The sequence below is a fragment of the Poromitra crassiceps genome (assembly GCF_964638095.1).
Source record: "Poromitra crassiceps genome assembly, chromosome: 1".
Taxonomy (NCBI): domain Eukaryota; kingdom Metazoa; phylum Chordata; class Actinopteri; order Beryciformes; family Melamphaidae; genus Poromitra; species Poromitra crassiceps.
This window is the reverse complement of record NC_139623.1, coordinates 82,065,293-82,196,954: the sequence shown is the minus strand read 5'-3', so window position 1 is coordinate 82,196,954 and position 131,662 is coordinate 82,065,293. Positions and strand designations below refer to the sequence as shown.

The following is a 131,662-nucleotide window of genomic DNA, read 5'->3' as shown; positions in this document are numbered from 1 at the left end:
TTAATTATTTTCTCGACAAAACCATTATTATTTCGTCTATAAAATGTCACAAAATGGTGAAAAATGTCACTTTCCCCCCAAAACCCAAGATGACATCTTGAAATGTCTTCTTTAAAATTGTCTGCCGATTGACTAATCTGCAGCTCTACTGGCAATATGTCATTTATCCTGATTTGAAATGACAGAGTGAGTGAAGAAGACCATCCTTTCAGACAGACGTATAGGGGAAAAGAAAATGTACAGACAACACAGATGACAAGACAAATTAAACGGTGGCACATTCAAAACGACTATCAAATCAAATTTATTTATCTTGAAGGGGTGCTCTGAATTCACAAGTTGCAACTACAGTACATAATTCTTCTTAAATTAATGCGTATAGGTTATTTCATAAAACAGCCCAGTCTCTTTCAGATAGGAAATTTCCTCGAAAAGAAAAGAAAAAAACAATAACAAAACACACTCACGCTACCAAAAAAAAGGAGAAATGTATATATGTATATATCAAATCCGATATATAAATATATATGTATGAAAAATTAGAACGCTATCAAAAATAATGGGGGGCAGGGAGTGTTAAAGGTTGTGAAGATGCTGCATTTAAGTTAATTACACACCCAAGAGGGAACAGTAATATGGGTGAAGATTAAAATGCAAATGAGCACAGAAAACTTTAACATTCACCAAACCGCCAGAGACGACTTATCCAAAACAACAGAAGCACAGCAAAGAAATTCAGGACTACAGCATATCTATACATTGAGGAGTCAATCCCCCCGCCCCACACACACACAAAAAAGAATCTGCATTTAGAAAGTAAAAATTACATAAATCACTCAGTATTTTGAAAATATAGATGATATACAATATATAAAATATTAATTCTTGCTAAGCAAGGCCTTAATATTGCTAAAAATGTCAACAATATCACATGACGAGTTTCATTTTCGTGCTAGCGGTCAATTTATAGGAATTTTTCAAATAGTCTATCTCATTTTGAATCACAACTAGTTAAAAATAATAATAATAACATTAAAGTATGAACCTTTTTTTTTTACAAAGAACGGTGAGGGGCTTTTGAACAATAGAGCTGTATACTACTGCTGACAAAACATAAATGGCTAAAAACCGATGCCTCCTTGAGGATATGATGATGTTCTAGAATTTGGGGAAAGAATAAGAAAAGAAAAGAAAGTGAAATTTCACCAAACATAAATACAGCCACAACTTGTAAACACTGCCTGCCAACTCTGTTTTTTTCTCTATGAGTTTTGTGGATATCACAAATAGATTTTTCACAAGGCACTGGAGACCAAATTGGGTTCACTGTCCAGCGTTCAAAATCAATCTGGGCAACACCATTTTTGAGTTTCAAATTTATGATAACCCAAAATGTGGACAACAAAGTGTTTCCATGACAGATATTTTGTTGGGTTTCACCAGCCTGTGCTGCTGTGGTCAAGTCATATTGGAAGAAATTAAAGAGTGGGATGTTTAACTTTATGGAAAGGCTCAAAAATTATCTTTTTTTAAATCAACCATAAACAACCTGCAGCAGACATTGCTTACTTCTTGTAAGTAGAGTTGACTGCATTGGTGTGATTAGGGACTGATAATATAGATGATTACACATTTGACAATTTGTGACACCAGATGAGTTAAATCAGACAAGACTTGAACACAGCATTCACACAGAATTTTAAACCCTCTTCTGGCTCAAAAATCTAGATTCAGCCTTGACCAAAATCCACTTTGCAGCAAGTCCCCACCTCACCCCACCCTCCCGAACTCAAACCCTACAGTCCCCAGACAGGAGGGACCAGCCCTGAATGGATATGTGAGAAAGCAAAGCAGCAAAAATACTGAAAAAGGTGATAAAGGGGGGGAAGTGACCCCAAACCCCCATTATCATCCCCCTTCACATCTCAACAATCCTGAGCACAGTGACTCCAAACATGCCTATTGACTCCGTTTGACATTTTGGTTTGTCACTCTTTATCACTTTGGATGTCAAATGAAACAGGCTAAAGTTGAGTTGCAGTCCTCTAGAAGTCATTGAGAAAAGGAATACACCGTTTTGGGAAATAACATTGCAGCCTTCCATCGCTCAACATATTGTATGCTCAAGTGTTAGCATGGAGCTTACCATCAGTCAACATAGCATGCTAATGTGTTAGCATGGAGACTACTATCACTCAAGATATCATGCTAATTTGTTAGCATTGGGGCCTACCATCACTGAACATAGTGCATGCTAAAGTGTTAGCATGGAGACTATCACACAACATAGTGTATGCTCAGTGGCATGCCGTCCATTAGGCGAACTAGGCAAATGCTAGGGGCGCTTGAGCCGTTAGGGGCGCCAGAGAGGGTTAAAAAAAAAAAAATTTTTTTTTTTTTTTTTTACAAATACTTTTTCATGATAATAGGCCTACTATTATTTTGCAATAGTAGACAAAAAATAAGCACAACAACGTCTTAAGTCTTTAAATAATAGTGAAATCATTTTTCTAATTCTGGCTTTCTGGCTGCCTGGGCTGCAGCACTTTCACCATGGTCCCTAATCCATACCACCCCACCCCCTGCGCGGCCGTGCCCCCTTCTACCTGCTCGGAGCTTTTTCCCAGAGTGGGGGAAGGGCGATTCTGAGCCTGCACTGCAGGCAGCAGTTTTAGCGGTGACATCAGAAGCGTCATGCCCATTGTAACTTGACGTTTATTTATGTTTGTAGTTAAAACAAAAACATAATTACTGTATAGGCTACATACAGTACAACACAAAAGGCTGTTATTAAACAGCCTTTTGTGGGGGGGGGCACCAGCAAAAATCTTGCATAGGGCACCAACTTGGTCAGGCACGCCACTGTGTATGCTTAAGTGTTAGCATGGAGACTGTCACTCAGCATAGCATATGCTAATGTGTTAGCATGGAGACTACTATCACTGAACATATTATGCTAATGTGTTAGCATTGGGGCCTCCTACATTGAACATAGAGCATGCTAAAGTGTTAGCATAGAGTACCAGAGCTACCAAGACAACAGTGATGTGATGTTCTCATCGCGTAACAAGTTTAAGTTGACCAATGGGACAATCCTCCAAAACCTGGTGTATTTCTTTAACTACTATTGTGTTTCAATACACACTATATTTTGTAACTGTTCATACATCTCAAAATACTATTAGTTTACCAGTCTTTAACTTCATAGTCATTATGTCATTTCATAACCCAAGCGGAGTCAGAACATGAACTAAAGGGTCACTGCCTTCACACATACAGTAGACTGAAATGTATGGAGAAAGCGTGCGTGTTGGTGGGGATTCAACTGACAACACCATGCAGGCTGGTTGGTGAGGCATGCATTATGTCGTCCATCACCTCGAAAGAAACGTCCATCAAAAACCCAACAAGTTGATCGCTCCCTGGGGTCCAAGGGAAGAGGATATGTTTTGAGATGAAAACTGGGTCACTTCGCTACAAACACCAATGATCTACAGCAGTGGCTCTCAATATGGGGTCCGGGGACCACCAGTGGTCCTTGAGGGCATTCCAGGGGGTCCCCAGCAAATTGATGAATCGTTAAACTAAATTATTTTATTTACAAGAACAATTAAAGAATATAGGAGACTGACTATTTTGATCATAGTTATCTCTCTCCCTACAATACAGATAGCCATGGATTTCTGGACAAAATCATATTTCATTATAATTAGTCTGAGGGACAAAAATGCATCAAATTGAGGTCTGTGGTCCTAATGTGGACTAAATTAGGGATACATTATTGATATGAAAATGGTTGAGAACCACTGATTTACAGCATGCTATGTGTGAGTCTAAGATACAGAAAATCACTTGGATTTATTTTCATGTTATACAGTTACCACGCTTACCTAAAGTACCTGACAATCTTTGGTCTACCAACCCCTTACAAGTTGCAATATCACAAGCCATGTCAGAAAGCAGAGCGGAAGGAAAAAACAAAGAGGAAAACAAACCAAAAAAGCTTTTCAAAACACCATATGCAGGCGGAGAAAACGCCATCATTCCAGGTGTCATCATGTTTTTTCATTATATCTCAGTTTCATTATCTTAGAATAAACCTCTAAATTATACAGACATATGTGAACATCTTCACCAAACCCTGAGCGAAGAGAGGATGCCTCCTGCGAGGCTGAACTTAAGACTTTCTCGATGAATGATTCCTTCAATAATATCTCTTCAGTGAGAACGAATAATTGTTCGGATATGTGTACTCTGCATGATGTTTCATAACACTTACTGTGGGATTCTAAGCCTCAGGATTGGATGTTGATCCAGACGACTAGCAATGGAGGTAGAAGAGCTCCTACTTCCTTAGCCCAACCTCACAAGCGTGTCTGGAAATCAGTACAAATAATGGAAAATGCTATTGCCAGTGTCACCACCAAAATATTTATTAATACCACCCAGGTCAGTGCAGCAAACTCTAGGCTAACTTAGGGTCAGACCGATACATCAGTTTGCCGATATTAAAGCCAGTCAACATCGTCCACCACCAATATGAAAGAGCTTCATCCTGCTTTGCCACAAGCGATTGGATGGCTGGGGGAGGGAATGTTTTGGAGTACAGAAATGATAACAAAGCTTTTCTTACAGTGTCACCACTTGGCTCAAAAATCAACATCATTGCGGGCCGTAAGCCTGACGTTCATTGTGGGCAAAACAAGATGCACGGACTAGAACACATGAATAGAAATAGACAAATAGGTTTCAATAAATAAAACACACCCTTACAAATGTATACTTTTTGTTTTCATAATTACCAGGAGGATAAAATCAAATGCATTTATAAGGATGAACTGCTTAACGTAAGCTGTTGCAATTGAAATAACATAATTGAGCAGAAGCATTTGATAACTAAATCTAGGGAAACAAAGGTGTAGAAATTAAAGTGCGAAATAGTTCTTTAGCATTTTTATAACACCACTGTCAGAATTTCAATGTCATAATCCAGAAGCTATGAAAATCACGAGAATTAGTCTGGAGCGTCTCCATGGTAACTGTCTGTCAAAACGGCCCGTCAAATAGAGGAGGCTCGGCTAAAGGGGGATACATTGATCATACACTACTTTTTTGTATGAGTTCAAAAATCCCAAAAAACTAGTATCTAAAGACAGTGATTCTAGGGAAATGAAGGGACATTTCTGCTCATAAAGATATTTTGATTCAACAATTCAAAACACACATCAGTTGCCGCGGGGGCCTTCCTATTGCCATAAAGCTGCTAACCCACCTCAACAAAATTTACTATTACGGGTTTCATTGGAGTTTAATTATTAACCCATTAAATACCTTTTGCCATGGAAAATGGTAAGATTGAAAGATATTGAATCTCAGCACTAAATACTGGCTATTAATCAGCACCCATCTATCTGTATCAGCCTTCAACAACCCATATCGGTCTAACCCTAACCCTAAGCATGAAAACAAACCCATATGTCTATTCTTGCATTACAATGCTGACAGAGGCATTGTGTTTTAGCGGGCAGGGGGAAGTGAGGTCATGGCTGAGGACTTAAGAGGCCATTTACACCTGGCATTAACATGTGTTTTCTGCCATCAGATCAGATTGCAATCTGATGGCAGAAATGGGCATCCTCTCAACCCGCATGAAGTTGCTGTATCCAGATTGAGGACACATTGCATTTACACTTGTGTTCAATGTGTACACAATGCATCCCTGACCACCTCCGGAGGTGGTTTGGCCAATCAGATTGCAATCCTTCTTCAATGCGTTTTGGGGGTGTTTACACCTGTACTTTCAAGGGATAAAGCACAATCTGATTGCAATCTGATGACAGAAAACACATGTTAATGCCAGGTGTAAATGGCCTCTTAGATACTATGTGGAGCCTCAAGGCAGCAGACTCCTAAGCAACATGCACAACGTCATTAGGAAAAGGCCCTGCTAATCCCAGCCTTTTAATTGCTGAGTGGACGAGCAGATTATGGCAACGACAGATGGCAGCAGAGAGGGAGGGAGGGAGGGATGGCTCTGCCCAGCAAACTGCCTATGCAACCTCCTATCACTGCAGTCCACATCAGCCAAGCGGCACAATTGGCAAGGAGAGCTTTTCCGCTAAGAGACAGAGGAGGGGGCAGAGGTGATAGGCGGATGGAGAGGGAGAGAGAGAGGGATGGGAGGAAAGAGGAGAGGAAGCTGGAGGGGACCAAACATTTGAGATGAGAAATGGGTCACTTAGAAATGAGAGGTGTGAGCTGCAGCAGTGCTGTGAAGGTGCAAGTCTGACAAACCAAAAATGTCAGACTAAAGTGCCTGACAAGCTATGGGCTAGGGTCAATTAAAAATCCATACATTTATGACAGAAGGGAGACGGATGAATGGAGATTCATTCAAAGCAGCAGGAAAGACAGGCTGGCATGTAGTGGATGGTCAAACTCACCTAAATTCACCCTTTTTTCTAATTTGTCACTAAAAGTTTGAGTTTATCACCTTTTTAGGCTGAAGTAAATCTTGGGGTATTAGGTCTCTTTTAAGCGATAAAAGATCAAATCAAACCCAAAGCAAAAGAGGCAATAATCACCATGACTATTAAACATAACCAGATATGTTAATGATCTAATGAATGCATTAATTAGAAATATTTCTATGTCAAGATACTTGTCTTTACACAACACATAGGCCGTATTAATATGAACTCTATCTATTGTAGTTTCAAGAAAATCAGTTTCCTCAATATGCAAATTTATGCAGCAAGGTGCTCTAAAATGAATCTACAGAGGTCATCGACTCTGTAGGGCGAACCTGTAGTCTAAGTATGAATCGCTAACACTTTAGATTAGGGAACACAGATTCACCATTAACTAGTTCCTTATTAGCATGCATATTAGCTGTTTTATTAGCATGTATTAATGCCTTATTCTGCATGACCATATTCTACAACTTCTACGACATTAACTAAGCGTTTCCCCTCAATAACCTCCTAATTACTGCTTTTTAAGCAAGGAAGTTGTACATTAATTAAGATCTTAATAATAATAATAATAATAATAATAATAATAATAATGCTTTAATTTAATTGTACCTTATAGAGCTAGCTAAGTTGACGCCATGTTTGTTGAATATCTATGCTGAGAACAGTGGGAGGAGCGCCATGCAGAATAAGGCATTAATAAGTGCTTTATAATGACTAATAGAATAGAATAGAATAGAACTTTAATAACACTTAATAAAACAACTGATGACTAATATGCATGCTAATAAGCAACTAGTTAATGGTGAATATGTGTGTCTTAATATAAAGTGTTACCAAAGTTTCCGTCATGACTTCGGGACATATCAATTGATTTGTGTTTCTCATGCTAGCTGTTTTGCCTTGTGATGACTGCAGGTCACCCGAGTGTTTTATTTACCACTACACCCCCTGGAGACGAGCGAGCGGAAGAGCACGGGGTTGTGAGAAAGACAGTGGAAAAGAGTGCGATCGCTCGGGCTGAAAGAGAAAGCAACAACAAAGAGCCTGGGATGTTTCCAGTAACAGTGGCGTGGTTTCACCAGGGACAAAAGAGGCTGAAACTGTTTCCACAAAGCCGAGCTTGCTACGCTGCACGGCCTGCCCCGTCCTACGCTGCATGGCCTGCCACCGTCCTATGCTGCATGGCCTGCCACCGTCCTACGCTGCATGGCCTGCCCCGTCCGGCTAGCCAGCTCTGTTCTGTTCTGTTCTGTTCTGGGCCCCAGGCCAAACCAGACAAACAAGCCCTGTCATTCAGCTGGGCTTGGCTCTCCTTACGCTTGCTCCCTCGTCCTCACTCTGTCGCGTCGCAAAAAAAAAAGGCCATCTGTCACTGTCGACCAACGAAACACTCATCTCTCTCTCTTCAGACCACGACCACAGAAGGCCGTTGTTCCCACCGAGTGGCAGATACCAATGGAGAAAAATTAAACAGCGAGGTGGCCACTCTGGCCCACAGTCACACTGCAGAAGCCATTGTACAACATCAGCACACTCGCCTTGAAACAAGTCCTGATGCTGCATTCCAGAGATCTGGGAAATTCTGACATTCTGACGTCCTTTCAGGTCAAAATTCGAAATTCTGACATTCTGACGTCCTTTCAGGTCAAAATTCCAAGTCGAAGAACTGGGGCAACATTTTTCAAACAAGATGAAGATATCTGACACTGTAAATGCTACAGAGAACAAGAGAGTAGTAAACATGTTGTTCCTCACCAGTGATGTAATGCACTCTTGTGTCAGTCCCATTCATTGTCAATTTTGCCCCCTATGCAGCACAAAGCCAACATTACAGTGTGACTAACGAACAAACCGATGGACAGAGACCGATCCATAGTACGTCTTTGGTGGGGGACAATTACTTTTAAAATGTTGATAACCCTCAAAATACACTTATCGTTTAATTGCTGGGATCGCATGACCTTAAATCAGTCAAACCGCCTGTGTGGTGAATGGTTAAACAGAGAAATTTGAAATGACAACTTACACTTACAGTTGATAATGCTAACTAGCTAGCTAACACTACCAAATAGCATTGCCATAACATTAGCTGTTGCATGGGGGACAGGATTTTACATTGGACAAAGGAAATCTCACGAATTTCCATTTTTATCTAGTGGGTTTTCCGAGTGGGACCACCAGAACGTCAATGACCAGAACACACCGAGGCTGTAATTCCGATCCTACCAGCCGGGTATTTCCAACTTTCTACATTGACTGGAATGCAACATTCATCCTTGAAATGCAGTTCCCATGAATATTATCCTCTGCAAACAAAGTATAGAAAATGAACGAAGGGGTCCCCATGTAATTGAAAGGGTTACTACAAAGCCGCTCTACATGCAACATAAAACACCAAGGCGTGGACCAATTTGACATCGTTTGACATCAGTGCGGTAAAGGTACAACAGGACCTCTTTGCATAGTTCACATTTGCAGGGCATAGAGTACAGCCCAGTAACGCATACTGATCCGTTTACTATAAAGCTTGTATTACCAAAAACATCGTAAGCCCATTCTCCGTGTAGTTAAATAGATGAACTCTCGTATACCATTCTACCACTAAACCTGTGTTCTTATTCTTTTTAAATAAAATCTAAGATCGATCCTTTGATTTCAAGATTGAATATACTTAAGATCAAATGTTTAGCATAATGTGTGACATACATATTCTCACAAATGTGCCTCTAAAGTCCAAAACACACTGGCGGCACAGCACCACATCTGACACTCCTAGCATGCATAGGAAGCGTTGCACTGCAGCGCCTGTTGCATGAAGTGTTACGGGGGGGCGGGGGCGCGAGCCTTCTGTTGCCGGTGTGGGGCTTGTACATAGAAAATAATGGGGTCGGCTGTTTTTACGTGCGCTGTATGGCGCCAGTGTGCTTTGGACTTAAGATATTGTTTTTTAATCCAATTGTGAATCCGAACTAAATTTGCTTTACATGAAAGAAAATAAGAAAAAAAAAGATAATAATAATAATCAAGTCTATTTTACATGGCTTGGGCAGAGTTTTGAGTGCTAATAGTATCTACTTTTTTTTGTCATAAAACTATAATTTATTATTATTTATTCTCTAAAAATGATTATGTACAGCCGAGTGTGTAGTGTTCCATGCTAGTGCACTAACACCAGATACGCCAGTCCTTTTGGCCATAAAAGCAAACACTATGGGGCCTCAGGGAAAAACCAAACAACTGGATTAGCATTACTTCTCTTATGCATTATATAGGTCATTTTATTAGGAATAATACTGTACCTCCGTCTACATCCTACTTTTGTATTTATTTAAATCCTCTGTATGTTTGCATAAGATTGCACTGCTCACCTTATTGCTCTGACCGTTGCCCTGAGATGTACCAGGCACCATGTGACCTTAAAGGGAGACCCCCCACCAGCCCTCTCTGGTTTGATGGGCAGATTTGACCTATTACAGTAGAACACAATACCCCCCCCCCCAATACATCAATTAATACCCCCCCCCCCCCCATACATCAATTAAATCTGACCACAAATTACCCTAAAAGACTTTGTGTTGCTCCCTGCTGCCCTCCAACAGCTGTCTGTCACCATGGCAACATCTTCATGGGTGTTGCAGTGCTAGAGTTTAGTTCAAACAAAGATTGAGTATTTACAAGGTGATTCATTCATTCATTCAAAATAAAAAAATAAATAAAATAAAAATGTATACCTTCTGAGCTGTAAAAGTGGGTATGAACCCTCACACACTTGTATTGTATGGACTATAGAGTTGTTTCTCAAAAAGTGATCATAATGAAAAGTATATTGAAGTATATTCAAATAAACTTTTGTTGTTTTTTACGTAAGATATCTTGCAACAGGGGGGCAATATCTTGTCAACGTTTCCATTAACATCCACACATAAAGAGCAGATTCGGGTCTGTAGTGTGTAATGTCCCCCCCCCCCACTGTGGATTGCAATTTACCCGGAAATTGAGGCAGAGTGAGAGCTCTCCATTTTATCCTTCTCTCTGGTCTGAATGAGCTTGTCACAGCCTTAGGCTGCTTTCATGTCCTATGGGAATAACTGTAGGATCAACTTGATACTTAAAAGCAATGGCTTGAAAGTGTTCATGTGTTCAAATTAATTTGCATGCCATGATTTAGGTTTTGGGTAGACTTTGGTTTACGCCTGCTCAGCTTTCTCTCACTTAATACACATGCACTCGCTCAATGGGTGATACATTAAAATTCATGTTTTACAACAAACCAAAGTCATATCAACCACAAACCAAATGTATGTGATGAAAATAAAAGTCCTATCTACCATCTTTCCCATGGGACATGAATGCTAGCCTGGTAAACCAGCCGGTCACGTGAACTCGCATTTCATTTCGTTCTTCGTTACCGTCTGGCCTGAAGCTTTCACGCAGTGTATCGCAGTGGGCGGAAGTTGGGCAGGTGTACTTGCCTTGACAGACAACTCCTTCAGCCAATCAGCGTTGGATCCGTTGCATACTTCTGTACTTGTTTAATTGTTGTTATTGAGTCTATTTCTGCAATAACTGCACTTTATGGCTGTTTAAACTCGACAAACGTTGACATTACTTCTCAAGGCGGACAGGCAAGGAGGCAGCATTATTGTTTTGCTAGTGGGGTTCCTGATTGGCCGGTTACGATGTCAACTACGAGGCGGGTCACTGATTGGCTGGTACGCTTTGCAGTTTCTGCAAAAGCCCTCCCAGGGCTTGAGGCCAGATGGAAACGAAGAAGGAAATGAAATGTGAGTTCACGTGACTGGCTGGTTTACCAGGCTACATGAATGCAGCATTAGGCCAAGAATGTATACTACTACACATGCAACACTACGCCCCCCCTCCCCTTTGTGGGGGGAAGCTGATCTCTCTTCAATAGAGATGCACGATGATATCGGCACGTCATCGGTATCGGCCGATAAATGCTTTAAAATGAAATATCGGCATGATCGGACCGAAACAAACATTTCTGCCGATATGACAGGCCGATAAAATGATGCTTTAATTATGCCCAAAAATGGCATGTTTTACATAACCTAAGTTGAAGAAGTTTTCTTATTTTGCCCGGTGAATGTGTAGTTTCCCGCCGGGCAACAGGGTGGTACAACGAGGAGCCCGGGATTGCTATGCACATTTGCAAACTGATGCCATGCCCGATCTCCCAAAAATTGTAAAATAGCAAAGTTTTTGGACCAACGTTGCGATGTTACAATTTCGGCTCCGAAATTATAAAATGGTAACGTACGTTTATACAGGGGTGGGCATGGTTTCCGGAGATTTTCGGTTTTCTAACCTCTCCCAGACCCTAACTCTAAACCTAAACCTCTCCCCAGACTCTAAACCTAACCTCTCCCCAGACCTTAACCCTACACCTAAAATCTCCGGAAACCACGTTGTAAAATGGTAACATACGTTCATACAGGGGTGGGCCCTGTATGAACGTATGTTACCATTTCACAATTTTGGAGCCGAAATTGTAACATAGCAACGTTGGTACAAAACGTTGCTATTTTACAATTGTCTGTGAGACTGTGTTGGATATGCCATATACAGTAGGAAACCACAAATAAAGTGAACAAGGGCGGAGAGTCACAATCTATCACATTAATTGGATTTTATGCATCTAGCCTGGAGCAAAAATATGTTTTTAGCTCTCAAATGTGGATGAGGTGACTCCTAATAGTTGTAAACACCCCTCTCAATGCTAATACTGCCAGATCTAGCCATTCTGGATTTTCACATCGCACCCACCACTGACTTTTCTACCCCCTTTTTTCTCCAAGATAAGTGAATGGATAGGATGGGTGCATCACTTCAAAACATAATTATTCCAGGCTTGTAAAACTAAACCACAAAAAGGAAAATAATAAAAAGAAAGAAATAAAACCTGTAAAAACAGCCACTCATGCACATTGTAACAGAGCTTCCAACTCAGCAGAGGCTGTAAACAGAGGGTAGGTGGAAGAGAGAAGAAAACGTCCCGCAGTTTGAGCTTTTACTCCACATTTCATATTCTCAGCGGAGTGAAGGTGACCCCTGTTCAGAACGGCGGGCAGACAGATAAAGTGAAGCACTCCAACAAGATCCAGTCCAGATCCACTAAATCCAAAGAAAACACCCAAATCATCAAGCCTCATCGCTAGCATTGGATTGTATAAGAGGGTCCACTCGGGGCAGCAGATTTGCAGCAAAAAAAAAGGATAATGTGCTGAAAATGCTGGGGAGTGGTGGAACAGGAGCAGGCAGTCCTGGTTGTACTACAGTAGTAACAATAGTAACAGTAGCAATACGGGGTCAGAAACGTGGTAAGTAAAAGTAGTGCCTTTGCAGAAGTAGTAGCATTAGTAGTCGAGTGTGTTGACTCGAGCCAGCAATTGTAATCCACTGACTGGAAATCACTCGCCCTTGGCATTGTCCATGACAGTAGGAGATGCAGGAGACGTTGTTGTGTCCTCCCTACATCGGCTGCGTTGGTATAGGCGGAAGCCCTTGCGGCAGAGCAGGACGAACCAGTAGACCTGTGGAGCGAGGATGCACATGCTGCCCAGGTTGGTGGACAGCGGCAGGTGGAAGGGCACGCTGTACAGCGGGACGCCGTAGTGGCGGCCGTACACCCAGTACATGTAGGGGAAGAGGGCGATGCGGCACATGAAAAAGGTCAGCAGCACCATGCCGCCGTTGGCCTTGTGCAGCCACGAGTCCTGGAGGCTGAGCTGGTAGAGGAGACAAGACAAGACAGAGAGGGAGGGATGGAGGGAGGATGTGTGGATGGAAGACGGTAACAAATTAGGGCATTTTATAAATGGGTGCTTTATAAGTTCTAAGAATTGGTTTATTGACCGTCACAATAGTAGGTGTTTTTGGACCGGAGGGACTTTTTCATAGTGTCTAACAGTTGGAAGAACTCCCCCCCTTTTTATTGTGTCTGCACTGCAGGAACTGGGAATGATCGTAGTTCTTAGAACGCCATTTTGAGGGACTTTTTAGCCCCTACTTCAGGGTAGGTAGTCTCCAGCCATAAGTATCATCGCTAACGTTAACTTGCTTTTTTTTTTGCAAGCTAATATTAGCTAGCTAGTGAACTCTCACTTGCTTTGCTGTGAAGCTATGCTAACCGCTGGCTGGCTTACTCAGTTCAGCATTCCTGTTGACGGTTTGAATGCAGACAGAAAGAAAGCTCTTGAAAGTATGTAGTTCTCAGGGAAGCGCCCCAGTGGGCAGTTCTCTCAGGTCCCCAGAACTGTTTGGTCCAAAAGCACCTATTGTCTACCCCGGTGGTTTCCAAGGAGAGATCTGAAGACCCGCAGAGGTCCTTGAATGGCATTCTGAAGCTCCCCAGCTATAAATATAAACATAACATACATATAGATTTCTGCCAATATTCATTTAATATTGTTCTCAATTATAATGCTAAGAACTGTAAATCATATTGTTGGTAAAACTGCATCACATTGCTTATTATTGCAATGGTTCGCCATCTGAAGTCCAGGGACCACCAGGTCTCCTTGAGGGGATTCCAGTTTACTATTATTATTCACTATTATTTCGCTCACTAGAGAATGTCTGTAGGTGATGGCTTTGAAAGTAGGTTTTACTCTCTCGGTTGTCGTTAACCTCTCCACCCAGAGTAAAGATAGTTGCATATTGTAATTCTGAGTCTGCACCAAGTGATATCTAGCAACACAACTCTTGTGGAATAGGTGCCTGTGGTTTAATACATATCTTTTTGCAGGTCCTTGATGTGAGAAGGTGTTTGAGCCCTCGGTCTAAATAACGAGCAATGTTTCCAAATCAACAGCGGTGTTAAGAGCAGTAACACATTTCTCAGCTCCACCACTCTAGTGAACTGTGTTAGTGCTGACCTAGTCCAAAGGAGGGCAGTGTGATTGAAGACAGGGAAGAGCACTGGAGCTTTGGTTTGCTCTTTTTCCCTTGCCGAAGCCAGATGTCAGCAAAGAGCTTGAAGCCCACAGGCAGTCCACTGCTTTTACTGGTCTACATACACTGTTTCTTCTCAAAGTGTACAGTAGGTCGGGACGCTTATGGGTGGGGGCTGTGAAGGGATTAACTGCAGGGGGGTGGTTGAGGAATAGGGAGAGGGAATATGGCCATAGCTTTTCAGCCAGTTGATGTATTTTTGAGTCTCGCAACTTAATTATTAATGCTGCTACAGTGACAAGCTGCATCCCAAATGCAAAGGGAGATACAAAGGTTTCTGAGGATGAAAGGCATGGCATACTACCTGAGCAGGAAATTAATGTGTATATTCAAAATACACTTGACAAACATCAAAAAGTTGTTTTTAACCAGGAAAAACTATTATTTCAAGCCCTAACTCACCTTCTCATACTATTTAGAGGGAAAGGGCACTAACGATCACACATGATTAGGCATAATAATAATAATTCATTCATAATAATCAGAATTTTGTTTTATTTTTTGTATTCTTCCTTTATTTAACCAGGGTAATCATGAGATGTAGGCATGCCTCATTGCAGTGTGGATGAAGACATTTTTAACACAGTCACTCGTCATGATAGCAATTTTATACATCCTCAAAAGCTATTATCAGGCTTTGAGGGAAACCAACCCTGTAAAACAAGAATCCTGAACCATGAAATATATATATTTTTTAAATTTAACATCAGTAGGTAAGATTTCAGGGTAACACATTTCTTGTTGTCACTAACATGAGTTATTTTTTTAATGCCTTTTTGTCTATGTGCATGCATGTGTCCATGTGCTCTCTCACCTGAATAAGTATCTTCCCTAGGGAGACGAAGGGTGTGCTGAGCTCTGTTAGAAACAAGCAGCCGATGAAGAAGTCCCCCTGCTCCTTTCTGTGGAACTGAGACACAGACAGCGAGAAAACACACATGAGCTCTGTTAGAAACAAGCAGCCAATGAAGAAGTCCCCCTGTGAGAACACACATGGAATGAGCAAATAAACAAAAAGCATGGGAAAAAATACAGCTGACATTCAAGGGCAAACCCCAGTAGTTCCAGGTAAATGTGCAAAGACCTGGGACTAGATTCGAATTTGACAGTTGTTTGTTTTTGACAACCCAATCTCCAAAAAAAATTTTAAATAGCAAAGTTTTTGGACCAACTATGTAACTATGTTACAATTTCTGCTCCGAAATTGTAAAATGGTAACATATGTTTATACAGGGGTGGGCGTATTTTCCGGAGATTTTCCATTTTCGAACCCCTCCCATACCCTAACTCTAAACCTAAAATCTCAGAACGTTACCATTTTACAATTTTGGAGCCGAAATTGTAACATAACAACGTTTGTCCAAAACGTTGCTATTTTACAATTGTCTGTGAGACTGTGTTGGTTTTTGAAGGCCAATACTGATACTGATATTTCGGCATTGAAGCTGATGAATAGCCAATATTTTGTGCAGATAGTAAGTTATTATCTTGAAATTTGACCATGCAAAAAAACATATTCCTTATTTCCGTCAGGGTGGGAAAGGCACCCGAATTTAGATCATCATCATGGGACGTTGAAACCATGGGCGTCACATCTACAGTATTACTGTGTACTTTTTAAAATGATTAGTTTAGACCTCCCTACTTTTACCAAAACTGCATTTCCCCAGTGGCCTCAGTGCAGGCATCACCAGCAGATGTTGAGAGACAAAATGTCACAGCAGCACTCAATGCTGCCAGCTCAGAGAGTTGAACCTAGGGGTGCACCGATCGATCTGCACGCAATCTGTATCGGCCGATTTGGACCTCAAATATGTGATCTGCTGTTTCCGATATTCCTTTAATGTTGCCGATCGCATAGCCGATCATGCTGCACGTGAGAAACATGAGGCAGCCCATTTTCATGTCTTCAATGTCTATCGTTTAACTTTCATATTGTGCTCTAACGTTTATATCATTGTGTTGCAAAGCACACGCTTTGCTTTCATCAGTGTACTCACCTCCATGCACACACCGCACCAGACTGTCAACACACCTCTTGCCTCTTTGAATCACACAAATCAGCTGGTGATTAGAGCAGACTCCGCAGAGAGAAGTTACCTCCAGCCCTCCCGCCTACCGAGGCATTTGCATGCTGTTAAATCCGTGTGTATTAAAGTCCCAGATTAACGTGGTAGTCGGGGTAGTGCACGCGCACACACAGACAATTTCCACGCAAGCATTGATGTTCCCGCGGGCACTTTGAAGGAAGCGAAAGTGTGCTGCTATGTGGATGTGCGCTCCATTCAGACGGATGCGCTAATTAATGCCACTACTCAGATGGAGTTTAGCTCGTGTGTAGCTTGTGATTCTGTTGTTTCTCCCGTCATGTAACCCTGTCACCATTATGTAGATCGCACTCATAGTGCTGCTAATTATAACACTGTAACTCGGCCTCGATGGGCGGGTCGTTTTGATGTTCGTTCGATGCGGATCCCAATGTATGACGGTTATTGTGCATAACCCCGGTTCTATGAGTGGGAGCTCTTTGGCTTTAGTCATGGTTCAAGACTGGTGTTTAAGAGTAACTGACTTACAGTTTACCTAATTATCATTTATATATTATTAGTTGTTAATTATCACTATAATTGGCCTATATAACAGCAAGCTTGGTTACTGACCTGTTTGTATATTTTATTGCCTCCTTTTTCCAGACCACACACAATCCTACTATTCCTGTCATAATGCTGTAAAAAGCCTATACTGCTGTACTGTACTGAAGAGAACTGACAACTAAACGGTTGAACTCCCATCTGTCTCATGTTGGCAGTTTCCTTTAGCCTACAAAATATAAAATAAATATATATATATATATATCGGTGATCGGTAATCGGTAATCGGTGATCGGTCGATGATCGGTTGGGCAGATATTTCTCATAGGTGATCGGCAATCGGTGATCGGTGGCAAAAAACGTGATCGGTGCACCCCTAGTTGAACCCTTTATTAAACAAAATAAATAAATGGTCCAATATAACGGTTGGCGCCAAGGAGCTGAACGTTACACCTCGACAACGAGAGAACCCCTATTTAGTGGCACTGTGTCAGAAAAAACAGCGTGACACTGACTTAACGTGAGAGAGGAAGATGAGATGCTGCGACTGACCCAGCTATCATAAATGTGCCTTTTGTTTTTGGAAAGCGTGAACGTAACCACGCACTCAACATTTCACATTCATTTGATTTGAATAAAAAAATGCATAGACAAGTTATATTCTTGTTTTCTGACTGGAGGATCAGACCGTGTGCGAGCGCAGTGACCAGCTGGCTGTAGAGGACACTGCTCCTGGCACCGGCGTGTATGTGTGATTTGCCTGCTAAAAGACTGTCATGTATGTACTTGTACTTGAGAGACTCATTCACACCATGTCAGCCTACTTGTACTGTAGATGCTTTTTGGACAAAACAATCGCTACAGCAACAAGATGCTATTTAGTTGGGGCCTATTCATAGTATTCCCTCCGTCGCTGGAAGCTTGATGACGTCGACGGTGGGTCTGACTACGTGAGACTAAGGCCTACCCAACAAGTTGATCAACCAACTAAACTTCCTGCATTAGCTGTCATTGTGCTTGTGGACGTGAGATATTTCAACATTGTATTACAATGTTTACAATGATTACCGTAAATTCCGGACTATAAGCCGCGGCTTTTTCCCCGTTTTTTGGCCCTGCGGCTTATATAACGGTGCGGCTTATCTATGGATTTTTTCAGAAAAAAAAAAAAAATACAAATAAAATCTCTCTTTTTTAGCACTCTTTCTAACTATAAATCCACTTCTGTTTTAATTTCCTCTCTTGCCCTCTTTTCACCACACCGCGGACACTGTGTGCACTGTAAAAATAAACAAAGGTGGTGTTGTGTTATGTTGTTTTGTTGAAATGTTACGGTAAAACGGTAAATGGGAGCTTCCTCAAACAGCCATCTCTTTCCCGACAATCCCCTCTGTGCGTGAACCCTTACATATGGTAATTACGGTAAGCAAACGGCCACTCGGTGACCTCCAAAATCGATGGATTTTACAGGTTACACAGCTTCATCAGCACATTTTATGTGCATTGCTTTGCTGCTTGTTTTTTTCGATTATTTTTTTGTAAAGCACCTTGAATTGCCTTTGTGTATGAAAGGTGCTATATAAATAAAATTTGACTTGACTTGACATCATTGGCGGAAATCAACCGGTTACTCCTACCGGTTCAAAGTTCATCAGCAGCCCGGAATCACAACAAGACGAGCAGTAGAAGCAACTCTCTCTCACTTACCATGGGGAAGGTACGCAGAAATTCACACGACGCAGCTTTCAAGTTGAAAGCAGTCAATCTTGCATTAAAAGAGGGAAATAGAGCAGCAGCGCGTAACCTGGGCATCAACGAGTCAATGGTGAGGCGTTGGAAGGTGCAGCAGGAGGAACTGTCTCAGTGCAAGAAGACCAAAAAGTCCTTCAGAGGTCATAAAAGCAGATGGCCCGAACTTGAAGATTCCCTTGAAGATTGGGTGTTGACCCAGAGAGCAGACGGCCGAGGCGTTTCCACGGTGCAGATCCGACTGAAGGCCAAAACAGTCGCCACCGAAATGAAAATTGAACATTTCATAGGTGGCCCATCTTGGTGCTTCCGATTCATGAGACGAAAGGGACTGTCCGTCCGGACGAGAACTACTGTGTGCCAACAACTCCCTCCCGACTACCAGGAGAAAATCACAAACTTCGGCGAATTCACACAAAGGAAGATCAAGGAATATTCCATCGAACCGGAGCAGATCATAAATATGGATGAAGTGCCTTTGACGTTCGACCTGCCACTCACTCGGACTGTTAACAAGAAAGGTGAATCGTCGATCACATTGAGAACCACTGGGCACGAGAGAACGAATTTCACTTGTGTTCTGGCCTGCTCTGCATCTGGAGTAAAGCTGCCGCCAATGGTGATTTTTAAGCGGATCACGATGCCGAAAGAGAAAATTCCCAGTGGGATATGCCTCAGAGTCAACAAGAAAGGGTGGATGATGGAAAGTGTCATGAAGGAGTGGCTGGCTGAGTGCTACGTCAAGCGCCCTGGAGGATTCTTTCACCAAAAAAAAGCTTTGCTCGTTCTCGACAGCATGAGGGCTCATATAACAGATTCCGTGAAAGCAGCCATCAAGACCACAAACTCCATTCCAGCTGTGATTCCTGGGGGCACAACGAAGCATCTGCAGCCACTTGACATCAGTGTCAATCGTGCGTTCAAAGTGGCACTACGCGTTCAGTGGGAGGCGTGGATGACGAGCGGCGATAAATCATTCACCAAAACTGGTCGCATGCGAAAAGCAACTTTCGCTCAAGATTGCCAGTGGATCCTGACAGCGTGGAGGAGTGTGAAAACATCCACGATCACCAACGGGTTCCGAAAGGCTGGACTGCTGCGTGATGATGACGCCGGCACAGCTGGGCGCCTTCAGAGGCTGTTCGATTCCGACACCGACAGTGACGAAGAGGAGTTCCTTGGTTTTGAGAGTGACAACGAAGGAGAGAGGAGAGTGGTTGACGAAGCCACCCTGAACCTGTTCGTTTCCGACACTGAAGTTGAGGACTTTGCTGGTTTCAGTACGGAGGAAGAAGAGGAAGACGAGGATTAGTGACTTGACTTTGACTCTGTTTACAGCCGTTTGCTGCACCTTCACCTAAAAGATGAAGACAAGGATTACGGTACCTGGTTTGATTGTTGACAGCACCTTATCCTTTTGAGGATTGTTATATTATTGTTTTCCAGTTACCGTAATTTGTTTACTGCACCTTACCTTAACCTTTTGAGGATTGTTATATTATTGTTTTCCAGTTAATTTGTTTACTGCACCTTACCTTAACCTTTTGAGGATTGTTTTATTATTGTTTTACAGTTATTTTGTTTACAGCACATTATCCTTTTGAGGATTGTTTTATTATTATTATTATTGTTTTATTTTTTATATTTATTTTGTTGAAATGTTAATAAATGGGAGCTTCTTATAGTACCGTAATGCTGATTTTGTTGAAATGTTAATAAATGGGAGCTTCCCCAAACAGCCATCTCTTTCCCGACAATCCCCTCTGTGCACGAACCCTTACATATGGTAATTAAACATCAAAACACCCGCGGCTTATAGTCCGGTGCGGCTTATATATGTAAAAAACAGTCAATTTTGCTGCTGCGGCTTATATACCGGTGCGCCTTATAGTCCGGAATTTACGGTAGTTGTCTTTTTGGGTGTAATTCTCCCACCCTGGACTCTCTGTCTGCTAGCTTGGCTTTCCTCTTCCTCTGTATAAGCAGTGAAAGTTACATTTTGCCCTTGTGGTGTTAAATCATTTCAGAAAAGAAAAGAAGAAACCGTAGATTTCCTCCAAGCAGAGGTGACCCTGGCTTTAGATCTTGGGCAGAGAGAGGGGTCAGTAAAGTTATGGATATTTATAATAAAGACACCGGCTTTTACAGTTTTGAAGATCTACAAAGAAAACATGGTATTCCTACAAAACACTTCTTCAAGTACCTACAAATTAGAAATTACATTTTAACAGCACTACATCAGTCCACTAGTAAGCCTCCTCTCTCTTGTCTTGAAAATTCCATAATGGAGCATCTCCAAGGTCATGGCCAGGTTTCATGTTTGTATAAACTAATGGTAGATAATTCCAGAGAATCCTCAGATGACAAAAGATTGGCTTGGTCCAATGACATCGGGGTAGAGATTTCTGAGGATGACTGGGAGACAGTTTGCCATGATGCACAAACCCAGACTATCAATACCAGATTCAAGCTGCTACAATATAAATGGATTATGCGTACATGCATTACTCCATACCTGTTACATCATTTTGACAACAATAATCCTGATTTATGTAGTAAATGTAGTCTAGAAGTCGGCACTCTATTTCATTGCCTCTGGAGCTGTCCGAAAATTAAGCAATTTTGGGAGAAAGTCATACAAACTATATCTGACATTACTGTTGTTGCATTGCCGATCTGCCCACAGTTATTCATTCTGGGGTTACCCCCTCCTGGGTTAGGACTGACAGGGGCAAATAAAAAGTTACTAAACCTTTGTTCACTTCAGGCTAAACACTGTATTGCAACGTCTTGGAAGAGCACGGAGGCACCGACAGTTCAACAGTGGTTTAATAGTCTTTCCAATGTGCTTGCCATGGAAAAATGTACTTATGCCGTCAAAGGGAAAATGCAAAACTTCCATAAAGTATGGGGACGATTTATAGAATACCTAGAAAGTCGCACACCAGGAATGTAAATGCCTTGTAAGAACTGCTTGAATCATTTAATTTAATTGATTTTTGGTTTATAGTTGTTGGTTTGTTTGTTTTTTTGTTTTGTTTTTTGTGTGTGTGTTTTGTTTTTGTTTCGTTTCTGTATTCGTGTGTATGTACATGTACATGTTGTATTTGTGTCAATACATGTTGACATGGATTAAGCAGCAAAATGGACAGTTTGTGATGTACTTTGAAAGTTTTTTTTATTTTTATCAAATTGTACATTATCAGCTTGATTTTAGCATTAAAAAGTAGCGCAAGCCTCTTCCTGTCTGTTCATTGGCTAATGAGTCACGCATTTTGGAACTCCGCTGACGCCACTCTCTTACTCTTGAGCCCTGACCTCAAAAATCCAAGATGGCTGGTCCACGCAACAACAGTTGTTATAATCGTAGTAAATGCTATTTAGCACTTCTGTCTTGTTTGTGTCTCATTAATTCAGCTGTACACACAGCACTGCCTAAATTATATCTGTGTGGACATGCTTTAGTCTCTCTCTCCCTCTCCATGTCAGCACCATGCTTTAGTCTCTCTCTCCCTCTCCATGCCAGCACCATACTTTAGTCTCTCTCTCCCTCTCTCCATGCCAGCACCATGCTTTAGTCTCTCTCTCCCTCTCCATGCCAGCACCATGCTTTAGTCTCTCTCTCTCTCCATGCCAGCACCATGCTTTAGTCTCTCTCTCTCTCCATGCCAGCACCATGCTTTAGTCTCTCTCTCTCTCCATGCCAGCACCATGCTTTAGTCTCTCTCTCCCTCTCCATGCCAGCACCATACTTTAGTCTCTCTCTCCCTCTCTCCATGCCAGCACCATACTTTAGTCTCTCTCTCCCTCTCCATGTCAGCACCATACTTTAGTCTCTCTCTCTCTCTCCATGCCAGCACCATGCTTTAGTCTCTCTCTCCCTCTCCATGCCAGCACCATGCTTTAGTCTCTCTCTCTCTCTCTCCATGCCAGCACCATACTTTAGTCTCTCTCTCCCTCTCTCCATGCCAGCACCATACTTTAGTCTCTCTCTCCCTCTCCATGTCAGCACCATGCTTTAGTCTCTCTCTCCCTCTCCATGCCAGCACCATACTTTAGTGTCTCTCTCCCTCTCTCCATGCCAGCACCATACTTTAGTCTCTCTCTCCCTCTCCATGTCAGCACCATACTTTAGTCTCTCTCTCCCTCTCTCCATGCCAGCACCATGCTTTAGTCTCTCTCTCTCTCTCTCCATGGCAGCACCATGCTTTAGTCTCTCTCTCCCTGTCCATGCCAGCACCATGCTTTAGTCTCTCTCTCTCTCTCTCCATGGCAGCACCATGCTTTAGTCTCTCTCTCCCTCTCCATGTCAGCACCATACTTTAGTCTCTCTCTCCCTCTCCATGCCAGCACCATACTTTAGTCTCTCTCTCCCTCTCCATGCCAGCACCATACTTTAGTCTCTCTCTCTCTCTCTCCATGGCAGCACCATGCTTTAGTCTCTCTCTCCCTCTCCATGCCAGCACCATGCTTTAGTCTCTCTCTCTCTCCATGCCAGCACCATGCTTTAGTCTCTCTCTCTCTCCATGCCAGCACCATGCTTTAGTCTCTCTCTCCTCTCCATGGCAGCACCATGCTTTAGTCTCTCTCTCCCTCTCCATGCCAGCACCATGCTTTAGTCTCTCTCTCTCTCTCTCCATGCCAGCACCATGCTTTAGTCTCTCTCTCCCTCTCTCCATGCCAGCACCATGCTTTAGTCTCTCTCTACCTCTCCATGCCAGCACCATGCTTTAGTCTCTCTCTACCTCTCCATGTCAGCACCATGCTTTAGTCTCTCTCTACCTCTCCATGCCAGCACCATGCTTTAGTCTCTCTCTCCCTCTCCATGCCAGCACCATGCTTTAGTCTCTCTCTCCCTCTCCAATGTGAGGCAGGTTTCATTGCAGGTGATCCAGATTCCAGACCGGCGTGAAGCTCACACTACACTGCATCATATTGGAAGTGGACGACACTGATTTGTCAATATAAAGGCCAATATCGAATATGAATATCAAATAAGCAAACATTCCTCCATGCAAAATCCTCCCCCAGATCCCCCCCTTCTCCCCAATTGTACTTATTCCGACTGCTGTGCGGGTCGTTGCTCCCCCCCCCCCCCCCACACACATACCCCTAATCCAGCATCCCACTCACAGACAGGGCCAATTGTGCCTGTATGGATGCCCGACCAAGCCCGGCGAGGTAACACATGGGCTTGAACCTGCGACCCCTTGTGTTGGTACTAGGCAGGGACTCTACCATCTATGCACCATTTCTAAACAATGATACAACAATGGAGGCAAGGGCCTGACACCAACACATAGGGCTGTTCGATTTTGCCTAAAAATTAAATTGACGATTTTTTCTCTCAAAACTCGATTTTCGATTTCGATTTTTTTTAATACTATTGTACTTCTCTAAACATTTGTTGCCTTGCAGAGCTCTTTTTTTCATAAGTGACAAATTACGCTTTTACTCTGAAGGCAGAACAACCCAACTTCCTGTTTTAGCCTAACTTGCTATGCATAACTTCCTGGCTGTTGCTTGCTACAGTAACCTGCAGTCACTTGACACTGGTGGATTTGCGCTTTTGGAGGTGAGTCCTAACTTACTCGGTGGCCTCACGTGTTGTTATGTGAACTAAAGGCAACATTTCAGCGTCCAGTGATAACGTCTTTGTTCGTGCGCGCGCGCGCGTGTGTTGTGGTAATCGTTATCTTGCACAGCCCGCCCCGCAGTGGAACACGCTGTTCAGTGCTCACACACTGCTTTTTGGAGGGGTTGAAATAAGTTCATTCCTGCCGGCTTTAGTAGCCAGCAGTAGTCACAGCCTCCCAGAGAGACTTTACAGCGGGGACAAAAGACGAGTAGTGTCATGTATGCTGCTACCCCACGCATACATGACAGAGAGCCGCCCCACCAGCCGTCACATAATTAGCCTACCCTAGTTAAAAAAAAACGATTTTAGGATTTTCATTTTTTTAACATCGTCCTAACTAATTAATTCGATTACGATTCAAAATCGATTTATCGAGCAGCCCCACCAACTCAACTGTAAGATGGTACAAAGGGAGGGAGGGGACAGCAGAGAGAAGTGATGCCCTGTACCTAAGTAATGAACAAACCCTTCAAATATTGAGCACACAGCACAATACTGTGTGGTGAAAGAGGCCATCCTAGATGAGGTGAGTCAGTCTAGATGGACAAAGCGTACTCCAGACAAAAGACAGGCACTGTCTGGCAGGCAGGCTGCTTTGCTGTGTGCTGATGGTGAATAAACCATGAGCGGCTCCAGACATGGCCTTGCCATCTGCCCATGGAAGAATGGATGAGACCACAGAGGGGAACTTTACACCACGCAGGCCTAAACTAACTACCTGGCTACCTCATCCCACCCCCTAACTGCCGTGTGTGTGTCTGTTACCTTCATACTATGTCTATGCCTAGGTTCCCCATGTCTAATAAAGTGCCGTATGGAACGCAATTCAAATGTTACCTTGCACATGCACAGATTTGACCTAGCTCTTAAAATACATGTAATACTTCAATTCAAATGTAATGAAATACTCTCACAAACACTCCTGAAACACTCATACACTATAGATGCTGCTAAATGACATAAAGTAAAGTATAGACCAGGGGTAGCCAACACGGTGCCTGCGAGCACCTGGTCGCCCACAGGGAGCCAATGAGTTGCCCACAGGGCACGTTCTAAAAATAGCACGAGTCACCGGTAGAGCATGGTCTAAAAATAGACTAAGGGGGCGATCACATACAGAAAAGTCACTAGAAACGCATCACCACCAAAACATTGTTTTCCCTATGGTGCCATACCATTCACATGCTATATCTTTTGCGCACTTGAATCCATTAATTTAAATGGAGGCACGAGGCAGATGCACGCAAACGATCGCGACACACACACACACATTTCGATACACCTTTTCTTCTGACCACAACCATGGCACACTGAGATTAAAACATCTCAACTTTTTGGAGTGCCACAAGTCATGTACGCATGTCACGTACAGCCTGCTCCACATGTAGATCAAGAAGTAAAGCTACTACGATAGTTTTACTGCAATGGTAATCCATTATGTCAGATAATGACAAATGTGTGAAGTTATTTATTGTCTTTGGTTGCTTGGCAACATAAAGGTGTCTGTACAACAGCTATGAAGTTTCCTGTCTTTTTGGTTCAACCTATCTGCGTGAATCACCCTTTTCTGATATGAATTTGATATGAATTTCATTCAAAACAAACACAGTGGAAAATCTAGAAGACTCAATCAGAGTTGCAGTGTCAAGTTATACCCTGATTAAAGTGCAGTGTGAATAGTAATGCCAAGCTTCCCATTGTCTGCCATTTTGTGGGTTTATCAGAGCGTATTCACTGAAATTCAGGGTTGATGAGAGCAGGGCCAGTGAGAGTGAAGTGTTTGTTGGGGGGGGGGGGGGGGGGGCTATGCCATGTCCAAATTATTTCAATCTAAAACAGATGCACTGTTGAGATGAACAGAAATAATTAAAATTGCATGTTTAAATATATAGGCTATATCTGTTTTCCTATGATCACTTGGTTAAACATTAATAATGATTGTAAGGAATCATTAACAGTAATTATAAACAATAATTATCAAATAAGTAACCCTCCATATTACTAACTACTCTTCAGCTCTCAGTCTCAAAAAGGTTGGAGACCCCTGCTATAGAGGCTTTGCAGTTGTGTCACCAATGTTCTACCAACCATGTCTGCTGCCAGCGTGGAGGTCCAATGGAGAATAATGAATATAACAAACAGGGCTAGGGAAAGAGATACCCGAGAAAAATTGTTGTGATGTGGGTGTAGATGCATTCAGTACTAATATAAGTATTGTTCTATTAGTGTTAGCCAGTCTACTAATCAGATGTGTTCACAAGATGGTTAACTGACCAGATACTATGGATAGCTAGCCAACAACTGACACAAAATCAATCGCGTCAGTGATACAATTATCAGTCCACAGTTAAAGTTCGGGTATGAAACTTTTGTAGTGCAGAACCTTTGTCTCCCCCTTCTGGCGCTTCTGGCAATGACAGTATGTGCGCAACATTTGTGTGGTGTCTGGAAATGAATACCCAACCATTTCTTTTGCTCTTCGTTGTCACGCAAAAACTGGAAACGGGTATAAACGTGTTGTGTAAACATTCCGAGTCCGACTAACTCATCAGCTCTACAACTGCAGCAGTCAGACACGCCTTTTCACCTTTCTCAATCAGGGTTGAAATATCCTGCAGTAAACATCACTCGGTCATTTTCTGCGCTGCTATCTGCTCATTTCACCACCCTAATGTCTCAAACCAAATCTGACTTTCAGAGATGGAACAGTTTGCCTCTGACCTTAACCGGCAGAAGAAACACTATCAAAATGACCATTTTACCAAAGCTTTTGTACCTATTCCAATCAATCCCATTGTTTCTACCAAAGTCATTTTTTCAGTCTTTAAATAAGTTGATTTCTACTTTTATCTGGTCTGGTAAACATCTGAGAATGAGTAGTTCTTCTGCTCTACAGGAGTGTAAATTGGCTGATGGCCTTGCGCTTCCAAACCTTTTATATTACTATTGGGCAGCTAATTCTCATAAGTTATTATTTTGGTTGCATTCAGCTAACATGCCCTGGTGCTCAATTGAGGCCAAATCATGCGCTTCATCTACATCTCTTTCTGCCCTTTTATGTTCCTCCTATCCAATTTCTCTCTCTCATTATACAAAAAACCCAGTTGTCCTGTCCTCTCTTAAAATTTGGTATCAATTCCGACGTCATTTCAATTTCTCTTCTGCTTCAACTTTAGGTCCTATAACCTCTAACCATCTATTTCCCGCTTCTTAAGACTCTCCCTTTTCTTTATGGAAATCCAAAGGAATCATCTCCTTTTGTGATTTATATCAGGATAACATATTTCCTACTTTTCTCTCCCTTTCAAGTAGGGGTGTCACGATACACTCCGTTCACGATACGATACGTATCACGATACTGGGTTCACGATAACGATACGATACGATACGATTTTAACAATATTTTTTAAACTTGAATAATGACAATATATGACTGGAAAAGTAGTATTTTATTTGAAATGCACAAATACAAAACATGCTGTTGTGGGAAATTGTTATTACAATAACAACTAGAAAAAACATGAGATTGGAGATAAGGCTTATCTTGAAATAGAATTAGTTACACCGTCACTTAGATTTACTTTGAACTAAAAGGTTTCTCAGCAGTATAAATTCTCATTATGCATCTTCAGTTTTTCTTCAAACTCAAACAACAAGACTTTTCTTAATCTATTTTTTATGCATCTTCAGTTTTTCCTGTCAAGTAAACAGTTTTGCCAGAAACTCAATTGAATGGTTTCTCTCCTGTATAACTTCTCATGTGTCTCTTCAGAGACTTGTTCAACTGAACTACTTTCCACACATTGAACTTCAACAAACAAAGACGTTTCTTAGTCTATTTTTTGAAGAAAAAAAAAAGATTTTTTTTTTTTTTTGCGATATGAGATTTCATCTCAACGATACATATCGTGACGTTTTACTATCGCGAAATTGCGTGGGACGATATATTGTGGCACCCCTACTTTCAAGTAAATGTGACTTGCCACGTTCACATCTCTTCAGAAACTTTCAGATCAACCCGATCTCCAAAAAAATTGTAAAATAGCAACGTTTGTGGACAAACGTTGCTATTTTACAATTTCGGCTAAGAAATTGTAAAATGGTAACGTATGTGTCTACAGCGGTGGGCGTGGTTTGGGCGTGTTTTACGGAGATTTTCTGTTTCTAACCCCTCCCCCTACTCTAATCCTAACCCTAAAATCTCAGAACGTTACTATTTTACAATTTTCTAGCCAAAATTGTAAAATAGCAACGTTGGTCCAAAACGTTTGTATTATACAATTTTCTGTGAGACTGTGTTGTTCAGATACGTCACTGTGTAACCTCTCAGTTCCGCTCTTTCCCTTCTTTACCAACTCTGCTTCCTTGGGAGGAATTACTTAATCTTTCACTCGATCAGAGATCATGCTGTATATCTCAGATTTACTCCTCCATTATGTCTTTTATGTTGTGAAAGCTAAATCAGCCTGGGAGGAGGAAATGGGTATTGAGCTCTCTGATGATTGGTGGGCTGGAGCAGTTGATAGGGTTAGTTCTACAACATCATGTGCTCGGCTGGGTCTCATACAATTCAAGGTGCTGCACAGGCTCCATTATTCTAAAGGCAGACTGTCAGAAATCTATCCCAATGTAGATAACAGATGTGACCGATGTAGCCACGCCCCTGCCAACCTTAGTCATATGTTCTATTTCTGTCCCAATTTATGTTCATTTTGGGACATATTCTTTAAAACCCTATCTGACATCTTAGGAATCGAGCTGCAGCCGTGTCCCCTGATTGCTATTTTTGGCGTTCCTGGTATTACTTTAAATTTGCACACCAAACACCTAGACATAATTGCCTTTTCCTCCCTCCTCGCACGAAGGAGAATCTTACTAGCTTGGAAATCACCCGGTCCCCCATCAGCAGCTTCATGGTTAGAGGACATGATGAGTTTCCTTAAACTAGAAAAAATTGAGTTCTCACTAAAAGGTGCTGTTGGAAAATGTACTGATAGATGGGAACCCTTTCTTTCATATGTAAATAGCCTTCAGAGGCTTCCAGCCGAGCAGCAGGTGTAACTCACCTTCCTTTTTTGGTTAGTTTTTTGGTATTCCCATTTAATTCCTGTATGTATGTGGGTATGTGTGCGTGTGTGTGCATGCGTGGGAGGGGTGGGGGGTTACATGTTAGTCTGTGTGTGGGGGATTATAAAGTGCTCCATTAAATGTTAAATGGCTGTTAGATGCCATACAACATGTTTTCAACCTGCTCACAGTGTAGCCCTTTCTCTTAAGTGTTGTAAGTGTATATGCGTGTGTATGTATAAAAAATAATGTTTACCTAAATTACGTTTACCTAACATTCTGAGTCTGACTAATACAATACAACACACCTTCTTTGTAGCGTCCATGTCCATGGACAATCTGAGCAGACGCATGAATGCACCATTTGTCATAGGCTAGCCGTAACCTATTCCGTCAGGGCTGGAAAACAGTGGAGAAATTGTTTTGAGCGTCACACAATCTCCGCATAATGACTCATTTCACATCAGAATTTGATCCATTCAGGAAGTGCCCGCACAACTGAATTATTTATCCTAGGGATGCACCGATCACATTTTTTTGATACAGATCGCCAATCGTCTATGAGAAATATCTGCCCGATACCGATCGTCATGCCCTTTTTTTATTTTTTTTTTTATAGCGGCTGGTATAGCAGTATTAAGTCTAACAGTTTCCATTTTACATGCATTTCAACCATCAAAGTCCTGGTTAAAAAGTATCAACGTTTTATTTTTTCTACCTCTATTTACGTGATCATATGTAAACAAAAACCCATGTGCGTGCAACATGATTTAGTCAGATGACAGGAGCACACTTCTCTATCTGTTGCCAGTGTTGTTAAATAGAGACACCCTCTGAAGATGTAACTTGTATCCTTTTCAGTCTTGTATCCTTTTCAGTCTTGCTAGTTAAAGGTTCAATCAATGAAACTAGCGAACGTTTTACTTCCAGAACTGTTGTTTACATTGTTTGGTGTGTCGCACTCTGTTATAACCATGATAAGACAGACTAGCAAAACAAACACGGCTGTCTAGCTAGCGGGCTGAGCGAGCTCACCACATGACCCTTGTCCTGAAACACAACAGACACAGTAGATATCTCATGTTGATGTGAAGCTAGCCGTGTTTTAATGCTAACGTTAGCTCATCGCCTTAAAAAGTTACGGACAGCACAGTGTTATCATGAGTTCACTCTTGCCAGTAGCCGCTGCCTCGAGGCAGCTGTTTCGTGGCTAATGCTAGCAAGCTAACTGCATTAAGAGCTAACATCAGCTAGCTTCAATGAACAGGGTCTGACACTCGCCACCACACTCAGCGTGGAACTCAAGTAAACAATGTGAAGCTATGACAAGCTGCGGTCCTCTCGTGCACAGCTGTCTCCTGACAAAGAGCTGCAAGGATGGCTAGTTCTCCCACATATTTATTAGGGGTGGGGGAAAAAATCGATTCACCTAAGTATCGCGATTTTTAATGTTTTTTTGGGTGCTTGCAGTCAGGCCACTCACTGAACAGCAGGCCAGGTGCCGCCTACTGGTTTACTAGTGGTTTTATTACTTTATTAGTTAGTCTAGTAATAATTACACTTCAGGGTTAAAGTGGGTGCATCTCATTGTAAAATTGGACTTCAAACGGCCCAAATCTGGCTTCAAACGGCCCAAATTGCGCTTCAAACGGCCCAAATTTCACGCGCGTCAGCCCATATCAGCCTAGCCTGCTTGGTATCTAATGCCCGGCCTGAATTATGATCCCAGTCCGCCCCTGTTTTTAACTATATCGCCCAGCCCTACTCATGATATATAATACGGTATACAGTCTCTAGTGTATGATTCAACTTTTCCCATGTTCTAATCTAGTGTAAAAAAGCAAACAAACTGAAAAAAGAAAAGAAAAAAATAAACAAAAATCGCAATAAATCGTAATATCGAATCGCAATAATCGTAGAATCGCAATACTTAAGAATCGCAATATAAATTGAATCGGCACCCAAGAATCGTGATAGTATCGAATCGGGAGATAAGTGAATCGCCACAGCCCTAATATTTATCCTGCCATACATTACAGATCACATGTATTGTCTGTCTCACACATTTTGTAATGACATCGCCGATATGTTTCAGCTGTTTATGCAACCAACTCTGCTGAAAAGGGCATACGGTTTTACATAAAAAGCATAAATTGGAATTCTCCAATCTCATATTTAGGCTGAAAATTGGCCGGTTTCCGATCACTGGCCGATCGATCAGAGCATCCCTAATTTTTCCCTATTGAACTTAGCAGAAGGCTAACTAATATTAGCCGGCTAGGCAGGCGGAAGTCTCTGGTGCGCACGCTCCAGGTCAACGTGGGAACGTCGCCTGATGACACCGGATGAAAACTCCGGTCCTACTGTTGTGGGCATTGTGGGAACTCATTTGGCAATGGCTTGAATGTGACAGACGTTCATTTAAAAGTTATGCAATACAACTTTAACATCAGCACAGAAATCAACCATGTCCAATGCATTCTGGTGGTGATACAGCCAAGTTGTACATTTTGAGATGCAATCAGCTACTTTTACCCTGCCATAAAGTCATACTATAGCCTAGTGAAAAATGTACTGTACTTGCACACACTTCACTGGCAGCACGTCATGTAAACCTAAGGGTTGGAGGAGCCACCCACTGCATACTGCTGTCCATCAAACACTTGCTGGGTGACTATACCAGATCATGTGTTCCCTATGCAAGGAAGAGTGACACCAAGCTGACGAGCGAGGGAACGAGAAGTGAGAGAGAGAGAGAGAGGGCTGGGGACAAGTTTAGGGAAGGAGAGCAAGACAACTGCAGCTGGAGCTGAATAATGTAGGGTAAGGTGATCTCATATTGCCATTGACTGCCAGGCCAAACAAAGGGCCAGGTTTCCATTGCACCTGGCCTGCTATAACCCGGTGATGCTATATGAAAAGCATGGTATGGTACATGTAGGGGTCCCCACCTTCTCACAAACATCCCGCAAATTGAAAGTGAGACTTAATGAACACAGAAGCAACATTGTACGGGTTGATATAAACTCTCCCGTGGCACAACATTTCGCTGAAATGGATCATAAAAATAGTGATCTCAAATGCATTGGCTTAGAAAGGGTATGGCTCAACAGAAGAGGTGGCAACCACGAGCAATTATTACTGCAGCGGGAGATGCTTATGGATTCACAGGCTTGATTCCATGTTCCCCACAGGAATGAATGAAGAACTTAACATGACTCCTTTCCTGTAGGGGGCATATGTACTCACCCTCTTGTCTTGTCTATTGTTTGTAAACAATTTATTTTGTCAATGATTAGCCTACACTGATTTATGAACGGTCTAAACAACCTGATGCCCTCAGTGGGTTATAATTGATTTGCATAAGCAGGTTATTGTTTTAATGTGAATTGTGAACATAATGATAATGTTTTCTGTGACATAGACATGTGTATATGCTGAACAAGCTGGAGCTTGACTCCCAATCACCTAATTAGGTGCTGATGACTGATGATTGTCACCTGTCAAGGTTTACCACCTGATCATTCATGTTGCCTCACTGCCTATTCAAGGCCTGTTTGTACACCATTTCAGCAAGCACACTGATGATGGCCGGACGGCCGAAAACTGTGCCAAAGAACATTAAAGCTATTTGTTGCATTCGAGTGCGGTCCCCACTTCTCCTTTCGTCCCCACCTTCTTAAACATCAAAATCAAGGGCTTTTCAATTACTTTTTCTTTAGGCCCAATTCATTCAGATTCAAGGACTCAACACGGCATAGTTTGAGACATGGATCAAGGCTAATTACCGGTTTTGGTGTCAGTCCCTCACAATCAAAGAGCAGAATCATTTGTTGCGCTCTTCCCCATTCGCCCTCGCTTCCCAAATTGAATTCCATAGAGCTGTATTCAAATCTTTTCTGAGATTTGATGCTCTCCAGTGGATTCAGATCTGTCCCTACTAGCTTGCAGTTTAACTCTTGACCTTCCACTTCCAATGGTATCTCACCACCATGCAACCTGCACCTTCCAGTCTTCCTTCCTATCCATTCTTATTGGATCTGCCCCTGCACAGACGCGTACAATTCATGGACGTACAGGTAAACAATGCGGGGTCATTTGCTGCTAATTTCTCAAAGAAATGAATCAGCAGAAAGTCATTTTCATAACAAACACGGCTGGGTGATAGATTGCTTACTAGCTTACTGAGCTTTTGATGCCATTTCACTCCCTTGATGCTTGTACACTTGTTATTCCTTTGAAGTGATTGGACCATTTCCTCGCAGGAATCACTTAGTCACTCAGTAAATGAGTAAAGTGCTTCACTGTGGGATTTGATCAAACAGCATTCTGGCTAGTCAGTGTGGTCCACCTCTGATATGATGGAGGTTCCTCTCTGACCACAGCTAATCAATATGTTTTTAAGCGGTGTAGCTGCTTCTATATGTAGCATGGGTGTCCGTTTGTATGACGGGGTGTCCGTTTGTAGCATGAGAGGATAGACCAATCAGGAGTAGCCTATGCATATGGAGGGAGAGAAGGGGCTGACCTGCGCAACATAGGGGCTCTAGGCCTATGTTATTACCAAAGTGAGGGCACTAAAGATTTATTTTTTATTTTTTGCTGAGGAAGACTGGTTTCCAGGCTGCAAAAACACATCCAATCTGTGATGTTTAAGATCAGAGGTGAGTTCACACACACATTATGAATGTTGTTGATAATGTTAGTTTTTAGTTACCTGTACATCTGCTATTGTAATGACTTGGCATGATTTGTGTGTGGTTAAATTAAGCAATGCTTCATTGTGTGTTTTTGTAATAGAGTAGCTATGCATTGTATTAATTTACAAAGAATAGACAGTAAAAAACGTTAGGGTTGTGCTACAACCCAGGTTTTACGAGTGAGAACGAGAGCGCTCACTATTGCCATATCGCTGCCACAGCAGCGCCACTGGATGAACTCATTTTTACTCCAAAAATGACCTTTTTTATAAAACCAACCATCCACCAGTAGGTGGCATGGTATGCATGAGAATGGTGCGGCACCCACTAGCAATCGCTGTGATTGCGTCACGTCCGCCCAGCTCTCATGCTCCTCACTCCAACTCATCCAGCCGACTGTGCAATCGACGCAGCAAGGCTGGGTAGTGAGAGCTCTCATTCTCACTCGTAAAACCTGGGTTGTAGCACAACCCTAACGTTTTACTTCGTTTCGAACTCAAGCTCTCACTATTGCCAACTTCAACCGCCCTTGCTGCAGGGAGCACTCCTCAGAGCGACCCTGAGAGGTGTAGGTTAACAACGGACGCATGGCAACTGCCCATGCCCCATCATGTGGCATCGGAGTGACAACGGCACAGTGCGCAATTACTTTGCGCTAAGAGCTTTGAAAAGGACCTCTTACGCGCAAATACCTCCCTGCGCTGGGAGCGCACCCGTAATCTCCGTGCAGCGCAGCGCAGTCCAGACCTAATGTAGGTGGGACCTGGATGTATGTTAAAAAGCAGAGTATTCAAATGGCTCTCAATGGCTGTTTAACAAATGAGCCGCTAAACCTCAGCAACTTGTCTGAGCCAGACAGAGATAGCGACTGTTTGACTGCAGTAACAACATAAATTATGTTTATTTAATATGGCATAATGTATAAAATGAAACACAACAGACACAATAGATAGTAGAAACCCCTAGGCCATAGTACGTTTAATTAAAGGTGCGGGATTAATACCATGAAATACCATATACCATGATACTTGTATATTTCTTTAATTGTTTGCATGAAAAGGGTCAAATTTAATAGTGGCCCAAAATATCAGCTATCAGCAGCTTCAATCCGAACATATTGCTATATTGTTATTGGAAACTCATGCCAGTCTAACCCTAATCATAATGGTTCCTTTCATGCAGTTTTGATCTTTATAATTGGTTTAACTTTAAATAGGGGTGATTTGTTTTGAAGATTTGGTCCAGTGTTCAATATGATTTACCTCTTGCCCCTGCTAACTAGGTCATATCACTGTATAGTCGAGGCAAGCCCGAGGGTACCCGAACAGGCCCCTCGGGCCTGGCTAATTCAGGACGGGTTCGGGCTTTTAATTTTTAATTTTTAATCCATAGATGGGGCTCGGGCTCAGGCTGGGGCTTGTTTCAAAAGTAAAATAAATAAAGTTGTATTTCCCGCTTAATTCTACACAGCAGACAGCACATCACAACAGCATGCTTTTATTTAAAAAAAAAATATTTCAGGAAGTCCTCCAGCTGCCGGTAAAAAATAAACAAGCTAAGCGCTACGGCAAAAGTTGAGATGGACATGCTAACTAGCAGACAAGCTAAAAGCTAGCAGAGGGAGTTTTTGAAAGTTCCCAATGCGGCAGGGAAAGCTGCAAAAGATACAATTGTTTTCCTGCAGTGTCTGCAAATGGAAAGTTAAAGTTTTGCCTGATTGTGGATTTAGCCGGTTGGTGAAGATTTGTGACATGTGAGGACACTAACATTCAATCTAAACGGTGAGTCTGCTGTTTTAATTTCGATATGCTTGAGTGACATAATGTTTCAGTTTGTGAGCGTTGTTGCTGTTGGCAATTAAACAATCGTTTACTGATGATTCTCTCTCTCTCTCTTCTCTACGGCCCTATCTTCCCAAAAGCGCTAATTTAGCGTTTGCGCTCGTTTAACACCGTGCGCAATGCAAATTGGGGGCGGACACAAGCGCATGCCTGTGATAATTGTACTGGGCATTGGCTGCCACATGCCAAAACATGGGAAAATGTGGGATAGATGGCATTACCCTATCGTCAGCAGGGCGCAATTACTTTGCGCTAAGAGCTTTGAAAAGGACCTCTTACGCGCAAATACCTCCCTGCGCTGGGAGCGCACCCGTAATCTCTGTGCAGCACAGCGCAGTGCAAAATAGAATTCCTTTTGGAGATGTCATTACGCACAGCCTAGACATCAAATTATGCTGCTAAAATTGGGTATTAGCAGATAATTCAGTGAGGCAATCAACTATAACTCACGGAGAAACTTTTATCACATCGCAAAGAGGGAAATTAATTGAGAAAACGTGTTGGACAATGGACATAGGCTATTTACCTTCATAGCTCAGAGGGTCGTTGGCTCCACAGACGATCTGTCAATAAGCTCTCTCTGTCCTGGCACGAGTGAGTACACTCTTTTACGCTGGAGGAAATTACAGCATATTGCATATTTAGGCTCTAAACTGGACAGCCACCGCAGCATGCACAGCACAGAGAGAGAGGGAGAGAGAGAGATGCGTCGTCATATCATGATATTTGACTTCGGGCCTCTCGGCGGGCTGGGGCTGATTCATTTCATAACTCCTCGGGGCCGGGCCGGGATTGGGCCTGAATGTCACGGGCCGGGGCGGGCTGAGGCCGAAATGTCAGGCCCTCGCAGCTCTCTACTGTATAGATGAAAAGTTTTCTTCACAGTGACAAATATCAGAATATGTGAAATGATTGGCAGGGTTCCTCCTTCAGTTTCAATTTTTTAATTCCTTCGTTTTTCAGGCAGACCCTACGTTCTTGACTGGATTTGATTTTGTACTTGGTACTTGAGATAAAGGAGAAAATGGAAAAATGTAGGAATAAATCATGAAAATTAATAAAACGTTAAAATAAATCTCAGGAGGCACTAATTGCAACTCTTTCACTCCATTTCCAATTTACGTTATATTCTTCAAAAGGTGGGTTATCATTCATTCATTGCATCACATGCTATAGTTTTCTGTTGCAGTTTTCTAAGCAACACGTTGTAGTTGGGTAAAGGCTAGGGGTGCACCGATCACGTTTTTTGCCACCGATCACCGATTGCCGATCGCCTATGGGAAATATCTGCCCAACCGATCATCGACCGATCACCGATTACCGATCACCGATCACGTATATAAACTCCTCAAAAAAAGTTTGGAAACGTTATTTCGGTCGATTATTTCTCCCCTTTCTCCCCCTAATAATACCAATTGGCATTGTATTTTATATCGTTGGAAAGCCTGATTAGTGATAGGGCTTTTTTTTATAAATTTTTTTTTTTTTTTATATATATAAAAATATCGGCAATCAGCCGAAATATCGGCAATCAGCCGATCGCATATTTGAGGTCAAAATCAGCCGATACAAATTGCTTGCCGATCGATCGGTGCACCCCTAGTAAGGGGGTACTTGGATTCAGAAAGAACCACTGCTAAGGCATGCGGCTAGGTAATAAGAGCATCCCTCTATCTGATTATTCTTCACATCAACAAAGACTGTGGACTCAAATTGGGTCTATAATAACACAAAGGCTAGAATTATGTGTGGATCGGACCTGAACCAAAACATTTTCCATACATTTCCAGAAATGTTTTCCCTTCAAATTCCCAAACTACTACTAAACTTTTCCAGTATTTCCAGACCTGCGCAGGAACCCTGTTTAAAGTAGAGAAACATGACATCAAATTCTTCTGCCTCAATCTCTACCTCACTGTAGTCAACACCCAGCCCTCCCTCTCTCTCTCCGCTACTCAACCATTCACCCCCCCGCCCCCTCACCAGTGTGACGGGCAGCAGGATGGTGAGCAGGGCGATGTGATGCAGCACTAGCAGGAACTCTCTGCGGACGAACGAGCTCACAGTCCTCAGCGAATGCCGCTTGTACTCCTCGTGCCCTTTGACCTGGAAGCGGTAGTAGTGGCTGAGGTACATGGCGTAAATGTCATATGTCATATAGGGTACGCCAAACCCGAGGACAAAGTAGGTGGCCAGCCAGTGCCTGAGGAAGAGAAGAAGAGAAGGTATAAAACCCAATGACTTAATACAGTGGGAATCAAAATAGAACCTATTTTCAAATGTGATGGAATCCCAAAAATGAACAGTCCCGCAGTGCCGATTGACAGATTATTTCGTTATTCATCATCAATGTGCATGGAATGGTCAAACATCTTGTTTACCAAAATCACTATGACAACAAGACGCAAGTTTGCTGTTCCACCCAACAATGCTGGTTTAGCTTCTTTTATGGCATACACACACACACACACGCACACACGCACACACGCACACACACACGCGCGCACACACACACACACACACACACACACACACACACACACACACACACACACACACACACACACACACACGTAGATGGTCTGTCTTGCCTCTCCTTCATATAAACAAGCAAAGGTTGGCTTATGTAAGTATAATAAAGAGCTTGGGCGGCTGCGGTACTGTAATGAGCGCTGATTACGCCGATGGTTAATTATGTGTGGAGTAAAGCTGCAGGGCAGAGCTGAGCTCCTGGCCTCTCACCTCTCACTGGGTTCTTTAGCTCTTAAGGTCAGTAGATGGAGATTAAGGCAATGTGGCACAGCAAACAGCTCAGGGTGGAATGCATGCTAAGCCAGTCTGTATAGTATATTTGTTTGTATTGAGGGCAATGGAAAACAACACAGAATTGGATTAGCAAAGATTGGAATATTGCTGAATAAAAGTTCCTTCAATAGAGCTGCACTCACAAACACTAGAAGCTTGCAGCGCTTTAGCATACATACACGATGTTGAGTGATAGTAGGCTACATGCTAACACTAGGGCTGTCCTCCACTCAGGATTCTGCCAGTCGACTCGGATTCGACTGTGCAATGCGAATATTCGATTTTTTTTATTTTTTATCTTATGATTATTTTGACCACATTAACAGTCAATTGCGGAAATTCGATGCCGGGATAATGGAGTCTGAATGAGACCGGCAGGACATATTTCTTTTTTAAATTAGGCTCTTAGCCTATTTTTTATTTCACCCTTTAAACATTAAAACAGATGGGGCGGGGGGGGGGGGGGGACATAGCGTTGTGTCATGAATCAATGCCACTGGTCAAGGAAGCGCAGCCACAGCTTGTCAAAATAAATACTCATCCCATTGGCTCACGGAGCATGGGCGCCTGGCCAATCCCGGCGCTTGACTGCTGCGTAGGCGGGCACAGGGCATGGTCTGCCCAAAACAAACCTCTAAATTCCTCCGTCTGTACCTCCCCAGCAAGGAGGGCACTATACCCGGAAAAGACACACGGGCGGACGCGCTGTGTATTTCTGATATCGTTTTGTTTAATCCTGGCTTCCTCTGATGTGAATAGATCAATAAAATGTTTTAGAGTTATCCCCGTAGGCTGTTTAAACATGCAAATCGAAGTGGTTTCTGACGAGAATAAAGTAACATTAACATGACGTTATGCCAGCCTCTTCTCATCCCCTCTCTGGGCAATGGGAGACAGTGGGAATCTCACTGCTCGTGCCCGCGGCTGCTCGGCCGGCAGAGAGTGCTTCCAAGTCAGACTGATAACATAAACAACATAATTTGAGCTTATCCAGGTAAGATATTAATAATGTAATGACACATCCAGCGAAAAACTAACTATAATTAAGACACGTGCCAACTTTGAGAGGTTGTGTTCAGTATTTTAAGAGCACAGCACACCACACTGACTGGAGGGGAGGGAGAGAAAAAAAAACACGACTGCTCAACTTGAGGAATCTCCGTCGACTCACGGGTCTCTCAACTGATGATTGAATCGTCAACTTTTAGAAGACAGCCCTAGCTAACACCTTAGCATACATTACATTACGCTTTATCCAAAGCGACTTACAATAGTATACACTATGTAGAGTGATAGTAGGCTACATGCTAACACATTAGCATACTGTACATTACATAATGATTAGGTCATATAGCAGATGCTTTTATCCAAAATTACTTACAATAGTATAAACTGTGTTGAGTGATAGTAGGCTACATGCTAACACCTAAGTTAGCACCAGGGGTTTTCAAAGTCTGAGGCCCTGTTCGAACCTGGTATTAACATGCATCTTGGGTGATCCGATCACAAGTGGCCAGCTCTAAGTACGTCTGTTCACACCTGGCATTAGAATGTGTCTCCATGAATGCTTCTTGTCATCAGACCTCACTTCCCCGCCCCATATGCAAATAAACACACAGTAATGCCGTAAAAATACAGTGCTGGCTGCTTTGGCTTTTTGTTTGGCAATTAACTCATTGAGTGCCAATGACGTCGATCGGCGTCAAAGTAAATAGTAACGTTGAGTGTAGGGGTGTCACGATACACTCAGTTCACGATACGATACGTATCACGATACTGGGTTCACGATAACGATACGATACGATACGATTTTAACAATATTTTTTTAAACTTGAATAATGACAATATATGACTGGAAAAGTAGTATTTTATTTGAAATGCACAAATACAAAACATGCTGTTGTGGGAAATTGTTATTACAATAACAACTAGAAAAAACATGAGATTGGAGATAAGGCTTATCTTGAAATAGAATGAGTTACACCGTCACTTAGATTTACTTTGAACTAAAAGGTTTCTCAGCAGTATAAATTCTCATTATGCATCTTCAGTTTTTCTTCAAACTCAAACAACAAGACTTTTCTTAGTCTATTTTTTATGCATCTTCAGTTTTTCCTGTCAAGTAAACAGTTTTGCCAGAAACTCAATTGAATGGTTTCTCTCCTGTATAACTTCTCATGTGTCTCTTCAGAGACTTGTTCAACTGAACTACTTTCCACACATTGAACTTCAACAAACAAAGACGTTTCTTTGTCTATTTAAAAAAAAAAAAAAAAAAAAAAAAAAAAAAAAAAAAATTGCGATATGAGATTTAATCTCAACGATACATATCGTGACGTTTTACTATCGCGAAATTTCGTGGGACGATATATTGTGACACCCCTAGTTGAGTGCCAATGACGTCGATCGGCGTCAAATGCGTTTTTTGACGGTGGGACGTGGATCAAAGCCTCGTGCATCTCCTGTACAAATATTGTAGCTATTGAAGGTGTATAACCTATTTTACGGACTCATTAGGTGGCGACAGTGCTCTCCAGATTAGAGAAAGGTCAGGAAAACAGCAGGAAAAAGCCCCGTGATGAAAGAGAAACCGATGCATGCTGCAGCCAGAGCCATATAGATTGCTCTGGCTGGAGCTGACGTTGGCTGCGAACAGCAGTCAATCCGCGCCCACAACTGAGCCCCTCTGTCTCTGCTGCATAGTTTCTCCACACGATTAGCCGCCAGAAAAGCAGCACCCGACGCCGAAGGGCCAAACCATTCTCAGCAGTCCGGTTTGGCTTTTCGGTGTCGCGCTGGGAGCCGGCGCACAAAAAACGGAGCGCTCCGAAAATAGACGCTGGGTGCGTGAGGCTGTGTGTTAGTGTGGGGAGGAGTTTGCAGCTGAGGGGGGGGGGGGAGGGGGGTATGGCACGCAGGGCACCACACAACTACACCACGTCACTACATCAGAAAATATTAGCTTCAGAGTCAGTGAATGTGCTTGAAATGCTTCATTTCACAAAAGGCTGAATATCTCAGCTTCTAATTTGAAACGTCTGTTTTTGCTGAAAACAACCTATCTTCTCCGGCTCATAACTAAAGAACGGAAAATGGTATCAATAAACTTTTTTTTGCTGATGATACAATAGAGTCTCCTCGTTCTTTGTGCGTGTTCGGTGTTTACATAGTAATATCACACAATATTCTGTGGGCCTCGAGAAATCACTGAAAACGCTCTGAAACTCTGGCACTGGGAGCGTCCGTTCTCCAAAAAAAAGTGGCTGGCACTCAATGAGTTAATACCATTGAATTATTATAGAAATGTTACAGCTGCAATTATTACCGACTTATTCGATGGGTATCAGGCTTGCCACAGTGCGGACATTTTCCTGTTGGTTCCGGTCTCTACCACAGAGAGTACATTTATTTAGCTGGGCTCATCATGTTGGACCATGTACCGCCATTGGCCAACCATGACCTTTGACCACCAAAATCTAATCAGTTGGTCCTTGAGTACAAGTGGACGTTTGAAGCAAATTTGATGAAATTCCGTCAAGGTGTTCCTCAGATATCGCGTTAACGAACATCGGACGGACGGACGGACGGACGTACAACCCGGATCCATAATGCCTCCGGCCTGGCTATCGCCGGGGGAGGCATAAAAAGTATGTGCCAAGCTGTGCCATGCCGCGCTCGGATGGACCTTCTCCGGAGTGGGGCCAACGCACACCGGACCCGCCTTTAAGCGGGCTGCGTTGGCGTCTCACCAACCGTAACCAACCCGTGATGACCCCCTTCTCCCCATGACCAGCTGTGTTGCGAGCGAGTCTAGGTTTCGAGCAGAGACTCTCATGTCTGCGCTGACAGACTCACTGGTGTCTTTTTCCCTATTTTTCCTGTGATTCCATCTTTCTCCTGAGATATTGCGTTAGTGAGCATGAAATGAGCGGTCACAAGGTCACAGTGACCTTGACCTTTGACCACCAAAATCTAATCAGTTCATCCTTGAGTCCAAGTCAACGTTTGAGCCAAATTGGAAGAAATCCCGTCAAGGCGTTCCTGAGATATTGCGTTAACGAGCTTGGAAATTGTGTTCGAGAGGTCACAGTGACCATGACCTTTGACCACCAAAATCTAATCAGTTGATCCTTGAGTCCAAGTGGACGTTTGAAGCAAATTTGGTGAAATTCCTTCAAGGCATTCCTAAGATATTGCATTAATGAGCATGAAACTAGTGGTCATGAGGTCACAGTGACCTTGAACTTTGACATTTGACCACTAAAATCTAATCAGCTCATCATTGAGTCCAAGTGGACGTTTGAGGCAAATTTGAATAAATTCCGTCAAGATGTTCGTGAGATATTGCGTTAATGAGCTTGGAAATGGTGTTCGAGAGGTCACAGTGACCTTGAACTTTGACCACCACAATCGAATCAATTCATCCTTGAGTCCATGTCGACGTTTGAGGCAAATTTGATTAAATTCCGCCAAAAAAGGTGCCTCAGATATCGTGTTAACGCACATCGGACGGACGGACAACCCGAAACCATAACGCCTCCAGCCTGGCAATCGGTGGCTGAGGCATAAAATAACACGGAATACATTAGTTACTGATATTTCATTAAAAAATATATATCTAAAGGCTATAAAGACCACAACTTTTATGACTAAAATGTCAGTCTTCTTACCAAAATGCTACTGTCCTCCTATGACTCATATAGTGTATGCTAAAGTGTTATCATGGAGCACTGAAGCCATTGCTCAGGGACACATGGATGGATGAATTTTACATCTATGTTCTCATCTTTTAACTACTAGGTTGACCAATGGGACAATCCCCCCAAAACCTTGTGTATTCCTCAGAAGGGCAAGTCAACAATGGCCTGCTTGGAGGATTGTGGCATTGGGAGCAAAATGTGAGTGACTATTGTAGTATTTTGCGGTGTTTTGGTGACTATGAAAGTCTTGATACTGCTCTGATATGATGTCTCGCTAAATGTTCTCATTATGGTCCAATTTTATTTTAAATCAATGCGCCCTGCACTCATTGGGTACATGAGAGCAGAGATATATTCTAGCTTAATTTTATAATTTTAATTTTACTTTACTTGTTTTATATTCTGGTGTGGTGTGCTATTCATGCTGTGTTTGCTTACAACATTGTGGGGCTAAAGATAGCATTGGCTGTATTGGTTTGTATTGGTTCAAAACATTATAGGCCAAAAAGATTGAAGTGTGCCTACTACTGTCAAACTGTATGTGTTATAATTCTAAGCAATAATAGCATTAAAACTGTATGCAGCAGGTTAAGCTAAGTTTGAGCCAACTCTCACATTTATTTAGGCCTCAGTGGAACTGGGGAAAAAGTTAAGTTTCATGTTGAGTTTTCTTTCGTTTTCATCGCTGGTGAACTCGAGTAGATTTTGAGCTGGGAGGGGTGATGTCATGTTTGCTGCTGCTGGAGCGCTCGGCCTTGGTAGATCCGCCTGCTATCTTCTCTCCGGGCGTAAGGCCAGAGGAGAGAGGGGAGTAGGATGGGGGACACCTGCGCTGAGCGGCCCGGCACATTTCTTAAGGGAATATTACTGTCTACTCCCTGTCGATATCCATGCAAAGGGTTAACTCTCTGCTCACAGGGTGTGGGGAGGCGGGGTAGTACCGGGGGAGTAGTGACTCATCCTAACCGCCAAGGCCATTCTGTCCACTTGGAGAGGAGCAGTGAGAGCATCGATAGATAACAATTGGGGAGTTATGGGAAATTAACGGGGAGCAGTCATGGGACACCGCCATTATCTATTTAAAATGGCGGCGAAGCTGTCAGAGCGGGGAGCGAGGTGCTTTCCACCAGATTACACTGTTTATACCATTCGCTCATATAAATCACGTGAGTGAATTGTAACTGCTAATTAGCATTAGCATAATTAGCATTAGCTTAAATTAGCATTAGCATAAGGCTAGAGTGAGGGTTAGGATAGCATTAGTATAATTAGAATTAGCATTAGCATTAGCATTGCTAATTGCTAATAGCCTTACACTCTCTGTTCACTCAAGATGCAGGGAGGCGGAGGTAACTAGGGAACTAGTTAGAAGATAAGGTTTGGGTTTGTTCGGTGCTTCCCACCAGATAACACTGTTTTGATCGTGCGTTCATCGACCATGTGACTTAAGTGAGGTAATGGTGGGAAGGTCTGAAGGTGGGGAGGTCTTAGAACCTTCTAGAAGCTATTGAGGTAATGCCTTTGGGGAGTATAAATATGAGTGCCTTCCACTGGTAGAATCAGAATTTCTTGATTTTTCACCTTCTTTGGAGAACTTGGATTTTCTTCCACTTGGGATTTTGCATTGAAGGATTTTGAAGAGCCCTCTGTTGCACAGAGACAGCTTTTGAGAACTTTGTTTGATCATTTTGAACACTTTGGTTTATTTTGAAATAAAAACTTTTTTAAACTTTTAAAACACCTTTGCCTGCTTGCATTTGGACTGCAATTTTGAGGTTCTTCTTGCTCCAGCTTTCTTCATAAGAAGAGTGAGTGTTCCCACAGAGGCATTTCTTAGGCCTTTTTAAAACCTGGCCATTAGTGGCCGCGGGCACGTTTTAACGTGTTCCCCTCCATCTGCTCTGGTTGAGTGAATGAGGCGTGAGTAATTTCAGTGGATGCGGCGGACGTAGCGCCTCCCACCTGGGATAAGGTAGAGCAACTTAGCCTCTGACGGGAAATCAGCTGATACCTGGTTACCGCATTCAAGCGGGTGCGCTATGTGGGGCCATGTACATATGACATACTATTTAAATGGTTCTAAGTGTGACATGTGGCATGGTTGTTGCATAGTTTGTCTTTAAACAGATAACTCCTACTACAGAACTGTTGACAAAAACAAAACTGGTGATTGCTAATCAAAGTTGTTGTGTTATCAGCATAGCAGAAAATTAGAGTACCGTAATTTCCGCACTATAAGGCGCACCTGAGTATAAGCCGCAGCAGCAAAATTGCCGGTTTGTTACATATATAAGCCGCACCGGACTATAAGCCGCAGGTGTTTTAATGTTTAATTACCATATGTAAGGGTTCGTGCACAGAGGGGATTGTCGGGAAAGAGATGGCTGTTTGAGGAAGCTCCCATTTATTAACATTTCAACAAAACAACATAACACAACACCACCTGTGTTTTTTTTACAGTGCACACAGTGTCCGCGGTGTGGTGAAAAGAGGGCAAGAGAGGAAATTAAAACAGAAGTGGATTTATAGTTAGAAAGAGTGCTAAAGAAGAGAGAATTCCGTTTTTTCTTTTTTTCTTTTAGTTACTCACAGTACTATTGACCAGTCCAACTCAAAAGATATTCGGCAGTTTCACTTTGAGCTCGTTCCGCCTCCGCTGCTGAATCATTTAAATCGCTGTCCATCAATGGTTATGACGAGTCTCGCTGGGTACAGTACGCCAAAACGATATCCATTGACTTTAACCTTTTCGATGATGCTGTTGTATGTTGCGCGTTTCTGTTGCACCAACGCGGAGAGGTCCTGCCGGACGAAAAAGCGCGTACCCTCCCAGCCAGGTGAGGGGCTTCTTCCCCGCAGCCTGGAGGATGAGTTGACGGTCGGGCCAGCGGAGTAGGCGGATGAAGATGGCCCTCGGTGGCAGGCCGGGGTCTGGACGTGGCCGAGGCGCCCGGTGTGCCCTGTCCACCTCTGGTGGTTTCTCGCCTTCCTTCAGGTCCAGGATGTAACACAGGATTTTGCCAAGGAAAGCGTCCATGTCACCAATCTCAGCTCCCTCTTTTACATTGATCAGGCGAATGTTATTTCTTTTACTCCTGCTGATTAAGTCATCAACCTGCGTGTGCAGGGTTTCGATTTGTTTTTGCATTTTATCCATTTTCGGACTCACTGTGTTGTTTTTGTCCTCCAGTGCGCTGATGCGCTTTTCCGCATTAGAAACTCTGTTCACGGTTGCCTTATTTTCTTTAGTGAGTGAGTGGATGGACTTCTGCACGTTTTCAAACTTGTTTTCAAGCTGCTCAAACCTCTGAGCGATGTCGGACTTAATCGATAGTGTTTCACGGAGTAAAAGTTTAGCCCAAGCCGGTGTATCTCCAACCTCCAGTCTTTTTCTTTCTGCTTACTGGTTTTCAGTCTTGTGCTTCTTCCAGCAGACATTCGCCCCACACTTTAAAGTTATTCAGTTGGTTCTGGTCACCTTATTCATTTTAGATCAGATCGCTAAAACATATTGTTTGGTCTGGTGTAGCAGCTGTCTAGCTGAGCGCCATGTTCGCCGTGCGATCACGTGATGCCGGTTGATTTCCGCGAAATGATGTGCAGATGAAGCTGTGTAACCTGTAAAATCCATAGATTTAGGAGGTCCCCTAGTGGCCGTTAGCTGGAAAAATCCATAGATAAGCCGCACCGTTATATAAGCCGCAGGGCCGAAAAATGGGGAAAAAGTCGCGGCTTATAGTGCGGAAATTACGGTAATTAGAACACTACTATTCTAGATGTTAATTTAGGATAGCAAGACTATTTGTACTCTGACCCACTGTGCTTCATAGGCTAGTAAAAGGGAGAACTACTTTTGACCATTCCGAGCTAGTGGTTAAGCAGGGGTATAGAAATAAAGGGTTTAAGGTCAAAGCGCCGGGGTGACAAAATAGAGCTTTTCTCGTCGGGTATCATAGATGCTTGATGAGATAATATTTTGATATCGTTTAATCATTGATTTGATATATTTTGGTATTTTAAATATTCTTGAGGACCTGAAGGTCATTCGCGGGGTGTTCTTTTCTACACTATATACGGTAATCTGATCTGGTCATCTGATCTGGCAATGTTATGTCTTCACCAGCAGAGGATACGGCATTGGGGCTTTGATTTTTCCTGCTTTTTCATTGAAAAATTATGTCAAAATCATTGCAGCTGAGGCAGCTGTGAGCGTTAAAGTTGAACTGAACCCATTCGTCACGTGCATATGAGTCGGTTTCAGACTGAAAACATAGTTTGTCTAAGATGACAGGTTGAGAGGCGGGGCATAGTATCATGTTGATGATTTTATTTGCCAATTCTGGGGACTGGATTGGGTTTTGGCCAATCGTGGCGTGTTCCGCCTCCAAATCAAGTGGGATTTAGTGTGTTGTGGCGCTCCCCTCGGGAAGAGCCTGGTGACGCGAGGTTAGTGGCTGAGTGGAGCTCAGCGACCCACAGGCAGCCAGCTGCCTTCGTGTTGCCGAGCGGAGAGTGCAGCCCGTCGGCCTGTAATCTCCGAAGTGCGACCCCTGACAACCAAGCTCTCGGATGCGCGCGCCATTATCGCTGCTGTAAATACGATATCCCTGGAATGCGCGTTTTAACGAGCCAGTTACATTTCTTTGCATTCTTAGAGATTATAGTTTTTGTTTTTTGTTCATGTTTCTAACAGTTGGCCAAGTTAGTAGTTAGTTTATGGGATAGGAATTCTGCCAGATGACAGGCACTAGGTGCCATTTTCTCTTTCTTTTGGAAGAGAAAATTATCCTGAAATGAAGATTTGATTGACAGCTGCATGTCGTGATATGATTGGTTGAAATGGGGTAGAAATTTGATAGTACTAGGTGACGTCAGCAAACTGTACATTACTGTTATCAATGAAATCTTGAAAAATGAACTTTTGACGTGAAAAAGTGTGAAAAACTAAAGAAATTAGATTGTTGTGATTTTCTTTGCATACATTATTAAATAGGTGCACTGCATACCCAGGTATTTGAACTAAAAGAAAATAAAAGTCATTTTTGGGTTCAGCTCGACTTTAAATTAAATGATGAATTGTTATGGAGTATTAGAGTATGCATGTGTTTGACACCAGTATGTGTCTCATAAGCTGCTGGCCCTATGCAGGTCAAAGGAGGGCAGAACTGGGCAGTCCTGTGGGGAATAAGGCCTGGGGGTGGAGCGGTGGGGTGGTTGAGATTAGCAGCCTGATTATGATAGGCAACAAGCAAGACACAGACTGAGTTCGCCCAGGTCTGGCCACTGGCTCAGTGGGATTAATACACTAGCATTAGTTTAGCATTACACTTGTCCATATTGCATGATGGGGATGCTAATGCTAGCAAGCTAACAGGTGGCTGATCTGGAGCCAGATCGGGGTCCACAACGGTGTCTAACCCATGGGTCTAAGCTTAACCCAAAACCAAACTCTAACCCTACCCCTGATTCATATTTTTTATGTCTATTATTTCTGATAACACCAGTAGCTTAGCGTTAGCTTGTTAGCTAATCTAAAGCTCTCTGCCATTTTGCCCACGTTAATCCCACCATGTGCCCAACGTACAGCCAATAAAATGTCTACCCAGTCTGAAATTGGAGCCGAACGATTTTTGCACCGACACCGACACTGGTTCAAAGCAGCTGGTGGACTAAGGCCAGTGCTAGTGGACAGATGGGTGGACCGTCCTTGAGGGAAGGGACATGGGCGTCAACTAGGGCATTCACAGACTAGTCGACTAGTAAAACCACTAGTCGACACTGTGCTTAGTAGTCGACTAGTCGTTATTTTTTTATTTATTTTTATCTTTAAGAAAGAACATGAGGTATTTACACGACATACATGGACTATCATATCCCATATCCCATATCCCCCACAAAGAACATCAAAACACAACAAAACAAAACAAGAAAACTGCATAAGATACACAATAATCCAAGAACAAACAAGACTATTGGACAAACAACCAAACAAAAACAATCCATTCAAACTAAATACATAGATCTTGCCCTGTTGGCAGCTAGGAAATGCATAGCTTTAAATTGGAAAGCATCCAATCCCCCAGCTGTAGTTCACTGTTGGAATGAACTCTCAAGCTACCATACATTGGATAACATTTACTACAAGAGCAAAGGCAGATTCTTAGACATCCCCAAAATATGGCAACCACATACAGAGTTTGACTTTGAGAACTTTTTACCCCAGTGTCATTAGGCCTATCAGGATAGGAGCTGAATGCATTGTTTTTGTTTGGTTGTTTGTCCAATAGTCTTGTTTGTTCTTGGATTATTGTGTATCTTATGCAGTTTTCTTGTTTTGTTTTGTTGTGTTTTGATGTTCTTTGTGGGGGATATGGGATATGGGATATGATAGTCCATGTATGTCGTGTAAATACCTCATGTTCTTTCTTAAAGATAAAAAAAAAAAAAAAAAAAAAAACGACTAGTCGACTACCTTTAGCGACGACTAGTCGACTAGTAAAATTCACTAGCCGTGAATGCCCTAGCGTCAACAGATGTGGCATGGGAATACTGATAGGTAGACTACAGAATCTGTATAGAAAAAATCACACCCAGGTGTTGAAGTAAGCGGTGCAGGTTTGCGCAGGTCAGACCCTTCTCCCCCATCCCCTTCTCCCCCATCCCCCTCTCTCTGGCACTGTATGTGTGTGCCACACACATAGCCATAGCAGTTTAACTGCAGCTTCCCTAGTGACATTATCAATTCATTAGACAGGAAACATCATTATGCTGTTCTCTTTATTGACCTCTCTAAAAAAATATATACTGTGGATGACGATACTGTCCATTGCTTTTAAGATTGTTAGAGGTTGGTTTTGTTCACTCTGCTTTCAGTTGTATCCATAGTTACTTAAAGAAACACTCCGCCGATTTTCAGCCAGCTTTGTATCATTACAACACCACTAGTATATCAGAAAACTGTAAACAGTTTTGCAGGCATTAATTTAGTTTGACAGTTATTGAGAGTTGATTTGAGTTCAGTTGTAGACCAGTCATGTCATTCATGCGCAACTTACATCACTGGTCCATAACTTAACTTAACTCACATAACTGTCAAACTAAATGAATGCCTGCAAAACTGTTCACCGTTTTCAGGTATACTACTGATGTTGTAATGATACAAAGTTGGTCCAAAATCGGTGGTGTTCCTTTAAATGACAGGAGGACCCAATGCATCGCTGTGAGGAGTACCCCAGGGTTCAATTCTTGGCCGGATACTCTTTAATTTATACATAAATAACATTGGTATGAATCTCTGTGAATCACAGGTGGCTAATGGTAAGCTAACTAGCTTAGCTACGTAGTTTGCACACAACTTTATCTCAGATTTCACAATTTTGCCGTCTACTGACCAAAATCCAAAGGGCTTCCAAACAGGGCTTCTTATACTGTTCAGAGTGGAAATCACTCTCTCTACTGCTGCCGCATTTGGTTGTGAATCCATCAAAGTGACTCCTGTCCATCAGTGAGTGCAGTGCATGGTGTAGTGGCCCAGATCTCGTGCGAGGCAGGCAGACAGACAGGCAGCAGCGTAAGCTCTCACCAGTATGCATAATGCCTATGCAATCCAAATCTGGCTGTTCATAATTATGTTTATTTGTGTGTTTTGTATGTTTTTTTTATGCTGCCAATTTGTCCAGTTTTTTTTACCTGGTTAAATGTAATGTAAATAATAATGATAATCTATCTACTAATTCCAGCAGTGTCTGTGTGTCAGTATGTCTGTGCAAGTGTCTGTGTGTCAGTGTGTCTATGTGTCAGTATGTCTGCGCAATTCCAGCAGTGTCTGTATGCTTCAAGTGGGAGTCAACATCCACCAGGACCTGACATGGGCCGGCCACACCGCCACTGTTGTCAAAAATGCCCAACCGCGACTACACGGACTCAGGCGCCTGAAGAAATTTGGGCTAAGGCCAAAAATCCTCAGGGACTTCTACAGAGGCACCATTGAAAGCCTGCTGACTGGCTGCTTCACCACCTGGTACGGGAACTGTACCACCATGGACCGCAGGGCGCTAAGAAGAGTGAGGCGCGCGGCCCAGCACGTAACAGGATGTGAGCTGCCAGAACTGCAGGAACTATACAACCAGCGGTGCCTCAGGAGGTCCCTGAAGATCATCAAGGACAGAAACCACCCACACAACAGCCTGTTCTCCCTGTTACCCTCAGGGAGGAGATACAGGGTCCCAAAAGCACGCACAAATCGCTTGAGGGACGGTTTCTTCCCACAGGCCACGAGACTCCTTAATATTTTTTATTTATTTATTATTATTATTTTTTTTTAATATCTTTAAGAAAGAACATGAGGTATTTACACGACATACATGGACTATCATATCCCATATCCCATATCCCCCACAAAGAACATCAAAACACAACAAAATAAAACAAGAAAACTGCATAAGATATACAATAATCCAAGAACAAACAAGACTTTTGGACAAACAACCAAACAAAAACAATGCATTCAGCTCCTATCCTGATAAGCCTAATGACACTGGGGTAAAAAGTTCTTAAAGTCAAACTCTGTATGTGGTTGCCATATTTTGGGGATGTCTAAGAATCTGCCTTTGCTCTTGTAGTAAATGTTATCCAACGTATGGTAGTTTGAGAGTTCATTCCACCAGTGAACTACAGCTGGGGGATTGGATGCTTTCCAATTTAAAGCTATGCGTTTCCTAGCTGCCAACAGGGCAAGATCTATGTATTTACTTTGAATGCATTGTTTTTGTTTGGTTGTTTGTCCAATAGTCTTGTTTGTTCTTGGATTATTGTGTATCTTATGCAGTTTTCTTGTTTTGTTTTGTTGTGTTTTGATGTTCTTTGTGGGGGATATGGGATATGATAGTCCATGTATGTCGTGTAAATACCTCATGTTCTTTCTTAAACATAATTTTTTTTTTTTTTGGTGCTAAAACGACTAGTCGACTACTAAGCACAGTGTCGACTAGTGGTTTTACTAGTCGACTAGTCTGTGAATGCCCTAGCGCACACACATATACACATACATACAGACACAAATACTGTATATACACACACACACACACTGTGCACTTCACATCAACTGTGACTAGATGTGCACTATTTGGTCTCTATATCTGACATATAACCCCCAGGTCACCGGAAGCTTGGACCCCGTCTATATTTTATATTATTAGTGGCCGGGCCAGCGAAGCGGCCGGGCCACTTATTGTATTTGCCTGTATTATTATTCTCCCGGGAAGTTCGACTTCCCATGCATGAAAACTAAGCAAACTTTGCACAAAGGTCCAGTCCCATGCCAAACGTCTTTGACGCAAATTTGGGGCCAATAGTCCTAACGGTGGCACTACAGCGACCGTCTAAAGTTTCAAACTTTGAAAATTCATAAAAAAATCAGGCATACGTGCTACGGCTTTGTAACTTTCACCGAAATGTGGGCCCAAATGAGGAGAAACTTTTGTACAATGCAACCTATGGCCAATTATGAAGTCTAAAGACCGCAAAACTGCAAAAACTGTAAAACTAATTAAACCCTACTCCTCCCACATTTTTTCTTCAAACGACACCAAACTTCAGCATCTGCATCGTTAGACTACACAAAAGTATCAAACAGATTTTCGATTGGTCAAAAATTTTGCCCACAGTGCATAGCCTAATTGCTTAATTACCTAGGGCAATTAGGTTGTATTTGTGATGTCATCAGCCAGTCAAGCAATTGTGATGCCATCACTGATGTCACTCGAGCAATTGTGATGTCATAATAGCTCAAAGCCTTGAGACTTGCCCGGCCAGGACCCATTGCTGCGCAGCAGCTATAATAAAAATAATTATTATTAGTGCAATACCCGTGGGGCTATAATAGCCTTATAGCCTTAGACTGATGACATCACTGATGACATACAGACAGACACACTCCTGGAATTATTAGACTTAGACTGATGACATCACAGTTGGCACTTGTGCGCAGACATACACACATACTGACATCTTCAAGATTCAAGATTCAAGATTTTTATTGTCAAGTATCACGTTTGAAATTCTTGTGCTGTAGACTCCGTTACAACATAGTGCAAAATAACAGGGCATATAGGTGCAGGAAAATAAGAGAAACAACAAGCAATAACAGTAAAGCAATAGAAACAAGCCAGAAACAGTGACATGTTCACTGCACATAGGTGCAAATAGCATAGACATAATTTAGACATAATTAAACATTCTGTTTGCACAGGTGCAAATAACATAGACATAATTAAACATACGTAGTGGTAGCAGCTGAAGTACAGCTACTACCCAACATGACTGTTGGGAGTTTATTTGTGTATGTTAACTCATTGAGTGCCAATGATGTCGAACGACGTCAAATCAAATAGTAACGTAGAGTGCCAATGACGTCTAAAGACGGCAAATGCGTTTTTTGACGGTGGGATGTGGATCAAAGCCTCATGCATCTCCTGTAAAAAATATTGGAGCTATTGAAGGTGTATAACCTATTTTACGGACCCATTAGGTGGCGACAGTGCTCTCCAGATTAGAGAGAGTTGAGGAAAAACAGCAGAAAAAGCCGTGATGAAAGAGAAACCGATGCATGAGCCAGAGCGGCACAGATTGCTCTGGCTGGAGCTAACGTTAGCTGCGAACAGCAGCCAATCCGCACCCACAACTGAGCCCCTCTGTCTCTGCTGCGATTGTTTCTCCACACGATTAGCCGCCAGAAAAGAAAACCAAAGCCAAACCATTCTCATGAGAATGGTTTGGCTTTTCGGTGTCGCGCTGGGAGCCGGCGCACAAGGCGGAGCGCTCCGAAAATAGACTCTGGGTGCAGCGCACTTTGAAACGCGCAGCAGAAAGCCTAGAATCGGACGCAGCTTCATCCCAGCTGACAACCGAAACCCCAGAAACGCAGACGAACTCAGCGAGCCCGATCCAGACTCCCCCGACGAGCGGCCGCCATCCGAACATGGATCCGCAGGCAGCACCACGGAGGAGGAGTTTGGAGTTGAGGGGGGTGGGGGTGCTGTTTTATTGAAGGAAATTACTGTTCAGATGTTTCAGGTCAGAAAATATTAGCTTCAGAGTCAGTGATTTGCTAGTCTCGCTAGCCAGCCTCTCTTCCTTTCTGTCAGAGAGTCTGGCGTCGCGGAAACAGGCACGGGGATCAGCCCGCCCCTGCTCTAAAGCTGCTCTCCCATTCGAGCGGCTGTTTCGGTGGCAGCAGGATATCCGCTCCCCCGCTTGCAAGCTCTGTCACGCTCTGTCATTGGCTCCGACCATATGTCAATCAGAGCGGCTTCCGCTCCCATGGCATGTGTGTCGCTGTAATGCTCCCGGCCGCCGAACAACGCTAACTAGCTAGCGTAGAAAGCTAACGGCAGAAATCTATGGGCTAACTCGTTGCTACATGCTGAAAATGGCAAGTTTTGAAGAAGATATGGATTGTGCAATAAAGAAGGCCTGCTCGGCACTTTCGGTGGATGGTTGTAAAGATATCCAGAGAATATGTTTAGAACATTTGCTGTCTAACAGTCTAACAGTCTGTCTTTATGCCTGTGCGCTCTCCTCCCATCTAAATGTTCCGCCGACACAAGTTCCACCCCGAAACTAAAGGGCACTAACGTTAAGCACCGCCCAAGACGAAGCTGATTGGTTAACCCAAACAGAGCATTTTTTTCGCAATCCCACAATGGAAACCTGCGACGCCAGACTCTCTGACAGAAAGGAAGAGAGGCTGGCTAGCGAGACTAGTGATTTGCTTGAAATGCTTCATTTCACAAAAGGCTCATTATCTCAGCTTCTAGATGGAAACGTCTGTTTTTGGTGAAATCAACCTATATTCTCCGGCTGATAACTAAAGAACGGAAAATGATATCAATAAACTTTTTTTTGCTGATGATAGAAGAGAGTCTCATCGTTCTTTGGGCGTGTTCGGTGTTTACATAGTAATATCACACAATATTCTGTGGGCCTCGAGAAATCACTGAAAACGCTCTGAAACTCTGGCACTGGGAGCATCCGTTTTCCAAAAGTGGCTGGCACTCAATGAGTTAAGAAAAAATTAAAAACGACTGGTCGACTAGTCGACTACCTTTAGGGACAACTAGTCGACTAGTAAAATTCACTAGTCGTGAATGCCCTAGCGTGCGCATGTGTATATGTGTACTGTATGTGTGTGTACATATATAAATTATATATATACATATATACACACGTGTGTATGTGTGTATATATATGTGTGTGTATAGATGTGTGTGTATGTATGTGTATGTGTATATGTGTGTGTGTATGTGTGTATATATGTGTGTATGTGTATATGCGTGTGCGTATATGTCTGTGTATATATGCGTGTGTGTATGTGTATATGTGTGTATATATGTGTGTATATATGTGTGTACATGTGTGTATTTATGTGTGTGTATATGTGTGTGTATATGTGTGTTTGTATGTGTGTATATATGTGTGTATGTGTGTGTATATATGTGTGTATATGTGTGTGTGTATATGGGTGTATATATGTGTGTGTGTGTGTGTGTGTGTGTGTGTGTGTGTGTGTGTGTGTGTGTGTGTGTGTGTATATATATACCGGTATGTGTGTGTGTGTGTGTGTGTGTGTGTGTGTGTGTGTGTGTGTGTGTGTTGTAGTGTCAGTGCATGTTTCGTTGAAAGTTTAGACATTTATCATTTCAAAACGGTTTAACGTATCTAAATGAATTCCATAACTTTAGGGAAGTCCAGAGATGACACAGAAAAAGTTTGGGCTAATTTGTGCAATCGGTCTAGGAGGAGATAGCAAAAATAGGTTTTTGAGAAAATGCAAAATGGCGGAAAATCTAGGTAGACGGAAATTGGCGTGGCCTATATGGATAGATGCGTATTGATCCAGGGAATCCAGCAGAAGTGGAATTTTGATTATACGACTCAAGGTTCAGCAGTTACGGGCCAATACGTGAAATGGTCTGTTATAGCGCCACCATCTGGTCAATATGGATAATTCTTTGTCTCTGAGTAGTGGGACACATTTCCAACCTATGTGCAAAGTCTGGCTACTGGCGGCCATATGTCTGTGCTTATGAATTCCATAACTTTAGATCAGGGAAGTCCAGAGATGACACAGAAAAAGTTTGGGCTAATTTGTGCAATCGGTCTAGGAGGAGATAGCAAAAATAGGTTTTTGAGAAAATGCGAAATGGCGGCAAATCTAGGTAGACTGAAATGGCCGTGGCCTATATGGATAGATGCGTATTGATCCAGGGAATCCAGCAGAAGTGGAATTTCTATGACTCACGGTTCAGCAGTTATGGGCCAATACGTGAAATGGTATGTTATAGCGCCACCATCTGGTCATTATGGGTAATTTTTTGTCTCTGAGTAGTGGGGCACATTTCCAACCTATGTGCAAAGTCTGGCTACTGGCGGCCTTATGGTTTCTGACGTGCATACTGTTTTAGGGGAGAATAATAATAATAAACGGAACAATTACAATATGGATCCACGCACTTCGTGCTTGGACCCCTAATAATAATAATAATAATAATAAAATCAGATATTAATTTTTCATATTCAAATATTCTTTACATTTTTATATTCAAATATATATTTGAATATAGAATATTCTTTGACAGCCCTACTCAGGATGGGGGTTAATAACATGTGAATTGCAGCCTAACCTGTCATTAATGACGTTACCCCGGCATGATGACACGACGATGACTCCTGCCGTGGTGGCCATGATCGCATGGATGGAGGACACCACCCTGAGAAAGAGACAGAGACAGAGACTCAGAGTAAGGTCATGTAAATACATCTTTACTGAGCTAATACATTTACGAGTGCTGAATTACAGTATAAGCGTTTGTTGATCACACCCAGTTTTTATTTTTCACCATTTTTGCCAGCTACCGTATCCTATAAAATTGAGTGACGGGACGGGACCAAAGCTGTGTCAGACTTTAGAGATCTACATCCTTTCATCGTCGTTGTCGTCGTCCTCGTCGTCATCATCAACTTGTGGTTGTACTGTACTAGCATTGTGTATCAGATTCCTTGTATGATTTCCTGGTATCTGGGTTTCAGCAATACGTCATGAATTCTTGAGTCTGCGATATTGTGCTGATACCAGATATGTTCACAAGTCACTTGTGGGCACGGTGGCTCAGTGGTAGAGCTGTCGCCTCGCAACCAGAAGGTCCTGAGTTCGATTCTCGCCTGGGACACTGTGAGCACTGTGGTTGTGTTCCCCCCCATATCTTCAGTGCCTACTGCCCAGGTGGGGTATCTCGTCGTAAGGGCCTTTCTGTCTGTGTGGAGTTTGCATGTTCTCCCCGTGCTCCCCCCAGGGGGTTCCTCCGTATATAACCCCCCCCCCCCATTAAAAAAAAACATGCAGAAGATCAGATCGTCATCGTCATCCGACCAGTGACGACAACATCCGAAGTTGGTCACAGGGGCTGTACGAGAAAAGCGACCACTGCTCCTGGCCTGCCCCCCGGAGGAAAGGACAAGCCAGGATGGGTTAAATGCAGAGGACAAATTTCACCGGCCACCGTCAGCATTAGGGCTGCCACAAACGATTATTTTGATAGTCGACTAGTCACCGATTATTTTAACGATTAGTCGACTAATCGGATCATATCGCACAATTACTCAATCGCTCTGATTTAGCTATCATCAGCTTCTAAATTTAGCTTCAAGTTGTTTTAAGCATGTGCCAAATAAAAATAAAGACAAGTAATGATGATAATTCACTCAGAAATAATATTTTCATGAACTTTAAAGTTTAGAGCATGTAGCAGCATATTTATTTCTGGCATCAATGTACTTGCATGTAATAAATGTAATATAGTGCAAATTGCAAAACTGCAAAATAGTACACATTGAAATTGAAAACATATAGTGCAATGAAATATGTACTATCCATTGAATGAATAATGCAAAATAAAATTAGGGCACTACTACGTGGCATGGAAATGGAACCAAAAACTATTCACTGCAACCAAAATATCAACAAAAATAAATTGTTTCAGTCTTCTCAGGCATCAAACACATTTTTAAATGTCGTAAGTAGAGTGCAAACTGCAGAGTAAAATGAGGTTTCCAGTATTCCCGTCAGCAACACATGAGCTTAACTTTGCTATGAGATGACAACGTTACAGCAGGCTTTTAACGTTAATATCGTTAGCCAATAGCTAACGTTAGCAGCTAACGTTGCGGTTGCCAGTGAGCTAACAAGCTAATTAGCCTTCATCTGCATTCGCCACAACGTGCTTCCTTTTGAGATGCTCGTGCATCATACTCGTGCTGCCATGATAAGCGAGTTCAGCTTATTTAGCAGATTTTGCACTTCACATTATTGTGGGTGAAATGCTCCCACACTTTGGACGTAGTATGAGGACGGCTAGACATTTTTTCTGTGGAGAAGCACTGGGAGCTGCTTGTTGTTTTTCCGGTCACGGTGATGTCACGTTTTCCCCGGATGATGGATACTGCGCATGTGCATCAAAGACAGGACAGAGATGGCTGGATGCCAAGCCAGCCAGTGAGGCCATCGCAGGCAGCAGCTTCGCGGAAACAAAACAAATGTTTTTTTCTTTTTTTTAGCTCCAAAAAAAACATGCGATTACGTCGACTACAGTACCAAATTCGTCGGCGACGATTTAAATCGTCGACGTAGTCGCGACTAGTCGACTAATCGTGGCAGCCTTAGTCAGCATGTGTGTGTTTGTGGCCGTCCATGCATGTGTTGATGTGTAATCGTGTGACAATAAAGACGGGCTTGTCCGTCTGAAATCGTGAAAAATCGTAATGCAAGACAACGTCAAGTCTCAAGTCTTTCAGAGACAAGTCTGAGTCACCATAGTTATGTTATACACAAATGTATACACATATATTTTCCAGAACGTAGTTGGAAACTCTTACACTTGTCTAGTTGTGTTAAATAACCAAACCAAACCACATTTGGTCTTGGCGTTAACTTTGACACAACTAAGAAATAACATGAGGAAGCAGAGTCCTGGTAGAAAAATGAATTGCGACATGAGCTACTTTATATTCTGATGTAGTAATCACAAATGAGATGGCCAGACAGTCAGAATTTCACAAGCTTTCCACCAAAATTATATTACAGATACTTGCACTTTGTAGTGATTTTGTAATTGTTGTTTACATTGTAGCAAGCCAAGACCATTGCTAGAAAGATGTGACTCAGAAATAAACATAATTGTCATATTTTGTTGTCATTGAACTTTTATTTTATTACATTGTATCATGGTAGTATCAAATTGTGAACCATGTATTGTGAATCGTATCGTGAGATAAGCATTATTGTCCCATACCTACTGTATATTTTAATACAGGCCAAAAAGCGGCCTGATATGTCAGCAAATCACCATATTGTTATTTGATTTGTAGGCCTATTGACTGACAGCTATAGAAGCAGGCTGGAACTAAAAATGGGTCGGGTCTGAAAAGAGGCTCCTTCGGCTAAGTAATCATAGACCTTCAAGTTCAGTGCAGGACCCTGGGATTAGCACTGCCTGGACTCCACTTTGCTTGTCTATAAACAGACCTGTGACATAGGAGAACGTGGTAGGTCTCTATTTGAAGTGTCACTATATGAGGTGGCATAAGGGATGACATAACATATAAAACTTATTCATAGACGTTGCCATACCTGCCAACACTCCTGATTTTCGCGGGGGTCTCCCTATTTTTAACCCTTTCTCCCGCTGTGCTCCCGATTGGTAATTTGTCCCCTTAATCTCCTGATTTCATCATATGGGTGTTTCTCAGTAAGTAGCACGTCGATAGGTTTACTGTCTTTCAGAGGCTGTAGTGGGCTTAGTTTGAAAGCCAGAGGGACGTTTCTGGTATCATATGAAAGTAGATGACCTAGCTTGTCAGGAAGGGGTCTAAATACTGGAACGCTGCAAAGCTGGGCTTCATTTTGGCGAGGGTGAATTTGCCGTTACCCCAGAAAATCTCCCTCTGTTTCACAGCCTAATGTTGGCAGGTATGCCTTGCGCCTGCCTTCAGAGTGTGATGACAACAAAGTGAAGAATGTAGGCAGCAGTGAGTAACGCGTATCAGAGTTTGAATGTAGCCAGTCTGTCACGGCCCTGTGATGGCTGTTGGCAGCAGCGAGTAATGCCTGGTTCAGACTACACGAATTCAGCCCGATATTAGACCGATTTGGTCGTGCGCGACAGATTTTCAGCGTCGGGCCCGAATATGACCGTCGGGGACGACGATCGGCCGTCTTCACCTCTTGTAGTGTGACATAATCAAAGACCAGCGTCGGGACCAGTCGGGACGTCTAGGACGCCTCACGACGCCCTGACGAAAAGACTGGCATGTCAGTCTTTTGGACATGGTTTCGCCTAGTGTGACACCCCGGAAGACAGGTATCAGGTCCTGGGGAGACCGCTCCCCGCTCGATACAGATTTCACCCGCTCGCACTCACCGCTCCGCTCCGCTCAAAAGAATAAAAGAGATAAAAAAGGCCAGGGTGTTTTAATTTGCGTTTAAACGCCTCAATGGGCATTGCTCACTACAAATAACATGAGCTTTGAGCTCAGCAGAGTCGGCTGCATGTTCGTTTCTCTTCCTTCTCGTCTCGCAGCAGCTGGCAAGAAAATAGTGGGCGTGCACATGAAGTAAGTTGGAGGCTGGAGCGGACATCACAGTGCATCACAGTAGAGCCTGTCACTCATCCAAATAACGTTAATTCTGCAAGGGATATATATAGCACCTGGATTACATACATGTTTCACATAGGGTTGTGTTTGGATTTCAATGTTTGATTTTGCCCAATATTGAAATCTTCTACAATTGCATGTTGTGCTAACATAAACATTATTTCGATCTACCACTTTAGCCTATTTAGGCTGATTTGGTTGCTATTTCTTGTCAATGTAGTGGCCTCAAAGCATGCTGGGAGATTTCATTCACAGGTCCGCCTCCCCAACGACCTGTGAACTCGCTGACGACAGCTGACGACGTGATGACGGTGGCATACGACGCTCTGTCGGTGTCAAGCGAGAATACACTTGTAGTGTGGCCAGTCTCCCGACCAAGACATGTCACGAATTTATGGCAGTATGATGGCCTCGTCTGACATGGTGACATCGTGAACGACAAAAAATATCGTGTAGTCTGATCCTGGCATAACACGTATCAGAGTTTGAATGTAGCCAGTCCGTCACGGCCGTGTGATGGTTGGAGGCAGCAGTGAGTAACATGTATCAGAGTTTGAATGTAGCCAGTCCTTCACGGCCCTGTGATGGCTGTAGGCAGCAGTGAGTAACATGTATCAGAGTTTGAATGTAGCCAGTCCGTCACGGCCCTGTGATGGCTGTAGGCAGCAGTGAGTAACATGTATCAGAGTTTGAATGTAGCCAGTCCGTCACGGCCCTGTGATGGCTGTAGGCAGCAGTGAGTAACACGTATCAGAGTTTGAATGTAGCCAGTCCTTCACGGCCCTGTGATGGCTGTAGGCAGCAGTGAGTAACATGTATCAGAGTTTGAATGTAGCCAGTCCGTCACGGCCCTGTGATGGCTGTAGGCAGCAGTGAGTAACATGTATCAGAGTTTGAATGTAGCCAGTCCTTTACGGCCCTGTGATGGTTGACGACTGACTGTATTGGAAAAACTCCATGGATGTTCAAAGGGAAGCAGATTAATTTTTTCTAATGGCTCACCAATTTGAGTCACTCCTGAGTCCTGACTCCTGACCCATCTTAACATAGGTAAAATGCTTTAAAATATGCATAGGTGGCCCATTTGAACCAGACTCATGGATTATATCTCCATCTTGTTCAAACTATGAATGACTGGTTTTTGCCAGGCAAGCTCTCTCCCTGGCTGTGATCCAGGTTGGCAATGCAGTCACTAAGCAGCTTTGAAATCAGAAAACATGTCATTCATTCCCATCCACTCAATGCGGCCATAACGGTCAGTCATCCCTTTTATGCACCACTGAGTTTATGCCAGATTAAAAATAAGATAAACTAAATAAATTCAATAAATTATTCTGTTCGTTGAGAATGTTTTTTGTTTTGTTTTGTTTTTCAGATCTGAGTGCATTGGACCATGAACCTATTATATTGGTGCCTATAAAATCGTAAAGATTTTACAGATTTTCTCCAGAGACCCCCCTTTGCTTAATGTGGCTCTCTAATTGGTCTAACTGTCAGAATATGGTCAATGCATCAATCCAGCTATTGCTGACAGAAAGCAACAGTTGTTTTGTACCTCAATGCCAACACTATGGGTCTTCTGACCTAATTCCTGGATCATCTGTCCTTGATATGAATACTCTTCTGTGTGCATATTGTTCTCGCTTGACTGTGAGAAACTTACATAATGGCATGAGCTGGTATCAAAGGCCTCTTTCTCGCTATTCTCTTCTTACTGTGTGTATGTATGCTGTCTGATCATCAAAGGAATATGCAAATAATATACTACTCATTGATGATATTAGGTATAGATTATGTATTGATTATATCATAATTTCCTTCAACACTATCAGTTTTGCTGCATATCAATAACCGGTTTCCTTTGCATGCTGCACAGGGACTCGCGCACTCAGCTTTTTTGTTCTGTGAAAAATTAAAAGTCAGTGTTGTATAGCGGTTAGATAAATTAGTTGTGTAATTGAAAGGTCACAGTTTCACTTACTGTCCGTCAATGGCTATTGTCTTGTTGAAATGTCCTTGGCCTTACCTGCTCACTCACTGTAGTCTGTCAATTGCTCTGGACGAGACTTAGCTCAATGTAACAGGCACTTGAACCTTACTATGGTGATTATGGCAGGACATTAGGCATAATGTCCTGCCATAATCACCATGGTATATTAAATATAACCACTTAATGCTAATGAGTTTCTATCATTATTCTTGGGCTATTGTGGTCATAAGAATATTATACACACAGACGCAGACAGATGTCATCATGATGACATACTGTCCTGACTCCTGACCTGCACCATGTAGTAGGCTAAGGTGGTGGAACATAAAAATGTATAGAATGTATGAATGTGCCTTGTTCATTATTGACCAAAGCATAAAACGTGTACTGCAGCCAGATCTATTCCAATTATCCAGTTTTATAGTAGACTCAGACCAAGCATGACCGCTTTGTTTTGTTTCTTTGCTCTATCCAAAGTTTTAGGTGTGTTGTGAGGCCAAGCTTCTGAGTAAATTCTTGGTTTGTTTACCATTATGCATTTATGTGGATCTATTTTATATGTTTCAATTTCTTCATTTCATTTTGCCCAGATATAATCCATAATTATTTGTGTGGAAAATCACCTTGAAATTATGCTTTAATCTAGCATTTTATTACATCCATTTGATAGGATGGGACAGCTAGGCTAGCAAGCTAGCATTACTTGTTTAGCCCAGTGGTTATCAAATTATTAATTACTAGTGCAGTGCATGTTCCCCCATGCACCACCCTGTGCAACCCCCCCCCCCCCCCCCCCCCCCCGCACACATACTGCACTCTGTCAGGTCCCCCTAAACGCAAGTTTGAAGTCGATCTGACAAACGGTTCTCGAGATACGCGAAGGACAGACATACAGACAGTCCTGGAATAAGTCCACATTGCATGAAATGCAGCACCGCACTCCATCGGGGTCCGAGCAGCGCACTCCCCAAGTTTGAAGTCACAATCGGACAAATGTTTCTCGAGATAAACTGCTTTTTGTGTTGCCAGTAGGTGGCACTATGTCAAATTGCAAGAAATCAGCGCTGCACTACTTCAAGTTCCCAGGAGCACACTCCCCAAGTTTGAACTCAATCGGATGAACGGTTCTCAAGATAAACCACTTTTTGTGTTGCCAGTAGGTGACGCTATGCGAAATTGCACGGAATTCAGCTCCCTGCACTCGGTTGAGTCCCCCTAAGCGCACTCCCCGAGTTTGAAGTTTGAAGTCGACCAGATTCCAGGAATACCCCAAACACGCCAAACACGGACGGAACTGGTCAGCAGGAGAACAACCGTCCCTCTGACACCAGAGGAGTGGTTAAAATTCCATTCCCTAACAGAGATAAAGCACTTTTTGTCTTGCCAGTAGGTGGCGCTATGCCAAACTGCACAGACATCTACTGTGGATCAAAGACTAAAATCTCCTGTGGCCAAAGTTAGAGAAACACCTACAGTAACTTCACCATGGCTAAACTGGTTTCAACAGGATACTGGGACACATGTTGTTCCCAAAACAGAGGATGATATCGCATTTGTGGTCATGTTGGCCAAGACATGATGCTAAAATGATGCTGTTCCCCACCGGGCCGGTAACATTATGTCCCGTTTCTTTTCTAAAACTTTTAGAGGCGATGGTCTTTGTCAAACAGCGCCGGGTTCCTCTGGACTGCTGTCATCAGTTCCTCAGCAAGCAACACATCATCTCTCTCCTCTCTCCCTCAGTCTTTCTCCCTGTCTCCTCTCCCTCAGGCTCTCTTTCGTGTCACGTGTATGTCTCACTGATGACATCACAATGATGTCACAATGCCCATGTATGACATCATCAGTGATGACATCATCAGTGATGGTATGACATCATTGATGACATAGGTAATTAGGGCAATTACCTAATAAAAAAAATCTGGCTCTGTCAGGTCACCCGCGCGGGTGCTCTTTACACCCCCTGAAAGTTTCAGCCCAATCGCACGTAAAACGGCATAGCTGTGGCCGGCACAATTCCTAGCAGGGCTCCAGACTAACACTTTACACTAGGTGCACCGGTGCACCTTACTTTTTAATTTAGGTTCACCAGCACATAATTTAGGTGCACCCACATTTTTCAGCACGCCTTTTGGCACCGCAATAATACATTTTAAGCATTGCCTTCTTTGTCATGTTGTATACATATTGGCAAATTATTAAAGGGGCCCTATTATGCATTTCTTAATTTTGTATCATATATATGTTGTTACAATCTTGGATGGTCATATTAAACATGGGCTAAGCTTCAAATAAATAGGTGAAAGTGTTTTAATGTTACCCCCATGAACCCCCCCTCCCGCCCATGAACTCTCGTAGACGAGACGACATGGATTTGTGCCGATTTTGTGCGAGAACCATAGTTCTGGTGATGTCAGGCAGGACTTGTTACCCTGGCAACAAAGCGTTGCCGCAGGCCGGCGCGCGCACGCCCTAGCCCCCACCCTTCCCTGTGTTGACATTGCTCCAGTACACTGCCCACACTGCCGAATTGTCAACCTAACCCGCGTCACCAGGCGCTCTCCAACCTGGGTGTCTACTACAGTAGTCTCATGGAATAACGGATTTCAGACCGCAAAAACAAGGAGACGACTTGGAAGTGAGCCAGGATGTAGGACTGAAGTGGTAAGTTCTGAAAATATGTGTCTCATTCCAGCATCGGTTGTACCTAGTAGCTAGGAAGCGCTAACGTTACTTACCACCGGCTGGGTAACGTTAGCACTTGCTATTAGCCTAGCAGCACAGCTGCCTTTCATAGACATGAACAACCGATGAATGACGAAGGCACACATTTTCAGAACTTGTAACGATAGTCCAACTTGCTGACTTCTCCAAGTCCTCATTTTGGTTTGGTCCGTGTAGCCTTTGCTAGGAGAGGCACACTATAGTCACAAGCATTTGGGAAGTTAGCTAACTAGCTACATTAGCTGTTGTGTTGTGGCTTGAATTTGACGACAATAGTGTGAAGCTCCCCGGGCAGGGCGGGGAGCTGCAAAACAATTATATAAATGAGCAAGGGATTGTGAAAACGAATTTGACCATCGATAACAAACGTGACTTGGGCGTAACAAGCAAGGCTATCAATTGATATATCAACATCCCCCTAGCTATCTACAGCTCCGCTCGGCCCGGGCTGTGCCAGGACATTTCCTTCGGCGGCTGGCCGAGCAGGGCATCACGTACCGCGGCCAAACACAAAAACTCCTCGCGCTGCCCTCCTGGAGTATTTTCCGGAGGGTGGGGGTTCAAGGACAGGACCTAAAACAGAGCGTTTCAGACAGAGGCTGAACTGAAGGGGGCAGTGAGAGCCAGTACAAGATAAACAATGAGTTTGTTCAACTATGAATGATGCAATAAGTTACTCTACTGGAGGCCAACAATAAAATAATAATACATTATATTAGCAAAATATGGGCCCTTTAAATGATACGCTCAAAGATTTTCATGTCAGTAAATGTCTGTTATAGTCACTATCACTATCACCAACTGAGTTAACACAGTGAGGATTGAGCCTATGGCCCACTGATGGAAGCCTTTGCATTTTGAGTATTGCAGCATGTGATGTAATTATCACCTTACATTATGCTCCGTCCTAAGTTGAAAAAGTTAGGAGCACATTTAAGGACACAATGATGAATCTACCGTTCTCATGATGCACTATGAATTTCTTATCAGAATGACTCAATGCAGCTCATTGGCTATTGTCATTGAATTATCACTAACCATTTATTTAGTCATCTGTAGTTTGCCTAACATTATGTAATGGTGGTCATGATTGTAAACGTTCACGTTACTGTGTGATTAGTGACATATCCCAGTGTGTTGTGGAATGATAGTCTCACTGTGCACTGCACAGTGAGACTATCAGTGAAAAGCCGTAGCAGATAGCTGCTCTTAGATGGTCTAACATTAACAGACAGCATAGTCATATGGTCAACAACACATTTTAGCGATCTTGAATTACATGTTGGGTAACGTTAGTAATCCCAGAATTGGCTTGATAGTTAGGTAGCATCCCGCTAGCGATGCTAACATTAGACGCTAAGATGTCATTGTCATGCCAGCCATCCGAACGTTAGTCAGAACTCATCTGCTGAAGCTGTAGCTTTGTCTCCAGCGTACAAAACCACCATCTGAAACATCTTAATTCCATCTGTTTGTGACTCTGGTACGAGTGAGTCTGGCCGGTCGGTCACACCAGTAATGGATGGCTGGCTGCAGCCTGCTGCAGAATGTCTTGTGTTGTACTAGCGATAAGGACGATACGACTTCCAGTCGGATTTTCAAAGTAAAACGATTCTGCCCAAGTCTAAAGCACTCAGAAGAAATTGAAAATGTTTTATTTTTGTATTTCCCCTGTCTTTCTATGTGAGAGATTAAGATTAACAGCGCTGCACGCTGTCGTGGCACAAGAGCAGGGTGAGAGAGCGAGGGAGAGAGAGAGAGAGAGAAAGACGCTACAAATTCCAAGGTGCACGAGTGCGTGTTATGAAAACATATACACGCAGTGGCAGATTTTAAGGTGGGAAAATGCGTGTAAATACACGCACTCTGGAGCCCTGCCTAGGCTCACCTGCCACGCGTGCTCGCTACGCCCGTCCTGCAGCTCGCCCGCTGCGTGGCCTTGCCCGCAGCTCGGCTGCTGTGTGGCCAATGAGACCAGCATCACTGATGTAAGATTTATGACATCACTGATGATGTAATCAGTGGGATTTATGACATCACTGATGATGTCAGTGGGATTTATGACATCACTGATGATATCACAGTGGGATTTGACATCACAGTGGGACAGACAGAGAGCCCTAGCTCCCATTTATATACTGATGATGATGATGATTATCACTGATGATGTCACAGTGGGATTTATGACATCACAGTGGGACAGAGAAACAGACAGAGCCCTAGCTCCCTACTGATGATACATAGAATAGAATAGATAGATAGATAGATAGATAGATAGATGGATAGATGGATAGATGGATAGATGGATAGATGGATAGATAGATAGATACATTAAATAAGGTCTGGTTAACAAAAGTTTATGAAACAGCGAACTTCGTGTTCAGCAAGATAATCTTAACATTTGCATAAATACCAACCTTGCATTTGTCCTATATAGGATTGCTCTCACCTCACTCAACCACATTTCCAGACATACCAGGGATAACTGAATCATGGGATTTTAAGGTCTGGATTGAGGCAGGTTACACAGCAAGAAAATAGATTGTCAGAAATCAAATACATTATTCATCTTTTCTGCTATTTTTGTAAATGATGCTCACTTTTCAAAGGCCAAGGACATGCTTGTAGCATTTCGTTCACTTTTAAAATGGTTATTGTGCAGCAAACAAAAAGACTGATAAACAAAAGTGAGAGTGCGTGTGTGTGTGTGTGTGTATGTGCAAGCATCGTGTACATACTGTATTGTGTATGGTATGGTGTGTGTCTGTGTTGTTTCCTGCTTGAACCTGTTGTCACCACGCACCGATCTCCATGGGAATGCAGCCATGACACCGCCGGCATCGGCAAGGCAACAGAGGCCATGTGACCAGTGAAAAAGCTCAGGCCTGACTAACTGGCCTCTCTCTCTCTCCCTCCCCCTAACCAATCCAACTCTACACCGCCCCCAACACACACACACACACACACACACACACGCCTCCCCCTCATTTTAACCCCATGCCTCGCTGCCTCCCGGGGCTGTATGGTTGCATACTCGGTCACAAGACCCAGATTTTGTACAATCCATTCATTGTGTGTCCACCAGTAACCCTCGTTAAAGGTTGAAGGGGTGAGATGTGAGTGGAGTGGGAGAAGTTCAATGAACATTGTTCGCCAATGTTGTCCTTTCTTTTCCCCGCTGTGTCGGACCAGTGAATAACTGGTGAAAGGGAATAACTTCCCTTTCACTAGATTAGAGCGATGTCTTCCGACTGACCGTTTCTTTCTTTCTGCAATTCTATGACCACTCACTCTCTCACGTTCTGTCACACGCAGACACACACGAGCTGTGACACTCTGTCACACTCTTGTCACACGCAGACACACACGAGCCATGACACTCTGGAGTGGCATTTTCTGCTCCTCCAGTTAACGGGCTATGTAATATAGAGTTGCACACAGTGCATTTGTGCTGCAGCAGCGCAAAGGGAAAAGACAGCAGAGACAAAAGCTAACAGGGTAAAGTGCATCCGAGGCAAGCAGGCTCACTCTCTCTCTCGCTCCCTCCCTTTCTGTCACTCTCACTCTCAAACTCAAATGGATGATGCAGCTATAGGCTACTACTAACTGCATGGTTCCATAACAGGCGATGTAAAGTGTAGTGGTAAATGTAGTGGAATAAATATGATCGACTATAGAGGCTATAAAGAATAGACTATAGAGAAATAAATTGATTCGTTTATTTAGGAAACAATTATTTTATAACATCCTTTTTTTAATAGTGGCCGGTAAATATTCGATAGGGCCGGAATTTTGGAACGTTACCGGCTGCACTGGCCGTCTGGGAAAATGTCTAGCGGAATCCCTGGCTGGCATACACTATAGCCTCTTCTAAACATGAAGTCTGGTTCATGTTCGGCTAGCCAGAGCAGGATATTTTCCGGTTTTACCTTTCTAGACAAGAGGAGTCTGTTTAGAAACAGCTGGAAATGGTCCGTATTCTCTCTGCCAGTGGGCGGAGGGAGGGGGTGCGGTAGCGTGTATCGATAACAAGAAATGTGATATGGAAACAGCTTTAGCGAATCTGTAACCAAACTCCATTCAAAAACATGCCGTTTTAACGAGGATCCATTCCGACCATTCAGGCAATAACAAGGGGTCGCAATGTGCCAAAAATGAGCGCTTGCCTTTGTTACATAAAGCCGCCCAGTCAAAATAGTGGTCGCACCGTCATCAATCACTGTGGTTGATTTATTTTACAAGTGGCATTCAAGTCATATCTGACTAGTTTTCAATTTATTTCTCCCCACAAAAGTTAGGCTAGGCCTATGTCTCGATATAGGCTGTCAGTCAGTCAGCTCCTCTCATCGACATAACCAAATAGGCTCCTCTCCGCAGCTGTGTTAGCTTGGACACTCACAGTCACAACACTGGCTGGCTACCTCACAATACTTGGCTGCATCCAACTCGAGACAACTTTTCAGACCCTCCTGGAGACAATTTTCTCAGAAGAGACTAACGTTAGCGACAAATCTGGAGACTTTTTCTGACATGGGATTAACATTACCAGCAAGCAGCAGTAAGCAGGCAATAACGATAGCTGGGTAAGTCCCGCTAGCATCGATGCTAAGTTAGCAAAGTACCCGTGCAGCTGAAGCACATGGCTAACTAATATGGATGTTAACGTCCATATTAATTAGCCATGTGCTTGCGCAATGACATTGTGTATTGGCGATGTCAAAGGGTGGCGATTGACGATCTGACTGAGGTCAAGATCGCGCAACTCTAGTAGTAGGCTATCATCTCCTTGTTGCATTTTTAAACTGGCAGATGGGGGACAAAGAAACGATTCAACTTTTACTTGTTTACTCACATAATTTGGCTCTTTTCCAAATAATCCAGCCACGTAACTAACGCTAACGCATTCATGAAAATAATGATCACTGGGACATTAATGGTTTGTAAAGTGCCACCACCCGCCCACTCAGACATAACAGCTACATGATCCGGATCATGAGCTGCCAGTGTTAAACAACAGCTGCTTTTCCAATAATGCAGATCATATACTAGGCGCTCAGATGGTCATGATCCGCACTCGCGGGAGTGCGCATAAGCCGGCTAATTGTTTCTAAACATGCAGGCCAACCGGCTAGGAGCTGGTTATAATCCGGATTCCACTGCATGTTTAGAAGGGGCTTATGTTGAGTGATATTAGGCTCCATGATAGCACTTTAGCATGGGTGATAGCGGGCTCCATGCTAACATACACCATGTTGAGAGATATTAGCTCCATACTAGCACTTTAGCATGAGTGATAGCAGGCTCCATGCTAACACAAGTGATAGTAGGCTCCATGCTAACACTTTAGCATGAGTGATAGGCTCCATGCTAACACTTCAGCTTAAATTAAGTTGAGTGAAGAGGTTGTGTTACTTTCTCGTTGTCTGTCATTTTGACAGATAGGGTCACAAAAATTCTGTCATAAACTATTATTACCAGTCATTTTAATTTGCATTTTTAATGATGATATAGGTATAGGTATATTAAAAGTGAAGAAGCAAGAAGAAGCAAGAATACCAATCTGCCAGAGTGATTCTTTTCATGCTCAATGATAATGAAAGCAGATATATTTACACGCAGCGATGCATCCTCGAATAACGGACGGATAGATCAGGGAGTTCCCCAAACTTTTGAGTAGCCAGATAGATTGAAAAAGTAGCCGGATCATGTTCGCGGCGTTTGTTCCAGTGGTCCCCCCCCCCCCCCCCCCCCCCCCCATTAATAAAACAATACACAAATCTGTATCCATGAGCGTGCCAATTGAAATAATAGAAAATACATTCTCATAAAGGCCTATTTCTCAATTTAATTATAAAACAATATCCATATTTCAAAACACAAACAGGCAATGTGCATTTGTTAGAACAAAGAAAACGTTCTCTAGTCTATATGAAATACAGGGGCACAATTACAATTTTATAGAGAATGATATACGAGGGATCAGCCGAGCAGCATTTTGGTAAACAAACCGCATCACTGGGTGGAAACGGTAATGAGACCCTATGGAGTCAGCGGTGAGTCTCTCACTCTAGCCCCGACTATGTTGTTTACATTCTAAAAACGCGCAACTTTAAAGGTCCCATTCCGTGCAAAAGCTGTTTTTACTTGTAAATGCATATATACTGCTGTCAGCCCTCCCTGTAATGAGTGGTCACAAGCTCAGAACTGCCACAGTTGGATTTGTCCCTATCCAGCTTCCCCCTGCAGTCTCCTCCAAGCCACACCCCCAAACGCTTCGTTTGCCCAGAGGGGAATTGGGACATCACGAGCTTCCTCACGCATACTGCGCGGGTCTCTCTCACACAAGCTACCTGCACCATTTTGTCTATAGCCACAAAATTAACACTTCTAGCTGGAGCGACGCCAACTGTACGTGATCCAGCAACTGCAGAGGTGCATTCGGTAAGTCTAGGCATTTTGAGATGTCCTCTTTAGCGTAGTAACCGTTAAGTTAACGATAACTCGCAACCTAGCATGCTGGTCCACAGACGCTAATCTGATTGGCCGCTGGGAGCCTGGGGCGGGCTCTCCCTCAGCGGCCAATGGGAACTGTTAGTTCTGAATATATTATAGAAACAGACCGTTCTTGGGAAGCGACGAGATGAGGAAGTGAGAACTCCGTCACAACAAACGGGGTTGCTATATTTTCGACAAATTAATCCAGAATCATGTTTTATGGACCAGAGACACACGTTTTTAAGAGGTTACAGCTGCACGAATTGGGACCTTTAACTTAACATACATATATTATACATCAGACTCTTGAGCTAATTCTGCTCTCACTCAAAATGTCAAAGTATAACTAAGCGATGTCATGTATAGTTTTTGAGATATTAATGTTTGTTTGGCACAATTCATACTAGCCGTGCAGTGCCGCGGTTCCAGTTGTTTTGCGGTCTCGTGACATCACGCAGATTCCTCGTATAGCATGTATTCAATATGATTCTATTAATCTCTGATACGTTACAATTAAGTTTAATTCAATTCAAAGTATTATCATGATGCAACATGCTATTTCCTACCAGAATGTCACAGTACAGCTCATTGGCTATTGTTGCAATTCAATTATAATAAACCTTTATTTAGACCTTTATACAAAATGCTTTCCATTTGTATTTACAGCTTATTATAATGATTCTATGATTGTTGCTTTTTTTTACTTACAAGCACCATGTAACCTTCCTAAGAAAGGTGCTATACAAATAAAGTTTATTATTATCATCATCTGATGTGTGGTGGAAGGTGGCATAACATTAGATTCTGGGTGTTGAATATGCAGCTAATGTTATCTGTTTTTCTATTAGTTTGATAAAGGAAGCAAGGACTGTTGAAAACCATAGCTGTGTAACGTTATTCAGATAGCTGATATAGATGGTCTATCTAACAGACAGCATAACGTGAGCCTGATTGTCAACAGGTCTTTTTTGACGATAACGTTATCTGAATTCGGCCTAGTGGCATGCTAGCTACTAGCACTTGCGTTGCTAATAATGTGAACATTAGCTGCTAACTAACTAGCGATGTCATTGATGCAAGCCAGGCTAGCCAGCTAACTCTAGCCATAAGTATCATCTGCTGCAGCGATAGTTTTGTCTCCCGTGTATGATCCATCGTCTGACACATTTTAATTCCATCTGTTTATTGGAATTCATGGTTACAGACACTTTTTCTGGCTGTTGGGCAAAACAGCCAGCCGACTGACTGAGCTCAGATGCTCAAACTGGGCCGAGCCAGCCAGGGTCCTTCCACTGACGAGTCGATCACATGCTTTTTTCAACGGGACACCATTGGTTCTGCGCAATGCTGCCTTCACACACACTACCTGCCTGCCTCAACCATAGATATAAATACATATTTATGATATTTACGTATTTATATCTATGGCCTTAACCCCCCAAAATTATATCTATAAAGCAGCCAGTCATACATTGGCCACTAGGCTGAGAAATAACCGGTGACCGGGGCTTGGGGAACCCCCTGACAGATGGCAGAAATACAGCACCAGCTTCGCTCATAATAAGGAAACAAGTTGAAAGTTTAATTCCCTTGAACACATTGTACTCTTTTTTTTTAAACGTTTTTTTTTTTTTTTACGATTTTTTTTCCCCCACACATTTTTTTTCACACATTTTTACTCACATTGGTTTCAAAGTAGGAATGTTTTATTTCTTCTTTCTCGACATACGTTTCACAACCTGTCACCTTCGCAGCTCTGCCTGTTTGTCTGTCATGTAATTGTGCGTTGACTCATTCCCCGCCATTGACGTCATCGGACAGTTACGTGCTGCACGATTTGGGGAAAAGGTGCGATTAGCGATAACTGTGGACAATATTGAGATTTGCGATTGTGATTGCGATAAACAAATGGTATCTAGGCATGTGTCGGTATGAGTTTTTGATGGTAATCTTGGACAAAAATACCACGGTTTCACGGTATCACAGACTAAAATAGCTACATGAAATATATTCAAATTTTAAAGAAAAAAAGAAAAAAAAAGAAAATGAAATAAAAAATATTCAAAAAATATTAAACATTTTATGAAGAGAATACAGCATATATATTTTTTATAATAAGATCTTTACAAATGATAAAGCCATGTACTCTTCACAACATCCTGTGATGTTGACGGCGCGCCACACGTAATGATGATGACATCATCAACGATGACAATGATTTTTTTTTTTTTTTTTTTTTTTTTTTAATTCAAACAGACAAGAGAACATTGAATATTGGAACAGACATGTGCTCATTACAGAAAATAAATTAAGATGGACAAGTATGTTGGTACAAATTACAGTCGAGAATCAAGTAGCAATGACAAAAGTGAAAACAAAAACAAATTATTCCTCTTTAAATAGTTCACAATATAATTTGACAGTTTTATTACTCTTATTACCATCTATACGTTTAAGAGTCCTAATGTAATCATTAAACTCACAAAGAAACCTTATGAAATTGGGGGAAGATTTTAGCACTCTGGCCTTATGTATATGAAATTTACCATATAAAATCCACAGGTTAACAATGAATTCAATTACACTATTCTCATGATCAAAGTAGGTAATGACATGTATACATTCAATCCTGATGTTATATTTAGTTTTCCTTAGAATGTAATCCTGCATTTGAGTCCAGAACGCAAGTGAGTGCAAACAATGGTATCAACGATGACAATGATGTCATAGCATAGAGTTCACCTGTGAGGTGAGGTCATCGGCGATGTCAGACATAACACCGATGATGTCATAGCTACCTCGAACGTTGTGACATCACCAATGACGTGATGTCATACAACGGAACGCGACCATATAAACAAAGTGTTCCGTGACGCTACACCACATCCGAGAGATTTCTGCTTGATTCCTTCGAGATTCCTTCGACTTCCATACTTCAGGTATTCTTACTCCCTGATAATGTCAACCATTATCCCAACCAATTCCGGACCCGAACTGAACCCCTGCTGTCTTACAACCAGCCAGGCCCTGCTGACCCGCTGCCTTACACCCAGACAGGTCAACAGTGGTAATTCAACCGCGTCCCAGGACCGACATCTCGGTCCCTATCTCCATCTCCGTGATTCTGATCGATCACAGCCCGTGAGCCTTCATCCACGATCCAGCACACTTCACGAGGCAAGCCCAGAAGCTTTGCCCCCAGCAAGCCAACAAGCTTCGCTACAATTTGGTCCTTCGAGCCGGATCCACAAGTCCTCTGACCCAAAAGCTCGGTTACAATTTGGTCCTTCGAGCGGATCAGAAGACTTGCGACGCTCAGAGATGGAGCAGGAGTCAGGTGAGCTCGCTCTGGTCACGGCACCTCACCGACCAGAGGAGCAACCCTTCCCCCACCAGATCGAATCTGGATACCGCAGAGTATCCAGGGTTCGGAGTAGTACTAAAGGGCCAGACCCCCTACACTCCCACCAGAAGATCCACCAGGGGCAGGAACTCATCCGCAGCCACCAGGAAAACCGACTCCTATTCCTTGCTCAGGTAGCACAACATGAGGCAGATCTAGCCCAGGCAGATCTAGCCCAGATAAGGGTTGAGTTTAAGGCAGATGAAGCTGCAGAGAACCTTATGGAGCTCCTATTGATCAAGTTCAGAGCCCTACCGGCCTCTGGCCACGTTATCGCTAGGAGGAAGGCACAGCAAGCAACATTACATGAAGAGATCCTAAGGATGGAAGCCGTAATGGCGCAGGTCTGTGCTAGGGTCCAGGCCGAGGCCCTCCAAGTTAGAGAGCAGATAACTGCTCCAGAGCCAACGACCCAAACTACGGAACCCACTGTTCCAGTGCCAATGCCACCAACACTCCCACCTAGGACAGAGGTCGCCGACCCTGAGCATGCAATACAGTGCAACGGGGCGGCCGACCCCGCCACTGCGATACCCCACACTCAGGTAGGCACGGCGAACGTTGGGACCAACAGCACAGGGCACAGCCAGCCGGACGGCGTCAATCATTCCCACAAGATAGCTGTACACGACAGCTGGGACCCCCCCAGAGGGCGGGACCAGCCATCTCAATTACCTATTCCCAGAATTCACCTCCTGGCCCTGCCCGGGCTCATGGAGACAACTCCAGCCAAGGTCTCCAGGGAGGCCAACAAGTCCGAGCAAGTGGAGCAAGTGGACATGCCTTTGCGGACGGCGAGGCAGGAGCCCCAGATGCTTCACGGGGCGGCCGTCTCCCTCATCGTCTCGCCGGCAATTCGCCCAGAGCAGACCTATGCCACACCGGCGCTCCACGGGGCGGCCAACGAGGCACTAGGGGCAGAGGCCTCCCTCCAACGAGGGCAGACAAATGGCTTCTTCACCGACCCTACGCCGCTGAAGTTCCTCGACTGGAAACTCAAGCCACCAGAACCAGAGGCTCCTCACTACCGCAGTAGCTGGGTAGACCCCCGGCTCCTGAGCGGCTCCCGCGCTGACCTCACGCCGCTGAGTTTCCTCAACTGGAAGCTCAAGCCCCCAGAGGCCATTACAGCTCGCTACTGCAGTAGGATCCCACACACATCCTGGCCAACGAGGACGGTCACCAAATCTTGGCTCTTGTGATGTACGGGACTGGACAACGGCGCGCGGACCCGTGCCTACACCCGGCTGGTGGCCAGGCGGACCACAGCCCCCCTCACTCCCAGAATAATCAACCAAGCCCTGCCTATACCAGGCGGGACTGGAGGGCCATTCCGGCCATTTCTGGAAGAATACAGATTCCCCACAGGAATCTGGGAGCGGCTGTAGAAACGGTCCATAATGGCCCACCGTCAGGCCTGTTCTTGGGGCAGTCGATGCCCACCAGCCGGCGCGCCACGACGTAATGATGATGACATCATCAACGATGACAATGATGTCATAGCATAGAGTTCACCTGTGAGGTCATCGGCGATGTCAGACATAACACCGATGATGTCATAGCTACCTCGAACGTTGTGACATCACCAATGACGTGATGTCATACAACGGAACGCGACCATATAAACAAAGTGTTCCGTGACGCTACACCACATCCGAGAGATTCCTGCTTGATTCCTTCGAGATTCCTTCGACTTCCATACTTCAGGTATTCTTACTCCCTGATAATGTCAACCATTATCCCAACCAATTCCGGACCCGAACTGAACCCCTGCTGTCTTACAACCAGCCAGGCCCTGCTGACCCGCTGCCTTACACCCAGACAGGTCAACAGTGGTAATTCAACCGCGTCCCAGGACCGACATCTCGGTCCCTATCTCCATCTCCGTGATTCTGATCGATCACAGCCCGTGAGCCTTCATCCACGATCCAGCACACTTCACGAGGCAAGCCCAGAAGCTTTGCCCCCAGCAAGCCAACAAGCTTCGCTACAGTCTATGTTTGAGACATTTACCTGTCTCAAAAATAGAAATATAAACTGCAGCACTGTGTTACAGCACATAGATGGCTCAGACTGCAAAGTTAGTTATATGTCTGGCCAGTAAATACAGTGAATAATACACACCCAGTTTATTTCTTTTGTAGCGACAGATTACAGTCAGATGGCCTTACTCACGTGACTCTTCATTTTTTGAGAGAGAGAGAGAGAGAGAGAGAGAGCGAGTGTTACGTGCAGACTTTACGTGCAGACCCTGAAGGGTGCTTCTGCAGCTGCGAGTGTTTTCTCTGCTCTCACAGCCCGGTTAATGTCACTATATTCTTCATTGCAGCGGGTCATCATTACCTGCTGTACACTTAAAGGTGCACTAGTTCTGCATAATCACCCGCCGCTCTCTCCTTCTTTTACCGACTTTCTCACTAATCACACTGTTTACATTCTTTCTCATCGGCTAGTTACTTAGCTAGGAGGTTTAAAGACTTGATATTAAATAGATACAGAATGGATTCTATAACGTAACTATGTACGATTCAATTGTGAATGTTTGTAAATGTGTATGTGGGAGTGCGTGTGGGGGTGGGGGGGTGGGTGGGTATCCGTGTGTGTGTGTGTGTGTGTGTGTGTGTGAGCGTATAAACACGCAAGTGTTTTAACATGTGTACATGCTATGCTACAAATGTACTAGGAACAACTCTAAAGTATGTGTGATATTATTATGGATATAATGTGAGTATGTACACATCTCTTATATATTAATACAGAAGTATAACATGTTATTACAGTATAATACTGTCATAAAAAGCCTATAGATATAAAACAAGGGGTAGGACTTGATAAGTATTAACTTCTTCCTACTCCTTTTCGGGCATGATAAACAAATGTAAATTGATTGTGAATTTGCTGTCTATTGTATGCTGTGAATTCCAATTGACTATGATTGTTTGGCACTTCTTGCCTATATTTATTTTATTTTTTGTTTTGTTTTTGTTTTTGTTTTTGTTTTTACCATGTTCGAAATAAATCTAATCTAGCTAAGCTAAGTTAGCTTAGCTGTTAGCAGTGGGTGCTGTCTCTCCCTCGGTAAGATGTTTATGTATGTTTATTAGGGGTGGGGGAAAAAATCGATTCACCTAAGTATCGCGATTTTTAATGTCACGATTTTTTGGATCGATCTTTTATTCCAGAATCGATAATCGCAAATTAAAAAAAAAAAAAAAAAAAAAAAAAAAATTTGGGTGCTTGCAGTCAGGCCACTCACTGAACAGCAGGCCAGGCGCCGCCTACTGGTTTACTAGTGGTTTTATTACTTTATTAGTTAGTCTGAAGTAATAATTACACTTCAGGGTTCAAGTGGGTGCATCTCATTGTAAAATTGGACTTCAAACGGCCCAAATCTGGCTTCACATGGCCCAAATTTCACGCGCGTTGGCCCATATCGGCCTGGCCTGCTTGGTATCTAATGCCCGGCCTGAATTATGATCCCAGTCCGCCCCTGTTTTTAACTATATCGCCCAGCCCTACTCATGATATATAATATACAGTCTCTAGTGTATGATTCAACTTTTCCCATGTTCTAATCTAGTGTAAAAAAGCAAACAAACTGAAAAAATAAAAGAAAAAAATAAACAAAAATCGCAATAAATCGTAATATCGAATCGCAATAATCGTAGAATCGCAATACTTAAGAATCGCAATATAAATCGAATCGGCACCCAAGAATCGTGATAGTATCGAATCGGGAGATAAGTGAATCGCCACAGCCCTAATGTTTATGTATGTATTTGTGTTGATGTCCAGTGTGATGACAGAGAAACGTGTTTGTTCATTTGCTGCGTCGCGTGTAACGTTACACACACACAGACATTTTATATATATATAATTGCACCCTTTTGCGGTTATGTAATCGCACGTGCTGCCATCACGATTGAGATTCGATTAATCGTCTAGCACTATCGGACGGCAATAAGTGTTTTCACCGTCATGTGATAGATGTCTCTCTTACTCACCTTGTGAAATAGTATAGCACGTCTAAAGGTGTACAGGATCGACCACGATTGTCTAACAAAACCAGGAAGCAGAAAGAAGCAACAATCTCCCATCAGAAAAGGTCCATAGCACAGCTCCATGGCACAGCTCAAACACTGGTCCAGCAGCTTGTATCGATACGGGATTCTCACACCGGTGTTACAGTAAAAGATGTGCCCCCGGGCGAGTTAGACCGGAAGGGGAAACAAAATCATTATGGGGTTCATAGTTGAGTATAACACCGCCAGTATCCCACCATCAAAGGCATTTATTCGGGTCAGGAGCCGTGAAGATGACTTCATTAATGTAGAGTAAAAGGCCAGAGAAATGTTGTTTCGTAACTTTCCAAGTGACCAGTGTTCGTGACAGAAGGTTTTAGAGTCATACAGAGGCCCAGGTGATTGATATCTTCATAGAATACGTCCATGGAAAATATTCATCAGGAAAATAACCCAGGGGGGCCAAAATTGTGTTTTGAAGGAAAATAACCGGTCATCTGCAGAAACAATTTGTCTCTGATTGTCTAATATTGGTTATTTCACAAAAGAGCAATCCTATTTCACGAAAAAGTCAGGAAGCCAGAGGGCCACAAGAGCCAAGTCACGGTGACCTTGGATAGAGATAGCGACATTCTTGCCAAAAACTGTGTTTTGACTGTCTCAAAAAGGGATATATACAGGGCGCTGGGGAGAGAAGCCCCAGCTATTTCACACACTTCGCTTTCCTCTGTATTACTTATCATCGTCTGTATTTTATGTTGCTACTTTTGAGAAATAAAACCCTTTTGGAGAAAACTTTGAACCGCACTGACCGACTCTTATTGAAGACATTGCATGATTCATGTAGAGAAATATTTCGGAGTTTTATGCTTGCTTAAAGAACAGTTCCCCACTATCTGACGGGGCCTGCTCCCCCGAGGTTGAGGTCTTTCAATTATACTCAACATTTACAAAAATGCCATTTCCTCCGCTTTCTGGTCACAGACTGCTGTTTTTGGTGAAAACGACCTACATTCAGGTGTCGATAACTAAAGAATGGAGGAAGGTAGTATCAAAGCTTTTTTTTTTCATATGAAAGTCGAGGCTCTCTTCTTTCTTTTGGGATATTCAGTCTTTACGTAGTCATAGAAGAAAATATTCTGTGGGTCTTGGAAAATGAATGAAAATGATCAAAAACCCAGGCAGTGGCTAGTGACTTTTTCTGAAAAACCCTGGCGGAGAATGAGTTAATTTAATGTCGTCCGGCATCCAGGTTGGGCAGACTTTCCTGTTTGTAAGCACTGTGATTGACCCGAAGGTACAAACACCACCCAGTTGGAAAATTGTGGTTATAAAATGAACGACCCAGTAACGTTACTTCAGTGTGGCGACTAATATGACTCTGGGACTCTGTGTCAAGAGACGCTTCCGTGCTTATTGTTTACAGTCCAATTGACGTGCAAATGGAGTTGGAGCTGATCAATTGTAGGTCCGGACGAGATTTCGGTTAATATTTAATAATGCATAGCTGCATATGAAACAGTGAAGGAAGGGGTGGGACATCCGCTCTACAGCGGAAACCCCAAAATATGGGCCGTCTGTCTCAGAGTCATATTAGTCATCAGACTGATAGACTCTGGGCTCCCAGATTGCCGCTGAGCAGTTTGTGAGACTTTTGGTGCTGTGATCATAGTAGGTGTGATCAAATCATCAACACCGTATATGGTCCGCTTCTCAACCCTGTCATCTCAGACAAGATTTGTTTTCAGTCTCCGACGCTCGCGCTAGTGCATTCAGTTCCAGTTCACTGCGACTTTAATCCCCAATACTGCCATGCTTTTGGGATGTAAGCCACGGGGGAGGGGGGTAACAATTTATGAAACAATTAAGCATCGGGATGATCATCATAAGTTTCATCATAATGTTCTAAGAAGCCCTTATCATCATCATCAGTATATGGGAGCTGGGGTATCTGTTTCTCTGTTTGTTTGTGTGTCCCACTGTGACATCATCAGTGATGTCATAAATCCCACTATGATGACATCATCAGTGATGTCATGAATCTGACATCATCAGTGATGCTGGTCTCATTGGCCACACAGCAGCCAATGTCATAATGTCCAACCCACATTCAGTCCCTTCATAATGCCTTCTGTTTGAGACACAGCATACAAGTCAGTGTGGTGCAGTGACACATCTGAAGGAAAGGTTGTTCAAGCAGAGCATGAGGACTGGCAGCTCCATGATGCCGTCAGTGCAGGAGACCTGGACAAACTGAGGAGCCTGCTGCAGAGAGACCACTTCAGAAGGCTGATCAATGAGCAGTGTTGTGATGGGTGGAGGACCCCTCTGGAGCACGCAGCCTGGTGGGGTCATGCTGCCTGTGTGGACTACCTGATCACACAGGGAGCACAGGTAGACCTAGCTGATGAGTGTAACACGACGCCTCTCTACTGGGCCGTGCGCCACGGTCACCTGGACTGTGTCCGGATCCTCCTGGAAGCCGGGGCCGACCCTAACAGAAGCACACACGGCAGAAGTGAACACACCCCTCTCTGCATCAGTGCTGAACGCAACAACCTGGACTGCTTCCACCTGCTGCTCCAGGCCGCTGCCGTTCTGACCCGTGATGTGGCTTCTCTTCTGGAGGTGGTGCTGTATAAAAGGTGCAACACGGCCTTTGTCCAGCTGCTGCTGGACCACGGCGCTGACCCGGCCCTGGTGACCACAGAGCAGGCACACCTGGAGAAATGGGCTGATCCTGAGGCTCTCAGGGTCTTTCTGGAGGCCAAGAGATGTTCTCGCAGTCTGGCCCACGTGTGTCGGATCCGGATCCGCCAAGTGCTGGGCACACATCGCCTGAACCAAGTCCACTCCCTACCACTAACACAAGTGATGAAGGACTTCATGCTCCACCAAAACTGACTTGAAGGACTATTTTCATTTCCTAGTTCTTCAGTGACTGTTTCAAACAAATCCAGGAGCAGAGATTAAATACCATCAGCATACACCACCTGTAGCCAATCCTACTACTATCATTGGAGAGCGATAATTGGAGTGTGTCCGTTAGAGTTGCTCCGATCGATCGGCACTTGATCGGAATCGGCCGATTTGGCCTTTTTCGGCTTTGATCGGAGTTATCAAAAGTGCCGATCAAACAAGGCCGATCAGAATGACACAAAATCTGCAAGAACTACTACCAGAGACGTTTCAATATAGAGATAGTGCACTCCCAGGCTGCCAAGTAGTATTCTTCCGGTCTCCTAAAGGGCAGCTTGTGATTGGCTGTCTCTCCGTGTCATGAAGCTTCATTGGCTCCCAAGTTTCCTTAGGGGGCGTGGTGATAGTGGCGAAAAAGTGTTTGGAAGTTGCACTCTCTCTATAGCGAAAGCAGCTTGGGCGAGAACAAACAGCACAGCAGCTAACATGGCGTCGCCTGTCTGGCAATTTTACAACTTGTTGGAGAAGGACAACAAATTTGCCGTTTGCATTGTGTGCTCAAAGGAGATACCGCGTGGAGGAACGCAGCAGAAGAGTTTCAACACTACGAACCTCATAAGACATTTGAAGGTTTCCCACATCAAGGAATTTGAGGAGTTTACAAAGTTGGCGAGCGCTAAGGCAGCGAAAGAGCGTGCAGCAACCCAAACGCAAACGCCACTCACTCAGCTAACTGTAACAGAGACATTGAAACGACAGCAACCCTACAGCAACGACAGCAAGAAACGAAAAGAAATAAATGCAAAGCTAATGGAATTCATATGTCTTGATCAGCAGCCGCTGTCTGTTGTGGAAGACCTCGGGTTCAAACGCCTCATGTCCTGCTTGGATCCACGTTACACGCTGCCAGGACGTAAATATTTAACTGACGTTTGCCTGCCGGAATTATACCAAATTGTGTACAAGCACATCGAGAGCCTTATGAAAGACAACACCACGTCAATCAGCTTCACGACTGACATTTGGAGTTCAAGTGTCTGTCCTATGTCCATGCTGAGCCTAACTGCGCAGTTTATTGATGAAAAGTTCGACCTGAAGAAAGTTGTACTTCACTCACAAGAGTTTTCTGGGTCACACACCGCGGAGGCTATCGCTGCAGCTTTCACAGACATGTTCCAAGCTGTGTTGGTGCACATGTTGTGTACATAGTATTATATTTTTTGTTTTATAAGACTATTTATTTTTCCACAGGAAAGCTACAGTATACAGTCTACTCTGTAAGCTCCAAGTTGTCTCTAAAAGAGAGTGTCTCTAGAGAGAGTTGCATGTTGCCTTAGCCTGCAATAAAACTGTTGTCAATTCATGATACTTTCTCATCTCCTAATTTTAATACTTAATATACAATGTCGATGTTGTTAAGAATAATTAAATATATGAATAATGCGACACAATAAATAGAAGGCTTGAATTGATGGATTTGATGCGGTGATCGGTGATCGGCCATATCGGGATCGGCACATACTGCTTCCAGTGATCGGTGATCGGTGATCGGCCTCAAAAAAGCTGATCGGAGCATCTCTAGTGTCCGTGTGTACTCGGTTGATCGTCTCCAGAGTCCTCACCCCAGAATTGAACGTGCTATATTACTTAACATGGCTGTATACCCTGTGAAGTGGACTGCACAGGGTATTCAGCTATATTACTTAACATGGCTGAATACTCTGTGAAGTGGACTGCACAGGGTATTCAACTATACTGTATTACTTAACATGGCTGAATACCCTGTGCAGTCCACTTCGAAGGGGAACTACCGTAATTTCCGCACTATAAGGCGCACCTGAGTATAAGCCGCAGCAGCAAAATTGACTGTTTGTTACATATATAAGCCGCACCGGACTATAAGCCGCAGGTGTTTTAATGTTTAATTACCATATGTAAGGGTTCGTGCACAGAGGGGATTGTCGGGAAAGAGATGGCTGTTTGAGGAAGCTCCCATTTATTAACATTTCAACAAAACAACATAACACAACACCACCTGTGTTTTTTTTTACAGTGCACACAGTGTCCGCGGTGTGGTGAAAAGAGGGCAAGAGAGGAAATTAAAACAGAAGTGGATTTATAGTTAGAAAGAGTGCTAAAGAAGAGAGAATTCCGTTTTTTATTTTTTTATTTTAGTTACTCACAGTACTATTGACCAGTCCAACTCAAAAGATATTCGGCAGTTTCACTTTGAGCTCTCGTTCCGCCGCTGTCCATCAATGGTTATGACGAGTCTCGCTGGGTACAGTACGCCAAAGCGATATCCATTGACTTTAACCTTTTCGATGATGCTGTTGTATGTTGCGCGTTTCTGTTGCACCAACGCGGAGAGGTCCTGCCGGACGAAAAAGCGCGTACCCTCCCAGGTGAGGGGCTTCTTGCCCGCAGCCTGGAGGATGAGTTGACGGTCGGGCCAGCGGAGTAGGCGGATGAAGATGGCCCTCGGTGGCAGGCCGGGGTCTGGACGTGGCCGAGGCGCCCGGTGTGCCCTGTCCACCTCTGGTGGTTTCTCGCCTTCCTTCAGGTCCAGGATGTAACACAGGATTTTGCCAAGGAAAGCGTCCATGTCACCAATCTCAGCTCCCTCTTTTACATTGATCAGGTGAATGTTATTTCTTTTACTCCTGCTGATTAAGTCATCAACCTGCGTGTGCAGGGTTTCGATTTGTTTTTGCATTTTATCCATTTTCGGACTCACTGTGTTGTTTTTGTCCTCCAGTGTGCTGATGCGCTTTTCCGCATTAGAAACTCTGTTCACGGTTGCCTTATTTTCTTTAGTGAGTGAGTGGATGGACTTCTGCACGTTTTCAAACTTGTTTTCAAGCTGCTCAAACCTCTGAGCGATGTCGGACTTAATCGATAGTGTTTCACGGAGTAAAAGTTTAGCCCAAGCCGGTGTATCTCCAGCCTCCAGCAGGTGAGTCATTTCCTCATTCATGGCGGTGATTGCTTCGTCTTTTTCTTTCTGCTTACTGGTTTTCAGTCTTGTGCTTCTTCCAGCAGACATTCGCCCCACTCTTTAAAGTTATTCAGTTGGTTCTGGTCACCTTATTCATTTTAGATCAGATCGCTAAAACATATTGTTTGGTCTGGTGTAGCAGTTGTCTAGCTGAGCGCCATGTTCACCGTGCGATCACGTGATGCCGGTTGATTTCCGCCAAATGATGTGCAGATGAAGCTGTGTAACCTGTAAAATCCATAGATTTTGGAGGTCCCCGAGTGGCCGTTTGCTGAAAAAATCCATAGATAAGCCGCACCGTTATATAAGCCGCAGGGCCGAAAAATGGGGAAAAAGTCGCGGCTTATAGTGCGGAAATTACGGTACCATAGGTGTAGTGCCGGTAGAACGCGGGGGAATGGCGTTTCTCCAAGCAGTGTTTTGTGTGTGTCAACGTGTGTGTGTATGTCGAGCCAATAAAACGAGTGAATCTGGACAAAGTTGTCATTCGTCTATATTTAAGGTGGGAAGACGGAAACACTCCACCTTAACTCATTCTCTGCCAAAGGCGTACCCGGACGTACTTTTAACAATGGCGTTCTGTGCCAAAGACGTACTCGGACGTACTTTCATGTTTTGGGTGTTTACATTACATCAGACACTTTCCCAGCCTGTGACATTGTTTCAAGTCAAACTGATAAAAGGAACCCGCTAGTTTAGTATTTATGGGTGGAGCCTGTGGTCGAAACAGAGTCCGACTCAGAGTTCTCGGATATGGCGACGATGGCGAGGAAGACGCCGGCGTTTTTGTTGTTGCTCCACGACGGAGCGCCAGGGCGACGAAGGCTCCCCTTCACAGCGTTCTGATCCGTCTGACACAGATGAATCGGAGGAGGAGAAATGGGTGCCACTTGGAGAGAGCGATGACGATGGTAAAAAGTAGCCTATTTTTTGTATCGCGTTTGAGATGAAATGATCACACACAGCCGTCTGTGTCACATAAACATTTCAAAGTTTACAGCAGTAACGTAGCTATTGTGTGATCTTCTGTGCTAACGTTAATTATGAGAGGTAACGTGACAGCAGGTAACGTTACAGCACTCGTTATTCCTGTGTGTGTGTGTGTGTGTGTGTGTGTGTGTGTGTGTGTGTGTGTGTGTGTGTGTGTGTGTGTGTGTGAGAGAGAGAGAGAGAGTGTGTGAGTGTGACCACATAAGGGTTCGTTCCATTTGTTTATGCTTTTATCAAGCTAAGCTAAAAATCCACATGGCAACTGTAAAAGTAAATTATTTATTTGATTTTGTGCACATATTTATCATACTTTGATATTTTGTGTTTTCAGACTCTGAGTCGATGGAGGCGCAGTCCAGTCCTAGTCCCAGTCCTGTGTGTAGTCCTACACCACCTATTTCGGAAAGACCATGTCTCGAAATAGGTTCCAACTTATTCTGAGGTTCTTCCATTTTACTGACAATACTGTAGCAAGGAGGCTGCGGCCAAGCCTCATCTGTCAAGAAACCCCAGGGGCCAGACTCTCTCTCTCTCTCTCTCTCTGTAGCCGCTCACTGGGCGGGATGGACCGACACAGCTCCCTCAAATACATTCTCTTATTTTTTATTTTTTATTTATTTATTTGGGAAAACAAATACTGTGTATGTCTGATGTGTCACTGAGGCAAAAAATGAAAGGCTCAAAAGAGAGTTCTGCTTGAAACGGTGTCCTTCACTAAAAAACTCTTTTTCTCCTGTTTCTCTCCCAAGGAGGGCATTTTTAGTGAAAACAAGCTAACTTCCACTGCTTGTAACTAAACAAGGAAACATGGTAGAGTTTCAGTTTTTTACAAGGGGTAAGAAGAGAGTCTCTGCTTTATTGTGAGATATGTTGTGTAATTTTATTCCTAGCACAGAATATTCTGTGGGTCCTGGAAGATCAGGAAATATGCTCAAAATCCTGGCACTGGGAGCACACAGACCGAAATGACCCTGGCAGAGAATGAGTTAACTAGCTAGTGGCATTTTCAGCATCAAAAAAAAATTCTAAATTTTTTTCTCCCAGTACCTCACGATAACAAGTAAAGATGAAAAGGCAGCCAAACATCCTTTCATTTTTCGGACCAGTTGCTAAAAAGGTACGTTTACAATCATTTAGAAACAATGTTAAAAGCTGTTTTGGCACCAGGCAGGCACACGCCCCCTTAAGCCTGGAGCTAACAGTCAGGTAGGTTGGTTAGCTTCTGACGCTAGCTGCTAGTACTAGAAGCATTGATGACGACTACAAAATTAGCACCAGCCAATGCTGTTAAAATATGCAATATGTACCTGGTAGATTTGCTTTACTCACCACTATACTATTGTATTGCACTGATTTATTGAACTATTTTGAATAAACCAACCCTTCATGAAGTGTTCATAGTTTTATAAGTTTAATTTGCTTAATTTCTAATGAGCAATTGATTCATGTGGCAGTGCTTAGGCTACTATTTTAAATGTTTACTGTTTATGTGACGCAGCCTGACCAGTCAGTGGACAGTAGGTCACCTGTTCACATAGGAGTTGTAGGATCACATGACAGTAAAATTGACCAATCATATCGTTCCTAACAGTAAATGGGTGGGCCAAATCAGCTACGCACGGAAGCACACCGGTCCGGTTTCTCAGTTTCTGCACATGCGCAAGCGGTGTAAATTTTACTATGGAATGCACGTTACATTACCGAGATTTCTTTTCAATTAACGCTAATCAAAAGTTAGCGTTAATCACCAGATTGCAATTTGCATCGCCAGAATTCGCAACAAAATGGTAAGTTACTTACTAAAAATGCCAGCCCCCGTGCCAAATGATGATCAATTATGCCTTGTGTTGTGTAACTTGTGTGATGCTTGAGACTTCTTTAGCTTAGCTGTTTGTGATAACTGACTGTCATGGGCTACTTCTGCAGTGTCTAGGACACAATAAGTTAAGTCGTGTGTGTCAGTGTAGTGTGTGTGCGTGCGGGGGGACCTGTGCGTGTGCCGGGGGAGGGGGGAATTCCGCATAATAGGTGCGTTCCCCCACTTCTCAAGATAGCACTACACCTCTGGCTGTGATTGAGGAAAAACTCTCTCTCTCGCACGCCTGTCTGTCTCTGCGCTGAACGGCTGTTCCGTAATCTGTCAAAATAACAGACGGCCTTCAGATTTGTCTGTCTAAATCTATCTATCTTATCATTATATATACAACGGGCAAGTGGGCAATCTCTGTCTGTTCTCTGTTAACATTTTGGTGCCACTGATGATGTCATAGGCATTTGTACAATAACTGATGTCATAAGCATTTTGACATCATCAGTGATGTCATAAGATCAAAATCATCTTATGACATCACTGATGATGTCATAAGAGCCTTGCTGCATTCAAGTCGGCTTGTGTTTACCGTGAATACGACATAAATCCACTTGAACGGCCCCCCTCGTGGTATTCACGACTTGGTATGTGGAATCTTTCTGAAAGCTTCGAAGCTCATGACTTGTGCACGTTTTCACAAAATGGCGGATGCCATGGACGTTGATGGAATGTAAATATATTCACATTTGTGCTGTATAGAGCATTTCCTAGTCATTTTATGATGTCGAGGAACATGTTGATATTCTCAACAGTCTCATCTTGTTTCCTCTGTCATGCCTGTTGCATTTCCTGCATTAACGTAGTTAGCCGCTCGCTAGCTAGTGTGGTAGCTAAATTGTTAGCCTCGGTGGCTTCTAGTCAACTGCGCATGTTTTCACGACATGACCACTTGAATGCTGGACCTGCTACTATCACTCAACATAGTGTGGAACATCAGGACCCATGGACCATTTTCATGTTCTGTGCTCTCATCACTAACTGCATCATTTGACCAAGGTCCCCAAAACTCAGTGTATTCATTTAATTTAAGTCATAATAGATTTGTGACGCTAAAAAGCTGCATAAACTCTATTCTGAAATTAAAAAGGACATGGGAGCTTTACCCTCTGCTGCAACCCTATCCATAACCAAAGCTGACTTGATAACCAGCTATTTATCGCAACTAAAGAACAAAGTATTCAAAAGTAATCCAATGCGCCTATTGATTGTAAATAGGCCAAGCTGCAGTATTTTCAATTGGGATAGTGCCTCACACATAATGTGGATAGATGACCTGAGCTCACCCACTCATCATCATCATCATCATCATCACCATCATCCTCGCTTTCCACTCAGTCAGCCATGATCACAAATGCATCATAAACTTTGCATCTATTTATCTATCAGTTTTGACAGCCCATCCTTTTACCTACATAAACAGAGAGTTCCCCAAACTTTTGAGTAGCCAGTCAGATTGAAAAAGTAGCCGAATCATGTTTGTGGCGTTTGTTCCAGTGGTCCTTTTCCCAATTAATAAACAAACCTCAAATATGTATCCATGAGTGTGACAATTTAAATAATACAAATAAACATTCTTATAAAGGCCCAATGCTCAATTTAATTATAAATAAAACAATATCCATATTGCAAAACACAAACAGGCAATGTATATTTTTAAGAACAAAGAAAATACTAATAACTGTATGTTTCCCATAGAATTTGGAGAGATTGTGGTGGGTGGACCGAGCTTGGACCCTCATGGGGGGTTCGGGGGGCCATGCCCCCTGTAAGAAAAATGTGTACATTTTAAACTAAAATGCATGAATCTGGTTCATTTTGAGAACCAATTTAAGAGGCTAGATCAGGGGTGGGCAATTATTTTTCATGGGGGGCCACATGAGAAACCCAGATTGTTGCCGGGGGCCGAACAAATATTGTCATGCCATAACCCAGGAACTTTGATGATAGAGAGGACCACAAAAAAATGTCCTCGCTACCAGAGGGCTAGATTTTGCTGAGGGTTGGGGGCCGCACGGCGCCGGCGCGGAAACATTTGGGGCATTTTAAGTCAGGTTTAGAGGAATAACTCATTTTAAATTAACAGTTGTGATGTCATTATTCAGTCTTAAACACCAATATTTGATCCTTTTCTCACTCACTCCTATGTCACCACTTGCTCTCCCTGCAGGGCTTGAAATTAACTTTTTTAATATGGCTGAGTATTGGCCAGAATGACATGAACATTTGGACACTTATTCAGTGGGTATCTTGTATGTTGCGTTCAGGTGCACTGTAAAAAAAACTATATATATATATATTTATATATATATATATTAGGGCTGGGTATCGCCACTGACTTCCCGATACGATTCCGATACACAAGGTCCCAAGTATAAAGTATAAAATGCTTTGTAAATCAAATTAAATCTCAAAATTAAATTAAAGATCATGAACATTTCCAGTTCACAAACATTATAGTGCAAACAGATTTGAGGTCTGTACATCTGGCTCATGGTGCATGCACAATGCACATGTAGCCTACAGTATTTATGTTTTTGTTTAAACTACAAACATAAATAAACGTCAACTTGAAACTATGTTTTAACTACCACACACAGCCTATAATATTATAGCCTATGTTTATAAAAATAAAAAAAAGTGTAAAATGCATTTTAAAAGATCGATACTGGGATTTATGTATCGATACTTGTTCCTTCACATGAATATCGATTCAATATCGATATATCGATTTTTTTTAGGTATATAGGTATATATATATATTAGGGCTGTCAGTGTTAACGCGTTAATCGCGATGCGATTAAGGGCCGGCCACAGGGCCCGAAATTAGAGCCCGCCACCCGCCAATGGCGGGCATATTTTAGCTTTGGCGAGTTAGATTTGGCATCTGTCCGCCACGTGGCCGGTCGCAAAATAGTCGTCATGTAATATTAAAACTGTGTGTAGCCGCCTGTGTCCACCTAGCGTATTTTTCCGACTGTTAAACGCTGGGAAGCGCTGATCCCAGCGCACAATATACAAGGAAGCAGTCTGAAACTAAGGTTAGTTCAGTCACTGAACTTTCATTCTAGCCCTCCCGTATAGGCTACCAAACATGACTGGAATGAAATGCAGTCGTCAATTTAGCGGAGGTAAATTGACAGCCTAACGTCGGGCGAATCAATAAATGAATCAGTCAATCGCTCGCACTTGTTGCCGACACTCGTATGATACAGTATATATGAGGAGATAATAGTTATGTGTGCTTTGGTGCGCAGCTGGCACGAGTGCTTTGTGAGACTGTTTCATTCTGGCTCTGCCGTATAGGCTACCAAACATGACTCTGGAGTGGAATGGAATGCAGTCGTCAATTTAGCGGAGGTAAGAAGCGTCTTTTAACCTCTGCTAAATTGACAGCCTACATCGGGCGAATCAATCAATGAATCTCAATTGCTCGCGCTTGTTGCCGAGCTCGTATGATGAGGAGATGAATCAAAATGCTTACCACCAATAAAGCCGAAGCGGAGCCAAGAACGAGTGCAGGAGAGCTAACGCAGGTGCCAGGTGTGAGTGGGAGAGAAAGGTGTGTAGCCCAAGTTGTGCGCTGTGCACTGAGACTGTCGCAGTTATTACTTTTAGCTGCGTTGTTTTTTTTTGCAACAATTTAAGCTCAAGATTGACTTGACATGTATTGATTAATCAATCATCAATCAATATATTAAAATAATTTGCTTCAAATTTGACTCTGGCCTCTTATTTAAGTGTGTATTCTTCAATGTAATACCTTATCTACTTGAAATGTACTGAAAAAAATTGGTATATATGGATGTGACACAAAGATGTGTTGGTTTTTTTTGGCCGGTAAGAAATATGCTTGGCGGGTAGATTCTTTCCATCTACCCGCCACTGGCCGGTGGGTCAAAAAGTTAATTTCGGGCCCTGGCCGGCCATAACGCGTTTTTTTTGTTTTTATCGCGTTAATCGCATGCCGCTATTTTGTCCCTTCGTCGCACCCGTACTTGTCGTCAAGCCGTTCGGTTTCCGTTCTCCTGCCTGTGCAGGCAGGCATGGAAGAGAACGACAGCAATACGCTTCTAAATGGCTCGTTTTACTTTAAAAGAACTCCCCAAGTGGCACAGTGGACAAGTCAAGAGCAGTAGTTTGCACCTTGTGTAAAACGGAATTAAAATATCACCGAAGTACATCGAGTTTGAGGCGAGCGATCACCTAAAAGTAGCTAGCGCCTAGTAGCGGCCAGCTAGTAGCCAGCTAGCTAGCGCCAGACTCATCATCACTCATTCTTCCTTCAGTCTCGGATGCGCGGGTCCTCTAACCACTGGGAGAATCAGAATCAGAATCAGAAAGACTTTAATGATCCCCGGGGGGAAATTGGGACAAGTTACAATTGCTCGTTCACATAACACACATAGCACAAAATAAAATACACAGTAGTAATGCGATAGTAAAATAAGCAGAATAAGAAGAAAGAACACAACATAGCATAGAATAAACAGTATAAACAGTATAAACAGTAAACAGTATTAAATGCGATAGGAGCAAAATAGTGGAGTACGTCTAAGTAAGCAAATACGTAGAGTAAGTATACCTTACGTGCCAATTGTCTTTATTGCACACTGAACTTATATTATTTGGCTTGCCCCATACGTTACACGTGGCTCAGCCAGGCACTTTTTCCAGTTAGCCTATCTTTATTGCACACTGAACTTATATTATTCGGCTTGCCCTATACGTTACACGTGGCTCAGCCAGGCACTTTTCTAGTTAGCCTATCGGCTGGCTCAGTCTCAGGGAGACTGAGCGTCTCCGAGGTGCTCTTTTAAGAGAGGCATTAAATAGACCAATGGCCACAGGCAGGAATGATTTCCTGTGCCTCTCCGTGTTGCATCTAGGTGGAATCAGTCTCTCACTGAATGTACTCCTGTGTTTTCGGAGGTCGGCTCCAATGGCTTCACGCGATATACACGTTATCAATACACAGTTTCCAATACCGAGCCATTATTCACATGGAAGTGCCGAAGTTTTTAGCTCAGACACAGCCTTCTTCGTCTGTGTCATTTTGGGTTTCGACTGCTCCACAGCGCCGCCGCTGGAAGTATCGGTTCTAGATATATTTTGTAGACATTGTTACCTCCTGTCTACATTCCACTTCTATTGAATTGAAAATAAATCTCAAATTCAAGATCACATAGTAAATTTATTTGCATTCATGTGATTCCCAATCATGACACTAATGATCATGTAAGAATGATTAATATCTAATTAAAAATGCTTTGAAATGCAAAATAATGGCATTTTAAACATGCGATACAAAGATGCGATTAATCGCGATTAACTATAGTTAATTGCAAGATTAATCGCTATTAATCAAATTTATCGTTTGACAGCCCTAATATATATAATATATATATATATATATATATATATAGTAACCGGTAGGCCAGAGGCCAGTAGGCGGAGAAATCACCGGCCACCGGGGCTTGGGGAACTCCCTGCATATAGTGTGGACATTCAGTGTTAGAGAGCTACTGCTTTTGCCCTTGTGTTTTTCTGTTCCTACCGAGTGAATTTACTACTTGGAGGAGGTGAAGGTCTCAGCATCGTTTAGGTGGGTCACGTTCACTAAATAGATGTGGTGATTTCCTCTTTGAAGTTGCCCAGTGTGCAGGAAAAAACCCAAATTCACTGGCATCAGCACAAAGTATCACAGTCATGGATATCACCTAACAGTTTGGCACTTTGCATGACGGATGGCTCAAGTTGGACTGGGAAAATTAATTCTTTGCTGCAAAGACTCATTTACATTTACTGAATTTTTTGGTATGTGATGAAATAACTTTAGTGTGTGTGGCCGGTGACGCTTATTGATGTATCCACCAAAGACAGAGTTCAGGCGGGTGTTCAGGCGAGAAAACAACCATGTGGTGGAAATGTGGCAGGCAGCACATGCAAAAGCGCAAAAAGCAGGTTTGGTAAGTCCTTAAAGATTAAAGCTATTAAAGTAAACTGGCATAACTGTGGCCACAAGACGCCCAAGCTCTGGTTGTGAAGTTGACACTAGTTGAAACTAGGTCATGATTGCTCCTTTAACCCATTGATACCTGATGCAGCATTTGCGTGTATATCCCTCATTTGTGTATGTATCCCTTTAAGACCGTGAACCGCGTTCACGCGGTTCGCGGTCTTAAAGGGATACACACACAAATGCTGCATCAGGTATCAATGGGTTAAGTGGTGAAACTAGGTCATGATTGCACCTTTAAGATTACCAATCTCACAGATTGGTAATCTGTGAGATTTTTTTTTTCATCTTTTAGACATGTAATGTAATTTTTAGAGATGCTGCGATCCGATCATGTGATCGGATATCGGCGCGATATCAGCCAAAAAACATGGATCGGATCAGATCGGATTCCAGCGAAAATGACCGATCCAAGGCTCCGATATAAGCACTCCATTCCATGACTCCGCTCCAGGATTTCTATCCAGCATGCAGCAGCAGCAGCAGCAGCACACAGAGGCCACGTTGAGCCTAGGATGGCCAGGGCCAAAACGTTGTCTTGCTTCAACATACATCGCATCGCATAAACCATTTCCACCCGCAGGTTTGAGGAGTAGCTAACATAAACGTCAGATAAATACCTGTACTCTATAGGCTAACGTTACCCACTGAGGCAGCTAACATGGCTAATTAGCTAGCTAACACCAATCAACCGAATGACTGATGAGTCTCGCGTTGAGCCTAGGATGGCCAGGGCTTAGATCTGCGTGAGCACGACCCGTCGTAATTTGTCCAATTCAAGGTACATTAAAACGTTGTCTTGCTTCAACATACATCGCATCGCATAAACCATTTCCACCCGCAGGTTTGAGGAGTAGCTAACATAAACGTCAGATAAATACTCTCTATAGGCTAACGTTACCCACTGAGGCAGCTAACATGGCTAATTAGCTAGCTAACAGCAGCTATATCTTTCTCCTCTAACTCACGTTAACGACACGTTAGTTGACTGAGCGAACGGCGCTGTACAGCAGGTCGTTATCAAAACGTATTGCACTGAAGAGAAGTAACATTAGAAAATGACAAAAGACTCCTCCAATCTGGCAGTGGAAATGTATGCACAAACAGGGACAGGGCTGTGTGAGAGAGAGAGACAGGGACAGGGCTGTGTGTGTATGTGTCCTGTGTGAGACAGAGTGGGGGTGTATGTGTGAGGAAACAATAATTATTTGTGTCCAGTGTTCACCCATTACAAAATAAGTGTGTATTTGATTGTTATGTTTTAGTTTTACATCAAATTAATTAGATGAACTACGGTAAATCGTTTACATACTATATTACCAAAGCACACACATACATACCTAACCCTAAAAATGTTTGTTGCCTGCTAGCTATCAGACAGCATAGAGAGACTTAAATATGTGCTGTATCGGTATCGGATCGAAATCGGTATCGAATCGGGTATCGAAATTTGATCGGAATCGGATCGGTTTTGAGCTAAAATATCGAAATCGGATCGGAATTGAAAAATCTCGATCGCAGCATCTCTAGTAATTTTGTGGGAATTTTTGGGAGATTTGGTAAACTATACATTTTTTGAAAGGGTATTGTATAAGGAATCAGCAAATCAATGTTTCCATTTGCCCAGATGTCTATGTGGTGGCCATATTGGAATTTAGAAAATGGCCACCATAAAATTTAAGTTTTGTAATATCTTGGCTTCTAAATAAGCTGGAACATTGATTTTAACTGCTAAACCTACATTTTCAGGGTCAAGGAATCCAATGGTGGTAGTTACCACGCTACAACACTTTACAAGATTAACCCTTACGTTAAGTTCACACAGGCTGCCGAACGTAAGCGGAACTGAAGCTTGAAGCAGGCACAAGCTGAACGTACGCCTTGTTGTTCACACAAGACGCCTTCTCTTTTCCTCTCAGCTCCTCTCAGCTCCTACTCTCGTGCCTTGAACCCGCCCACAACTCCCATTGACTTCATGCCTCACGGCTTCACGGCTTCAGCATCACACTTGGAAATTCGGCATCAGGCCTGAGGGATCGCTTCGGCGTGGTGTGAACGTGGCTTCGGCACGGCGTCAGCGTGGCACGCGCGCGGGTGGTGTGAACGGCTTCGCCTGTTAACAAGGACGCCGAAATGAAACTTGTGGGTACAGCGTAGGTACAGCTTCAGTTGAGCGATGCTTCGGCGTGCTGTGTGAACGTGGGATTAGATGCATGAGTTGGTCTAAAAAGGACCCGGTGTGGTTGTTTTCTTGCAATATCTTTGTATTGAAAATTATCATTTCATATTCCATGTTCCTCAAAACAAAATGTTTTTTTATATCATCCCATTGAAACACACAGCCCACCATATGGGTAAAGAAAAACTGCACACCACAGGCAGTCGGTCAGATACTAACTCAGTTATTTTTATTGAAGAGTTAACATATTTTTTAACTGAGTTTAACATTTAGCAAATGTGAACTTTGGATGTTTCTGTAACCATCTTAAACATCATGACATGCACATTTAGACCACAGTATGATCATGATTAAGCAACCTTTTTCATTAGACAGTCTCTCTATACATCATCATAATCATCATCAGCGCTTTCAGACATCACGGCTTGGGAATCGTCATAGTCTAAATTAATAATGAAGCCTCGTATTGGGGGAAATTCCCCCAGAGATAAATTACTAATATAAATATGATGATTAGATATGGCATGTACTTGCCTATCTGCAAATGAAACGGTTTACTGCATATTCAAACCAGTCTATCAACCAGTGTATCATATTACAGAGACACAACTAATATTATCTTAATTAAAATGGCTGAGTGGCGGTGTGTGTGGCAGCGGTGTGGCGGCATTGTGGGTCGAGATTGTGATGTCATCAGTGATGTCATCAGTGATGTCACTTGAGCAATTGACCTATCGCTAAGACCCACCCCCCGTCCTCACTCGGACAAACACAGTGCACACTGACTAGAATAAATGGCAGCCGTCACTGTCAGTTATATCCCAAGAGGCTCTAAACAACTTTGTGAGGCCTGATATTGTCTAGAAGCCATCATAAAGTACTTCACTATGCCAAAGAGGGCGATGTACAACATTTAAAGCTATCGATAAAAAGAAATGCGATATACGTGCATGGAAACGGCTTTAGCGAATCTTTAACCAAACATGCACTTTTAACGAAGGAAGACAGAAGACAGGAGTAACCTCTCCGTGGATTATATATTATGCCGAATTGAAGAGTGGCGCCTGGCAATCTATTTTATGTAGGCCTACCTCTGTATAATCAAGAAACCTAGTGTTGATGTTTTTCATAGCGAGACAACAGCACGCACGCATGGGTGTAGCAGATCAGGAGAGGCATAGCCTACAGCAGACCACTTTTTCCATCATGTTTTCTCTTTAGACTACCTCACATTTATTTGGGGAACGAGATTAATTCCCTCGTTTTAGGGTTTGACTGTTGTCTGGTGATGTTTTAATCACATCAATCAATGCGCCTCCTCTTCAACCAACTCCGGCATTACGTGCATAACGTAATGGCTGGAAACTCGCATAATTCAGCATTTTCTTTTGCCGACTTTCCGAATATCATGATGATTATCATACCTTTGGATCACGGAAGGCAAATGAGGGAGAAGACTCATCTCGGTGTCACCACGATTGCAGATTTAATGTCCAAACAGCAGCATCATTGTGGATGTGAGTGGATCTACGTTTAATAGTTTCTTATTATCCATTGCCTGGCCTCCCAGGATACCTCGTAATGTTGCATTTACCCCCATGCACATCGTTTGACCATTTTTTTCTACTTATAACTCTATGAAACACCATAAAACCAGAGGAGAATCCCGATTTCTTCTGCTTCTCTATGGAGCTCTCGGCTCCGGTTGTCCGAGTGTAATGTGGAGCTACACGCGCTGTGATTGGCTCGTCTGCGTTCGGGGCGTGGCTTAGCGATAGGTCAATTGTGATGTCATCAGAGATGCCACACAAGCAATTGTTGTGATGTCATCAGTGATGTCACTCGAGCAACTCTGATGTAGTATGAGGCGATGGAGCACAGTTGCACGATGGCGCGTAGGTGGGTGGATGGTGTCTGTCTGACTGTCAGTCACGAATCACGATTTTGGGAGCCCGTGGAGTGGGTGATTTCCATAACTGCAGCCATGGTGCATCATCTCCAGAGTCTCCACCCTATATATACTGTTATGTCAGATATCTATGGCTAAACATGCCATGGTCAAACTTCCAAAACTTGAGGTTAACATATAAACGTATAAATGCTGCCTATAAGTCAAAAGCCCTCACAGAAGGTGAGCTGAAGTGAGGGAGAATTAGCTGTGCTGAAAAACAGCTAAAACTGAAATGGAAGAAATGTAGTGTGTTAGAGGGTATAAGGAGAATACTGTCACAGAGGACTAAAGAGATGATTTACCATCTAAAGAAACCAGAACATTTGAGAAGCTGGAATCAGAGAATTAGGAGATTTTTCCTTAAAGCAGCTACGAGCAAGATTTTCGATTGTTATTAAACAGTCTAAATTTAATATCGATGCATCACATCTTACCTCTAATAGTAGACGAGACCAACGCCGAGTAGTCTCGCTTGAACCCCGAGTGAATCGGCCAGTGTTGTCTTGACGATTAGTCTGTCTGCGGCTGGGGCAGATCAGGAAGTGAAATGAAACGGCAGCCACTTCGGCCACAACCACAAAATAACAAAATTACTTCCAAACAAACTGTTAGAATATAACGAGAGATGTTCGCGAGAGTAGCAAGCCCCTGCATGGCGTTCTCCGTGTTTATGGTCTGTTGCTAGGCAGAGCGAAACGGTTGAAGGCAGGCAGCTGCCGTAAACCGTTTCGTTTCACTTCCGGGTTTATACGGCCCGCCGGTAGACAGACACTGACTCTATAATCATCAAGAGAGCAATCTCCGATTCACACGGCTTTGGTCTCAGCTACTATTATAGGTAAGATGTGATCGATGTGATGCATCAATATTATAATTATACTGTTTAATAACAATTGAAAATCTTGCTCGTAGCTGCTTTAAAGAAATGGCTCAAAATGATTAATTGATCATCAAAATAGGCAATTAATGTAATATTTGGCAATGAATCGATTGTTGCAGCTCTTTATCAGTTTTTATAAAATTTATTTTTATGTATTTTCAACATACAAAATACGTATTTGTATTTCAAATACATATTTTTCAGGCCATGTATTGCGATACATTTTTACAAGTATTTGTAATTTGTATCAAAATACTTTTTGATGTATTTTCGCCCAACTCAGACCACGGGCACATTCTGTCCTTTCAACCTGTATAATGAGGATTGTTTGTCTTTGGCAGCATTCTTGATGGGCCGAGCAGCCAGGATGCAAAGTACTAATTAAATTGGTTAAATTGGTTTTAACTTTCTTTGTTTACAGCCAAAGCATAGCTACTACTCCTATACTACTTTTTATTGTTATGTAATATACCGGTATACACCCTCCTTGTGGAAGAAAGGTGATCGTGTTTTGATGAGTTTTCACTTTATTTGTAACAGAGGGTCTGTTTCATTTCATTCATTTCTTATTTAAAAAAACAGATAAAGATGATGGGGAAGGAATAGATCATCAGTAAATCTTTAACAGTTGAGTCTTAATAGATTACTAAATGCTTTATGCATAGAGTACTGCAGGAATGAGTCTGGGCTGTACTGTATGTTAGCACTTCCAGCTCTTACGTCTAAAAGTCAATGGGATTTTTGTAATGGGATTTTGGTTAAATGCATGAAATAAGGTCTGTAGTTAACAAAAGTTTATGAAACAACGTTGTGCTCAGCAAGATAATCTAAACAAATGAGCAGGGGACCCCAAAATTCCCTTTCCCTGGCCACATAATGACATCAGTCACATCACATGATGATTGTGGAGCATCATGCCCCGGAAAAGAATAGAAAAGATAAAAAGGCCAGGGCGTTGTAATTTGTGTCTGGGCAATGGGCATCGCTCACTAGAAATAACATGAGCTCAGCAGAGTCAGCTGCATGTTCGTTGCGTCTTTATGTGCGGCTTGTGCGCCAAGGGGAAAATGACGAATGCTTGCAGAAACAAAATTGATAATCACAATTCTCTCATGAATTATCAGACTAAATTGGTCGGATTCGATGTATATAGATTAATAGAAATGAATGAAAAAAAGATGAGAAAAATAAAAGTCAAGCCAAAATCCCCCCGCTCCGCTCCGCTCACATGCTCTGCTACCCAGTTCTTCAATTGATTGAAGAGAAATTCATCACTTCCTATGCGCCAGAAGTATTTTCCTAGAGCAGCAAACAAACTGAATATACCTGAATTATTATTCTGGTTGATCAATTAAGAAGTAGCATAACAGGACTTTTTATACATGATGAGAACGCTGCAGATTATTACTTTAAGGTACGTGCATTGACTGTATATATTATCTAGACGGACTGAGCCCATTGGTTTTTGATACCACAAAATGAAGCTTGAATCTCCTGCTTCCTGGTAATGTTTGATTGGATGAATGGATTTTACTACTGGAGGCGCATTGTGGGAAATCCTGGTACTGCAGATGCAGTCTTGCGAGCCCAGCCAACCGTCTGCCTGGCTTGTGTTCTTTTAATACATCCATGGTGGGAGCCTCCAGCCTGTTAGTAGTCTCTTAACCCATTGATACCTGATGCAGCATTTGTGTGCGTATCCCTTTAAGACCGCGAACCGCGTTAACGCGGTTCGCGGTCTTAAAGGGATACGCACACAAATGAGGGATATACACGCAAATGCTGCATCAGGTATCAATGGGTTAAAACTAGGGATGTCAACGGTTAACCGTTAATCGATTAACCGTCGCTAACGTCGTTGTTCGGTTATTGCTGTCGGTCTATCAGTTAATATTTAAAATTTTTTTTTTTTTTTTTTTTTTTTTTTTTTTTTTTTTTTTGGTCTATTTACTCAATGAGCTCATGCCCAAACAAGGCGTGTCTATTTAGATGCTGAAATGTTAATGCTTTTTGTGTTAGAAATTCTAACACAAAAAGAATTTGTGTTGAAATGTTGATGCTTTTTGTTAATGCTTGTTAATGCTTTTTGTGTTAGAAATTCTAACACAAAAAGCATTAACATTTCAGCATCTAAATAGACACGCCTTGTTTGGGCATGAGTTCATTGAGTAAATAGACAAAAAAAAAAAAAAACATTTTTTTTTTTTTTTTTTTTAATATTAAAAAATTATGAATTAACCGATAGGTTAATCGATTATTAGCGTCGGTTAATCGAAAGTGAAATTAACCGAAAATTGACATCCCTAGTTAAAACAGACTGTCTCATCTACATCCGGCGAATGCAGCTATACACAGTCTGTACGTTACACCCCCAGAACATGCACAAGGAAGTTGGGAAAAAAACCTTCAGACAGGAAAGAAGTTTGACGGAATCCGACCAATCACGACACGTGTCTCCACGAAAAATGCGGCATATTGGATTCTGATTGGACTAATGAGCGGAAGACCCGCCTTTCTGTGATTCTGATTGGACTAATGAGCGGAAAACCCGCCTTTCTACTTCCCATTCCGGGTGGTGCATTATTCTCCCCCACGAAGTACAGACGGTATGGCGGAAGCATTTGAAAATTGCGGAAGCCAACTCGTCTGTTCTAAGAGACTGGCCTGTTAGCTGCTACTAAGCCTCCACAAAGTAAATCCGATTTCAAAATATGTGTTTTGATAAACTGACCTCATGACAGTTATGCGTGTCTATCAACATTATTGAAACATCATAAAGGTAACGTTGTTTCTGAAAGTTTGCTACTACTTGCTAATCTGCTAGCGAGCTATCTGGCAACCTTCTTCTTCTGCTTATTCTAATAGCTTTCCGGCAGTGTCATGCCCTCAACCTCTGCCTCTGTCATGCCCTCAACCTCTGCCTCCTAGTCTCTCTCGCCCCCTCCTTTCCGTTGTGATTACAGGATTGGAGCCAGGTGTGTGGAGCTGATCTCCAGCTATCGCAGCTGCCAAGCATCACCAATCAGCAGGCTTCATATACCCAGCCCAGACGTCAAGACACTGTCAGATTATCTTCTCACCTGCATGGAGAGGAACGTCTGCTGCCCTAACTCTGACCACCTGGGCCAATCCTCCCCTGTCTGTCTGCCTGCTCGCCATCTGCCTGGACTTCAGCCTACCTGCTCTCTGCTCGCCTGGACTTCAGCCTACCTGCTCTCTGCCCGCCTGGACTTCAGCCTGCTTGCTCTCTGCCAGCCCGGACTTCTGGATGCCTGCTCGTTCACCTACCTGGACTCTAGCCTACCATCCTGCAACCTGGGTATCTCGTCCATCCGGACTCAACCAATAACATTTATATAAACAAACTGTGTTACAACTTGATATTCTGTCTCTGTCTGTCTCTGCCCTTGAGTCCAACAAACAAAACCCTAACAGGCAGACTAGATGCCTTGCAGCACATCCTTAATAGATTAATTGGTCAGGTTAACGATAAATTGATTAATCATTATATTAAAAATGGCTTTTGACATACAACATAAGAAATACAAAATGCAGGGTTTTACACCTTTCTTTAGGCCTACCCAACAAGTTGATCAACCAACTAAACGTCCTGCATTAGCTGTCATTGTGCTTGTGGACGTGAGATATTTCAACATTGTATTACAATGTTTACAATGATGACTGTTGTCTTTTTGGGTGTAATTCTCCCACCCTGGACTTTCTGTCTGCTAGCTTGGCTTTCTTCTTCCTCTGTATGAGCAGTGAAAGTTACATTTTGCCCTTGTGGTGATAAAATCATTTCAGAAAAGAAAAGAAAAATGATAAAATAGCATTGTCTTCTGGTGATAGCTACAACCTACATTGTCGATTAATCGGTTAACATGTAGTTTGATCGATCAAATTCTTAATTATCGATTAATCGATTGTCGATTAATCATTAACATCCCTAGTAGGAAGTATTACTGCTCTTATTTATCTGATGTATTTATCGTCTATTAAACTCAAAATGGGACCATCATTTAGAAAACGAAGGACATGAGAGCATGAAAAAGACTTGAAATTCAGATCATAAACTAATTTGCAAAGTGTTTATTTCCGACATAGACCGAGAGAGAAGTTGGGTCCTTTTCCCATTCACTTCCATGCTACCAATTTTGTTTCTGCAGTACCCACGTCGTCCCCCACTGGCCATTGGAAAGAATACTATTTCTGCATTAGCTTCAAACAGAGGGAGGCTTAATTAACCACTGGGTACGCACTACACACTGAACTTTGAACATTATGCTGCATTCAATCTCGTCCGATCCGAAAATGCGAAAGTACAGCGAGTGATCTACGTGGCTACAACTTGGAAGTGTTGATGTGTTCAAATCATTTTTATTGGTGAATTCGAAATCAATCATAATTAAACAAGACGTCAGGGCTGTCACTTTTCATTCGAAATTCGAATTCAACTTCGAATGTGGGGGAGGAGGGCATGTTCGAATGTATAATTGACCTGTTCGATTTATTATTATTATTATTTATTTATTTTTATTTTTTTTATTTTTTTTATGAACCAAAATTAACCAACTGCTGCTTGCTGGTAATGTTAATCCCATGTCAGAAAAAGTCTCCAGATTTGTCTCCAGGGTCTGAAAAGTTGTCTCGAGTTGGATGCAGCCAAGTTTGTGAGGCAGTGTTGTGACTGTGAGCGTCCAAGCTAACACGTCGGGCTGATGCCCGGTGGCCTGGCCTGATAACACATTCACTGCCAGCCATTTTTTTTTTACTGTAGGTAGCTTCTGCCAGAGGGTTTTTTTGAGGATTCTGGCTCATCTTTCAAGACCCGAGGATTCTTTTCTGCTAAGATTTTGTGAACACAAAATATCTCAAAAGAACTAATAGAATGTGTGCTTTCTCTGTCTAAAAGAGTTAGTTTGTAGACTTAGTAGTTATGTAGGCATTAGCACTTGAATACAGCATGGTTTCAGCGTCTGAAAATTTAAGCTGAGATAAATAGCTTTTTGTGAAATTCGATAGAACAGTCACTTTAACCATTCATTTTTGGCATCAGTAAGACGTCAGACATCTAAACAATAGTTTTGAACAGTAATTTCCTCCATAACAGCAGGAAACCCCCCTCTACTTCAAACTCCTCCCTCCGTGTGTGTTCTTCTTGGCTGCAGCGGGCATGTCACAAGCTCGTTTCTGCTGCTGCTGCTGCTGCTGCTCCTGTCTGCTGGCGGCCGCTGGGCGAGGATGGGCTCGCTCGTTTCTTGGGGTTTCGGTTGAGAAACCCCAAGAAACGGGGTTTCTTTTGCGATTCTGGTCTTATTTATGCTGCGTGTTTCAAAGTGTGTTGCACCCATAATCTATTATGCAAATTTGCAATCCCCCACCGCCAGCAATCAGCGCGAAAGCGAAAGCGTTTTCGCCAATCCATTTTACAGTATGAGAATGGTTTCATCGCGCGTTCCCCTGCAGTTTTGGCTCGGCTTTTTCTAGTCTGGAGAGCACTGTCGCCACTTAGTGGGTCGGTGGAATGGGTTGTACACGTTCGGTGGCTTCAATATTTATATAAGAGATGTAAAAGGGTTAGATCAATGTCCCACCGTGTTAATTAACCAAAAAACTTTCGGGCAATTAAAGTTCGTTCGAACTTTATTTTGGGAAAAAGTGACAGCCCTACAAGACGTTACTACTGTTATAGATATTACTTGCTTTTCATAAGTAGAGTTGATTGTATTCTTGTGAACATAACTAATAATTGTTATTTTTCTTATTGCCAACATCGGTGGATTTCGCTGACACATTTGCCGCTTGCGGTGATACACTTTCGCAATTCATGACGCTAAGTGGGAGATATCGCCCACACAAAATGGCCGCATTCTTCTTGTCATCATTGCATCACCACTAGGAGACAGATGCAAACAGTTTTTTTTTTACGTGAACACAGCATTTCAGCAAGAGAACGTGGGCCTACAATCTCTTTGGTGGCTTTGGTCACAATGAGCAAGTAATGGTGCAAAGACACCAGCTCCGAAGGTGCCGCCAAGTGTAAATTGAGGTCGAGCAGGAGCCTGGCATAGTGTACATCAGATGTTTTCAAAGTGGCCTCCCCAGGGGGGCCTCCCCAGGGGGGCTCCAAACAGTTTCAGGGGAGACCTAGTGAATGGAAGTGAAAAAATATGTCATTAGTTATTACATTAATTATCAAAAGGAGATTATATACACAAATCCGCGGGCCAATTTGTTTAGTCCGCCATCTAGTGGCGCCACCATTACTGCGGTGGCAGGTAGACTGTGCTGCTGGCTGTTGCAGACTGCAGTAACGCTATGCCCAATGAATGACAGTGTCATGAGCTGGATTGATGACGTGAGACAGTGGCCCCCCAGTTACTGATGAAGGTACTATCTTATTATGGATGGGGATAGTAATTATTCAAATTGTAAATAGCGGAAAAAAGACCACTTAACGAGCCGCATTTCAAGTGACGTTATTGTGTAAATATGCTAATGTTAACGTCACTGTAATTAGCTAGCTAGCATAAACAATCAAGTTGCATGTAATCATTGCACACCAATTACATTAGTAAAATTAAAAAATATATATGAATTTTTGTTTTTTATAGGTATTCAAGAGTATTTTATGAATCGCCTGGCTTGTGATGAGCAACAGAATGCCAACTACAGGTCTCTCATAAGCCGCTTTCAGACATGCCTTGGAATTCGGGAGTTATCTAGAGGGCATCCGGATGGCGGTGTATGTATGAACACATTTTGGTGAGCTATGCGCGCTCCCGCGACCCTCCTACTATCGGGAGGTAAGACAACCTCGAGCCCTAGTATCAGAAGCGGATTGTTCTCCCCCCTCTAGAGCTCCGTGAAGTAGCCAGCTCAGTGAGTGCATGAGGCGGGGGAGAGAGACAGAAAGCCAGCGTGACAGATTATTATTATATAAATAGTCGATGTGAATGAGCGAGCGAAAAAAAACATCATGCAGTTTCAGTTTTTCCAAATGAAGCTCAAACCTGCTCCGTGTGCATCAGCCAACTGCTGGATTGAAACGTTCATGGCTCTGATCTTATTTCATTTCTGCATAGCTTCGCACAGCACACACATTTAAAATAGAGCATTTTTGGAAGCAAGGGTCGTCCTGCTTCCCAGTATTGGACATCGCTAGGTAGGCAGATCTGCCATCTGGATGTGGTTGCATGCGTTCATGCCTTTGATTTAACGTTTACACAGCGTTTGTGAAGATTCACGTGCAGAACCGCAAATTCCAAGTAGCGTCAAGTCAGGCAGTATAAAACGAAAACTTCCGGGTATAACCTTCGCAATAATGGCAATTAAATAAAGTAAATGCACGTGTAATGTTTTTGTGTGTGTGTGATCCGAAGGATACAGAACAGAGATAAACTGGGAGAATATCTGCTCCCTTCGAAAAGTATATTTTAACCCGTAGTGAGTCGACCGCTGATTTTTTGTTACCAAGTAATACATTTATTTTATTTTGAAGGTAAAAACGTCTAGCTTCCTGTATTCTGTATAATTCTAGTAAGATTGATGCATTTTAGGACTGAACATAGCAAAGACCTGTTTTCTTTGTAGCGCTTGAGACTCGAGGAAATCGATGCATCTGAGCGTGAGTTGTAGGGTTGTTTAATTAATTACTAACGTTATGCGCAAACGATTATATGCCGTGAACGTTAGGCAGTTATCGCCCATTATGTATTTTTAGCAACTTGTTTTCAGACTCTGCATGTCGTGATAGTTTGTTGAATGTCAATGCGATTCACTTAAGCCTATGCTCAGACAGTGAAGTACAGCTGTGTGGTCAGTTTTCACAACTCCCCATTGTGTGGTCATGCCCAAATTCCCCCCACTCCCGCCCCCTCTCTACTTTACACCCGGAGGTGCTCCACATGTATGAAAGCAACATGCCTCATGTCTGAAAGGGTACACTTCACGTATCCCCCGGGTCAGGCTCAGGGGAAGCAACCCTGACCTGATCCGGAGTTCATGTCTGAAAGTGGTTATAAATGGTCAAAATTACCTGAGCTCGGGATGGATTGGCCAAATATTGCACTACCAGATGATGAACACATCATTCTGAAAGGACCTATCCGATATTCACAGTCCATCAACAACCATCATAATGTTGACATAACCCATGTCATAATAATCAGTGTTAGCTTAGGCTAGGCAGCTGCATGCTACTCATTATTAGGGATGGGAATCGAGAACTGGTTCTTGTTGAGAACCGGGGTCCCAGTGGATCACTTCCTTGGAATCGTTAGCCAAAGTCCTTAACAATTCCACTATCGATTCCATGCGCGATGACGTCACACGCTGCGACACGCACGCAGCCTTGTTTAGACCGTAGCCACCATGGCGTCTAGGCAGAAGTGAAACGATGACCACAGTGCCACTTGCAATGCTTGCAAAACCTCTATTTCGTCAAAGGGGGGAAATACTAGCAATACTAGCAACATTTGTCCACACAGCATGCAATAATTTTGGAGGAATGTCACGTTTTTGATGTGCTACGCTACGGAGTGACGATAACGTGGCTAACAGCAGCGCGGCTAACGTTAGCGCGTCATCTGTTAATATGGAAGGTAAACTCCAGTCCAGACCCTGTCTATTGTGTGTTTAGTGTTCGTGCCATTTGTTTCATTGTGTAAACCAGATTTCACCAATACTCCATTTCCATCCATTTAATTTAGATGATGACGTTCAGATTCAGACTGGTTCAGAGACTGGTAGTCGCTCTGGGTCAGAGGCTGCAGTGAGTACTTCTTGTGCACATCTAGCCCCTCCATTCACCCAGGCAGGGAAGAGTAAAATGACGAAGGCGAGGGTAAACGAATGTCACCGAGCAGTGACTAAGTTTGTCTGACATGCCAGCTAAACTAAAATGTCAAAGTTGCATCTTGTTATTCTAACCACTAGTTCTGTTTCATTCATTCCCACTATATATTTTCTATAGGGAGATGACAAAGATGCTCAACCCAAAATACAAACCCCCAAACAGAGCCAGTTTAACGGAAACACTGATCCCTGCTTGGTAGGGCTGTCACTTTTTCCCAAAATAAAATTTGCCCGAAATTCGTTCGAATATATTCGAAGTTTTTTGGTTAATTAAAAAAATAAAAATAAACTTTTTTTTTTCAGTCCAGCAGCCTGTTGCACCAGCTGAACGTAAGTTCTGTCTTAAGTTAGGGTGTAAAGTCCACACTAACTGCTACGTTCAAACTAGTTACGGTAGTTTGACACTAAAGTTGTGTCTTTGTTTGGTTGCACCACGGACACGTAAGGTACATCTTAACTAGTAGACCCTAAAGTCCATACTAACCAAAATAGTGTCGCAGACAATGACGTGTACAGTATCTGTGACCAATCAGTGAAAAGCACGGTGGAAACGGTGTTTATTTACGGTTGTTTAAGTAAGTGGAGTGAAAACAGGACATGTTGCCCACCGCAAATTAGTGCTTTCATATTTCATCAACACTAATCAAATGAGAACGTTATTGAGTAACGTTCGTTTAGGTTCATATTACTGTTAACGTTTATCTGTGAGCTCTTCATCAGTATTGTAGGCTATACCACCATCCTGCCTCACTAAATTGTTGCGGTTATTTTAATTTGTATGCAGTGCTGCAGCTTGTGGGAAACAAAAGCGTGAGTCATAAATATCAAAGGGTGTAATTTATCACGGAGAGCGCGTTGCGGACGCAAAACAACGATGCGCCACGGTGCCAAGTTGCAATCCGTGCCAACTGCTATTTTACGGAGGACTTTACACCTAGTAAGACGTAGGTGTAAATTTTCAGTTCTAACTTATGCCTACGTTGTAACTATTTCACTTGGTGCAACCCAAATATTTTTAGTAGTGCGTAAACTCAGATTTAGTGAGACTTTACGTTCAAACTAGCTTACGTTTCAACTTACGCACAGCTGGTGCAACCCACTGCAGGCCACCGGGCATCAGCCCGACGTGTTAGCTTGGATGCTCACAGTCACAACACTGCCTCACAAACTTGGCTGCATCCAACTCGAGACAACTTTTCAGACCCTGGAGACAATCTTTCTCAGAAGAGACTAACGTGACAAATCTGGAGACTTTTTCTGACATGGGATTAACATTACCAGCAAGCAGCAGTTGGTTAATTTTGGTTCATTAAAAAAAAAAAAAAAAAAAAATGAACAGTCAATTTACATATCGAACACGAACCCCTCCCCCACATTCGAAGTTGCATTCGAATTTCGAATGAAAAGTGACAGCCCTACTGCTTGGTATGGGATTGAAAAGAGCAATCTGATCTCAGAGCTGAATAATAATACATAATAATAATAATATAAAAGAAAATTAATGTTAATAAACCTGTTTGTACTCTTTTTTTTTCCTTGCCCAATGAGAATCGATAAGAGAATCGATAAGGAATCGAATCGATAAGCAGAATCGAAAATGGAATCGGAATCGCTAAAATCTTATCAATTCCCATCCCTACTATTATGAGGTGAAATAATGTTAGCGATTTACAACTGTTAACCAAAACCTACCGTGCTGTTGTTATTAAGTCCTTTCTGTTAATATCCACCTCTGGCGAACAGCTTGGTCTTCTGCAAGTCCAGGGAATCTATATTTGTATTATGTATGGTTTCAGACGGCACTCTTCATGTAGTAAAGGCTTGTGTATTTCACATTCGATTCTCTTCCAAAGCTGAAGTTTGCCACTACTGTTGGAGCAGCTGAGAACTGCACAGCTTCTAACCGATTCACTAGACATCGTTGTCAAAGGTAGCGTTGAATAAAAATGTAAACGTAGAAAAATATCAGGAAAAATATACACTCGAGAACAGCTTGCATTCAAACGCGCGCGTCGCGTATTGTAATCCCCCAGGAGCCACCACAGTAAGCCACTGCAGTAATGGCGGCTTGTTTACATCTGGGACTTCGCCAGATTCATGTATAGAATATCCTAAATGTGTGTGATTTGGTTAAAGATAGTTCAGAGAGATACAGTAGTTTTAGGGAATTTACTGTTTTCCCACTTTCCCAGAGTCAGAAACTAATAAATGCTTTCAGACAGACCTTTTATTAGTCTAGTACTATATAGCTAGTATTTTCACACATGAACTCCGGATCAGGTGAGGGTTGCTCCCCACTGAGCCTGCCCCGGATGATACGTGAAGTGTACCCTTTCACACATGAGGCATGTTGCATTCTCACATGAGTAGCACCCCCACAGAGTTTGTAAAGTAGAGAGGGGGCGGGGGTGGGGGAATTTGGGCATGACCACACAATGGGGAGTTGTGAAAACTAAAAATACATAATGAGCGATAACTGCCTAACGTTCACGGCATATAATCGTTTGCACATAACGTTAGTAATTAATTAAACAACCCTACAACTCACGCCCAGATGCATCGATTTCCTCGAGTCGCAAGCACTACAAACAAAACAGGTCTTTGCTATGTTCAGTCCTAAAATGCATCAAACCTACTAGAATTATACAGAATACAGGAAGCTAGACGTTTTTACCTTCAAAATAAAACAAATGTTGTATTACTTGGTAACAAAAAATCAGAATGTCGACTCACTACGGGTTAAAATTGACTTTTCGAAGGGAGCAGATATTCTTCCAGTTGATCTCTGTTCTGTATCTTTCGAAACACACACAAAAAAACATTACACGTGCATTTACTTTATTTAATTGCCATTATTGCGAAGGTTATACCCGGAAGTTTTCGTTTTATACTGCCTGACTTGACGCTACTTGGAATTTGCGGTTCTGCCATTGAATCTTCACAAACGCTGTGTAAACATTAAATCAAAGACATGAACGCAACCAGATCCAGATACCCTACCTAGCGATGTCCAATACTGGGAAGCGGGACGACCCTCGCGTCCAAAAATGCTTATTAAATGTGTGTGCTGTGCGAAGCAGACATGAAATCAGATCAGAGCCATGAGTCTTTCAATCCAGCAATCCAGCAACAACATGTTGGCTGTCGCACACGGAGCAGTTTTGAGCTTCATTTGGAAACCAAATGGCATGTGTTTTTTGCTCGCTCATGCACATCGACTATTTATATAATAATAATCTGTCACGATGTCTCTGTCCTCATGCACTCACGAGCTGACTACTTCATGGAGCTCTGGAGGGGGGGGGGTTCAATCCGCTCCTGCGACTACGGCTGGGGCTACACTTCCCTCCGGATAGGAGGAGGCTCCGCGGGAGCGCGCATGAGCCACATGCACACATTCACACATGACAGCCATCCGCATGGCTTCTAGATAACTCCTGAATTCCAAACATGTGTGAAAGCAGCTATGTCAAACAGCAATATCAGGCTATCTTGTCTCAATTGTAGGGCTGCCCCCTCCTGGTCGAATGGTCAATTGGTCGGTCAACGTGCTCTTGGTCGACCAGATTCACGTTGGTCGAACAATCGCTGTTGTTAATAATTTCATAGGAGAAATTCAATTTCATAAAAAGAAAAGTGATCCAGAACGAAGTAACATGCGGCGGAAGCAAGTTGCAACACGGACCTTTTCTAGAAGCACGCAGGAAGTGATCTAGGCTAGAGACAGGCTAACCACAGTTAGCAGGCTATCTAGACTGAAAGGAGAGCAACCAGCAGAGCAATGGAATTGACAATACATCAGATCGGCAATTAGGCCCCGCCCCCTTTTAGGGGGAAACACAAGCCTCTCCCCATTGACTTCAATGTAAAATAGCCCTACCAAATAAAATTGTAGCAAAATAACAGAATCAATCTAGTTTATTAATAACCCCAAAACACCATGACATGACAATATATTACAACTTGTCTGACCATAGAATGGGCAAGATACACCGGAAATAAATCTAAAATCATGTGGGAACATGTGCCGCCAGCAGCCGCCTACAAACTGACGTATTGCTGATATGGTGTATTAAATGGCTCAGCTATCAGCTGTTAACGAGCGGCTAACGTTACGTTACGCAGTACGCACCTTATGAGATGAGAGTACAGTCATCAGTGAGACTGGACGTCCACAGAGATACACTCCAACTCTGGTCATGTTAGACAGACTGTTGATGTTAGACAGTAAGATGTTACTGGAATAAATAAATCACAAAAGCTTGCTGTCCTTTCTGCCAACTAATTAACCATGCCACGTGTGCTAACGTTACATAACCATAACCATCACAAACGCTTTCTGAACTGAAAGCGGTTTCCCATCGTAGCGCTGATATGGCCAGGTGTCGCACGGCACGACACGCTGATCAGTATGGAGGACCAGGAGGGTCTTACGCTAATGAATAGAGTGTCCCCTTAATAATTATCCAATTGTACAATTAAAAAGAGTAATTTCAAAAAGAATTCACAAATGACGTATTAATACATCATTAAAAAGTCGTATTTGGAAAAGGAACTTCAAAAACATCCATTAAACAGTGTATTTCAAAATGTAATTACGAATACATCATTTAAAACATCATTTAATACATCGTTTCCTTATTCCTATTCGAAATAACCATTTGGAATTGTATTTGAAGTCACTATATTAAATCCCCGATTTGAAATAACGATTGGAAATGCCATTTACCCATTGCATGACACTTTTGGCCTTAGCCTAGAAAAACTGTGTAAAACAATGCAAATTAGACATGTACTTTAATTTTTAATTTGACATACCTTGTAGGCCCTGGAGAGTCTTAAGCTAATGAATAGAGTGTTCCTTTAATAATTATCTAATCGTACAATTAAAAAGAGTAATTTCAAAAAGAATTCACAAATGACGTATTAATACATCATTAAAAAGTCGTATTTGGAAAAGGAACTTCAAAAACATCCATTAAACAGTGTATTTCAAAATGGAATTACGAATACATCATTTAAAACATAATTTAAACAGTGTATTTCAAAATGGAATTATGAATACATCATTTAAAACATCATTTAATACATAATTTCCTTATTCCTATTCGAAATAACCATTTGGAATTGTATTTGAAGTCACTATTTCAAAACCAATTCAAAAAACCGATTGGAAAACCATTTTGTTTTAACATGACACTTTTTTGCTCTTTGTCCCCAGCCAAACAGTGTCACTGTTTGGCTGGGGACACTCTATTCATTAGCGTAAGACTCTCCTGGTCCTCCTGGTCCTCCATAGATCAGTCTGTCCATTCCGGTAACGTTACAACGCTGCAAATAGCTTTTATTTATAATTATCAGCTATCAGGTATAGTGCACTCAGTAGTGAGTAGACTGCAAAAAAGAAGAAAAAAGTACACTGCAAAAAATTAAAAAAGTACCGTACACTGCACTTTTTGTTTTTTTGTTTTAGACCCCGTTTCGACCAATCGATTGGTCGGAGCTTTGGTCGATTTCTGGTAGTGCTGCACGATTAATCTAATCGCAATCATGATGTCAGAACGTGCGATTACATAACCGCAAAAGTGTGCCATTTTATTTTTATTTTTGTGTCTTTTTGTGTGTATCCATACGTGTGTGTGTGCCTCCTCTAACTAACGTTACACGCAACGCAGCAAACACGTTTCTCTGCCATCACACTGGGCATCAACACTAGCGGGAGACGTCTCACATGCACTCCCACAAATAAGTAATGTTATGCGCAGCAAGGTTCACAAAAATAACATCTTACCGAGAGGGGGAGAGAGAACATCCATGATCGCTAACAGCTAGCTATGCTAATAACATGCATGCATGTAAACATCTGTGTGATTAGTGAGAAAGTCAGTAAAATAAGGAGAGATGCAGGTGCTTATGCAGAACTAGTGCACGTTTAAGTGCACAGTGGGTAATGACGTGCTGTGATGAAGAATATAGCAAGATTAACAAGGTTGATAGCAGAGAAAACACTGTCGCAGCTGCCAGTAGCAGCACCTCCAGTCTTCTAGCTAGCCTGTCACATGATGCCTTCCTGGTCCCTCGATAAAGTCTGCAGATGCACATTACCTCGCCTCTTTCTCAAAAAAAAGAAGAGTCACGTGAGTGTGGCGTTTAAAAAGGTAAAGTCCCAACGATTGTCACACACCTGAGTGTGCGAAATTTGTTCTCCGCATTTGACCCATCCCCTGAGGGAGCGGTGAGCAGCAGCAGTGCTGCGCTCGGGAATCATTTGGTGAGCTAACCCCCCAATTCCAACCCTTTTGATGCTGAGTGCCAAGCAGGGAGGCAATGGGTCCCATTTTTATAGTCTTTGGTATGACTCGGCCGGGGATCGAACTCACAACCTCCCAGTCTGAGGGCGGACACTCAAACCACAAGGCCACTGAGCTGGTGTGGTTTACAGCACCTGGTATTCCCAGGCGGTCTCCCATCCAAGTACTAACCAGGCCCGACCCTGCTTAGCTTCCGAGATCGGACGTGTTATCGATGCATAATCGTTTTATCATCGAATCGTAGCCCTCTGAATCGGAATCAAATCGTGAGGTGCCTAGAGATTCCCATCCCTATTGGCTCATACAGCCAATCATGTACCTTGCTACTACAAGTGACACGGAAACAGCCAATAATTTAACAGACAAACTCAGAGTGCACCCGCCCCCGCTCGTAAACAGCTAATCATATCCCTTGACATGGGCAGTGCTAGTGACGCAAACAGCACGTTTGGTTTCACCCGGCACCACCACCATGGTGAAACGGAACAACAGAAGGTGAAGATGTGATGTGGAGGAATGAATTGTCAATAAAAGGGACGCCGAAAGCAGAAGACTGTTGTACTTGTCTCTAAATGTTACAAAGAATTTGATGTGAGTGAGTTTCAATTCATGTTAACGTAGATTGACAATGTGTTAACATGTGTTCTATTAATAGCGTTACCGTCACGAGCCCGCAGTCTTCCGTGCCTGGGACATTACCATGAATGTTAGACACTAATTTCACAAATACGGACGTCTGCAACATTACTTTTTGCGGAATGTGGGGCAGCTCATTCAGTGATTCACCCAACGTTAACCCTACAACCCTGAAATATACGTGACGATACCAAACGTTTTTTTTTTTAGAAGGCTGGCAACGCTACGGCTATGTCATCAAAATAAAATGTCACCATGTCTGCAAATTACTAAATTACTGCATGTACCGTAAATTCCGGACTATAAGACGCACCGGTCTATAAGCCGCACCTTCAAAGGTGACTATTTTTTTCTTCTATAAGCCGCACCGGTCTATAAGCCGCGGGTGTTTTGATGTTTAATTACCATATGTAAGGCTTCGTGCACAGAGGGGATTGTCGGGAATGGATGGCTGTTTGGGGAAGCTCCCATTTATTAACATTTCAACAAAACAAAAGTCAGGTCACTAATCCCCAGACAAAATCACACATTGTGGTATTTTTTGTTTTTTTTACAGTGCACACAGTGTCCGCGGTGTGGTGAAAAGAGGGCAAGAGAGGAAATTAAAACAGAAGTGGATTTATAGTTAGAAAGAGTGCTAAAGAAGAGAGAATTCCGTTTTTTATTTTTTTATTTTAGTTACTCACAGTACTATTGACCAGTCCAACTCAAAAGATATTCGGCAGTTTCACTTTGAGCTCTTGTTCCGCCGCTGGGCACACAGTGTCCGCGGTGTGGTGAAAAGAGGGCAAGAGAGGAAATTAAAACAGAAGTGGATTTATAGTTAGAAAGAGTGCTAAAGATAGTCCGGTCTGGTTATGACGAGTCTCGCTGGGTACAGTACGCCAAAGCGATATCCATTGACTCGATGATGCTGTTGTATGTTGCGCGTTTCTGTTGCACCAACGCGGAGAGGTCCTGCGGGACGAAAAAGCGCGTACCCTCCCAGGTGAGGGGCTTCTTCCCCGCAGCCTGGAGGATGAGTTGACGGTCGGGCCAGCGGAGTAGGCAGATGAAGATGGCCCTCGGTGGCAGGCCGGGGTCTGGACGTGGCCGAGGCGCCCGGTGTGCCCTGTCCACCTCTGGTGGTTTCTCGCCTTCCTTCAGGTCCAGGATGTAACACAGGATTTTGCCACAAAAGCGTCCATGTCACCAATCTCAGCTCCTCTTTTTGTTCACGGTTGCCTTAGTTTCTTTAGTGAGTGAGTGGATGGACTTCTGCACGTTTTCAAACTTGTTTTCAAGCTGCTCAAAACCTCTGAGCGATGTCGGACTTAATCGATAGTGTTTCACGGAGTAAAAGTTTAGCCCAAGCGTGTATCTCCAGCCTCCAGCAGGTGAGTCATTTCCTCATTCATGGCGTGATTGCTTCTCTTTTTCTTTCTGCTTACCTGTGTTGTGTTATGTTATGTTATGTTATGTTGTTAAAAGAGGGCAAGAGAGGAAATTAAAACAGAAGTGGATTTATAGTTAGAAAGAGTGCTAAAAAAGAGAGATTTTTTTTTTTTTTTTGGAAAAAATCCATAGATAAGACGCACCGTTATATAAGCCGCAGGGGGCAAAAAAGGCCAAAAAACGGGAAAAAAGCCGCGGCTTATAGTCCGGAATTTACGGTATGTGTGTGTGACAAATTACCTGTGTGCCTTGACAATAAGGTGGTTAAAAATAAAGTGGTTAAATGCAACCTTTTTCTTCTGTTTTTTTTATTAATAAAAACAGGGTCATTAAAATTATCAATAATTATCGATATCGACTGATATGAAATATTTTATATCGATATATTTTTTAACTACCGGTATATCACCCACAAAACGTGTCAATTTCCCTTTACAGTTAGGTCCCATTTGTATGGATCATGCATTTGTGGGATGAGCAGCACAGCTGATTATGTGGGTCGGACTCGGTCTCAAGTGAAATGTGGGAAATTTCCTTGCCTGAGGAACCGTAGGCTATCTTCCAGAGATTTGCAGGCAAGAAATTTCCCACATTTCACTTGGGACTGACCCACATAATCACAATCATACTCATCCCACAAATGCACGATCCATACAAATGGGGCCTCATTGTAAATGGAAATTAACATGATTCCCAATGAGATAAGATACAATGCTGAGGATACAGTAACAACAGAGATATGATCGACCAAACATTTACTAACTTTTTTTTTTATGGATTTAGGTTTAAGCCACTTCCGCATTGGCTTCATTTTTCAGAATTGGAGGTTGCCCCTTGGGCATGACTGTGTTGCATCATTACAGGAAGAGGCTGTTTCATCAGCAGCTGCGGTGGAGATAACACCTATCACTTTACCCAAACATCACTGTTGCAAAATGCACATGGTGGGTCATGGCCAGCAACCGCTGCATTGTCTTAGGGACCTTCAACTGCGGTCAGAAGAAATGTAAATACGAGTTGAACAGCACAAGATGGGAAATAGGACTGGGAAAATTCAGGATTCTCTGTAAGACCAGAGTTGTCAAAATGTGAAGGGGAGCATGTAAACCATGTCACTAACTGATGATATCATTTATGATTGTGTTATTGTCTGGCATCCCATGTGAATAACTAGCATTGTCATACATTTCTATTTTACATCTTTGTTTAACTTTGACTTGTCACGCGTTCGTGTTTAATAAATTAAGACATCAATTACATGGCTGACTTGGATTTTATCCTCATCATTCTGCCACTGCAGCACAAAGCAGCACTGTGCCAGCTTGGTTCCTAAGGTAAAAACGTAGCCCAGCAAAAATCTACTGTTTAACAGGCCCCATTTTGGTATTTCCCCCCCCAACCAAAAGCACTTCCGTGCGTGAGAAGCCCTATGTATGACTTCCCATTTCAGACGTAGCAGCATATGAGGAGCACTAGAAGGCAACAAGATTTTATTGCAAAAAAAAAGAAGAAGCTGTGAAGGCCTTAATGAAATGCCATCAGTTTACGGTGCACATGGAAACTGATCGCTGAAACTGCTGATTACCTCCCATGACATGAGCTAAGCCTGGGAACTGTGTAGCTAAGCGAAGGGCTGCATGACAAGATATTGCAGGCTGGTTTTCACTGTGGCGAATGGGGGAATGTGACACGGGCCCTGAGGCGGGGACGCTTGTAAGAAATACATTTTCCATCAGATGAGCATCGGCGAATCAGTAGGACCACGGTTAAGGCCGAGTGATCAGAAGTGGGAGTCCAGTGCATAGCTAACTCAGCAGTCATTCCTGACCGGAGCTCAGAGGAGGATTAGCGAGAGCGACAGCGTACAAATGAGCATTGAACTGAGCCCTGCACATGTGAGCAAGTCACAGTGACCACTGCACACAACATAGATATTACATGATGCTGTGTTGCAATCCAATACTAATGGGTGACCATGTAGATGCCATGTTTTTTGTTTGGTTTGTTCACTCAAAAAAATGTGAATTAATTCTTAGTAACATGGCTACAAATAACAAGCTTCAGTTTGGAAATGACTGATTGGCCTCCAACAAAGAAATGCCAGTTCCAATTTGGGCCAGTTAAGAGTCCCCTAGTGGCTACAGGGTTTTAATGATCTCAGACCAGGTCCCAGTAAGTACAGTACAAGTCCCAGGCTACTTCCTAAATGTCTACTGCCTGATCAATACAGATTTTGAAGATCCCATTCATCTTTTTGTCATCAAGCTCCAAAACAAAACATAATACACATACTGTACATTGTGTGTTGCAATAAAAAGCTTTGTAAATGCCATTTTCACCACCTGCACTGACTGCACTCGATAAATATTAATTCGGCCCTAATGAACAAGCTGTGCAGCCCTGTAGTGAGTTTATAGTGATGCTATGGTAGGCTATTTGTTGTTTTTTAACGTCCCATCACTATATTTCTATAACGGTCCTACGACTATAGATTTGGTGTGAATTTTTTTATAGGATTATTACAGCGTTAGCTTAGCTCTTTTACATACTGAATAGGATATCGTAATAATAATCAAGCGAATCAAAGCATTATCATTCACTATGCCATTATTATTATTATTATTATTATACAGGTAACGTTAGGCCTAGTATCGGGTGTAATAATAACGATGCTAATAATAATGGCAATGATAATATATGACAGACGTAAATCCAAACCACTAGAGGTGCAGTTAGCTCACCCAATATGATGTTGTCAAATGAAGAGCGTATATAGTGATAGTTAACGTTACCTCTCGCTGACCAGCACCACGTCGGCATCGCTCCACTGTTTGAACACGGACGGCAGGATCCTCCTGAAGGCGAAGAACAGACCGGGGAAAACTACGGCGCCGCAAGCCAAAACTTGCAACATCCTGCACTTTATATGTCCCAAACAAGCTAGCTGCCTGGCTGTTTGTCGACCTGTCTGTCTGTCGGCTGGAATACACGCTATCTGCTCCCCTAGCTCCGCTCTAAGCCCCTTCACACACAGCAGCGGTGAATCATTTTCGGGTGGCCTGGTAGCAGCGTGCTTCGCTGGGGACAGTCCACCATCCAGACACCGCTGAGCCTCAGCAGCAGCAGCACCACTGTCAAGCCTGACGCGGTGAGACACATACGACTTCCGGTTCAAAATAAACCCGCTGACCAGTCTGAATAAGAAATATGCCTTCCGGTTATAGGTTTCAAAATAAAACATGAGATTGGGGGTCAGCTCCCGCAATTTGCAAATGGTCCCACCAGGCACCAGAGATGGGGACTTGGACTTGAGTCACACTTAAATCACACACAGTGACTTGAAACTTGACTTGAGACTTGTCCTCAAAGACTTGGATTTTACTTGGACTTGAGATTAGGGACTTGTGAACAATCTTTATTTTTGTGTGTAATGTGGCGACTCTGGGTTTAGGTAGGAACTGATGTGGAGGGTGGTTCCTGGGGGGAACGGGATGAGTGCGGAACTTCCTGTCGGACTGCGCATGCGTGGGTCAGTCTGGATAAGCTTGGAAGCCGGTAGCTAGCTAGAGCGTGACAACCGCCAAGAGTTGTTGTGTTACCTAACTGTGAATAAAAAGCCTGTACCGAAGTATTGCCTCCTCTCTTCCTCACGTAACGGTCCCGAGAGCGGATCGCTTCATTGGTGTCCAGAAGTGGGATCTACGAACTTTGCCGCTCGCTCGTGCGGTAACATCGAAAAAACGTAAAACAAAAGAGAGATGGAGGGGAACGGAGCCAAACCGAAGATTAAGAGGGAGAGGGAAGAGGCTGCAACCTCGGTGTTCGCGGGGAAGAAGGATACGCTGGCGAGCATAAAAGGGGAATACAGACGGGTGAAGGAGGAATACAGACGGATGATGGAGGACTTCGAGCGGGCAGCACTCAGCGCCGAGCCGGACCCCGCTGGCGGACAGGGGCCCGTGCGTGGAGCAGCGGAGGCCGGGAGAGATCATGGGCAGCTGGCGCCAGCGAGGAACAGCGGGTGGGCCCCCATCAAGACGCAGAAGTACACCGGTGAACATAGTTGGGAGGCGTTTCAGGCCCAATTCGAACTGATAGCGGCTGATGAGGGCTGGACAAAGCAAGAGAAAGGAATGAAGCTAGCTAGGTGCCTAGCGGACGACGCGTCATCATGCTTGCTAATGCCAAGCCCAGGGGAAAGAGGTGACTATGGAGCACTGGTGGGGGCCCTGCAGAGGAGATTCGGGCGTTGTGAGCTGCCGAGTATACAACCCGCCGAACTGAGCAACAGACGCCGACAGCCTGGCGAGTCACTGCGTGTTTTGGCTAATGACATTGAGACTCTATCAAGAAGGGCATATACTGAAATGTTGCCAAAGGTGCAGAGTGCACTCGCCAGGGATCAGTTTGTCCGAGCTTTGACCCCGGCTTGGCTGCGCGCCCAGACCGAGCTGGCACACCCAAGGACGCTGCCGTAGGCGTTGGAGCTGGCATCAGAGAGAGAGATCGTGGGGGCGGCGGCCATGGAGGACAGCGCGGGGGGGGGGCAACCCCACCGTGAGGGCTACAGTGGAGTACAAACCGGCCCAGGACGAACCAGCATGGGCGAACAAGCTGACAGAACAGATGACCGAGCTGATACGGGCTGTGACGCTGCAATCTCCGCCCAGTGCAACACCACCTCAACGGGAAGTGAGGCGCTGTTGGGAGTGTGACCGCCCCGGACATCTGGGAAGGGAATGCCGCAGGCGAGGGAGGGGGCGGGGAAACGGCGCGGGGTTCGTGTAGAAGGGACGGAGCGGACCCCCGGCATCATGTCCCATGCTGCCCGGTCATCGGCAGAAGGAGCCCGATGGCACAGCTGGGGGAGTGAGGCTCCGTTTTCCCCCGGAGCGGAGAACAACGCCGAATCGGACATGGTGGTGGGGTGGACAAGGGTGGGGAAATTTCTGGGGTCCTGCTACGTCCCTGTCAGCCTGGCAGGGGTGCAGCATGTGGCCCTGGTGGACACCGGGTCCACTGCAATGATACTGAGACCTGAGCTCGTTCCGGTGGGAGTGCAGTTGGAATCTACAGTGAAGCAACTGCGGACAGTGACCGGTGAGTTGGCTCCCATGAAGGGGAGGGCGAGGGTCACGATAAATGTGGGGGGACTGTCAGTGAGTTTCCAGGTATGGGTACCAGATGTGCAGGAGCACTGCATACTGGGTTTAGACTTTCTTAAGTTTACTCGCTGCATAATGAACCTAGGGGAAAACACCCTGTGTTTCCCTGGCGGCCCCACTGTCAAGTTAATGCCCCTCCCACAAGCCCCGAGAACAGACCCACTTGCGGTGAGAGCTATGGAGACATGCGGGGACGCTGCAGTTTTCCCATCCATCAGTGATAGCTCCTCCCTCACCGGCCCTAGCATCCCGCAGGGCTATGTCCCCGAGCCACCAGGCTCACTCACCCTCAACCCCTCCCCCGACGATCAGCCCCTTCCCCCGGCCACTAACCAGCCCCTGTCGGCAACGGCAGCCCCCTTTACGCCACTGGGACCCCCTTCGATAGAGACGGCAAAGACGAGCGGGGGGGAAGAGAGGGTGGCGGCGATAAGAGAGATGTGGGAACGCAACCGTAGCAGGTTAGAGCCCGAGGAGCAAGAGGAGCTGTTAGAGTTGCTGTTAGAGTTTAAGGAGAGTTTCGCCCTTTCGGATGAAGAACTGGGCCGTACACACCTGGTGCAGCACCAGATAGATACTGAGGGGGCGTATCCCATCAGATCACGTCCCCGTTGACTCCCGGCAGCATATAAGGAAGCAGCGAATGAGGCCATTGAGGAAATGCTGCGAGGGGGGATCATCGAGCCGTCCGACAGCCCGTGGGCATCAGGGGTGGTGATGGTAAAAAAGAAAAAGGGCTCAAAAATGAGGTTCTGCGTGGACTATAGGTCACTGAACAAAGTGACGAAGAAAGACGCGTACCCGTTGCCCATCATCGATGAACTGCTAGATGTGGTGGGGGACTCCTCCTGGTTTTCCTCACTAGACCTGCGCAGTGGCTACTGGCAGGTGCCCCTCAGCAATGAAGCCAAGCCGAAAACTGCCTTCTGCACTGAGAGAGGGCTGTGGCAGTTTCGAGTCCTCGCTTTCGGGCTGTGCAACGCCCCAGCAACATTTGAAAGACTGATGGAGAAACTGCTGGGGGAGATTCCCCAGAGAGAATGTGTCGTGTACTTGGATGACATATTGGCACACGGTAGCTCGTTCCGGCCAGCACTGGAGGCGTTACGGAGGGTGCTGGAGAAGATCGCGGGGGCGGGCCTGAAATTGCACCCAGATAAGTGCCACTTCATGAAGCGAGAGGTGGAGTTCCTGGGGCACGGCATTGGCGCAGGGGGCATCCGCACAATAAAGGAGAAGACACGGGCAGTAGTGGAGTGGCCCACCCCCGGGGACAAGGGACAGCTCGAGAGCTCCGTGGGGCTCGCCTCATACTATAGGAGATTTGTAAAGGGATTTTCTAAAATCGGCGAGCCCCTGTTCCGGCTGAAAGAAAAGAACACGGACTTCCACTGGACGTCGGAATGCCAGCAGGCGTTCGACTCCCTCAAGAAGGCGCTGACGGAGGCCCCTGTGCTCAGAGCACCAGACCCCACCCTGCCGTTCCTACTGGACACTGACGCCAGCAAGGGGGGTATGGGAGCCGTGCTGTCCCAGGTGGGGCCAGACGGGGAGAGAGTGGTGGCGTACTTCAGCAAAACGTTTGATAAAGCGGAGCGGAACTACTGCGTCACCCGCCGGGAGCTCCTCGCCGTCGTGGAAGCATTACAGCACTTCCGTTACTACCTCCTGGGTCTGCCTTAATTCACCATCAGGACTGACCACTCAGCTTTGCAGTGGCTGTGGTCCTTCCGACAACCAGAGGGGCAGGTGTGTCGCTGGCTGGAAAAGCTAGCGGACTACAACTTCACCATCGAGCACAGGGCCGGAGCACGCTATATCAACGCAGACGCCCTGTCACGACGCCCCTGCACTGAAGGGGGGTGTCAGTACTGCGAGAAGAGAGAAACGAGGGAGAGAGAGCTCCAGGAGGATGCGAGGATATGTCCCAACCACACGGGAAACGGGCCGGTGTGCAGGGGGCTGCGGATGGCTGAAGCGGCGGATTGGAGAGCCCATCAGGAGCGAGACATGGAGTTGTGGCCAGTCCTGCAGTGGGTAGAGAACGGCCAGAACCGCCCTGGGGAGAGGTGGCAGGGGCCACCGCCACAACCAAAGGGCTGTGGTCGGAGTTTGGGGCCCTGCGACTGAGCGACGGGGTGCTGCTGAGGTCCTGGAAGGAGCCAGCGACGGGAGAAAGCAAGTGGCGGAAGGTGGTGCCAAAAACATTGAGAGAGGAGGTGTTCAAGAGCTGCCATGGCACCGCGGGGGCTGGACACTTTGGAGTCAATAAAACCCTCCGCCGCCTTCAACAGGGTTTCTACTGGGGGCGAATGAGGAGAGACATAGAGGACTTTTGCCACCGCTGTGACCTGTGCTCGGCCTACAGGTCTGCTGTTCAAGAGTCCACCTCCTGCACCCCAGCTCTGCTCATGTTGGGACGGGAACTGCGGACGCCAGCGGAAATGGCGTTTGGCAAACCCCCGGACACACCCGACGCGCCTCCGGGAAGAGAGTACGCCAGGAGACTCCAGGATCGGTTGGAGTCTGCCCACAACTTTGCCCGGGATCAGCAGGAGAAAGCGGGTATGAGGCAGAAGAGGAACTATGATGTGAGGGCCAGGGGAAGGCAGTTCCAGGCCGGGGAGCTGGTCTGGGTCTATAGCCCTAGGAGGAAGAAGGGTCGGTGCCCCAAGCTGGACAGTCACTGGGTGGGCCCATGTAAGCTGTTGGAAAGGTTGGGGGAGGTGGTGTACAGGGTCCAAATGCCACTCGGGGGGAGGGTGGTGGTGCTTCACAGGGACCGGCTGGCCCCTTACCGGGGGGATTATCTTCCCACCATGGACGCTGTCCGCCCAACACTCTCGCGGAGAGATGTTGTGGTGGAATCCCCCGGGACAGAGAGTGTTAGCCCCTTTAGTCCTCTCCCTGCTGCCCTCCAAGACGGGCCCACAGGGTCGAGGAGACCGCAGAGGCAGAGAAGGGCTCCAGACCGGGACTATGTGCCTTACTAGTAAAAAAAAAAAAAAAAATGTAATGTTGGATGTTGTGGGCTTGCATGTTTACTGGGCCACTCGGGAAGAGTGTTGGTAGAAAGGGGGGATGGAAATGGTGGTAATGGAAATGTATGGAAAAAATGAGTGCAGAATGTTAAGTGAAAATTAAGTGGTGTGTTAAAAAAAGGAAGAGACTATTTGCTGGGGAATGGAGTTTGATGCAGTGACGAAAAAAAGTGTTATTGGGGTATTGTTGTTTTGGTACAGGGGATGTGTGTGGGTTGTGGGTGCCAGCATGGGAGCTGGCTCTTGTTGGGAGGAGATAATGTGGCGACTCTGGGTTTAGGTAGGAACTGATGTGGAGGGTGGTTCCTGGGGGGAACGGGATGAGTGCGGAACTTCCTGTCGGACTGCGCATGCGTGGGTCAGTCTGGATAAGCTAGGAAGCCGGTAGCTAGCTAGAGCGTGACAACCGCCAAGAGTTGTTGTGTTACCTAACTGTGAATAAAAAGCCTGTACCGAAGTATTGCCTCCTCTCTTCCTCACGTAACGGTCCCGGGAGCGGATCGCTTCAGTATTAACATTAAGGAAAGGTCTACTAATAATTTCAATTAATCAATGCTGATGCTGTATGCTAATTGATAGAGTAAGTATAATACAGTACATGCTTTGAATTCCTTAGTTTTAGCTATGCAGTGTTCTAAGCAGATCCAGCAGATGATAGAATAATCATCCGCAAGAGACTTGACTTGGACTTGTGACCAAAGACTTGAGACTTGACTTGGACTATAGCTCAAAGACTTGAGACTTGACCTCTAGCTCAAAGACTGAACTTGCAAAAACAAAAATAAGAAAGACTTGTGAGCATCTCTGGCTCCCACCCGTCTGTACTTCCGCAGGGGAAAGTTGATCAAAATGTAAAGGGAAACTAAAATATGAGCTATGAAACAAAACAATTATGAGCTCTGATTGGACTAATGAGTCCACTAATTAGTCCAGTCAGAGTCAGTAGTTCCCAACGGATATAAGGCGAGTACATCCACTGAAGGTGGGCACATCTGCTAATTTCTCCAATCACCTGCCTCGGTGATTGGATGTGTCATGATTGATCGAATATCATCGAACTTCCTCCAGTCTGAACCGTTTTTTCTTTCTTCCCTTTGGCAAAATTTGAATCGGCTAAAGTACAGACTGTCTCTGGAGCATTCTAAGATTGTGGAAGAGATAGACTGGCTTGAGAGACTAGTCACTGGGTTACTAGTCACTGGGCCCCCACGCAGACCGACTGTATCGTAATACAGTCGGTCTGCGTGGGGGCCCAGTGCCACACAACATTATTTCCATTTAGAGCCACTAAAGTAAAGAGTAAAGAGTAATGATAAATCCTACTCAAGTACAAGTATTGTTGCTTTAGTGAAAATTAACTCAAGTACAAGTAAAAGTAGTCCAGGAAATTACTCAAGTAAGAGTAAAAAAAGTAGCCTATTTAAAAGTACTCAAAGTACTCAAGTAAAAGTACATTTACGTTGGTTAGAGGTTAGTTCTCTGCCCGAACCCGACATGGCCTGTGGGTTGGGGCCGGAATTTTCCCTCTATTCCTCGGACCCGGGCCGGGCTCCTGGTCAGATACTGTATAATCTTTCTTTTTCTTATAATTGGGGTAATATTTGATGTGATAATCAAAATGTTATATGTACATTGTAACCATAGAACCTTATCAATCACTGTATTCTTCACGAGACTGAATAGACAACATGGATATACAGTAGGTTAGATAAACAGCCAAATTAGTAGGAACATTTTGGGTTCGGGCCGAGTTCGGTCCGGTAAATGCAGCCAATGGGATGAGCCGGGCCGGGCTCGGGCTTGTTTTTTGTGCCCATTCTAAGCTCTAATTTGCGTTACTTTAAAAATGTTTGATATTTTAATTATGTACGCCAATACATTTCACACGTTTTATTTTTTTACATGTAAGCTGTCCCTGTCTTTGTCTGTCTTGTCTTTCATACTGAACAACTCGTTCAGATGCAGCCATGCCAGGGATGCTAAGTTTGCAGGGATGTATTACCGAACGGGCCTACCGGGCCCAGGCCCAGGCCCAGGATCCCAAGAGCTCAGGGGTATGGAATAGGCAAATAATTCCATACAGGTGGCCCATAACCCAGAGCCTCTTCACAGGGCCACCACGTCTCTTATCCAGGCCTGGGACGAACTGATCCCTTACACCACTGATATGGTATTCAAAATAGTTGCCCAAGTCTAGATGAGGATAAAAACCCACCTATCTTGGCTCCATACTTTGTATCTCTCTTCCACTCTTTTCCTCGTAATCTCAGTCTCTTATCTCAGGTAATCAGTCTGGCACATAGAGTTCTGAAGGATCCATCACATATTTTATTTTCTGATTATGATTTGTTACCTTCAGGCAGATGTTACAGAGGTAGTTGATGCAAGAGTTACCGCTATAAGCTCTCCTTCCTCCCAACTTCTATTGCACTACTTAACAAAGAACCAGCTCTACCTCACGTTTGTAGCATCCCAAAGGATGATAGGAGGAGGTCCTCTACGTAAGGAGGTATTGTCACTCAAGCTCTTGTATTTGATTTTATTATTTTACGATTTTTAATTATTTTTACCATTTGATTTTATTCTTTCATATTCTACTTCTAAGAAGTTATGTTTGTGGTTTTTTCTTTACTATTCTACCTCATGAGTTGTTAACGTATGCAATCTTTCGTATTGGGTATGTGCAGCACACAATTTGCATCCTCCCTCGGTATATGTGATGGTTATTTGAGTGTGACTTTTATTATTTTTACTTTGCTTTTTATATCTTCGAAAATGTCTACTTATCCAATAGAGTTGAACAAATTGTGCAATGAGGCTTGTGCAATTGTCATGTCTTGCAGTGCAGTGCGCACTAATCACTGTGATTTTAGTGCAATGCTGTAGTGTCTCTGTGTAACTTTGTTTGTGATCGTTTGACGTTGTTTGTAATGTTGTGATGCAGCTGTGTGCACTTTTTGCCGAAAGGCATCACCCGGTATTCCAAATGGCCGAAGTGAGTGTTAAAAGCAGTCTTCCACTCGTCTCCTTCTTTGATGCGCACCAGGTGGTACGCGTTCCGTAGGTCCAGCTTTGAGAAGATTGTGGCATCATGGAGGGGCACAAAAGCAGAGTCAATTAAAGGCGGGGAGTACTTGTTTTTAACCGTGATATCATTTAACTTCTTATAGTCCATGCATGGTCTCAATCTTTCTTGCCCACGAAGAAAAAACCTGCACCCGAAGGTCGGATGATCCCCGCCACCAAGGAGTCCTGGATGTACTTCTCCATGGCCTGCTGCTCTGGCAGGGAGAGATTATAGAGCCTGCTAGAAGGAAGGGGGACTCCGGGCAAAGGTTTAATCTCAGTCGTATGGCCGGTGAGGAGGGAGTGACAGTGTCCGTTTGCTGAATGCTGGGGCGAGGTCATGATATTCTTTGGGGACACCGGACAGATCTGGAGATTCAGGCACTTTTGGAGGCTCAGAGGTAGGTGTTTGTGCTGAGAGAAGGCAGTTTGCATGGCAGAACGGACTCCATAACCCAACCGTGGCGGTGGCCCAGTCAATGTGGGGGTTATGGAGCTTCAACCAGGGGAAGCCCAAAACCAGAGGAACATTGGGAGAGTGAATGACATGAAACTGAATATTTTCCAGGTGATTTCCAGACAGGTGATGGGGCAGGGAAACAGTTTTTCTGTCAACTTGGGCCAGCAGTACCCCGTTAAGGGCTGTGGTTTTCAGTGGGACATCGAGGGGCTCGGTCTCGATGCCCCACTGCCGGCACGTGCCCCTACGGATGAAATTGTCATCTGCTCCAGAGTCTATGAGTGCAGAGAGCGGACTGGACCGCCGGCGCCACACGATGGCGTCATTGAACTGTGGACGGATGGGGAGAGAGGAAATAAAGTGGCCGGACTGACCGCAGTAAAAACAGGCCTGTGACGTAACCCGACGAGCCCTTTCCTCAGGAGACAGATGGACCCGGTCGAGCTGCATGGGTTCGGGCTCTGAAAGACTCAAAGAGTTTCTGGGCGGGGCTCAGGAAAACTCGGGGGTCCTGGACATGAAGAGGATGGAAAAGCGAGGGTTTCAGTACGCCAAAGGGTGATTTGGTCGGTGATCTTAATGGAGACTATTTTGTTTTATTATTAAACCTTTATTTGTGAGTCCCATTGAGATGACAAGATCTCTTTTTCGAGGGAGCCCTGGCCAAGATTGCAGCAATACAGTTTCAACCAGACACACAATCAAATATTAAAAGCACATATGTCAAAGCATACAGTTGCAAACAGATCACAGAATCAAAAGCCAAAAACACAGACAGAAACGCAAAGCAGCACATAAGGAAACATTAAAACACAAAAGCAAAACATGTATAACAACATGTATGAAAGCAAACATTAAGAGCACATATAAAACAAAGACATGACTATGACTATGACTAAAAGAGAGACAGGAGGAAAACGGGCCTAGCTACGGAAGCACTCACAACCTCCAATTGACTCTGCCTCCAAGCCCTTCACTATATTTTTAAATGTGCTAATGGGGATCAGCTCAGCTAGCTGCAAGTCTGTCTGCAAGTGGTTCCAGGCTGCAGGGGCAGAGAACATAAAGGCCTGCTTGCCAAGTTCAGTGCGAACCTTGGGGACTGACAATAGGAGGGTGTCATTTGAGCGCAGGCAATAAATTGTGAGATATATGGAGATATACCCACAAAGGTAAGATGGAAGCAGACCAAGGATGGACTTGTAAATAAAGATGTACCAGTGAGTAAGTCTGCACAGGGCCAATGAGGGCCACTGAACTCTGGCGTACAGGGTGCAATGATGTGTGAGAGCTTGGCAGCCTGTAACAAACCTCAGAGCGCTGTGGTACACAGTATCCAGGCAATGCAAGCATTGGGCAGAGGCGTGCATGTACAGCAGATCGCCATAATCAAGCAGGGGAAGAAATGTAGCTTCTATCAATTTTTTCCTGGCAAAATAGGAAAAGCAGGATTTGTTTCTAAAATAAAAACCTAGCTTAAGCTTCAGTTTCTTAACTAGGTTTTCGATGTGAATTTTAAAAGTTAGACTTAGTTAAAATACCTAGATATTTGTACTGAGACACTAGTTCATTCAGACTGCCCTGCAAAGTTAGGATTTTTGGACGATAATCTAGAGTCTTCCTAGCATTAGAAAACAGCATCAATTTGGTTTTGGAGGCGTTTAACACAAGTTTCAGACTAATGGCATCATCTAGGGAATTTGGTTCTCCCCGCAGTGCTATCTCTCTTCCAATCTCCCTATTCAGACCGCGCTGGAAGGCAGAAATGAGGGCCACATTATCCCAGCCCGACTCAACCGCTAAACTATGAAACTGGCTAACAAACTCTTGGATCGGGAGTCTTCCTTGGCGGAGTTTTAACAGCCGCTGCCCAGCCTGCTGCCCCCGTACCGGGTGGTCGTAAACTCGTTTGAGCTCGGTAGCGAAGACAGCAAATGGCGGGGTGAGCGGGGAACCCTGTTCAAAGAGGGCATTGAAAAAATTGAGTGGGGGTCCCTCCAGCAGATTGACCAGATAAGCTATTTTGTCTGCTTTAGTGGAAAAGCGGATGGGTTGAGCATTGAAAGCTTTGTTGTACTTTGCTGGAGGGGGGATGTGAGGCTCCGGACCTGTAGCGGCAGAGGGTGCTGGCTGGACGGGCTGAGCCGGAGCAGGCAGGTCAGGAGCAACAGCGACGCCTTGAGCAGGGGTAAGTCGCCCGGTGAGGGCCGTGAGGCACAAACTAACCTTCTGCATCTCTGTAGTCAGGCTCCTCAGTTGGTCATCGTGGTGCCCCAGATGTTGGCCCTGAAGAGTAAAGGCCACAACAGACTCGTCTGTCCGCCTCGAATTGGAGCCGTCTCGCCGTCTGCCGGCGCCAGCGAGCCCTACATGCTAGGACGTCAGTCAGCACGTTGGTTGCAGTAAACCTCCGACACACACAGAAGCTATTTAGAATCGACGCAGTAGGGAGAGGTTGGCACACGAAGGAAAATGATTCGGATTTGCTACTAACCTCCTCATCGTCGTCATAATTTGACTCCGTGTCCCGGTGTCCCGGCAACGGCCAATCACAACTCTCATGCAGCTGACGTCATGCACGTATCGTCGCCGCTGAGTTACATTTTGGAGGAGCCCCCGTCAGCCGACGGGGTCCCCTCCCCGCATGACGGCGTCCACCCGCCGTCATACGGGGAGGGCGGGGCGAGGCTCTGACGGACGAGTCTGTAAACTCCTTAAGGGCTTGTCTCACCGCATCTGCCTCTGCTGAGTCCATGTTGGCCAGATTGTACTGTTAGGCATGGGTATTTGGACTCTAGGGCAGAGACAGACGGAGGCAAGATGTCATGTTCACAATTGTCAATTTATTGAATTGAGTTTGGTCCAGCAGGCAGAACGAACGCCGAGGGCTGACAGGCGGAGGTCCAGGCAGGTTTAGGCAGGGAACAGACAGGCTGAGGTCCAGGCAGGCACAGGCAGGGGACAGACAGGCAGCAGGTGCAGATTGGAGCAGGCAGCAGGAGTCAG

General features: G+C 43.7%; 1 protein-coding gene across 1 annotated transcript; it reads right to left on the bottom strand.

The window, feature by feature from the left end:
• Positions 1-12,907: 12,907 nt before the first annotated feature.
• On the bottom strand, positions 12,908-119,838 carry tlcd3a (TLC domain containing 3A; the record flags this gene model as incomplete). Its single annotated transcript, XM_083659277.1, has 5 exons — positions 12,908-13,225; positions 15,265-15,360; positions 38,020-38,239; positions 57,224-57,310; positions 119,717-119,838. The coding sequence occupies 5 exons, from the start codon at positions 119,836-119,838 to the stop codon at positions 12,908-12,910; spliced, it is 843 nt and encodes a 280-aa protein (XP_083515403.1).
• Positions 119,839-131,662: the final 11,824 nt, after the last annotated feature.